The sequence below is a fragment of the Phoca vitulina genome, unplaced genomic scaffold (assembly GCF_004348235.1).
Source record: "Phoca vitulina isolate PV1807 unplaced genomic scaffold, GSC_HSeal_1.0 scaffold7, whole genome shotgun sequence".
In the NCBI taxonomy this organism is placed as follows: Eukaryota; Metazoa; Chordata; class Mammalia; order Carnivora; family Phocidae; genus Phoca; species Phoca vitulina.
The window spans coordinates 47374271-47516117 of NW_022589710.1; the positions used below are offsets into that span (position 1 = coordinate 47374271).

Genomic DNA, 141847 nt, shown 5'->3' on the forward strand with positions numbered 1-141847 from the left:
GTTCATGACCCTATATCAGAACTTTTAGAAAATGCACTTTGTCCCCTGAAAGTCATTTCACATATATTATTTGACCCTTAGATAAGTACTTAAAAGGACAGAAAACTATGGAATTTAATAAAGCCTGTATATCTAGATTTCTGGGACACCTTCTCCTCAAGTCTCAGGGTAAAGAAGAGCCATGAAATTAACTCTGGTCCACATGCCTGGGGCCTAAAAGAAATCAAAGTTCATGTAATGGTAATCAGATCATGGGTTCAAACCAGTGACCAGGACCACAAATAATTTCAAAGCCAGCATCTTACTTACTTTTGGACTTAGTTTTTGAGGGAATGACTATTTGTAAATGAACCCCATCACAAGGCTTTGGGCATCTGGGTTTTCTTAGCTTAATGACAAGAGATTCAAACAGCAGGGGCTTTGTGTGGCCTTCTGGTTCAAGCAGGGGTAATGCAACACTTCAGAGGGAGCGGTGATTTCTGAAATCTGGCCACACGATACTTAGCAAAGTTTCTCTCACCCTTTGGTGTGAGTCCCAAATCCTACCCTAACCTCAGAATTTAGTAACTGGGTAGATGTCAAAGGAGTGCTCACAGGTGCTGGATGGGTTAGACAGAGCAAAGGGGTGACACTGACCATGACCAGGTACCCACTGAGCCAAAGCATTTTGGGGGGGTGCCTCCCCTTTTCCCAGAAAGCGGACACCAAGAACCAACTTCCAGGTGGTTCTTCTACTTCTGAGAACACTGAGGAGCTGCAAACTCACATTATAATTGCCTTTATAGCCTGTGAGAGACTATCGTTCCCATAGATGGAGGGCTTGCTCTATTTACTACTCAACTCATAATAATTTGCTGTCTTCATCAGTATCTCACTGACATATCCTCTTAATTCATTTGGTAAGGTTCACAAGAGTTCCAACTGATGACTGGACAGTCCCACACAAGTCACCCAGACCTATTGGGACTATAGGTCACAATCCCTCCCCAGTCCTACTTCCAACCGAAGCTGATTGCCTTATCCTCTCAATAAACACTGTTATTTAATTCTGATTAATCAGGTAAACAGAGGCCTTAGATACCATGCTGCCAATGCTAAACAATATGGTAAATAATCAAGACATCAGAGAGAAATGGGAGGTAGCCTAGTCCCTCTTTATCTCTCAGTTGTATGGGAATGAGGGCCCAGGGACAGGATTCCGTGTGCATGAAGACTGGGACTTTGGCCATAAAGATACTCACCACAGACCGGGTTGCACAAAAGCACCCGGCTTGTGATTGGTTTTAGACACCCATTCCCTACTTACTTCCCAAAGAATCATGCATCATGGCTCCCTAAGCACAATCCAACACACGATGAATACAATGACTTGCTCTCTAAAGAGCATAAATCCCTGAAAGTGCTACCGCTCACAATAAAAGAAATGACCTTCTTCAGACAGAAACTCACCTTCCAACTCTTTTCAACCACTGAGATTCTATAGGGATGGTGCTCTTCCCTTTTCCAGCAAATTCAGGTTTCCAGGAATTCTACACTTTTAGCCAGGTGGAAAGAGACTAAAAGAGGTTGATGTGGACCCTTTAGGCTCAGGAGAAATTCTAAATGGAAGCTCTTAAAAGGGAGAACAAACTATTCCATTTACTGCTGTGTGTATGACCATCCCACAAAGATGACAGAAGATGGTGAGTCCTACACCTCACAGGGAGGTCAGCCTAGAGGGGCACAGCTTGCGGCTTGAGGTCCTTCTGTGATTTTGGTAAAAATTAACTGATTTCATCCCTTTCTTGGCCCCAGTCAAAACCAACTGGGGCTGCAGGGCCACAGCTACACCCCCTCCCAGCCTCGTGCTAGCCTCACCACCCTTTTGCACGGCACTAGACTCTAAGCCCCAGAATACAGAGGTGAAATGCAGCCTCGGGTCAGGGGATTACACTTAGTAGAGGAGACCTACTCAAAAAGATTCCTGAAGTCGCTCCTTTTGGAAGAGACAGCAAAGGGGGTTGGGTTTCTCCAAGAAGCACAATGAGAACCAGCAAGGCTTCTGGCTTAAAGAAGAATTCCAACTAATGAAATACAGACCAAAGAACTAAACAAAATTGGGATAGGAGCAAAATTCCGGGACACATTTGACAGCTTATCTCTCTTCCCCTCATTTTATTCTGTTTTTTTTTTCCTTACTATCAATTTTAAAAGGCAGTCCTCAAGCTGCACAAACTATTTCATTCCTGCCCCTCTCTCACCCTCCACTAAAACAATAGTCCTTTATGTAAATGGTAGGGTCACTCAACTCCATACCTTAGAATGACATACTCTGGGGTTAAAAGGCAGCTTTTTGCAGAAAAATGGTCTTAAAAAATAAATATAAAGACACAGACTTTAGGATTTGGGTTTCACCCAATTCTTTCAAAGAGGAACTGGGTAGGGCTCATCAAAAACATCTAAACTCAGGGGCGCCTGGGTGGCTCAGTCGTTGAGTGTCTGCCTTTGGCTCAGGTCATGATCCCAGGGTCCTGGGATCGGGGCCCCGCATCGGGCTCCCTGCTCCTCCCACTCCCACTCCCCCTGCTTGTGTTCCCTCTCTCGCTGTCTCTGTGTCAAATAAATAAAATCTTTAAAAAAAAAAAAAATCTAAACTCAGATATTTTCTATAACTGGTTTTACAATAATATCTAATCCCACTGGTTAATATAAGACAGAGAACTCTCAGATTTAACACTTTCATATACATATAAGGGGCAATATGTACTTTTAAATGAGATTTCCTTTCTTAAATAATAAAAATCTTTTTAAAGTGCATGAATTATTAAAAAAGAAGAAGAAGAAGAATGGCCTTATTTCAAGTTGTTACCTACTTCCATGATCAAGCTATTCATTGTCTGAGGATCGAGTTTTAACTCCAGAGGCCTGAGGCCCTGTTGTAAAGCAACAGACTGAAGTCCTTCCAGTGCAGCCTCATGGTTCCCCACCCTCCACCGTGCCAGTCAGAGAAGAGAAGAGTGCAGCTCTGGCCTGAGGGAAGGGGAAATACAGCATGAGTTTTTGAAAGCTAGAGATCTAGAAACATTTTTTTTTTTTTTAAATGAGGGAGGACCACCTCCCAAGTAACTCATGCTGAAGGACACAAATCTGCTAAAAAACCAGGGGCCCTGTGACACATGAGAGCTGATGTCTGTGCAGGGAACACACTTTAATTGGACACTTGTCAAAAGGAACAGAATGGGAGAATCATCTTTGTTTTAATTAGCAATTTGTCATTTTAAAACCTATGTGGTGGGTATACCTAAGGGTGTTTACTATCTACTTCTTTTAGGTTCTCTGTTTGCTGGACATTTTTCATGATAAAATGTTAGAAAAAATTAACACTTTAAATAGTCTTCCTTTCTAAAAGCCCCAACAGAGTGGCGAAGCTAAACAAACTGAAGAACTTTAAGAAGCCAGCCGCTCTGTGTAGAGAATTTCAATCTCTCTCCCACTACAAAGCACTCTCTTCCGACTATTGGTTAGTATTTATTTGTGCTCTGGAGAACAGGGTGAGACAGATGACTTTGATTTCGTTGTTTGGTTCTATACACTTGGATAGGGAGAGATTAAGGAAGGGACTACCTCTGAGGATTTGCTGCGCTGTGAAATTCTCACTAATTACGTGTGCTTCCACAAGTAATATTTGGTCCCTCAAGTGTGATGATTTCAGAAATTTAAAGAGGGAGAAGAGGGAATGAATCAGATATTGACAATATCTTCTTTTAGCCATTTTGTGCTAATGGGACAAAGACACGCCAGTGCAGGATGAAATGTAACCACGTCCAGGACTTCAAAAGTGCCCAGACAGTAAGAGGCACACAGAGGTGATGGGAATAGGCCCCTTCGACTTCCCCGATGCACCAGAATCAGGATGCCAAAGAAAATAAGTACAGAGCATCTCATGGCAAAAATAAACAAAGAGTGTTGTCCCAGGGAGCTTGCTAGGGCCTGACAGCTCCCTTTTAAGAGAAAGTCAGAAGTTAATAATAAACAGGAACAATAAACAAGGCTTGAGCTGACTAGAGAACAGCTCAGTAGAAAATTATTTTATAAGGATTATCCTCACTTAGCTAAGGCGTGATTCAACTTCGGTGCCGAAAGAGTGCTCACTCAGCTTATCTGATGATGACATCATGCACAGTGAGTTTGCTTGCCGCAGTCCAGACAGTCACTAGAATAATTTCTAATTTCTTACAAGGTAGATGCATTTTGGCCAGTGTAATCCTCTACAAAATGCACTGAAATATAGAATAATGGAGGTAAGATGCAGCTCAGTCCACAGCATCCTATCCTACTTGGGGCTCTGCTCCCAGGGGAACAGAAAATGCAGGCTGTCTGGCCCTTTGCTCTGGGACAGCAATGGTACAGAACTACCGTGAGGGGCCCTGGTCTTCGAGTTCCTGCCCCGTAGCGGGGAGAAGCTTGGCGTGAGACACCTGGACAAGGAAGGAATGAGCCAAAGGAACCGTCATGAAGAAGATGACTCCTCAGAGTAGGACTCTGAAATCCCGGGATCATATCATATCCCTGATCGGGAAGTCAGTTCCTCCATACTCCATCCTGGGCGACTGGGCCGGGTCCCTCACAGCCTAGAATTCGCCACAAAGAGTGCTGGAGTAAGATGGCATCATCCATCTCAGAAGGGCAGATTCCTCCCCAAAGCATCCCAGGACTGACCGCAGGAAGGGAACATTGTCACTTCCCAACTTTTCCTAAAATCGTCATCTGACTCCGCAGGAGAGGTGGTCTCAATGGCTCAGAGCAGACAGAAGCCTTCTAAGAAACAGATGGAAGCTGTTTCAAAGGCAAAATGAAATGTGCTACAAAAATAAATAAAGTAATAAATAAATCAAATTATTCCTCAAAATTCTAAGGCAGTAACAGACTCAACACAGGGAATAAGAAACAAGGAGGCACAGACAACCACAGTGGTCCCTGCTCTGCCCGAGGCCCTGGCCTGCTGCTCTGGCGACCAGCGATTATAGCCCCCCATCCCTGGCACTCCGGGCCTCAGGGCTAATACAGTGGGAAAGGCAGTCAGGGAAATGCCGGCTTTGGCCTGCTAAAGAACAGCTCCAATCAGCAGCCACAGTGAAGCTTCATTTCCTTTTCTAAGAAACTTTGAACTCCAAAAGCTTTAAGCTCTCAATGCAAGAAACCTAAATCCAGAAACTGAAAATCTGATTGGTTCTGAAGCCAAATTTCTACATAACACTCCTACCCTAAAGATAGAAAAGAGTGGTGGGGAATCGGGAGTGTTGTATTTTTTTAAGCTTCTTGCTCAGATTATACCCCTTCTTCTTTGATTATACAAAAGAAGTACTGCAGTAACACTTGACTGTCAAAGATATGTTGAGATCAATCCAGTACCTACTTCCCACCCTTTCCACTGCACCCACCAGCACCCTGGCTACGGGCTGCGACCTCCTGAAGCAGAAAGTGATGGAGGCGCTTATCCCCCCAGACGGTAGACTACGTGATCACCACTTTAGACGGCATGGACGTTCTTGCTGTAAGGGCCCAGACACAGATGTGGGGAAAGCAAGAGGAGGGCAAGAGGCAGAGTCGAACAATCGGGACTACTGCCACCCCTCCAAAGGCAGTGAGGGCTCCCGGCCTGCACTACAGACCACGAAGAACCAGCAGGCGGGAAGATGGCAGTGGTGAGAGGCTGGACAGAGCTTTCTCCATCCAAGAGGCTGGGCTCCTTCACGGACAACGCGCTTTTCCTCCTCCAGCACTTTCAAAAGGTGAAGAGTGGGTACCGCTGAACACATCTGCAATAAAGGCTCGGGGAGAGGAGAGAGCAGCAACTGCAATAATCCCTTGGACCCAAACACACCTAATTTTACAATTTAACACCCAACCTTCCTCTAGGCTTTTGCCTGACGGGCTCCTTCAGAGGGACTTTGGCTGGAGTCTGAAGCGAGAGGAGTGTGAGTCAGGGACCACAGTCAGGGGCACTACACCACCACCTGCGGAAGCCAAGAAGGGGGAAAAGCTACGTGGGGTCAACAGTCAGGCATGCCAGGCAGGACGTGAGGGTCAGGAGCCTCACGCTCAACTTTTAGCTCTTGCCTATCCAGAACAAGAGACACCAGCCAGCAGCCTGCCCCAGCCAGCGAGCGCCCGCCCGCCTTCTGTCCCCGCGGGCCTTCAGCTAGTGTAGTAGATGTGGAAGTAGAGAGTCTTGTTGCGGAGCAGGGAGTAGGAGTTGTCAAACTTGAGCAGGTAGATGCCCTCACCGGGGTAGTCGTGGCTGCCGGCCTGCACGTCTCGGTGGCTGTCCCGCCGGTACACAGGCATGACCTCCCCATAACGACCTCGCAGGGAGCTCCGGGAGCCTCTCTCTACATCACCAACTGGGACAGGGTCTGTGTGAGCAAAATGGCACGCTGTTTGGATAGGACTTCAGAGAAAGAATAAGTCCGACCTCAGGGTAAAAGAATGGACCAGGTGACCTAGGGGCTTTTAGCCAAGGAGATGCTCTTGCCCTCCTACAGGAGCTTGGAAATGTCTGCTGGCCTTTTGACCATCACAGCAACTAGTGGGTGATATTGGCACTTGGTGCCCAAGGGTCCAGGAGCACTTAACATCAGGATAGTACCTGCCCAGCAAAGAAGCATTCCACCCCAAAGGCCGGTAAAGTCTCCACTGAGAAACAGTGACTTAGCCTTAGTTACACTTACCTAGTTCCAGAAGTGTCTGGACATTTCCAAGGGGGAGAAAAGATCGTTATTTTATTATTTATTTTAGATTTGTTTTTAAATTTATTTATTTGAAAGAGAGAGAAAGCAGAATGAGAGAGAGCACACAAAGGGGGTGGGGGCAGAAGCAGACTCCCTGCTGAGCAGGAAGCCTGATGTGGGGCTCAATCCCAGGACCCCAGGGCAGACACTTAACCAGTAGACTGAGCCACCCAGGCATCCCTACTTTATTTTTTAAAGATTTTATTTATTTATTTATTTCAGAGAGAGAGGGAGAGAGTGTGAGCAGTGGGGAGGAGCAGAGGGGGAGGGAGAGGGAGGGAAAAAATCCCAAGCAGACTCCCCGCTGACTATGGACCCTGAGATCATGACCTGAGCCGAAATCAAGAGTCTGACACTTAACCAATTAAGCCACCCAGGCACCCTAAGAAAAGATATTTAAAAGGGAAGATTCTGACATCTTTTCATTCAGCAGGAAGAAGAAATAGCTAGCAGAGGTAGGAGATACAAACACGCTGTATAGAGCGACCTAGAACTTCTACTTGGCCGCCTGCAGAATAGCAAATTAAGACATGAGGTTCTCCTCCTGCCTAAATACCTGAAGACTTCCCTGCAGACTTGCTCTTCCACAAAGAAGCAAGGGCCTGATTTTAAGATTATATAGAAAAATCAAGATGCTTGGAACTTAATTAGGACCTACTCTTAATATTACAAAACAAAACAAAAACAAAAAAAAGCCTCGGGGTCATCCTGAGTAGGCACTACAACTAACTGGAATGGAGCATAGAAACAACTTTTAAAACTACTCTGAGCATGTGCTGCGCTCTGGGCATATTTTGCAATATATACAAATATTAAATCATTATATTGTACACATCAAACTAATATGTTATATGTCAACTATATCTCAATAAAATTTTTTTTAATTAAAAAAAACTGGGAGTACCTGAGTGGCTCAGTCAGTTGAGTGTCTGCCTTCAGCTCAGGTCATAATCTCTGGGTCCTGGGATCAAACCTTGTGTCGGGGCTCCCTGTTCAACAGGGAGCCTGCTTCTCCTTCTCCCTCTGCCCCTCCCCCAGCTCATGCTCTCCCTCTAATAAATAAATAAACTCTTAAAAAAAAAAGAGCTTTAAAAAGAAAACAGCTCTGGGCGCCTGGGTGGCTCAGTGGGTTAAGCGTCTGCCTTCGGCTCAGGTCATGATCCCGGGGTCCTGGGATCGAGCCCCACATCGGGCTCCCTGCTCAGCAGGAAGCCTGCTTCTCCCTCTCCCACTCCCCCTGTTTGTGTTCCCCTCTCTTGCTCTCTCTCTCTCTCTGTCAAATAAATAAATAAAATCTTTAAAAAAAAAAAGAAAAAGAAAACAGCTCTGGGCATGAAGAAAGAAGTAAACAGTAGTCGGCCAACTGTGACAGTTTGAAGGGGAGCACAGTTAACAAAGTGTAATCATCCGGTATGGTTCCAGACTAAAAATGGTAAATATCCCAAACTATGAGGGAAATACAAAATAATCTCAGGTTTATACATGATCTGCACACTGCAGCACTGACCCACCCCTTTCCCTGCCCGCCCCATCCCTGTCCCCAAGGAGATGTTGGGGAAATAGCTAGGTACTGATTAAAAAGCAAAAGAAGCTTTCCACCAAGGCACCAATACCATCCCCACCAGAATGTTCTTTGAGGGTCTAACTTTGGCCTGCTTCACTCAATTTAGCTTACAATGCTGAAAGGGATGCCTCACTTGCATTCTAAGGAAGAGAAGGACTGGTATAACACAGGAAGTGGTCACTAGAAATTGGGTTGAGCCAGAAAAAGCAATTTGCAAATTATGTTAAAATTAAATTTACCTTCAATCTCTTCCTCCTCTTCCTCGTCTTCATCCTCATCCTCACTGGAATCACTGACCTGCACAGTTATGTCAGTGCTGGTTACAGGGGTCCAGTCAAAATAAACTCCAAAGCCAATGTCATAGTCGTCAGTCGCAAATTCCCAGCAAACACGCTTCCCCTCTGGATGGGTAGGTACCCGGATGGTCACCACCTCACCCCGCTTCACCACCAGACGGCTGTTCTTCTCTTTGCCCAGCTTGCTTTTGAATTCCTTCATCTTGGCAAAGGTCCAGATGCACGGAGGAGCCATCAGAGGGGGGGACACTGAAAGGACAGGCAGCTCACTACTGAGAAACCAAGAGGAAATGCAAAGACACCTGGCATTTGGTTTAGGGAGGGTGTCACAGTCAAAGACCTTCCTTCGACTTCCTGGCTTCTTTGATTGCCTTTCACAAGTTACCTTCTCACTCTCCTTCCATCAGTTGGTGTGCCTTTTTTTTTTTTTAAGATTTTATTTATTTGAGAGAGAAAGAGAGAGCACACAAGCCGGGGGGCGCAGGGCAGAGGCAGAGGGAGAAGCAGGCTGCCCACTGAGCAGGGAGCCTGACACAGGGCTCCATCCCAGGACCCTGGGATCATGACCTGAGCCAAAGGCAGACGCGCAACCAACTGAGCCACCCAGGCGCCCCCTGCCTGCCGTTCTTTAAGCACCCATTGGGAACAAAGAAATCACCTTCCATACCCCCAGAGGTCTCACCTTTCCTATGATCCCCCAGGAGATCTGCAGATTCCAAATCAGCTGAAAGGATATCTATAGCTCCTGTGTGCTCAGACTGGATCATAACGATGTCCCCGGACCTTTGTGGAACGTGGTGCTTGGCCATCTGCACAACGGGACTCTGATTAGAGCGCTTACTAGAGGCACAGATTCCAATCCGCCTCCTTCCCGAAGGCACCGGCCACCCCTGCCCTATTGCCTCCACCCTCCCAGCTCGAAGCCTGCCGGCCACGTGCCCTCCTCCCTTTTGCCACTCTCCCACTCCAGACCCTTCATAAAATCTTTGTCCGTGAACACCCTCCACGCTCGCTCCTGACTTCTGCACCAACAGCCTTTCTGCCGCGCCTTGATCTGGCCTCAGGCGGCACAGCACCTTCCGGTGGCCCCTCTCGTGGCAGCGCTTTGTCTCCAGGGTTTAGCCCGACTACCCTTCTGCCACACAGCCTCCTGCTACAATCCCCACTCGCAGGGCACCTCCTGAGCCCTGTCCACCGAGTCACCAGAGCACTGAAGACAGAGGCTCTGTCTTATATTCTCCCTCTGTCTCTGGCTCTTTCGTGGCACACCCGGGCTGTCCCATGCCACCGGCTGTCACATCCACTAACAGTGTTCTGTATAGAATCGCCATTTCACCTGTTTCGATGTATTTAACAGTATATTTGCTGCCAGACATCTAACCTGCATGGAGAATACAAGCATCACTTGCAACTCAAAGCCCTCGCTAGCCCGTGGCGGGAGGCTTCAACCTCTCTCTTGTGCATTTCACGTCAGGCCACTCGGATCAGTGTTCCTGTTTCTTGCTTTTATGCCATAATTTCCTGCTCCTTCTCCAAGCAGTTGGCAGGCAACTCAAGACACGTATACCCACTGCCCACATGGGACAGCACACCAGTGAGATTTACGAGAAAGAAAGAAAGAAATTTTGAATTACTCCCAGGCTATATTCTCATAATATCTCTTTCTGGAGAATAAGTCCTTTACCTGCATTGCTTAATGAGGTAAATGAGACTTTGGCTAACCCACTTAAGGGAGTCTTTCCTTTTCCAGAAGGCTAAACAAAGGATTTAGTTTGCAACATATTAGCAGCGCAGCATTAGTAAAGTCACTGATAGGTCTTCCCTTCAGGTTCCTCATCTGTAAAATGGGAACAAAATGGTACCTGCCTCACAGGTGTGTTCTCAGGAGTAAATGAAGTATTGTGGATAAAAATGCTCTGTCAACTACAAAGCATTATGCAAATGTAATTATAATGTTTGACACTGTCTTTATTGGCACTAATACCATTTGTTATTATAACAGATGTGTTAATAATGATACAAACAACCCATCCCTCCATGGCAGGGAGGCCGCTGCTATCTATCTATACCACTTCTAAGGAAACTTGATCGTAAATGCTGAATAAATCTACCACAAGAAAACTGAAGCTAAAACACAATCCCATGGATCAAGGCCCCTGACATCCAGAGGATTTTAGACAACACGTGAGCATTCATTCCAACATTTCATTTTTTGGAAGAGTTGCCAGTTCAGTGATGGGCCCTGAGGGTGACACATACAAAGGACCATTCTCCAAATAATTAAAACTTAGATGCCCCAGTGCTTTCTAGTTCCAAGCCATCCATATGCATCTAAACTCTGGTACTACCAACTGCTCCTCCCGAAGAGACGGCGCCAATGTCCTCCCTACCTTGTTGAGGACCTGGGCCTGGTCTGCAGGCAGCAATTCCTGTTCCACCAAGGCCTGCGCCTCCAACGCACCAGCTGTCTTCTGCAGACCTTCTGGGGCATCCTCGCTCACCGGAGACACCGTCTGTGGCCTCTCAGAGGAAGAGAGCATGTCAATTCAAGGACTCTTTTAAAAGGCACAGTCGTCTTAGGGAAACTTAGGAACAGAACATCCTTCAAGGGACACCTCCCAACCTCTGCTTTCCTCTGGCCTTTAGGACTACTGTCCCTTAGGCCTTGCCTAAGCCAGAAATTCATCACTAAAACAAAGGCAGTGCACGTGGATTCGCAAAGCAGTCCCCCTCCGGTCATCCTGGTCCGCGGGAGCAGCCTCTCAGGGTCTCCACTTCATACCATCCCCAACACCACACCCAGGTCACTGGGTAATAAAAGGTCAACGCTTTCTTCCCTTTTTAAAGCACACTAATCTATTATCCCAATGACTTAAAATGCAAGCATTTGAATAGTTACTGTTTTTAAAATTAATATATAATGTATTACTTGTTTCAGAGGTACAGGTCTGTGATTCATCAGTCTTACACAATTCACAGTGCTCACCATAGCACATACCCTCCCCAATGTCCATCACCCAGCCACCCCCATTCCTCCCACCCCCTCTCCACTCCAGCAACCCTCAGTTTATTTCCCGAGATTAAGAGTCTCTCATTGCTTGTCTCCCTCTCTGGTTTTGTCTTGTTTCATTTTTCCCTCCCTTCCCCTAAGATCCTCTGTCTTGTTTCTCAAATTCCTCATACCAGTGAGATCATATAATTGTCTTTCTCTGATTGACTTATTTTGCTTAGCATAATACCCTCTAGTTCCATCCACCTCCTTGCAAATGGCAAGATTTCATTTTTTTTGATGGCTGCATAATATTCTATTGTATCTAGTTACTTTTGAGAAAGCAAGGGAATCCTTGCTGCTCTCTTTCCTTTCCCCTGGCTTCTGGAGAGACCAGCAAGTGAGTGAGGAGCCAGGGCGGTAGCACCATACCCCAGGCCTCTTGGAAATCTGTTGCCAACAACAGGTGGCATGGATTCTTTAGAGGAGAAGTTATCAGAGTATGATGCAGGGACCGCTGGGGCTCTGAAGACTTTTGTATAATAATTCTAAGATATGATCGCCTTTTTTCATTTTCATCTTCTCAAGAGTCTACATTAGAGTTTTCCAGTACATGACATGTGATCTCACAACAGAATGAACACAGAAGCAGATGTGAGAATCTACTTTGTGAAGCCAGACATGAAAGAGAGTTACAACACCTGTCTCCTCACTAAATTATTTCTGCTTTGGAAAATAGTTGTTTTCCATTAAAAACATATTATTTACATTAACATGCCATGAAGTCACTATTTTCATTTTTAAATTAATCAACAACTATTTTTTAATTTTTCAGTTTTAATTTCTAATATAGTAAACATTGATAGATACAACCCACAGAAAAAATTCTTTGGGGTTCTCTATAACTTTGAATTGTGTAAAGGTTTGAGAATCACTGCTTTCAAGCATTGCTTCCCCAGGAAAGCTGAGTAAATGACAAGAAAACAGTACCATAGACAACATGCGGTAACAGAGGACTTCTTTTGGTATTTATTAGCTTCTTTCTCTCTTTCTTCTTTTTTTACCATAAACAAGAAAAATCACTCCTCGCTTACAAATTACCTCTTTTTCAGATAAAATAAAGCCACCTTTTGGGCTATCCAAGTCACTCCAACCTCCCTGAGAACAAACAAGAGGCAGTCACTATAAAAATCAGAGGTGTGGGATGCTGTTGACTTTATGCGTTTGCTCGGTAATCCTGTGTAAAATGCAAATTAGTCTAGGCTATAAGCCTATTTATTCTCTTAGGCCCAGAAATTACAGTCCACTTTTGTTTCTTGACACCATTTATCCTGATCTGTCTCCTCTATTAGAAGATGAGCCTGATGGCAGGGACGGGTCTCACTCCCAGTATGCGCAGCATCTACGCCAGGCCTGTCACGTGGACCCTCATCCCCTAGAATGGTGTCATGTCATCTCGCCTGGTCTGCTGCAGCCACAATGGCCTCTCGAACCTCTGAGAATCCTCGAACACTCAAGCCCTCTCCCACTCAAGGGTTTCGCACCTGCTCTCACCTCAGCCTAACATTCTTCCATCAGTTCCCTGAGGGCTTCCTACCTTCAGGCTTGTGCTCAGCCGTCCCTTCTAGAGAGGCTCCCCAGAGGTCGGTAGGTGAAATCGCTCACCCCACCCTAGCCCCATCAGTCTTTACACCCTTACCCTGTTCACTCGTCTTCACTGCACTCACCACTGCCCAACATATTATGTACCATATTTTGTTGATTTCAAGATGTAGATTTGTTTTCAGATTTTAATACAAACAAAATGGAGGATGTCCTAAAAATTAGTAGTGTCTTACAACTGCCTAGGGCCTGGACTGACACTAAGTCCTTCTCCAGATCTGCGTTTGCTCCTGCTAGTACTCATGAGGGCTTCCAACTGAGATGACCTGAAATAAGTTCTGTGTGAGGGTTTTGTTTAGATCACACTGGCAGAGTGAATTTAGACCACAAACTGGTATCTACAGACTCGTGGTTCATATTCTCAGGGGAGATATTTTTTCCACCTCTTACACAGTGCCAAGGTGGAGACATTCAAGGTTCCTTGCAATCCTTCTGTGTGGAGGGACTTTTTCTTAACTTTTTACTGAAGGTTTAGGCTTTTGGTATCCTAGCCCCATGGTGTGTGTGTGGGGGGGGGGGGGTGTCTCTTATTAGACTCTCTACCTTGGGCATTTTCCCTTTCTTGGTAGTTCATAAAATAACAGTACCTCTTACAGTTCATGGCAACTTAAGAGTCTATGAAATATGATGTATACTTGCTTTCTGTCTGCCCTCCCACTAGAATGTAAACTCCATGAGACCGGGAACTTGGATTGCTTGTTCATTTGTGGTATCTTCATTGCCTAGAACACCGCCAGGTAAGTAGCAAGCAGGCGCTCAACAAATAACTGTTGAATGAATAAACAGGAGATGGCCCCCAAATATTTGTTGAATAAACAAATGAGTAAGTTAATTTTTGTTTGGGAGCAAAAGAGCAGTACTGGCATGTGAGACTACAACAGTGAATCTGATCATTAGCCTGACCTTACTGTGTATGCATCTAAAAGCTCTTCTTTGCCTTTGTGCATGCTACTTTGCACAAATATGGTTCTGCTTATTAAAAAACAATTCTAAACACGCAACAGCCACATAAATTTAATATTCACATTAGCATTTTACGCTCTGAAGAATCAATGAAGGGTGTTTTGGGAAAGACAAATTGCAAATCACTTGATGCCAGTGATAAACCACGAAAAGGAAAAACTCCCACTGTAAGCCTTCTGGTGTGTGCTGACCCAGGGTAGGGAGGGCATCCCAAGGGAGGGGAGAGCCTGGCCAGCCGGGCTAGCCTCACTGGCAAAGAGAGACAGTTGTGCCCTTCCAGTTCTAACATATACAAAACATAAACACTACACTTCAGGTGTCATCTGGGCTGGATTTCTTTCGTCACACACTAGATTTTAGAAACAAAGCTTTAACATTAAATCTCCTTTTTTCTAAGAATGTTGTACATTCTTCGCTCAAAAACTTTATTTACTCTTAGGAGGAAAAATCAGTTCTGTGCCAAAAGCCATCTCCCAAATATCCTTCAAATCACCATGTACAGAAAAAGGGTGATGGCAGGAAGACGGAAAGGAGCTCCTCTCCTGGGATTTGATGAGGACAAGAATTGTCTCAAATCATCAAAGCCTTGGGGAGGCTTTGTCTTCTAAAAGGACTGTTATATAAATAACCTAGTAAGTCTAAGCATGGAACTCAAAACCCTTCCAATGTGACTCATGGGAACAAGCTTTAGAGTAGAACAAACCTAAAGCTCCATAAACTTGGGAAATTTTTCAATTCACTGTTTTGTTTTCCTCATCGTAAAAAAAAAAAAAGAAACCGATTTCAGTAGGGCTGTTAGGAGGACTACATGATATAATACATTTTAACACCTAGTACAGTATTGAGCAAATAGAAATATTCTGTAAAAAGTTAACTATTTTATTATCATTATTACGGAGAAAAATTCAATAAAGTATGGCTATATATCACCAACTGTATTATTATTACATTAATCATTATCTTCCATCATCTGAATTCTGGGGGAAAAAAAGTTTTATTCCATATATAAAGGTAAGAAGAAAGAACTTCTACTGAAGAAATAACAGATTGGGGGCACCTGGCTGGCTGTCAGTAGTGCATATGACTCTTAATCTCAGTGTCGTGAGTTCAAGGCCCACATTGGGCATAGAATTTAAAATAAAATTTAAAAAAAATTTTTTAAAAGAAATAACATGTTGTTTAAATATCTTGACATTCCTCTCTTCCCCCAGCCACCAACTTTGTGTGAGGCATGGAGACCACACTAGTTCTACTGGACAATATTGTGCCACAAGATCAGTTGGACTATAATATCTATTAACTCCATTATTATCTATTACTCCAAAATACAGGTTTTTGTTAATTATTCCATTAATGTTTCATGTTTCCACTTATTCCAGAGCTCAGTACAACTCTTCCCTTTCTGCACTATGGTATCAATGACAGTAGGTAGATGAAATGGATGGAGCAGGAAATTAAGAATAACAATCTGAAGGTCATCATAATGGTTTAATCTAAAAATTAGACTTAAAAAAAAAAAAACCCTCCAAAAGTGTGTTTGTGCGTGTGTATGTGCATCTTATGGGTAAAAAGCAAACAGACATTCTCTTCAAAGTCCACCTGGGATCCATCCATGTCTAATGTTTTAACATTTCAACCTGGGCTTCAGAAGAAGACACTACACTATTTGTCACAGTTTTGTTCTCTGAGAGAAAAGAAAATTTCATCACCTGAAAGAGATCTCACATTGCCCCTAAGCACACTTAAGGGCTAATGACCAAATCATCTATACTCTTCACTCCAACTTGTCCTCCCCCTTAAAGTCGCTGTCCACGCTTTTCATCAATTCCTTATCTCAGAAGATAAGCGTCTAGGAGCCAACCAGTTGCTGCCCCTACCTGTAAGGTGAGGAATGGGGTTCTGGATCAGAGGCCGAAGGCACTGCAGAGGTGACGTTGGTGTTTTCTAGATCTTCATTCTCTAGAAAATCATGGAAAGAAAAATTCAATGTTTGAGAGGCAACACAATCATAATTATCTTGTATCTTGAAAAAAAACAATCTGGCAGTTTCAACCAACTTTCTCTTTCCAAAAATATTCTGGGCATCCACTTCTGAGAGGTCTAGTGCATTAATTATTCAAGTCCTCACACCCAAGTATTCTCAGACCAGCATACCCCATTCATGAAAAAAATACGTTCCTTTCCAAAACAAGCCCCTACAAAATTCATTCTAATTCAAGGATCACATTTCTCAGGAAGCATATGGTTAAATTAGGCAAAACATAGAAGGCCGAGTGAGATTTAGGATGAAATGCACTGGAATTCAGCATCACAGGATGGAGTGTCGCCTCTACATTCAGTAAGCTCACGTCACTGTAGCTAGGGGAAAGGATTTTTGTAATTTCTTTCACTCACTCATTCACCAGTGACTTATTGGAGAACTGGTAGGTAGCTTCACAGAGTATATAGGTGAAATGCATAATGAAGGCCATGTTCCCAAGCTCACAACAAGCCTATGGCTGGTATTTTTGCCATTTGGCAGGTAAAGACACTAAGGCACAGAGACAGGATTCAAACCCAGGCAGTCATGCTCCTAACCCTCAGGTGCTACTAAGTTTTATGGTTTATTGATATAGCCTTTCCTTGAGCATTCAGAAAAGCATATGGTTTAGTGTATTTAGACAGGCCCTGGCTTAACCTCCTCTAGTTAAGACCACAAGAAACTGAAGCCCAAAGTCCACTTCTCAGTACAAAATACAATTTAAATGAAGTAAACCGCAAATACTGCAAATGTCAGAGTTTGGTAGCAACATAAAAGTGCAAATGATGGGCAAATATTTGTGATCCAACTTAAATCTAGTCTCACTTCTTTTATATGTGAAAAGATTATTTTTTATCAACTCACACTCTCATAAGTAGAAAGACCTTAGAGCTTATGCCACCCAATTTTCCTCTTGTGACATAACAGAAAATATATACATTAGTCTCTGCCCCCAGTTCCTGGCACAGAATTCTGAAAATCCTGATGATTTCCTAAGTGAAAAGAGCACTATGAGCATGTTTTATTCTTTGACTCTGGTTCCTGACACAGAGTTCCTAAATCCCTTGGATCTTCTCTGGTGATAGAAGTGTCTTTTGTTCCAAAGAGGTGACTCTGAGTGGGCTCCTGGATGGGGGCTGCTCACCAGAAAGACCAAGCCATGCTCAGAGGCTTGGAATTGTTAGCCCCAACCCCCATTCTCCAGAGAGGGGAGTGGGGCTGGAAATGAAGTGAATGATTGATCACACTGATGTGATAAAACCTCCATAAAAATCCCCAAAGTACAGGGTTTGGAGAGCTTCTAGGTTGGTGAACACATCCATATACTGGGAGGGGGATGTACCCCAACTCCAAGGGGACAGAAACTCCGGCACTTTAGGACCCTCCCAGACCTTTCCCTCTGTGTCTTTTCATCTGACTATTCATCTGTATCCTTTCTCATATCCTTTAATAAACTGGTAAATATAAGTATTTCCCTGAGTTCTCTGAGCTGCTCTAGCAAATCATCAAATCCAAGGAAGGGGGAGGTCATGGGAAACTTCAATTTATAGTCAAGTCAGACAGCAGTTGTGGGTAACCCGGGACCTACTACTTGAGACTGGCATCTGAAGTTGCGGGGGGGGGGGGGGCTGACAGTCTCATGGGATGAAGCCCTTAACCTGTGGGGTCTGACACTATCTCCATAATTCAGTTAAATTGTAGGACACCCAGGTGGTGTCACAGAATTGCTTGGTGTGAGGGGGAGAAACCCAGATCTGCTGTCAGAAGTGCTGTGAGTGGGAGTCATGTGAGAGTGAAGGAGAAACTCAGGACTAAGCTTTCTTTACACCTCCCAACAAAGGAACTGAGTCTCAGACAATTGTGAGATGTTCCCCCAGTCTCTGCTACTTGGTGAAGAGGCCCTTTCACCAAGAGATAATGAAAACACGAAGTTCTTCCCTATGTTGACCTAAGTAGAATCTGCTTCCTAATAACCTCTGCTCTTCAATCCCTCCCCACAATATCCTTTCAAATATTTATAGCCTGCTATCAACTTTCCTGCAAGTTCCTCCACAGGCTGACCATCTCCAGTTCTCTCAATCATCCCTCAGGTGACCTCTGACCTCTGGCCTCCTTTTGTTGTCCCTCTTTGTTCCATTTGAAGTAAGGAGCTAAAATGGACAACTTCTTCAGATGTGTTCTAATCCACGCAGAGTACATGAGACTATAAACTCTTTTTTTTTTTTTTTTTTTTTTTTTTTTTTTAAAGATTTTATTTATTTATTTGAGAGAGAGAGAATGAGAGAGACAGCACATGAGAGGGGGGAGGTTCAGAGGGAGAAACAGACTCCCTGCCGAGCAGGGAGCCCGATGCGGGACTCGATCCAGGGACTCCAGGATCATGACCTGAGCCGAAGGCAGTCGCTTAACCAACTGAGCCACCCAGGCGCCCCTATAAACTCTTAATAAGGACACAATATTTCTTGATATAATACTCTGAGCACTAGATTTTGTGTTTGTTTCCTTATATTTTCTTTTTTCTTAAGTTTTTATTTAAATTCTAGTTAGTTAACATACAATGTAATATTAGTTTCAGGTGTACAATATAGTGATTCAACACTTCCACAAATCACCCAGTGCTCATCACAAGCGCACTCCTTAATCCCCATCACCTATTTAACCCATCCCCTACCCGCCCACCTCCCCTCTGGTAACCATCAGTTTGTTCTCTATAGTTAAGAGACTGTTTCTTGGTTTCTTGGTTTGGCACTAGATTTTTTTAACTGCAGATTTACCCTGTTAGCCTAAAGAAGTCAATCAAGATCTTCAGGGCATATAAAAATAAACTTACTCTAAGCCCAGTCTCACCTGTGCTCTATTTCTGAAACATTTTTGGAAAATAATTGACTTTTTAACTTTAATGCAGGGCTTTGCATATCTATATTATTTATTTCAAATTAACTTTTTAAAATTATACTAATGCATGCTTTACTCACTGTAGAACAAATTAAATACAGATAAGAAAACATTTACGTTTACCCTTCCAGACTTTAATATACAAATAATCCATTATTCAATGTAGAAAAATGAGCAAAAAGAAACAAAAAACAATATAACCAACCACAATCCCATTAGCCAAAGATAATCTTTGTTAACATTTTGGTGCATATCCTTTCAGAAATATATTTATATTTTATAAATATACACATACATACGTATGTGTGTATATATATATATAGAGAGAGAGAGAGAGAGAGAGGGAGACAGATGTATATACATCTATATGTTTATATATTTTGCCCCCTATCTCCAGTCATTAATTTTGTGTGGAGCACGAAGACCATAGGTTCTACTGGAAAATACTGTAACATGAGTTGACCAGTTGGGACTATAATACCCACTAGCTCAAGCTTCTCTAACATACAGCTTTTCATTAATTATTCCATTAATGTTTCAGAGTTTCCACTCATTCTAGGGCTCAAATCTATACACACACAAACACACACATATATATTTCTTTTTTTTAATGAAGATTTTATTTATTTATTTGACAGAGAGAGACATAGCGAGAGAGGGAACACAAGTGGGGGAGTAGGAGAGGGAGAAGCAGGCTTCCCGCGGAGCAGGGAGCCCGATGTGGGGCTTGAACCCAGGACCCTGGGATCATGACCTGAGCCGAAAGCAGACGCTTAACGACTGAGCCACCAGGAGTCCCCATATATATATATTTTGTGTTTATATTTCTGAAAGGACATGCACGAAATGTTACTGAACATTATTCATTTTTCAGAGTCAATAGAAATGGTACTATATCATAATTTTAAATGACTGTATATTATCCAATAATCTATACTAAAATTTCTTTAACCAATCCTCAAGTCTCTATTGTTAGAGCTGGAGTTTGTTTCAAATCTTTCACTGTCAGAGATGATGATATTATATTAGAGATGTCTATACCCTTTCTTTTTTTTATTAACATATAATGTATTATTTGTTTCAGGGGCACAGGTCTGTGATTCAACAGTCTTACACAATTCACAGCACTCACCATAGCACATACCCTCCCCAATGTCTATCACACAACCACCCCATCCTTCCCACCCCCCACCACTCCAGCAACCCTCAGTTTGTTTCCTGAGATTAAGAATCTCTTATGGCTTTTCTTCCTCTCTGGTTTCATCTTGTTTCATTTTTTCCTCTCTTCCTCTGAATTTGTTTCTCAAATTCTGCATATCAGTGAGATCATATGATAATTGTCTTTCTCTGATTGACTTATTTTGCTTAGCATAATACCCTCTAGTTCCATCCACGTCGTTGCAAATGGCAAGATTTCATTTTTTTTGATGGCTGCATGATATTCCATTGTGTATATATATATGTACCACATCTTCTTTATCCATTCATCTGTCAATGGACATCTAGGCTCTTTCCATAGTTTGGCTATTGTGGACATTGCTGCTATAAACATTGGGGTGCACATGTCCCTTCGGATCACTACATTTGTTATCTTTGGGGTAAATACCCAGTAGTGCAATTGCTGGGTCGTAGGGTAGCTCTATTTTCAACTTTTTGAGGAACCTCCATACTGTTTTCCAGAGTGGCTGCACCAGCTCGCATTCCCATCAACAGTGTAAGAGGGTTCCCCATTCTCTGCATCTTCGCCAACATCTGTTGTTTCCGGACTTGTTAATTTTAGCCATTCTGACTGGTGTGAGGTGGTATCTCATTGTGGTTTTGATTTGTATTTCCCTGATCTACAACCCTTTCTTAAGAACCTCCCCTGTCCACAGCCTTGAAGGGGCAGTCCCTGTGACCAATGTCTACTATGCTAGCCATGCTTATTGGTTTTGGGTGAACATATGCCCAAAAGTCAGTCCAATTCTCTTCCCCAAAATCTGGGGTTGGTACCACAGGCCAAAACAGACTGTGAAGAGCCTCAGGTAAGGGACGGAAATGCCATTTGGGAAAAACCTTCACAGGCCAAGTAGAAGCAGATGACTAAGCATTGAAGACAACTGTTAGAGATAGGAAAATGATCATTCATGAAAGAGAAGTAGAAACAAGGGACTTTGGGGTCCAAGAGGAAAAGAGACACAGAAAATCTACCTGACCACTTTCTAATTCCCATAACATCCGTGCTTCCTGCAATTGGATTCTGTAAGATTTCTTTATGTCCTAACAGTAAGCTTTCTTTCTTTCTACTTTTTATTGTAAAATATATCATACATATAAAAGATGGCATGAAAAGGAGACACAAAGCTAAAAATGTTAATACCAATCCCTACTTAGTCAGTAATGAGGTAAGTATTCATACATTAGAAGTCCTCTGTCTAATGCCCCTTCCCAATCATATCTCCCCATATTCTGAATTCTGAGTAAATTATTCCCTTGTCATTCTTTATATATTTTAGGTATATTAATTACTGCTTTGTAAAAACTTCTCTATTTTCTTTTTCAAATTTTTATTTAAATTCTAGTTAGTTAAAACTTTATTTTAGAAAAATTTAAATACGCACAAAATTAGAGAACAGTGGAACAGAGATTCATGTACTCATTATCTTGTCAACAACATTCTACATCTTGTTTCTTTTGTTCCCTACCTTCCTGCCCCATCACCACACACACAGTGGATTATTTAAAGCAAAGCAAAGACATCATTATATTCATTTAGAACACATCTCTAAAGAAAAAGACTTTCAATATAGGTATGGTACCATTATTGTTCCTACAAAATTGGCAATTCCTTAACATCATTTAATACGCAATCCACATTCAAATGCCTCCAATTGTCTCAGATTTTTTTTCTAACAGCCAGTTTGTTTGAAATCAGGATCCAAATAAGGTTCACACACTAGATTTAGTTTATGTGTGTCTTAGGTCTCTTAATCTATATCATTCCTCACCCCATTGTTTTTCATAAAAAATATCTGTTGAAATGAAAAGTCATATGACCTGCAGATTTTCCCACATTCTGAATTTGGCTGACTGAATTTTCATGATTTCGTGATTCTTCTATTCACTGTAATTACCTGTAAATTGATCTTAGATCTAGAGCTGTGCTAATACAGTAGCCATTAGCCTGTAGCTCAATTTAAATTAATTAAAATTAAATAAAAATTAAAATTCAGTCTCCTGGTCTTATTAGCCACATTTCAAGCACGCAATAGCCACAGGTTGTTAGTGGGTACTGGACAGCACAGAAACATTTTCATCATCAAAGAAAATTATTTTGGATGGTGTTGACCTAGAGATTTAGATTCAGGTTCAGTTTTGATCTCACAGGACTACTCCGGACATGGCACATGAAGTTCCCATTGCATCACATCAGGAAGCACAAAATATATGCTTGTCACAACTTTAATGACATAAAGATTGGTGAGTGGATTCATGTTTTCAGCCTTATTTCACCTAATGGCTTTAGTAGCCATTCATGATCACTGTCTAAAATAGATCCATCATTTCATTAGAGACTAGAAAATGATTTTCATAATTCTAGCACCTTCTACATTTATGAGTTAGAATTCTTCTATTAAAAAAAAAATCTCCTTCCCATCAACCATTTGGTTACTCTGAAGTATTACTCATAAAAGAAAGGCAGGATAAAAAATTGAGTCTTCCCTAATTGTCAGAATACTAAGTTAGAATCATAGCAATCTCCATATAATGATTTGGAGGTTTTGTAAAGTATTGTTAGAAACAAGCAGTTTTTAACATATTTTATGTGTTTCAAGTTTTCCTAGTTTTGGCTTCTACTTGGCTCTTCAGAGTTGGCTCCTGTGTCCGAGTAGTCTGGCTTATAGCAAAAGTTCCAAGCTCATCTTATAAATGCTCTGCCCCAGCCATTTCTCTAAGGAGTCCCGGTTCTTTCTGATGAGAAAAGGTATACACAGCAACCACATCAAAAAGGGAACCGTGAGAGGTGCCTGGGTGGCTCAGTGGGTTAAGTGTCTACCTTCGGCTCAGGTCATAATCTCAGGGTCCTGAGACTGAGCTCCACATCAGGCATCCTGCTTAAACGGGGAATCTGCTTCTCATTCTCCCTCCGCCCCTCCCACTCCACACTCGTTCTCTCTCTCTCTCTCAAGTAAATTACATTAAACTAAATTTTAAAACGGGAACCATGAGTTAATGGCTTTGCCTAATACATTCAACAGACCTTTACTAGGTCCCTGCTACGTGCCAAGCACCATATTCCATCCTGGGAATACAGTTAAATTAGACATGACTTGTGCCCTTAAAGAGCTCAATCTACAGAGGAAGAGAAACTCATAAACAGACAATTGTAATACAAATGTGTTATTATTTAGAAAAGAATTATGCCCTTGATATCACAGGAACATAGGGGGTATTTAATTTAGGGAAGAAAGGTGATCAAAGGACTTTTCCTGAAAGATATGGCAATTATGCTATCTTAAAGAACAAGTAGGACTTGCCCACAGGCAAGGGCATTGAAAAAGGGCATTGTAGGTAGAGAGGATTCAATGAGCAAAAGAACACACACAAAAAAACACCATGGCATAACTATAGAACAATGATGAAAAAATTAATGAAGACACAAAAAAATGGAATGACATCCCATGTTCATAGACTGGAGCTTCAGACTGTTAAAATGTCCATATTAGGGGTGCCTGGGTGGCTCAATCGGTTAAGTGTCTGCCTTCAGCTCAGGTCATGATCTCAGGGTCCTGGAATTGAGCTCCATGTGGGCTCTCTGCTCAGCGGGGAGGCTGCTTCTCTCTCTGCACCCACCCCCCACTTGTGCTCTCTCCCTCTCCCTCTCTCTCAAATAAATAAAATCTTTAAAAAAAAAAAAAAGGAAAGAAAGATAAACAAAACTGGAGATATCATACCTCCTGGTTTCAAAATATATTACAAAGTTACAAAAATTAAGAGTATGGCATAAAGACAGACCTATAGACCAATGAAACAGAGTAAGAGTCTAGAAATCTATCTATACATATATGATCAACTGATCTTCGAAAAGGGTACCAACAATACACAATGGGGAAAGGATAGTCTCTTCAACAAACTGTGTTGGAAAAACTGGATATCCACATGCAAAAGAATGAAATTGGACCCTTATTTCACACCATACAAAAATAAACTCAAAATGGATTAAAAACATGAGACTTAAACTATAAAGCTCCTAGAAAAAAATGTAGGGGAAAAGCTTCATGACATTGGTCTCACAACAAAGCTTCATGATTTTATGGATATGACACCAAAAGCACATGTAACAAAAACAAAAATAGACAAGTGGGACTACATCAAACAGAAAAGCTTCTGCATAGCAAAGGAAACAATCAACAGAGGAAAAGACAACCTGTGAAGTGAGAAAAAATATTTGCCAACCATTTATCTGAAAAGAGGTTAATTTCCAAAATAAATTTAAAACTCCTATAACTCAATAGCAAAACAATCCAATAACCCGATTTAAAAATGGGCTTAAGACTGGAATATCCATTTCTCCAAAGAAGACATCCAAATGGCCAAGAAGTATACGAAAATATGTTCAACATTACTAGTCATCAGGAAATGCAAATCAAAACCACAAAAATGAGATATCATCTTACACTGTTAGGATGGCTATTATCAAAACAACAACAACAGATAAGTATTGCAGAGGATGTGTAGAAATTGGAACCCTTGCACCTACATGAGAATGCAAAATGGTGTAGCCACTATGGAAAACGGTATAAAGATTCCTCAAAAAATTAAAAATAGAATTACCATATCATCTACCAATCCCATTTCCAGGTATTAATCCAAAAGAATTTAAATCAGGATCTCAAAGAGATATTAGCACTCCAATATTTCAGCATAGCACGAGTCACAATAGCCAAGATGTGATAACAACCTAACTGTCCACTGACAGATGAATGGATAAAGAAAATGTGGTAGATACATACAATGGAATATTATATTTTTTAAGAGAAGGAAATCCTGCAACATGTGGTAACATGGATGAACCTTGAGAACATTATTCCAAGTGAAATAAGCCAGTCACAGAAGGACAAATACTGCACAATTCCACTTATGGAGGTATCTAAAATAGTCAAACCCATAAAATCAGAGAATAGAATGATGTTTGTCAGGGCCTACAGGGAGAGGAAAATGTAGAGTTGCTAATCAATGGGTATAAAGTCTAAATTATATAGGATGAGTAAGTTCTAGAGATGTGCCGTACAATATTGTGCCAATAATTAACAATACTGTATTGTACACAAAAAAATTTAAAGGAAATATTTAGAAGCGCTTCACAGAAATAAAAAGAATAAACATTAGTAAAATAAACAAAACACCACGGCTGTTCAGTGTGTATAGCAAGTTCAGTGTGTGCAGAGACCTGAGCCAAGAGACACAAATCCCATCAATTCAACTCAATACTTCACGAATCCCTAACAAGTGCCTGGCTCCACACTAGATTCTGGAGATGATGCACTAAAGCAAACACAGTTCTGGCCCTCATGAAGCTTTCAGTCCAGCAGGGAAGACTGAGAAGGACCTCTATCCCACAGGTGATCAAGAATTTTAAGCTTAAGTTTAAGCTAGGAAATGACATGGTCAAATTTGTATTTTTGGGTAGGATTCTATAGCAGCTGATGGTAAGGTGGATCTCACCGGATCAGACAGGAGACCTTGGCAAAGTTCACATGAGAGATAATGAGGACCTAGTAGTGATATCTGAGACAGAGTAGAGAGGACTTGATTAGAAAATCATTAGGTGGTCAAATTTGTTTTTAGGATGCCCATGCTGGCCACGCTTATTTCCTTACTAAATGTTCACAAACCATTTGTGACATATTCTAGAACTTTGCTGAGAAGCTGCTTCAAGTTTAATGGTCTACAGATTCTGGATTCTAATCTCTTTTCCCCTTTGGAAATTGATACAGAGGTTCATTTCTAGTCCCTGACAGTCCTCAAAGATAGCACACAATTATAATCGCAGGTTCTTTCAGGACCCTGGATGTAGTAGTCACCTGTGGATCTTTTGGCTTTCAAATACTCAACCTTCTCCTGGAGGGGACTGACTTTGTAAACAGTACACAAGAAGTCAGAATGGAAGACCCCTCTTTTTCCAAATACAGGAAGTTAGGGACCAGGCACATGACCTAAAATATCCCCACCAAGAACTGGAAATAGCAGTGGCACAAAGGAGGGAGAGAATGCATCTAGCGGCAGCCAGAGAGCCCTCACCAAATTGTTCTTGCTGCTTAGCCTCTGGACCAGCCTACTCTTCAGCTTTCCAACAATGTGGTGAGCCTCCTATATTCTTCCAATAATCCATTTTCTGCTTAAGGCAGCCAAAATTAATTTCTATTGCTTGTAATCAAGAACTCTGACCAAAAGACCTGGATAGCATTTGCTTGGATCCAAAAATCTGAACTTAAAATAGTTAGATATCCTATCTTTGTTCTGATCATCTTTATTATTACAGCCAAGACCCAGTGTTCCTTAGTGATCCTTACTGTACATGTCAATTACTTTCTAAGCATTTTGTAGGCATCATCTTTTTGATTCCTCACTGAATCTCCCTGAATTGCATAACCATTGAGGTTGATACTACCATTACTTTTTTATCATTCAAGAAATTGAAGCTCAGCAAAATCAAGTAACTTGCCCAAGATGGCCAACAAACAGGCAGTACAAGTCCCAAGTTAGCTCTCTTAATAACTATATTACACACTGACTCCTCTTCAAATCTTTATTGTGAAATATAACACACAGAAAAGTACACAAAAATGTGCAGCTCAATAAATTATCACAAAGCAAACACCTATATAAACTACTACCTAGGCCAAGAAACAGATCATTCCCAGCACTTTACAAGCCCCATTAATGACCCTCCCAATCATTACTTGTTCCCTTCCTCCATAACCATTGTCCTAACTTAGGGAATAATTTTCTTGCTTTTCTTTATACTTGGGCCACCTAAATATGCATTCCTAAATAGTGTTGCTTTATTCTGCCTGAATTCTATATAAAGAGAAATAATGCAGAATATTTTAAGACTAGCTTCTTTCACTCAACATTATGTTTCAAAGACTCAACTATGTTGTTGTAGGTAAGCTTATTCGTTTTCATTGCTATATAATATTCCATGAATATACCATAATTTATCAATATACCATTGATGAAATTTGGGTTCTTTCTAGTTTTTGGCTATTATGAATGATGCTGCTATGAGTATTTTTGTTCATGTCTCTTGGTACACATGCGCACGCATTTATTTTGTATATAAACCTAGGAATGGAATGGTTGAGTCATAGAAATGATAAACATTGGTAGACAATGCCAAACTATTTTCCAAAGGGGTTGTACCAAATATGCACTCCTGCTGGTATTGAGGAACATTCCTATTACTCTGTACCCTTTCCAATACTTGGTCATATTAGTTTTTATTTGGGCCATTCTGACTGGTGTATGCTTTTGGTTTGCATATCACTGATGACTTAATGTTTCTTGACCATTTGGAAATCCTTTTATAAAATACCTATTCAAGTCTCTTGCCTATTTTACGGTTGGAGTGTCTTTTTTTTTTTTTAAATCAAATGATCCTTTATTGAAGTATTTTCCTTTGTAGCCCTCAATAGCTGGGCATTCCACCGTACCACTGTTGATGTCATCTATGATGTCATGAGGGTGGCAGCCTTCAACATCACAGCCCACAGTATGGCAGTCCCTAGGGTCTCTCTTTTTTTTTTTTGACTGGGTACAGTATACTTTATTGATGGCACATGACAAGGTAGGGCTCCCCAAGCCCCTCCCCTTCTTCAGGGGGTCTGGGATGGAAATGGTGGAGGTTGGGAGATTCTCAGTGTTTTGGGGGATAAGTTGGGGCAGGGACTCCCCAGCAGCTGAGGGCCTCTCTCTTCCTTTTGCTCTCCCTGGGGCTGGTGGTCCAGGGGGCTCTTACTCCTTGGAGGCCATGTGGACCATAAGGTCCACCACCCGGTTGCTGTAGCCGAATTCATTGTCATACCAGGAAATGAGCTTGACAAAGTGGTCGTTGAGAGCAATGCCAGCCCCGGCATGGAAAGTGGAGGAGTGGGTGTCACTGTTAAAGTCGCAGGAGACAACCCGGTCCTCAGTGTACCCCAGGATGCCCTTGAGGGGGCCCTCTGACGCCTGCTTCACCACCTTCTTGATGTTGTATTTGGCAGCTTTCTCCAGGCAGCATGTCAGATCCATGATGGACACATTGGGGGTGGGGACACGGAAGGCCATGCCAGTGAGCTTCCCATTCAGCTCAGGGATGACCTTGCCCACAGCCTTGGCAGCGCCAGTGGAAGCAGGGATGATGTTCTGGGCAGCCCCTCGGCCGTCGCGCCACAGCTTCCCAGAGGGGCCGTCCACAGTCTTCTGGGTGGCAGTGATGGCATGGACAGTGGTCATGAGTCCCTCCACGATGCTGAAGTTGTCATGGATGACCTTGGCCACAGGAGCCAAGCAGTTGGTGGTACAGGAGGCATTGCTGACAATCTTGAGAGAGTTGTCATACTTCTCATGGTTCACACCTATCACGAACATGAGGGTATTGGCAGAGGGAGCAGAGATGATGACCCTCTTGGCCCCGCCCTTCAAGTGAGCCCCAGCCTTCTCCATGGTGGTAAAGACCCCAGTGGACTCCACAACATACTCAGCACCAGCATCACCCCATTTGATGTTGGCGGGATCTCGCTCCTGGAAGATGGAGATGGACTTTCCATTGATGACAAGCTTCCCGTTCTCAGCCTTGACTGTGCCGTGGAATTTGCCATGGGTGGAATCATACTGGAACATGTAGACCATGTAGTTGAGGTCAATGAAGGGGTCATTGATGGCGACAATATCCACTTTGCCAGAGTTAAAAGCAGCCCTGGTGACCAGGTGCCCAATACGGCCAAATCCGTTCACTCCAACCTTCACCATCGTGTCTCGGGGACGCAGCTGGCACTGCACCAGAATATGCAGCTGTCTGTCGAATGGGGAGGAGCAGAGAGCCAGTCCCTAGGGTCTCTTTAACGGTTCCAGAGAGTTCTCTAACTAAAGATGGGTGTCCCATCTGCCCAGCAATGTCAACAATCTCATCAAAACTGGTATTTCCATTGTACTTAATATTTTTCTGCTTCTTTCTATATCTTGGCAGTTCCTTGAGGGCTTTGATAATGAGGGCAGAGGCAGAAAGTACCACCTCAATTTGGACCTGTCTGTCCTGAATGGCCATCTTCACTGTAATCCTCAGACCCTTTCCAATCACCAGTTGCTTGGCTAGGTCACCATTACCCTTTTTGGAAGAAAGACTCAAGAGGCCAATCTTGGGGGCCTGGGCAGACAGAGCACCAACTTCCCCATTGGTACACTTCAGGTAAATGATTTTTATTTCACTGGGGTTGAATTTAGGCAGCACGGTGCAGGCAGCTGATGTCAGATGAACCGGGTTAAGGACAGCCAAAGAAAGTTGCACCTTGGCCACCTCTGAGCCAAAAGCTGAAAGCTGGATTGTATTTTTATTACTTATAGCAGTTCTAAATACAAACCTTTTGTTAATTACATGTGTTACAAATACCTGCTTCTACTCTGTGACCTACCTTTTCACTCTTTTAATGGTGTCCTTTGGTGATGCAAAGTTCTTCATTTTAATTTGTCAAAATTTATCACTCTTTTCCTTTTTAGCCATTTGTATGTCCTATTTGAGATGTCTTCCCCTACACTGAGGTCAATATATTCTCCTAGATTATCTTTTAGGAGCTTATTGTATTGCCTTTAACATGTTAGTATGCAATCCAACTAGAACTGATTTTTTGTGTGTATGGTGTGTGAGGTAAGGATCAAGTTTCTTTTCTTCCCCTTCTTTCCTTTCTCTTGGGCTATTCAGTAGTCCCAGCAATATTTACCATTCTTTCCTCACTGCTCTACAGTACAATCTTTATTGCAAATCAAAGATTTTGTTTCTAGGATTTTATTCTATTCCTAGGGCCTATTAGACTATTCCATAAAAGCTTTAGACTAAATCTTGACACCTAATAGAGCAAATGTTTCCAACTTGTTTTTATTCACTCAAGTATTTTTATATATGCTATTTATGGCCTTTCATTCCTCTATATATTTTTTAGAACCAGCTTGTCAAATTTCCATGCAAAAACTCCAGCAAAACCCTGCTGGGATTATTACTGGGATTATTTTATTTATATATCAAGTTGGGGAGAACTGACACTTTACAATATTGAGTCTTTCAATCTAAGAATATATCTTTCCATTTATTTATTCTTTCATTTCTTTCAATAACTATAGGGTTTTGGCCACAGAAACAAGATGACAAAGGGGACAGCATCATCTGGAAAGTGTTGCAATAAGACGTGCACATTGTGCCACCACTGTGGTTCTAAGGCCTACCACCTTTGGAAGTCGACCTGTGGGCAAATGTGCTATCCTGCCAAGAGGAAGAGAAAGTATAACTGGAGTGCCAAGGCTAAAAGACAAAATACCACTGGGGCTGGTCAAATGAGGAAGCTAAAAATTGTATACCCCAGATTCAGGCCTGGATTCCATGAAGGAACATCACCTAAACCCAAGAGGGCAGCTGTTCAGCACCCAGTTCTTCCTAAGGATTTCAACAATTAATCACACAATAAATGTTCTGGTTTTTAAAAATAATAATAATGTATTATAATCTTCTGCACAAAGACTTTGCATATATTTTGTGGGATTTATTCCTAGGTATTTGAACTTTCTTTACTCTATGGTAAATAATATTTTCATATATCTTTTAACTTCATTGCTGGTATAGGCGCACTTCATTTTATTGTGCTTCACTCTGTTGCCCTTTGCAGGTATTGCATTTTTGACAAACTGAAGGTCTGTGCCAACCCTGCGTCAAGCAAGTCTGTCAGCGCCACTTTTCCAACAGCATTTGCTCACTTCATGTCTGTGTCACACTTGATAATTCTTGCAATATTTCAAACTTTTTCATTATTATTATTACATTTGTTATAGTGATCTATCATCAGTGAACACACCTCTGCTGAAAGCCCAAATGACGGTTAACATTTTTTAGCAATATTTTTTAAGGTATTATACTTTAGACATACTGCCATTGCACATTTAAAAGACTACAATGTAGTGTAAACATCACTTTTATATGCACTGAGAAACCAAAGAATTTCACTTCACTTGCTTTATTGCAGTATTTGCTTTATTGCAGTGGTCTAGAACTGAACCTGCAATATCTCTGAGGTAAGCTTGTATATAAACATAATGAAATTTTGCATATTGGCTCTGTACCCAGCAATGTGGCCAAACTTATTAGTTCTAATAACTGATCTATAGATTCTTCTGGATTTTCCATGTATATAGTCATCATCGGCAAACAATAGATTTAACAGGATTCTTTTCTAATTTTCATATATTCTTTTTCTTGCCTGACTGTATTAGCTAGAATATCCAATAAAATGATGAATATTAAGTGGTGAGAGTGGGCTCCCTTGTCTTATTCCCGATCTCAAGAAGAAAACTTTCAAATCTCACCGTTAAGTTTGATGCTGGTTATAGGTTTTTTGTAGATATGCTTTTTCTAATTAAGGAAGTTTTCTTTTATTCCTACTTTGCTATGAGTTTTGAATCATAAATGGAGGTTGAATTTTATCAAGCACTTTCTCTGCATCTATTAAACTGATCATTTTTATCCACTAGTATATTAAAATGGTGATTTACACTGACTTTTAAAGAATGTTAAAACCACCTTGCATTCCTGAAAAAACCCAACTTGGTCATATATATTCCTGGATTTAGTCTGCTAACATTCTGTTCATGACTTTTTGCATCTATGTTAATGAGTGAGATGAAACTGTGATTTTCCTTTCATCTGAGATCATTTTGATTCTACCTGAAGAATTTATTCCTTAAGTGCCAGTCTTCAGGTGACAAATCCTGTTTTTGACTGTCTGAAAATATCTTTAACCTTCATTCTTAAAGACTGTTTTCCTGAAAAAAGAATTCTATATTGGTATTTCTTTCAGTATTCTAAAGACGATCTCGCTTGTACTGCTCTGTGCAGAAGTCAGCTGTCAGTCCAATTACTATTTCTCTGAAGACAAACTGTAACTTTTCTCTGGCTACTTTTCTCTTTACTTTGCTTTTATAGCAATTTTTTAAAAAAGATTTTATTTATTTATGTGACAGAGACACAGCGAGAGAGGGAACACAAGCAGAGGGAGTGGGAGAGGAGAAGCAGGCTTCCTATGGAGCAGGGAGCCTGATGTGGGGCTCGATCCCAGGACCCTGGGATCATGCCCTGAGCCAAAGGCAGACGCTTAACGAATGAGCCACCCAGGCGCCCCTATAGCAATTTTTTTAAAATATTTTTTTTTTGAAAGAGACAGAGACAGAGCACATGAGTGAGAGCTGGGGGAGGGGCAGAGGGAGAGTGAGACAGTCTCAAGCAGACTCCCTGCTGAGTGCAGACTGGGCTGACACGACTGGGCTCCACCTCACAACCCATGAGATCGTGACCTGAGTAGAAACCATGAGTCAGACGCTTAACTTACTGACTCACCCATGCACCCCAGTTTTATAGCAGTTTTAACTTAATGTGAATCTACTGTATATTTCACTGTACTTATCCTGCTTGGGATACATAGGGCTTCTTAAATCTGTGCATTCCATTAGCTTTGGAAAATTCACAGCTATTATCTCATCAAGCATTGCTTCTGTCCATTCTTGCTCTCCTCACCTTCTAGGACTCCAATTATATAAATGTTAGACCTTTTCACCATACCTTCTATGTCTCTTACCTCTTTCCTGAATTTCCCATTGTTGCATTTTTAAATATTTTCTTCTGGATATTTTCTTCTGACTTTTCTTCTGACCAGGTCACTATTCTCTCTTCAGACATAGTAACTTTTTGCTAAGCCTATCAACTGAGTTCTATATTTTCACCTGTTTAATTACAGAATTTCTATTTGGTTCTATTTTTTTTTTTTTAAGATTTTATTTATTTATTTGACAGAGAGAGAGAGAGCACAAGTAGGCAGAGCGGCAGGCAGAAGCAGAGGGAGATGCAGACTCCCTGCAGAGCAGAGGGAGCCCAATACGGGACTCAATCCCAGGACCCCAGGATCACAACCTGAGCCGAAGATATTCGCTTAACCAACTGAGCCATCCAGGCATCCTATTTGGTTCTATTTTTATAAATTTCAATTCTTTGCCAAATTTATCAAACTTGTCTTTTATCTTGAACATAATAAATATAATTATGTTTCAGTCTGTTGCCCCTTTGGATCCATTCATTCTATTGTTTGATTTTTGTTCATGTTCTCTTCCAGGAATCTGGTTATTAATCAAATGTACCAGAAACTGTTCTCATAAAATTGTTTGTAGAAACAATCTGAAGCCTAATCTAAATAAACCTCCAGAGGTTTGCCCTTGCTTCTTCCACATACCTGGGGACTCTAGCAGCCTGGGAGCACCTTAACCCAATTTCATGAACTTAGATTTTTCTGAAACTGAGCTGTACTCCCTGCAATGGCCTATTTCTAATTTACCCTTACTTCCAGAACATGGCCCTTCATAGTTCCAACCCAGAGAAAAAGGAGTTCACCAGGGTTCCCCCTATTTGACTGGTTCTGAACATTCCTTGTTGCTTTAGTCCAGAGAGGCACATTCACAGCCTTGACAAGCTTCCTCACTCAAGAATCCAGCATATGCCATCAGAGGAGAAAGGAGCCCTCAAAATGGACTCTCATCGTTGTACTTCTATCTTTATACTTCGGCCCTCACATTGATTATAGCCTGGTAATTCTTCATTATCTGGCTAGCTCTCCAGGATCTTCAAGCAAATATTCATATGTTGAAAATTATTTTCTAATTGTCCCCAGTGGGAGAACTGATCCGATTACCTAGCCTGCCATTACTCAAAACAGAAACCAACACTGCCGCTTTACCTTTTTCAGTTTGAAAATACCTTACTGAATAAAATGGAAACAAAATAGAACTTTTAAAAGTCTGCCTTCTTGGAGCACCTGGGTGGCTCAGTCTTTAAGTGTCTGCCTACGGCTCAGGTCATGATCCCAGGGTTCTGGGATCAAGTCCCGCATCAGACTCCCTGCTCAGGGGGAAGACTGCTTCCCCCTCTCCCTCTGCCTGTTGCTTGTGTTCCCTCTCTCGCGGTCTCTCTCTGTCAAATAAATAAATAAAATCTTAAAAAAAAAAAAGTCTGCCTTCTTTCTGTCACTGGCTAACAGTATCAGTTCATCTAAGTGGTGGTTCTATCCCCCTTTGATTTATCTTTAGACAGAAATGAAATTAGCACAAAAATAATGAAAAACCATAGTGGATTTAAAGAATAACATAAAATTGATCCCTAAAGAGATTTACAACCTATACTTCATAAAAAAAAATTTCATCTGAGAGAAAAAAGCCCAGAAAGGGTCAGTTCCTGATGAGCAGAAAGGCAAAAGAGATGTATAGAATGTCTCTTACAATATAAGCATAGTGAAGAATCTCATGATACAACTGTGTGTTTTTTTTTCTGAACAGATAATATATCCATATTATTCAAAATTCAAGAAGTATAAGAGTATACAGTGAAAACTTCCACCCACCTCAGTCCCCACCACCAAAAGCAACCAATGTTATTCAGTTTTGTAGTCTCCCAGAGTTACTTTATGCACATAAGTCTGTGTGTGTGCATATATATTCTTTTTTATACAAATAATAAGCATATTAAACACACTTTTTTCCCATTTATATCTCAGAGATCTTTCCATAACTATATGTGAAAAGTTTTGTCATTTTTTTTTCTACAGCTGATTAATATTTCATTGGCTGGATATTCCATAATTTATTTAACCAGTTCCCTATTGATGGACATTTATGTCCTTCCTAATCTTTTACCATTATAAACCATGCTATAAAAACTTTGTGTCTAAATAGGCACAAGAATAGGGGCCTGGGTGGCTCAGATGGTTAAGCGTCTGCCCTCGGCTCAGGTTATGATCCCAGGGTCCTGGGATTGAGCCCCATATCGGGCTTCTGGCTCAGCAGGGAGCCTGCTTCTCCCTCTGCCTCGCCCCCGCTCTTGCTCTCTCTCTCTCTATGTCTCAAATGAATAAATATTTTTTAAAAAATAAATAAATAAATAGGCACAGGAATAAATCTAGAGGATAAATTCCTAGAAGGAATGATCAATGAGAGCATATACTGTAATTGTGATGGATATTGACAAATTGCCCTCCACAGCATTTGTATTAATTTACACTCCTAACAGCAATGCATGGAAGTGCTTGTTCCTGCACACCCCTACCAACATAGTGAGAGATCAAACTGCCCAGCGTATATATCATTTCCACGTCCCTTAACAAAAATTAGGTTGAGCATTTTTCATATGCTAGGAGCCACTTCTCCTAAACCTTAACAGCTTAATATAGGAGGAAAAGAGTGAAAAGAGATAGTGCTCTTGATTTTTAGGGTTAAAGGTGTATGCTAAATTATGTAAGAACTACTGGTAAAACAACTTGTAACAGGATTCAGAGAGGCAGGAAGTAAGAAAAGGAGAAAGAAATACTTAAGTTTATTTCCAGCAGTATCAAGTGTGGAAGATGCAGTCCTCTTGTAGAGAGAGAAAACCATTACAAACAGCTTGTTCGGTTTCCTAAATTTATTTAGTGATATTTAGACCACTATAAAGAAGAAAAAGCCAATTTTTCTATAGAGAGCCTTTAATATGTCAGCCAAATATAGACCAATTCTACAAGTATTCCGAGAAGAGACCAGAGAAACCAGGACTAGTTTTGCAAATTTAGATGGTATATGGGAAAATGTTTTTTTTTATTTTAATGGGTATGTATTTATTTTAACATGTATTAGGAAAAGTTGATACATCAAAATAGTAATAGCACAGATATCATTCAGAATGAAACAAAATTTTAAATGTCAATTTAAAGAAAAAATAGTAACCAAATAATTTTGGAATGTATTCTCTAACGTGGCAAAAACCATGACCTGTTACCTGCATGGCCAAAGTCTTAGAAACAATGAACAGAGAAAGGAAAATGGAAGCTCAAGAATAACTAAATTTATAGATTATAGCCTCTAAAGCAAGGTGAAGAGGAAACAGACTTTCCTATAATGATTTATTTTATATTTGACAATATTTAAAATATTAGTTTTCTTTCTATGTTACCAGCATTCTGATCATGCTACAGATTTAAATTTATTGTGTACTTTGTACTTTCTCTACAAAGAGAACCAAAAAACATTTGAATATCAGGTCAGAGTTCTTTAGAACAGGTCTCATAGGACTTCCCCTTCACTAAACAGGCCGCAGAGATAATTAGCCTGGGCTTTTAGATTCAAGGGCAGAGGAACCAAAAGCAGGTTATGTGGTTATAGACTCAAGAGGCTTAAACAAAAAGAAACTGGCTGAGTTTATATTCCAACCAAATCCCAAAACCACATGATCCAATTTCTCATCAGTCCTTCTGAGTGAAACCAGCTCTTCAGTGGTCATTCAGATTACAAACCTTGCGTTATAATGTCATGGAATGAATGATGACAGGACTAACTGGCTATCTCAACACCACAAAAACACAACCACTATCAGAAAAAAAAATTACCACAGGCAGACAAATTTATACCATTTTGATATAAAACTACAATAGAAAAGCAAAAAACCATAAGGGCTCGTTGGCATAAATTCCCACGCTTTTGCTCCATCCACTATGATAGCCACCAATTGTTAAATTTCAATTTAAATTGAAATAGCTACAATATGCAACATTTCCATCACTGCAGAAAGACTAACCACACTGCTCTAAGACCTACATAAGAATCATGATAAGTTAACCTGACTTGTTTCCAATCCTTAGCGTCTAAGTGCCTTGATAGCTCTCACAGTCATTTATACCAAACTAATTTCTAATGCTAACTTCAAGGTCATAACAGACTTTGCCCTTTATTTTCCACAAAGCTCCCTAAACTTAAAAAAAAAAAAGTCTGTTCTTAAGTGATGCAACATGTATGCCTAAAGGAGTTTCACTATATAAAGAGTGACATCTCTCTCCTCTTGGGGACTGAAGGACCCAGGTGCCCCAAATAAGAGACTATTAGAAACAATTACAGTTCACAAAACAATAAGAGCACTGTGGTCACTGTAAAGCTGAGTTCAGAAGAACATAAAGAAGTTTCCTCACTTCATCACTAAAACTTCAGCTAACAAACATGAAGACACTCAAAAGGTACTCTCCGCAGAGAATATTGTTAAAAAAAAACAAGTTATGATTTCTGGATAATTATAAATTCCTGCTTTGAAGGAATAAGATACACTGAAAGATTAAAACTTTTTTTTTTAATCAAAACCTTCAATTCAATAACAACAGAATGTCCAAACTCATTTCTTTTTTTTTTTTTTTTAAGATTTTATTTATTTATTTGACAGAGAGAGCGAGAGTGAGAGCAGGAACACAAGCAAGGGGAGTGGGAGAGGGAGAAGCAGGCTTCCCGCTGAGCAGGGAGCCCGATGTGGGGCTCAATTCCAGGACCTTGGGATCATGACCTGAGCCGAAGGCAGACCCTTAACGACTGAGCCACCCAGGCGCCCCCAAACTCATTTCTTATTGCTGTTTTCCCTCTAGGAGAGGAATGGTAGAAACCTCCTTCAATTTCATTCTATCTCAGGCCTCTACTGTTTACTTACTGGATCATTTTCTAGAGGAAGGTGGCAGAAGAATCCAATCAGACTCCTAATTTGAAGCAGTTTTTTAAGTTTATTCCCCAGGTTATAAAAATCAAGCCAGATGCATGATTTTCGCACTGCTTTGGAAATCCAGCTTCATGCTAACCCCACATTTCTCAACAGCAGCACTGCTGACACTGGGGGCCAGAACATTCTTCGTTGTGGGGGCTGCCCTGTGCATTGCAGGGCATTGAGCGGCATCCCTGACCTCTACCCACTACATACCACTGACAGCCCTCCCCCACCTCCCCAGCCCCAGCAGTGACAACCAAACCATCCCCTGAGCATCCCCAGGCAAAATCGCTCCTGCTTGAGAACCACTGCTTTAACCCAAGGAACATTCTTAATTATCTCAACCCCAATTCTTCATATGCATTTGGTGCTCCTCCAAATCTCTGTGTTGAGACTTTGTCTCTCAATCCAGCAAATATTTATAGGACCTCTAGGACACAACATTAAGGGCTCTAGGAGATAAACAGAGGAGACAGATTCTGTCCCTCCCCTCAAGCAGATTTCTTGGGGGTAAGTACATAAAGAACTGTAATAACAGATACTCAATTATATAATGTTTTGAGTTGCTGATGTTTGTTCCTGGGGTACTCTCATCTTACCACACTAAAAACACCTTGAGGGCAAAGACCATAACCTGCCCTGGAATACCAATACTGGATCAATAGCCAATAAAAACAAACGATTGTAAGCTTCATGACAACAAGGTGACAGTTTCATACAGATAGCAAAATCACCACACTAACTTGGGCAGATAAGTTAACCTCTCTTAGCTGTAGTTTGTTCTTCTATAAAATGGGGGGAAAGGGGCACCTGGGTGGCTCAGTCAGTTGATCTGCCTTTGACTCATGTTGTGATCTCGGGGGTCCTGGGGTCCAGCTCTGCCTCACGTAGGACTCAGTGGGGAGTCTGCTTCTCCCTCTCCCTCCACCCCCCTCCCAACTGCTCGTGCTCTCTCTCAAATAAAATCTTTTAAAAACAAAATAAAATGGGGAGAAAATGACTGTTGACAGGATTAAGTCAGATAACACAAGAAAATCTTTGTCCACTTTCTGGCACAAAGAAGCATTCAATTGATGTAAGTCATCATTACTATTATTTTATTAGCAACAAATCCTACCTCAAGGGGAAGAGTGTGCTCTGGGCTACAGTAACAAGCCCCTACATGACAGAAAAAGAAACCAACAGTCACCCTAAGGGCAAGAGGAAGAAAGTAACCAGAAGTATTTTTATCAATGTCCTGGGAAGAAAAAAGTGAATGCAGGACCCAATTAAAAGGGGGGGGGGGGGGGGGAGGAATTCACAGTCTCAGAGACAAACCCACCATCCTCCAATATATTTGACTATTCTTAGTCAAAATTTAAAATGTTTGGGTTTGTTTGCCATAAGCACACAAGGAGCTTAAGGGGAAGTAAAAAAACAAAACAAAACAAAACACAACACTCATAAATACTGACATATGCAAGGGACAGATGTTTATGAGACTCTTGAGTGTTCGTTTGCTGAATCTTTTTAGAAATTATGCTTAAAATTTCTATTGCTGTAATGTTAAATACATGCCATCAATTCTGAACATACTACAAAGCATAAAAGTTCATACAAAGGAAAAAAGGACAAAATTTGTCATATATTTTAAAGTAAGAGAACATAAAATCACGGGGGAAAGCTGGGTGATTCAAAGGGGTGTGTGTGTGAGAGAGAGAGAGATATTTGTGTGTGTGTGTGTGTGTGTGTGTGTGTGTGTGGCTGAAGCAGCATTAGAGGATGGGAGATATTTGGGATAGAAGTAAAAGATGAGACGAATCACCACCATGCAGGAAGACACACATCCAGGAACACCTCTGAGAGCACACAGAGTTGAGGTGAGCAAAAACAGATCTTATTCTCAGAACAATGAATAACAACACCAGTTATAGTGTGTCCCGGGGGGCTAGGCACTGAAACTTCAGACAGTGGCTCATGTAACCCTCCCGGCAATCTTATTAGGCGGGTACTGTTAGTACCCACATTTTTACAGATGAGGAAACTGAGACAGGGAGATGTGACTGGCCCAAGGTCACTTAATCAGTACGCTGAAGATGCAGACTCCAACCCAGGCGCCCCGCACCACCTCTACCACTATAGCTGATGGTGTCTATTTTCATTTCAGACTTGGAAAATTAATTTCTACTTGCCACTTAGTGAAACCAGTTCTCTCCCCCTACCCTTTGAATCTCCATGTGTGGTGAGCATAAGGAGGCCCGAGAGGTCAAAGTGCGATGGATGCACCCTTCGCCTCTGGCTGCTGAAGTAACCCCCGCGCAGGAACTCGCGTGGATAGAAACGAATGAGGGAGGGTCGCCAAAGTCCCTATTTCAGCCCCTAGGTCCTGCCTTTGCTCCGGCCACGATGCTCACTCAGAAGACCCCAGAACCTCCCGGCTCCCGCTCTGCTTCTTGTCTCCCCCACTCTGAGCGACCGAGAGGCGGCGGCGAGGCGCGGGGGCCTGTGTGCTGGGGCGGGGTGCAGGGCCAAGCGGGGCTCAGGCCAGCGGCAGGCGAGGCTGCCCTGCCGGACCCGGGCAGAGAGCGCGCGGAAAGGCTGGGCCAGGACAGAGGTGGGCAGCGGGGTGCGGAGCCACGAGCAGGGAGCAGCGAGGCTGGCGGGGCTGGGGTCCGCGGCCAAGGAGAGACCCGCGGGCGAGCTCAGGCTCAAGAGGCGCCGGGGGCACTGCCATCTGGGCCGATCGGAGAAAGGAAGCGGGGCAAGAACCACGGCATTTCGAAACAGGAGTAGCGAGCAAGCTCGAGCGCAGTCCCGGGCCGGCGGGGGAGGCGGGGGCCGAGGGCCCGGGCGCGGCCCGGAGGAGCCAAGGCGTAGGCTCTGCGCGCGAAGGGGATGCCCGGGTGGGTCCGCTCCGCCAACGGGCGCGGGGCAGAGTGGGACAGGGCGCGGCCGAGCCTCGCGCGACGAGCGGGGCCCCGAGGCCGGGCGGACTCACCCGCCGGCCCCCGGCTTGCGTACCTGAGGCGGCCGCCTGGCTCCCCTCCACTCCCGGGCCGTCCCCGCCGCGGCCCGCCGGCCCCCCGGCCGCCTGCCGCTCCGACATTTGCAGCCCGCTCCGCTAGCGCCTCGGCGGCCTACAGCGAGTGGCTCCGGAAACAGCCGAAGGCCGAGCGAGCACGGCGGCGGCGGCGGCGCGCCGGGAGGAGCCGAGCGGGGCCCGCGGGCCGGAAGAGGCGGCGCGCCAGCCCCAGAGCGGCCGTAGGGGCTTGGGGCAGCCGAGGCTGGCGACGCGGACGCGGGGAGGGTGACTGCGTGCTTTTGATCGCAGGTTTTTAGTCAGGGTTTGACAGAACAAACAAAACCTGGGGAAGATTCAGGAAGACTCGGCCGGAACTCATGGTATCCATAGCGACGCTATCGGAAGTTGGGGTTGCTAGGAGGCCTGGGCGCGTCGGCTAACGTGCGTCATGGCTGAAGTCCCAGAGTGTTACGATTCCGGCCCGGTTGAAGGAGAAGATCTGGGGTATGAGGTAGTCGACCTACCAACGTCTCTTAAAGTGGCACAAGATGCCGAAGCTGACACCATGGCAGAGGTAGGCCCGGAGCTACCTGTAGAGATTGACCAGGAACCCCAGCCAGAGACGGAGGAAAAAGACCTCGAAGAAGTGGGGGCGCCAGAAAATGTACACCTACACGTAAAACCAACCGGCACGTCCAAGGAGGAGATTCCCAAGGAGTCTGAGAGAGACCTTCCTAGTGAGACTGATCGAGGGATGCCGCAGAAGGCAAAGTCAGAGACATTGAGAGAGATGGGAGGAGAGCTTTTCAAGGATTTGGAGGTCCTTATGGATGATAAGGAGGAGCGAGATTTAGAGCCACCGGAGGAGGCCAAATTAGATGTTACAGAGGATGTACTCATAGAGTCAGATAAGGAAACAGATCCGGAGCTACCAGAGGAGACAGAGACTGAAGTTTCAGGGGCCTCAATCAGTGAGACAAGATTAGAGTTGCTAGAACAGACCATACTGGAGGTTCTGGAGGATTCATTGAAAGAGCAATATGAAGAAAGAGGTCCAGAACCTCCGGAGCAGACCAAACCTGAATTTCCAAGTGAGAAACCAAGAAAATCAATTGAAGAGGCAGATCTACAGCCGCCAAAGATGACCATTCCAAAGGAAGCACAAAGAAAATCACCCGAGGAGAAAGGGACGGAGCCATCTGAGCAGGCCAAACCAGAGTTTCCAGAAGGGAAACCAAGAGAAACTGAAGAGGCAGGTCTAGAACCTCCAGAAGAAACTAAACCAGAGGTTCCACAGGAGATACAAAGAAAATCAACTGAGGAGAAAGAGACAGAGCCACCTGAACAGACTAAACCGGAGTTTCCAAAGGAGAAACAAAGTAAGTCTACTGAGGAGGCAGGTGTAGAACCACCAGAAGAGACTAAACCAGAGAATCCAGAGGAGGACCAAAGAAAATCAACTGAGAAGAAAGAGACAGAGCCACCTCAGCAGACCAAATCAGAGTTTCCAGATCAGAAACCAACTAAGTCTAGTGAAGAGACAGGAAGAAAGTCAACTGAGGAGAAGGTTCCAGAGCCACTCGAAGAAACTAAATCAGAATTTCCTGAGGAAAAATCAAGAAAATCAATTGAGGAAACAGGTCTAGAGCCATCAGAAAAGACCAAACCAGAAGTTGAAGAGGAGACCCACAAAGAGTCAACTGTGAAGAAAGTTTTAGAACCACTAGAGGACACTCGATCATCAGAGCAAAAAGATAAGCAAAGAAAATCAACTGAGGAGACAGGACTGGCACCACCACAGAAGTCCAAATCAGAGGAGACAGTAAGAGACTCAACAGAAGAGAAAGGTCTAGAGCCAAAGTTTCCAAAGAAAGAACCAAGAAAAACAACTGAGGAAACAGGTCAAATGCCACCACAGAAGACCAAACCAGAGGTCCAAGAGAAGACACAAATAGAGGAAACTAAAGAGAAAGATCTAGAATTACCAGATAAAGCCCAACTACCACTAAGAATAGTGTCACATACAGAATTTTTCAAGGAAGATAGGCCAAAACCAGTCAAATTTAAGTATTCCCTAGACAAGGATGAGCTAGAACACTCTGACTATCAAACGAGAAAGTGGTCAGTAAAAGAAACCAAGAAAGCTAAAAGAGAGTCTATGTTCGGGTCTCTCACAATAAGTGAAGTAGACTCAGTGAGTGTAAGTTATGAGTTTCCTAAGGATTTTAAAGGACTGTTTGAGGTTACCGATATCAATGATGATTTATACCCTTACCTCTCAGACTCTCAGAGGGATTTGAGAGAGTCTTTTAGTGAAAAAGTTGTAGATTTGTCCCCAGAGTTGAAACAGGTACACAAAGATGAAGAAACCCAGCCAAAAGAAAGTGCTGAGCTACAATTTGAGTATCTTAAATGGAGCCCAGAGAAAGTTGCAGAGTGGATTAGTGAGCTAGGATTCCCTCAATACAAGGTATACAAAAGTTAACATTTTTAAAAATCACATTCTGTTATTCTATCTCTTAATCTTCTTACCCTTACCTGAGCTCTTGCCTCTTCTTCACTATAAGGAGTATAGGGAAGTCCTGGACTATTATAGAGGTAACTTGGATTTAAAGTTTGTCCTTTCCACTGATGTATTTTGTGTTTTGATAGAGGAAGGGAGGGTCACAGTTGTTTGTTTTCATTATTTATCACAATAAGTATACTTCTCTGCAACTCTTGAGTAAAGACTAAGAAATTTATATAGGCCTCTTTTCACAGGAAACTTTTTTTTTTTTTAACAGATTATGACCAAGGTAGACTTTCTGGTACTTTGTCAAGTTGTTTTAGTGGCAGCTGCCTTAACTTGTACTATTAATTAATTGTCTGCCCCAAATATGTCATGTGTATCATGAGCACCTAACAGTATTAATTTAAATAGCCAACTCACCAAGAGTAGTTTTATTAAAAAGACAGAGTAAGGGGCACCTGGGTGGCTCAGTTGTTGGCCGTCTGCCTTTGGCTCAGGTCCTGATCCCAGGGTCCTGGGATCGAGCCCCGCATTGGGCTCCCTGCTCCACGGGAAGCCTGCTTCTCCCTCTCCCACGCCCCCTGCTTGTGTTCCTGCTCTCGCTATCTCTCTCTCTGTCAAATAAATAAATAATTTTTTTTTAAAGTTTTAAAAAAATAAAAAAAAGGTAGAGTGAATGTCAACTATATGTCAATAAAAAACAGAGGAAACCGAAAAAAAAGATAGGGTGAATCCTCTTATTTCATTGATGCCAACTATGTTCTTAGGCTACCACAAAAAAAACACAAGGTCTGAAATCTTTTGTACTACTTAAAAATGTAATTGAGGCATGAAAGGAGCACTAGGTGTATCATGCCAGAAAAAAAAACATTAAGTAACAGTATGAAATTTAATGGAAAGCTTAGATGGAAAATATGTGGGATTATTAGGATTACTTTAAATTTGAATTTAATTTAAAACTGAATTAAAAATTTTTCCCTATACAGAACCAGAAACAAACCTGATTTATCTCTCCCTCCCTTCTCTTCCCCCAACCCTTTCTTCTCCTTCCCTCCATCCCTCCTTTCTTCCTTTCTTTTCTTTCTTTTCTTCCTTCTATTTACCATAATCATTTGAATGATATTCTTGGTGTTCTAACAGGAATGTTTTACCACAAACTTCATCTGTGGTCGAAAGCTCATTTACGTAAACTGTTCAAACCTCCCTCAGATGGGGATAACTGATTTTGAGGATATGAAGGTGAGTTGTGTTTAATGTTTCCCTACAGAGCACTGTCTCAGACCAACCTCCTTTTCTTTCAACCTGGCCTCCTATTTCTGTCAGTGATGTGACCATAATCCCAGTCCCATCCCCCCTATCCCCACCCTCCCACACACAGTGGTTTCTTCCTCTGTCTCCTTTGATCCCCACAAAGATCCCAAGAACTGTCAGTTCCCTATATAGCATCTGGCTTTTTCCATTCTCATTTGTTCAGACCTCTCTTGCCTCATTCCTAGAATATTCCAGTAGCCTCCTGCTTTTAGTCTCTGTCCATAGGCCCTTTGGATCCAAAGCCCAGCTATTAGACTTTCACCATCCAAGTATTTAGACCAGTCAGAAACCTTTGGATCCCCTGTGCTTGCAAGAGAGTTTCAGTTCTTTAGCTTAGGACTTGAGGCACTCCACAAGTTTTCTCCAGCCACCACTCTTTCCCCTACGTCTCTACAGGAGTTTCCTGCTCAATCTCACGCGGTCTGATTCACACCCTTGAACTCCTGCCTTGTACATTCCTCCCTCTGCATCTCTGCTCAGTCCCCCTCCCCCTGTATGACTAACATGAACCTTAATCATCCTTCACGACCCAGCTCAGTTCTCATCTCCCCATGAAATCTTTCCTGACCTCCCCAACCCCAATAAGCTCTCCCCCCGAGCTCTCAGATATTGTATGTCTCTAACACCCATTTGGTACTTTTATAACGCCATATGTGTTTGGCTGCTTTGCTGCCCAACTTTGCAGCAAGTTACATTAACCTCACTGGACCTCAATTTCCTAAGATCTCTCCAGCACCAGCAGTCTATGATTATGCTTCTTTGTATAACACTACCCTTCATTTATAGTGCTTTATAGTTGACAAAGCTTCACACACATAATCACATTTATAACCTTGCCTTTAATACCCCCCACTCCAACATATCAGTGTTCATTCAGTACACTCTTGAACATAAGCTCTGCCTCAGTGGTTCTCAAATTTGAATAGTCTTCGGAATCAGATGAGATTTTTTTTTTTTAATTCCTAGGATTCATGCTCCAGAGATTTTGATTCATTAGGTCTGGGGTAGGCCCTGGAATTTGCTCCCTACGTGACTCTTGATCAGGCATTAAAACCATGTAATTCCATAAGTCATATGATTTAGAAAATAAAGTTATACTTGTTAATACCTAAGTCCTTTTCCTGGCAACAAGATATAAAGAAATCCTTTAAATTATTAAACGTAGTCCTAAGTGAACATTTAATCTTTTGAACTCTACTATAGCCATCTTCTGAGTGCTTACCATGTGTTGGGCACCATACATATATTATTTCACTTAATCCCCATTTTATAGAAGAGAAAACTGAGGCCCAGAAAGATGAAGCAACTTACACAAGATTATTCAGAGAGTAAGTTTAAGAGCCAGAATTCAGATCCATTCTGTATGACTTCCATGCTCTATTTAAACCACTATACTTATTGCCTCTCTAAATGAACAATTTTGTAACCATGAACCACTACATACGTAATGTGGAAAAGGACCACTCATTACAAATTGGTATTTCCAACCATACCTTCACATAGCTACCAAGTACCACCAGATAAAATATCTTAACTCTTTTTATGTTCAAAGATGATATGACTGTGTTTATGAGCTCTAATTTCTACTTATGTTTATAGTGTTTTGGATTTTCTAAATAAAAATAAGGAATAGAATTAGCAAAATAGTAACCTGTAATACAAATTCCTGAAATGTTTTAAGTACCAACAATTTTAGCTGCTTATGAGAAAGCATTTTTCAGAGTCTGCCAATTCATTTTGTTTCTTTGACATTCTGATTCTAAAAATACAATATCAACAATGCAATAAGAAAAATTGTAATTATGCTTTTTCAGGCCTTGCAAGAAATAAGAGGTCTTAAAACTCTTCTGAAATCCTCATGAGTAAATGATGTATCCAGTGGTCTATCCTTATACCCCAAGAACTTTGAATAAGCAAACTTGGGAATACTTATCAAAGTCACCAGACAAATGTGGCCTCTCCTTGAAGTCACTAGAGTAATAAAGATCAAGACGTTTAAAGGTATCTTAGAAAAGTTTGCTTGACACTTAGGTCCACATAAGAAAGCTAATTATACACAGTGACAGAGGTAACTTTTTAGAGATCATACATGAGCTTAATGTCGGTTCGTAGTTCTCTTGGGAGCTTTCCTTGTGTAGTCTGAAACTGGCCCCTGTGCTCAGAGGGCAGGGAGAGACTGAAGAAAGAGGCAGGCCACTCCAGGTTGGTAGGTGGCAGTTTTAATAATAACAAAGGGAATTTACATACGAGGTTTGTCTTGGATGGCAGCAAGATGAATGGATCTCCACACCTGGCCTTTAAATCTCAAAAGTTTATAAAGAGGCTCTAACTGGTTCAGTAACATATACTGTGCAAGTGTTTTCAACACCATATCACCCTCTCAAGGCCATGTCCTTAAAGCAGCCTCTGGGAATGGGAAAGGCAAGTGGAACCCACATTCCAAGGACAGGGGAGGGGGTGAGGAACCTCTGAGTGCCTGGGTCCAGCTCATGGGTCAATCGGCAGTCATATCTTTTTTATCACATTCCCCAACACTTGAGTATGCTGTAGTTCCCTTTCTTACTGATATATAAGCATTTTTAATCCCACCATTGTAATTACAGCAACTAGTATATCCACAATTTATCCCATAACAACACTTACACAGTGTAGTACTCTTTTTCATGCTAACTCTCCCACATCATCTGGGATGCTTGGGTGCCTCAGTCAAGTGTCCAACTCTTGGTTTCGGCTCAGGTCATGATCTCATGGGTCATGATCTCATGGGTCGTGAGATCAAGCCCCACATTAGGCTCTGTGCTCAGAGGGGAGTCTGCTTTAAGATTCTCTCCCTCTGCCCCTCCCCTCACTTGCTCACTCACTCTATCAAATAAATAAATCTTAAAAAAACAAAAACAAAAACCTGTCCTGCATCATCATTCATGGGCTTTGGCAGAGTGGCAGGACTGGGGAAAGAGCAGGTGGCTTGAGAGTTCAGAATTCCAGGCATGCTGCTAAGAAACTGAACCACATTTGGACTGCGCATCCCATTTACAAGCTTTGCAGTTAATGTATGGCCAGTTTCTGTTCCTTTCAGCTTCCTTTTACTTCCTTAATTTTGCAATTATCCATGCTTACCCTGCAGAAAGAACTTACTATTCCCTTTGCCCTTCCTCCAATATACTGAGAAGACAAGAGAAGAGCTAACTGTGTGGGTGAGACTGATGGGGAGTATAGAAGGAAAGAAACACTAATTCTTTGAACCTGGCCAAGGGAGCTCTTGAAGCTACTATCCTGTTATTCCAATTTGTAGAGATGCATTAGCTTGGTAAAAAGGGGAGAGGAAGTCAATCTTAGTTATTCTAGGGATAAGCCAGACAAAATAGCATTATACCTGCTTCAGCTTTGTCTCTTAGAAAATAATTCTTAAAATATTTTTAACTGTTAACTCCATCAAGTGAAGAAAAGAATTCTGTGATAAATATTTGAAGAATAATATAGGTGAATTGCTTATTCCTTTTGTATGCATGATTTTCTATTACAAAATGTAGCCTCATAAGCTTTATATCCCAGCAATTTTACTACACTTGCCTTGATGCAAACTATTTGAATAGCACAGATTCATAACATGTGAGCAAATTATCACTAGACAAAAATATTTTTCTTTTTTCAACTTTAAATTTCCGAATTATTTTAGTTTTACAGAAGAGTTACAAAGATAGTACAAAGTTCCTATATACTCTTAACCCAGCATCCCCTAATGTTAACATCCTATGTAACCATGGGACATTTATCAAAACAAATTGGGGTGCCTGGGTGGCTCAGTCAGTTAAGTGTGTGACTCTTCATTTTGGCTCAGGTCTTAATCTCAGGGTCGTGAGATTGAGCACCACCTCAGGCTCTGCGCTGGGCATGGTCTGATTAAGATTCTCTCTCTCCCTCTCCCTCTGCCCCTCCACCCCTCTCTCCTGCCCTTAAAAAAAAAAAAAAAAAAAAAATTAACATTGGTACAATACTATTAAGCAAATTACAGACTTTATTCAGATTTCTGCAATTTTTCAACTGATGTCCTTTTTTTATTCCAGAATCCAATCAGGGATACTACTTTGCCTTTAGCTGTCATTGTTTTCTTGGTCTCCTCCAATATGTGACAGTTTCCTGATCTTTGTCTTTCATGACACTTTGAAAAGCAGTAGTCAAGTTTTTTTGAAGATTTCCCTCAATTTTAGTTTGTCTCATGTTTCCCATGAAGATACGCATTTTGGGGGAGACTATCACAGAGGTGATGAGCCCTTTTCATCTCATCTCATCAGGGAGTACATGATATCAATGTGATTTTTTACTGGAGATGTGAACCTTGATCGATCACCTGGTTAAAGTGGTGTCTGCCAGGTTTCTTCACTATAAAGTTACTATGTTCCCTTTTCAGATTCTGTTTATTAGAAGTGAGTTAGTAGGTCCAGCCCACACTCAGAGAGAGGGGAATTAAGATCCACCTCCTGGAGGGAGGAGTACCAGAGTTTATGGACATATAGTAAAACTATCACAGTAATAAATATATTGGAGAAGATAGTTTGAGGCTATGCAAATATCCAGTTTCTCCTTAAAATTTGGCCTACTAATTTTAGCATCCATCAGTGGATCTTGCCTGCAGCAGTTATTACTGTGGTGTTCTAATGGGGATTTTCTATTTTCCTCATTTCTTCCATGTTTAATTGGAACCCTTTGTAAGGAATTCTGTGTTTAATTGTCCCTTCTCCACCATTTGGGAACACTTTCAGTTTGGCCCCTGTGTCCTCCTAACATGCTCCCCTTATTTTTTTCTAGTACTAGTACTCCAGCCAGAGCATTACATGTTACTTCAGACCATCTCCAAGGAGCCCTGGTTGCTTTTATCGGATTCTTAGAAACCAAGGTGTGGCACTAGTTGTGCTTGTTGCTGTGGGGGTGTCACGGCTTCTAGGCACTCTGAGCAGAAAGATGTAGGAAATATATCTATAGATACAAATCCCATGTATACACAGATTTCTTCTTTCTGTTAGCATGAGTTCCTACTGTTATCTCTGCCTCTAGCCCAGCACTGGCTTCATTCTAGCCTTCCCATCCTTCCTATTCCCTACCCACCTGGCTTCTTGATAATTTCCTTCTCTGACAGGAGAAACCTGGCTCTCCTTATCTATAAATATGTATGCCTATGAAAAACAAATTTACCAATAGAGTATAGTGTTTGTCTACCGTTCTTTTTGTCTTCAGGCTTACACTACCTAGACAAAACACTGTTTTTCAAAGTTAGTTATTTAGGTCAGCTCCTTTCTTCCCTACCCCTTCAGTGAGATTATGTCTTACTTTGTAATACAATTAGATTCATTGTCCACAGCCTATATTCTATCATAGGTTCCTGAGACATCCTGGCTTTTTAAAAATTTGCATACAGTAAAGTCACTCTTTGCAGTGGACAGTTCTGTGAGTTTTGGCAGACGCACAGGATCAGGTATCCACCACATAGAACCATACAGAACAATTCTGTCACCCTAAAATTTTCCTTGTGTCCCCTTGGTAGTCAGCCTATCACTCCACCCCAAGCCCTGACAACCACTAATCTGTTTCTTGTCACTATAGTTTTGCCTTTTCCAGAATGTCACATAAATGGAATCAAATAATATGTAGCCTTTGAGTCAGGCTTCTTTCCCTTAGCAAAATGCATTTAAGATTAATCCACATTGCTATATGAATTGACAGGCAGATTTTAAGGAGACTATACATCTGCTTTAATAATGGTGGTGTAGATGATTCATATTTGAACCATAACAAGATATCTTTAGGTTTAATTAAATTATAGCTTCCAATTATGCAAATGTGCATAGTTACATTATAAGGTAACCAAACAGAATAACTAAATCGGTAATGATGAAGCAAAACCATCAGTAGCTTACAAATAAAAGAATAGCAGCCTTTGGGGGCGCCTGGTTGGCTCACTCAGTTAAGCATCCAATTCTTGATCTCAGCTTAGGTCTTGATCTCAGGGTCCTGAGTTCAAGGCCCATACTGGGCTCCACACTGGGTGTGGAGCCAACTTAAAAAAAAAAAAAAGAATAGCAGCCTTTAAAAACCTTAATCAACACAAGATACAATGATGATATAGTAATAATAGAATCCTCTTGAAAACTATAGGCGTTAAAATATCTGCTTAAGACCATGTGAAGTAGGTGCTCTGCAGTGATGTCAGGCATTGAGCATGGGCCACCATCTTAGAATGTGGAATTAAGAATCCTTAGGAAATCCTAATAGTCTTCATGAATACCTATATTTAATAATCCTTACTAACTCAAGTTACTAGTAAGTTGCTCTAAGTCTTAGGCAAAAATAAAATCTGTTGCTTGTTATTCATCAGAACTAAAGAAAGAACTCACAGTTTTAGATTAATTTATAGCCCATCAAAGGACCCTCTTAGTCCTTTGCAAGAGATGGTCAGATTATATTTCCTGATTCCACATGTAACCAGTAGCTTTGTAACACTTTTAATTTCTGCATTAGAATATTAAACAGTACTGGACTTTCTCAGCCTACAGTAGGCATATAGCTCTTTTAGTTAATTGTGAATACATTTGTTTATGACTACAGGGTCCCTCCTGGGGACACCATCTGTAAACCTCAGTGAATTTGTGAAATAATCTGCTCTGGTAAGGGGCATTCAGGGTGAGTTCCTGACCAAAGAAGGTGCTCAGTGTAGCAGCATCAATTACAAATGAGAATTCTTAAGGGGTGGTAATTTGGATCTAAAAGTTCAATTGTATTCCCACTGGGTACAAGGCAACTGTGTAGACTCTCTTACCCACAAATCATCTCTAGACTCTAAATAAAACCAATTCAAGTAAGATTTGAGAAAAAGGTATCTTGTCTACCTATTTTTTTTTTATTTATTTTTTAATCAGAGAGAGAGAGAGTGAGCACAAGCAGGAGGAGTGGCAGGCAGAGAGAGAAGCAGGCTCCCTGCTGAGCATGGAGCCCAATGCAGGACTTGATTCCAGGACCTTAGAATCCATGACCTGAGCCGAAGTCAGCCACTTAACTGGCTGAGCCCCCCAGGTATCCCTTGTCTATTTTTTTATTTTTAATTTTTTTTTAAGATTTTATTTATTTATTTGACAGAGAGAGACACAGCGAGAGAGGGAACACAAGCAGGGGGAGTGGGAGAGGGAGAAGCAGGCTTCCCGCTGAGCAGGGAGCCCGATGCAGGGCATGATCCCATGACCCTGGGATCATGAGCTGAACTGAAGGCAGATGCTTAACGGCTGAGCCACCCAGGCGCCCCTATCTATTTTTTTAAATAGTTTTGGATTTTTGTTTTTTTAGAGAGAGAACACTCACACTCACGAGCAGGGAGGGAGCAGAGGGAGAGAGAGAGAGAATCTTAAATCTTAAGCAGGCTCCACACTCAGCATGGAGCCCAACACAGGGCTCGATCTCACTACCACAAGGTCATGACCCAAGCCAAAACCAAGAGTTGGACACTTAACTAACTGAGCGACCCAGGTGCCCTGTATCTTAGCTATCTAAAATGCATTACTGGGGCGCCTGGGTGGCTCAGTTGGTTAAGCGACTGCCTTCGGCTCAGGTCATGATCCTGGAGTCCCTGGATCGAGTCCCGCATCGGGCTCCCTGCTCGGCAGGGAGTCTGCTTCTCCCTCTGACCCTCCCCCCTCTCATGTGCTTGCTCTCTCTCATTCTCTCTCTCTCAAATAAATAAATAAAAAATCTTTAAAAAAATAAAATAAAATAAAATGCATTACTAATGGACAGTTTTGCATCAGGTTAAGAACTGTAGCATGAATGCATTTTACAACCTTGTAACTATGGCCAGTAGTTTTAAACTAAACTAAAAAAAAGAAAAGGAAAGGAAAGAAAAGGAAAAAACTCCACTCACCCTTTTGGCGGTGTTCTAGCAGAAAATTTCATGGACTACATTCTCATCCAGATGCAGAATGTGAATTCAGATAGCAGTGTTATAGCAGGCCTATGACTAAAGCTAGAATTTGAAAACGCAATGACAGTTTAATCTAGGATATCAAGTGGCATGGTGCTCAATGAATACAAAATATGTTTTAGAGACACTGAACACTGTGGCAAAGAATACTGTAAAGAATATACAAGTATAGGTACTAATAAAACAGCTGGAACTTTAATATCTGCTTTTTAGTCATTGAGATTTGTTTTTAGTCAAACAAATTGAATAACCATTTGAGTAATGACCTTTTTTTCTTAATTGCAAGTTATCAGAGCCCCTTATAGACCACTTATTTATTAACCTTCCCAGAGATAGTCATGGCTCTTAATCTAAACATGTTATCTGCTCATATGGTTGATCAGATTGCTCAGCCCAAAGAAAGAAATGAACCCATCTGTGGCAAGCTGATGCAAGGGCCTAGAAACATCTTTAAATGGAACTTATAAAAAGATAATAAATTACTTGGTGTTTTTCTTTAGAACTTTATTTTGGTAAGGACCTGGCTACTAAGACTTTCCATGTGTTATTTCATTATTTTATTTTCCCATAGAAAATTGAGCACTTGAGTTAGCATTCAAGAGACCTAGGAAAATACTTTGATTTAGTTATATTTTCAGTAAATTTTTCATTAAAAAATTATCCTTGTATTGCAGGCAATTTCTCGGCATACACGGGTGCTCCTGGGAATTGAAGAGCCATTGTTCAGTCGCACCATCGCCCTGCCCTACAGGGACAATATTGGTTTATTTTTAGAGCAAAAAGGTCATAGTGGGGTAAAATCTGATTCCTTGACCTTCTCTGAATTTGTGCAAGCGGCAGGATTACAGGATTATGCTCCAAAAACAACCGCCCCTGAAGAGAATGAAGCATTGCATTACACTGAACCATAGGGAAAAGCTGTTTCACTTACCTTGAAAGATCAAACTAAACTACTTGGGGGAAAGAAGTGTGTTCTTTTAGGTTCTCTTCTTCTCTTCTTCATTAAGGATTGGAATTAGAACTGCTGGCTCCACTCCTAGTTCTATCACCACCTCTAAGCATCTTCCCTTCATTTGTGTTGCAATTTAGCCCCGTGTTTAAACAGAGCAATAGTTCTCTTTCTGGGTAACTGTAAGGATTCCTGATAAATTCTAGTAATGCATCTGGTAGTAGGAACATGTTAAGGAAATGGAATTAAAAGTAAAATCTCCTGCCAACCCAAATGAGGTTCTCCACAAATGCAGAAAAAGAAACAGTTGTATTATTGAATCAGCACTAAATCAGACAGTGATGGACATCACAGGCAAGCTGCTAAAGATTACGAAGTCAAGGAAATCCCACCCTTTTAGATAACCAGGCAGATAGAACCCATTACTTACATGTTAACTGTCTGTATCCAAAGGAAAAATGAAACTTCTCATATCTTTATGATAAACAGGAAGTTACTATGTGGAGCCAGGCACTTAGGCCAGGGAAATAGGGTGCCATCCTCCTCATTGCTCCCATTTCAAACAGACAGTCTTGGGCTGTAAAACTGGCAGGTGACTTCTTCAACTTGTTAGAGGATTTACATACATTTCAAAAACAGAAAAAGGATTTAAATTACATGTTTTCTAAAGGACATGTTTTAAGAAAAGGGAGGAGGGGAGTTCTTTTTTTACATCAGAGAAAAAAAAATTATTTTTTTTAAAGATTTTATTTATTTATTTGACACAGATAGACACAGCGTGAGAGGGAACACAAGCAGGGGGAGTGGAGAGGGAGAAGCAGGCTTCCCCGCGGAGCAGGGAGCCCAATGCAGGGCTCGATCCCAGGACCCCGGGATCATGACCTGAGCCGAACGAAGGCAGACGCTTAATGACTGAGCCACCCAGGTGCCCCCCCCAAAAAATTTTAGTATTTTTAAAAATTTATATTTATCCTTACAAACAATGTGGCTTATAGAAGTGCCACTGACTATGGAATAGAGACTGGGGTTTGTTTACATGACTCTTTTATGTGGTACCTTCCAGACCTTTATAAAATGAAATTCAGGGGGTGCCTGGCTGGCTCTGTCAGTAGAGAATGCGCTCTTGATCTTGGGGTTGTGAGTTTGAGCCCCACATTGGGAGTAGGATTTACAAGGGAAAGGAGGAAGGGAGGGAGGGAGGGAGGGAGGGAGGAAAGAAGGAAGAAAGAAAGAAATTTAGGCTAGAGTCTACCCATGACTGGACTGCTCAAAAGAAATGACAAAATACTTCTTGCTTGAATGACTCCAGTTCCCCTCTAGTTCTATAGACTTAACTGCTCTTTCTCTTCCCAGCCTCACTTCTTAACCCTAAGAGCCACTAAAGGACTACCATAATCCAGAAGGACAATGATGTACCCTGCCCAGTTCCCTACACCAAATGAATAGTCAAAGGAATCCCAATTCTTTTTTTTTCTGAGAAAAGGAACAGTACCTCAAATTAGCATTCATACCAAACATTAGTATCTGATGATGAACCTACTTTTTTCCCAAATTGGACCAATGAAATATTTCATCTCAGACCATTCTACACCATACCATTGAGTTTGCCTGGCTCACAATTATGCAAAAAAGAAAAATGTAAATGATTAACCTAACACCATGGTGGTTTACATGTATAGTGAATGGTTTTGTTCAAAAGCACTTCACATTTAGCAAACATTTAGTGCAATGACAGAGCATAGTCAGTGTCCTCCTCCTCAACCTGATGGTCTCTTCCCTTCTGTTGTTTTCTACTCTATATCACTGACATAAAGTATTTGCAAAACATAAAGGAAAGAACTTTGCAGTGTAGGAAGATCCATATTTTGCAAAATTATTTTTAGCCATTTAATACAAATGCCAGCTATTTGTAAAAATGGTTTTATGGTTTAAAATGGTTTAAATGGGGGCGCCTGGGTGGCTCAGTTGTTAAGCATCTGCCTTTGGCTCAGGTCATGATCCCAGGGTCCTGGGATTGAGCCCCGCATCGGGCTCCCTGCTCAGCGGGAAGCCTGCTTCTCCCTCTCCCACTCCCCATGCTTGTGTTCCCTCTCTCGCTGTCTCTCTCTCTGTCAAATAACTAAAATCTTAAAATAAAATAAAATAAAATAAAATAAAATGGTTTAAATGGGTGAGGGGCAGCTAGGGTACCATTGGGAAGCATTTCTATGTAAATTGCCTAAAGAGACCTCAGAAGAAAGGATCCTGACTCTCCAAGTGTCCAACAATTTGAGATGAGCTATTTTTTTCTTTGTCAAGAAATACTTTCTTACCTATTTAAAATAAAAATAAAAATGGTTTAAATGGGAACAGCTTTAAATAAGATAGTTCCAGGACAGTCATATATAGCTGAAATAAACATGACATGAGTCATAATTAACATTGTTTACATTTTATTTCTTTATCCAAAATGGTAGGAAAATCAAGCTGTATCATTTGTCAGCTACACACTGCTATAGGAAAACAAGCTGCAGTATGTACTGTCTAATAATGACATAACTTCTTGAATTTAGCTTTTAGAAGAAAGATAATTTATATTAACATGGCTTTCCTCGGGAAGCAGCTTACTTAAGTGTGTCAGGTTATACAGTTTCATTTGGTTATTTCCAAAAAGCCAGACATACCCAAATACACTGATGTAAAAGACCTCTTGTTTTATTCTATATGTTAAAGACAGTACAATTTTCTAATTCCTTAATGCCCAAACATGTGGCAAACACAGTACACTCACATGATACCCAGTGTCAATTGTGATAATCAGGGTACAAGCATTGTGGAGGGAAAAAAATCCTGATTCCTGAGGTCTCTTCTCTTATTGAGTGGCAGAGCCTGTGGAAACCCCTGGCTGCTGTTCTTGGGGTAGGGAGATACCAAATGAATCACAGTATCGATAGGTAAGGTGGTCCTGGAGAGCAGTACTGGCTGAGAGATGCTGACTAAAGGGTGTTTCCTTGAGTTGCACAGCAGTCAGATCAAACCAGGGGAAAGGCCTGGGGTGGGGAAAAAAAAATTCTGTTACTTTTTTATGTCTGTCTAATACATCTGATTTGGCTGTTGAACATTTCCTTTAAAGAAAGTTTTCCAACACTTGGAAATAAGGGTATTTTCTATATCAAACTAATTAAAATTCATCAACATTCAGCTACAACTATTCACTATGCAGATTTAATTGTACTTGTGATGCGTTTTGCACAAATGTGCATTTTTCTAAGTGCATTTGGGAGGGAATTCATAATTAAAGAATGATTATAATAATGACATTGACATCCTTTTCAGTATATTTCCCTTGAATTTAGAAATAGAATACATAGGGGCACCTGGATGGCTCAGCAGGTTAAGCAATGGACTCTTGATTTCGGCTCAGGTCATGATCTAAGGGTCATGAGCTCAAGCCCTCTGTCGGGCACTGTGCTGGGTGTGGAGCCTGCTTAAGATTCTTTCTCTCCCTCTGCCCCTCCCCCCTGCTTGTGTGCGGACTCTCTCTCTTAAAAAAAAAAAAAAAGAAAAGAAAGAAAATAGCATACATAAGAGGATCATGGACATTAGGAATAGAAAAGATCTGGAAAGCCTGAGTGGCTCAGTCAGTTAAGTGTCTGACTCTTGGTTTCCGCTCAGGTTGTGATCTCAGGGTCATGAGATTGAGCCCTATATCGGGCTCCATGCCCAGTGGGGAGTCTGACTGGGATTCTCTTCCTCTCCCTCTGCCCCTCCCCCAGTGCGTGCTCTCTCTCTAAAATAAATAAATCTTAAAAAAAAAAAAAATAGAAAAGATCTGGGGCTCCTGGGTGGCTCAGTCATTAAGCTTCTGCCTTTGGCTCAGGTCATGATCCCAGAACCCTGGGATTGAGCCCCACATTGAGCTCCCTGCTCGGTGGGAAGCCTGCTTCTCCCTTTCCCACTCCCCCTGCTTGTGTTCCTGCACTCTCTATCTCTCTCTCTGTCAAATAAATAAATAAAACTTAAAAAAAAAATAGAAAAGATCTCATTTCTTTTAAGATATCCTCTTCAGTTGTATAGGGAAAGAAGTAGAAGTTAATATGCAAATAAAAACAGAGCAATGTTAAGTATTACTCAAGTCGATTCAAGTTAAGAAGTATTAAGACATAGGATTGTTACAGTGTTAAAAAGATCAGAGTAAAAGCAAGGATATCTGTTCTCACCCTCCTTATTTAACATAGTCCTGGAAGTTGTAGACAATGCAATAATGCAAGAAAGGGGAATAAAAGCATACAGATTGGAAAGACAAAATGAATCTGTCCCTATTTATACATGACATGATTGTTTATGTAGAAAATCCCAAGGAATCTACAAAAAGAATGTCCCAGAACTAATGAGTTCAGCAAAGTCACAGGAAACAATACAAAAACCAATTCTATTTATATATATATATATATATAGGCAATGAACTCTTGGGCACTAAAATTAAAAATGCAATTGCATTCACACACATACAAAAGGAATACTTGGATGTAAATCTAACAAAACATGTATAAGACTTGCATACTGGGGTACCTGGGTGGCACAGTTGGTTAAGTGACCAACTCTTGGTTTTGGCTCAGGTCATGACCTGGGGGTCGTGAGATTGAGCCTGGCATCCAGCTCTGTGCTCAAGACAGAGTCTGCTTGAGATTCTCTCTCCCTTCCCCTTACCCCTCCAGCTCATGCTCATGCTCTCTTTCTCAAATAAATAAATGAACCTTTACCACAAAAAAAAAAGACTTATAGACTGAAAACTACAAAATGCTGATGAAATAAAGAAGATCTAAATAAATGGAGAGACATACTGTGTTCATGGATGGGAAAACTCAACATAATAACGATGTCAATTCTGCACAAATTGATCTACAGATGTAATGGTAAGATAAAAATTAATTACAACACCAAATGCTGGTGAGGATGCAGAGAAACTGGATTATACATTGCTAGTGATAATATATAACAGTACAACCACTCTGAAAAACACTTTGTCAATGTCTTAAAAAAACAAAACAAAACAAAAAGCATACAACTACCAAATGACCTAGGAATTGTAATCATGAGCATTTGTCCCAGAGAAATGAAAATTTATGTTCACAAAAAACCTGTACATGAATGTTCATAGCACTCTGTTCATAATAGCCAAAAACTGAAAAACAAAAACAAAAACAAAACAGCCAAAAACTGGAAACCACTCAGGAGTCCTTCAACAGATGAATAATTAAAGTATGGTACATCCATGCTACGAATACTACTCAGCAATAAGAAGGGATAAACTATTAATATACACAGCAACTTGGATGAATCTCCAGAGAATTATGCTGAATGAAAAAAGCTAATCCCAAAAGGTTACATACTCTACAATTCCATTTATATAACATTCTGGAAATGACAAAATATGGAAATGGAAAACAGATTAACAATTGCCAAGTTGAGGAGATGGCCAATATGAAGGATCACTCAGTGATAGGTCTGTTCTAGATCTTGACTATATCAGTGGCATTATCCTGGTTGTAGTATTCTATTATAGTTTTATCATATCCATGTAGAGATATTTGTACTAAAATTTGTACCATTGGAGGAAAGTAGATAAATGGGTACATGGAATTTCTTTGTATTATTTTTAAAAACTGCATGTGAATGATTTCACTCATATGTGGAATTTAAGAAACAAAATGAATATAGGGAAAGCGAAAAATAAAATAAGATGAAAATTGAGAGGGAGGCAAACCATAAGAGACAATAAACTCTAGGAAACAAACAGGATTGCTGGAGGGGTGGTGGGTGGGGGGAAGGGATAATTAGGTGATGGCCATTAAGGAGGGCACTTGATGTAATGAGCACTGGGTGTTATATGCAACTGATGAATCACTAAATTCTACCTCTTAAACTAATAAAAAAAAAAAACTGCATGTGAATCTACAATTATCTCAAAATAAAAGTTTTTTGGGGAGTGCCTGGATGGCTCAGTCAGTTGAGCAGTCGACTCTTGCTTTCTGCTCAGGTCATGATTTCTGGGTCCTGGGATGGAGCCCTGAGTCAGGCTCTGCATTCAGTGCAGAGTCTGCATGAGGATTCTCTCTCTCCCTCTCCTTCTGCCCCTTCCCCTGCTCTCTAAAATAAATGAATAAATCTTTTACTTATTTATTTTTTAAAGATTTTATTTATTTATTTATTTATTTGTTTGTTTGAGAGAGAGAGAGAGAGAGCCAGAGAGCACAAGCAGGAGGAACATCAGAGAGAGAGGGAGAAGCAGACTCCCTGCTGAGCAGGGAACCCAATGCAGGGCTCAATCCCAGGACCCTGGGATCTGAAGGCAGAGGCTTAACTGACTGAACTACCCAGGCACCGCAATAAATAAATCTTTTTTTAAAAGTTGTTTTTTTAAAAGAGTGGGGATGGGGCTGATGATATGGCTTCAAACTTTGCAAAGATTATTAAAAATATAAAGAGAATGTGAGAAACTACAATCAGAGTGGAAATACTAATATGTCATGCCTCTCACTCTAACAAATGATCTGATGAAAAAGAATGTAGAACAGCACTTTTCCAACTTTAATGTGGTTATCACTTGGGCTTTTGTAAAAATGCAGATCCTGATTCCATATAACTGCAGTGAGGCCCCAGATTCTGTGTTTCTAAACAAATTCCCAGATGATGGCAAGGATCCCAGCTAGTCTGAGTAGCAAGGATATAGTGGATTTGAATAACACAGGAACTTTGTGCCCAACAAGGTCATCGTTATTTTAAAGACCAATAGCACATAGCTAAAGAGGTTAGATGAGCATTCTTAGCTCTTACTATTTTTATGTTAATAATGTGATTGAAATTAAATGAGCCATAAATATTCAATTCAAGAAGCTAAGAAAAAGAGCTACAAAATAATGCAAAAGAAAAGAGGAAGGAACTAATTATTAAAAAGTAGAAATACTTGAATTAAAAAGTTGGCCAGTAGAATTAATAAAACTATAAAATGATTATTTTTAAAAGATCGATAAAATAGACAAGCTGCTATCAAATTTAACCAAGAAAAAAAATTAAAACACATATACATTCTTAGAAATGCAAAATGAGATATAATCTGATGAGATTTTTAAAATACAAGTATAATCATAGGCCATCAAATTTGAAATCCAGATAAAAATGAAATACTTTTGCTAGAAAAATACCAGTTACCAAAGTTGACTCAAGAAGTAGTAAACCTGAACAGATCATAAACTGGAAAAACTGAAAAGAGAGTCAAATTGCAACTTCCCCTGCAAGATATTTGGACCAGAGAGATCTACAGTAAAGTTCTGTCAGTTCTTCAAGAAATCTATAATTCCTCCGTTCTGTTCCAGAACACAAAGACTTCCTAATTCTATAACATTAACACAATATTGATACCAAATTTGAAAACTACAGACCAATTTTGAGTATGATGTACATGTCATAAATAAAATACAAGCAAAACAGATCTGGAAGTGTATTATTAAGTAGAGTTTAAGAATGCAATGAAAGCTTAATATTAGGAAATCTATGTTGTTTACAACATTAATTAAAGGAAGAGAGAGATATGAAACCCAGTCTACACATACATTTTGCTTAATGTGACTTTTCTTTTTTAAAGATTTTATTTATTTATTTGAGAGAGAGAGAGCATGCGTACACGAGCAGGGGGAGTGCGGGGAGAGGCAGAGGAAGAAGCAGACTCTCTGCTGAGCAGGAAGCCCAATGCGGGGCTAGATCCAAGGACCCCGAGACCATGACCTGAGCCAAAGGCAGACGCTTAACCAACTGAGCCACCCAGGCACCTGGTTAATGTGACTTTTAAGTCTTTTTTTTTTTTAAGATTTTATTTATTTATTTGACAGAGAGAGACACAGCGAGAGAGGGAACACAAGCAGGGGGAGTGGGAGAGGGAGAAGCAGGCTTCCTGCCAAGCAGGGAGCCCAATGTGGGGCTCAATCCCAGGACCCTGGGATCATGACCTGAGCCGAAGGCAGACGCTTAAAGACTGAGCCACCCAGGCTCCCCTTAAAGTCTTTTTTTTAATCTGTAAGTTCCCCTTCCTCTTTTTTTTCTCTTGCAGTTTATTTGTTGAAGAAATTGCGTTGTTTATCCTCTAAACTTTCCCATATTCTGGATTTTGCTGATTATATCTCATGGTCATTTAACACTTTCCTGTCTCTTGAATTTATATCTATAGATTTGATCAAATTCAGGTTTGACTTTTTTTTTATAGGAATATCTCATCTGTTTCTATTTTTTTTAATTTGTGTCTATTTTTATCCAGAAACACATTGTCTCTCCTTCTTCAGTGTTAAGACTGATTAATAGATTCAGTCTGATCTATTCATTATGAAGTTCCCCCATCAACTTTTCACCTAATGTTGCCTAGATTCATTATTTCATTAGAGGTCACAAAATGATGATATTCTATCACTCCTTCTTCATTTTCAACTTGATAAATAGCGCCAGAAGCCAAGAGCAAACATCCTACTCAGTGATTTAACATTAAAAACATAGCCTATTTTCAAGTTCATTTGTCACAGCATATATTAATAGTAGTTACCTCTGGAGAAGGGGATTGGAGGGTGGTACCTTCACTTTCTGTTTGGTACATTTTAGCTGATACCCTATTTACTACAAACATTTGTTACTTTTCTAATTTTTCAGGTCATTTTTAAAAAATTCACATGAAGGGGGCAGCTGGGTGACTCAGTCAGTTAAGTGTCTGACTTCGGCTCAGGTCATGATCTTGGGGTCCTGGGATCTAGCCCCAAGTCAGGCTCCATGCTCAGTGGGGAGCCTGCTTGTCCCTCTCCCTCTGCCCCTCCCCCCATGCTCTGGATTTTAAATAAAATCTTTTTAAAAAAATTCACATGAAGAATAAATGTGTAAGAATGATTAAGATTCTAGAAAATAATATTAAAGAGGACTCGGTCTACCAGATACCAAAATATAGATACACATTATAGTAATTAACCATAGTATGGGAATAGAAAAATAGGTCCACAGTTCAGAATACAGTCCAAAAATATACCCATGAATATCTTGCAGTTTAGCAAATGATAAAAGTCTTATTTCAAATTGGTAGGAAAAGAAATGGCTACTCTATAAATAATGTTAGGACAACTGGCTTTCCAAAATTAATAGAAGATATAATTAAATTATATCTTTTAAAATTTAAAATTTAAATTTTAATTAAATTTAATTAAATAAAAAACAATTAAAAATCCCAAACTGATTAAAGATTTAAATATTTAAAAAATAAATTACTAGAAGAAAATACAGAATATCTTAAGATGAAGAGGTTCTTTTTTTTTTAAGATCCTATTTTTATTTATTTGACAGAGAGAGACACAGCGAGAGAGGGAACACAAGCAGGGGGAGTGGGAGAAAGAGAAGCAAGCTTCCTGGAGCCCGATGCAGGGCTCAATGCGGGGCTCGATGCGGGGCTCGATGTGGGGCTAGATCCCAGGCGCCACCCAGGCGCCCCAGATGAAGAGGTTCTTAATAAGTATGACTTGAAACCCTAAAGCCATAGAGAAGTAATTTGACAATTTTGACTACAAAAATTAGAATCCCTGAACAGCAAAAGTTATCAAAAAGAGAAATAAACATTATTTCCAATATACATAACATATTCATACTAAAAACTTTTTTCTTTTTCTTTTTTTTTAAAAGATTTTATTTATTTGACAGAGAGAGACAGCGAGAGAGGGAACACAAGCAGGGGGAGTGGGAGAGTGAGAAGCAGGCTTCCCGCGGAGCAGGGAGCCTGATGTGGGGCTCGATCCCAGAACCCTGGGATCAGGACCTGAGCCGAAGGCAGATGCTTAACAACTGAGCCACCCAGGTGCCCCTAAAAACCTTTTATAAAACAATAAATAAGGGGCGCCTGGGTGGCTCAGTCGTTAAGCGTCTGCCTTCGGCTCAGGTCAAGATCCCAGGGTCCTGGGATCGAGCCCCGCATCGGGCTCCTGGCTCAGCGGGAAGCCTGCTTCTCCCTCTCCCACTCCCCCACTTGTGTCCCCTCTCTCGCTGTCTCTTTGTCAAGTAAATAAATAAAATCTTTAAAAAAAAAAAAAAAAAAAACAATAAATAAAAGCAAACAATCCAAAAGAAAAATAGGCAAATAATTTAAAATGAGAATAAGAGAGAACACAAGAGCAACAAGTTGGAAGCTGGAAAAAATATGGACAAATGATAACACTGAGCTGAATCTGAAGTCAGCAATAGGGAAAACCAAGACACAGTCCATTTACATCATAGAACCTGCAAAAGACTCAGGAAGCACATCAGGAAGTGGAAGCCTGATGGGACTAAAAATAGGATGATGGGTTGAAAATCTTAAAAGGGAGAGAGACCCTCACAGCACCCTACCCAATGCTGTACAGTCAGGACACTGTCCCTCCTCCTCCCCATTTATTTATTCTCTGGAAGGGTTAAACAGGAGGTCTCTGGACAGGGGAACAATAGGCACTGTTGAAGGAAAGGATTTGTTGAATAGAGGGGGAAGAAAGTAAAAAAAAAAAAAAAAAAAAAACCTAGTGATAAGACCCACCCCTCTTCTTACATACATACACAGCTTTCTTTCCCCAAGTTGGGTCCCAAAGCCTTAAAGATATCAATATTCAAGGTTTTCCAAGGAAACAGCCGATCAAATCACTCTGTAGCGAAGACCACAGTAGCGCAAACAGAGTTTCCAAAAGGGGGTATACCTCAGGCGGAGAACATTTGACTGCAGAGTTTCCAAGCAACTTTCTAGTACTGGGATCTTAAATATGAGCAAAGTCCATATACTTGAATAAAGCTTCTCAAATGAATGATAGAGACCAAAACAAATGATCAGAAAACAACCTGAAGGAAACAGACTTCTCAAAGAAGAAAAAAAATTCTCTCATTTACATTCTCAAAGGGATAAGAGATGGTATTGCACAATGAAATGACAACAGGATGCTACATAAAAAAGGAATATTTGGAGACTCTTAAAAAATCTTTGAAAATATTCAAAATAGGGGCCCCTGGGTGGCTCAGTCCAGTAAACGCTTAAGCGTCTGCCTTCGGCTCAGGTCATGATCTCAGGGTCCTAGAGCCCGGAATCTCGCGCTCAGCGGCAAGTTGGTTTCTCCCTCTTCCTCTGTGACCTCTCACACTTTTGCTCTCTCTCAAATAAATAAATAAAATCTTTAAAAAAAAAGAAAAGAAAATATTCAAAATAGGGGCACCTGGGTGGCTCAGGCAGTTGGGCATCTGACTCTTGGTTTCAGCTTGGGTCATAGTCTTGGGGTTGTGGGACTGAGCCCTGTGTTGGCTCCCTGCTCAGTGGGGAGTTTGCTTCTCCCTCTCCCTTTGCCCCTCCCCATCGCTTGTGCTCTCTCTCTCAAATAAATAAAACCTTTTTTTAAAAAGTAGGAAAGATAAAGAAAATCAGAGTACCAGTCCAGGAGGTCCAACACTGGACTAATAAAATATTTAGAAAAAGAAGAAAGAAAACAGGCAAGGAGACAAAATTATCAAAGACATAATTGGAGAAAATTGGAGAACTTGACATTCAGATTAAAAAGGACTACTGAATGTTCTGTTTCTTTTATGGATATCAGTTACATGGGTATTTCCTTTACAATAGTTTATTAAACTGGATATTTATGTATTTATGAGATATGTACTTTTCTGTGTATGTGTTATATTTCACAAAATTTTTTAAATTAAGGGGGCGGGAAGGAAAGGCTCACCCTGTGCCCAACACAGTGAGTTAAAACAGACCCACATGAAAAATAAATAAAATAATATAAAATAAAATAAAATAGACACACATCATGACATATCATAAAATTTTGACTAAGGTCAAAAGATCCTATAAGCTTCCAGAGAGAAAAGAAACAGATTTCAAAGGATGAATTCAAGAGTTAGAATGGCACTGTACCTCTCAATAGCAACTCTGTCTGTAAGACAATGAAGCAATGCCTTTAAAATTCTGAGGGAAGGGGCACCTGGGTGGCTCAGTTGGTTGAGCGACTGCCTTCGGCTCAGGTCATGATCCTGGAGTCCCGGGATGGAGTCCCACATCGGGCTCCCTGCTCAGCAGGGAGTCTGCTTCTCCCCCTGACCCTTCCCCCCTCTCATGCTCTCTCTCTCTCTATCTCATTCTCTCTCTCAAATAAATAAATAAAATCTTTAAAAAAAAAAAAAAAATTCTGAGGGAAAATCACTTCTAACCTAGAATTCTATACCTGGCTATGTTCTCAATAAAATATTAGGTTAAAATAAAAACATTTTCAGACATAGTCTCTTTAAGTTACTTCCTATGCATTCTTTCCTAAGGAAGCTACTGGAGGAGGATATGATCCACCAGTATGAAAGAAAAAACCATGCCAGAGGAAGAGGGAGCCAGGAAAAAGAGATCCAACATTCAAGAGAGAAAGGAATCGCAGGCTAAGGGGGAAGGAAAATCCCCAAACAGAAAGTGCTTCACAGGCCATGGGTGATTAATTAGAATACAAAAGATAAGAGAGAATCAAGGATTACTTCCCTAGTTCTGGCTTGACAACTTGGCAGAAGAGCATGTAATTAGGTCAGAAACACCAGCAGAGCAGGTAGGAGAGCAGGTATGCTTCTGGACTGGTTGAGTTTGAGGGGAGATGGTGACCACAACTTCCCTGGGTTTCAAGCTGACATCTGGACTAGAGATACAGAGTCATGCACTGTTGGTGTAATGATAGCAACCAAAGTCCCCGAAGTGGAAAAGCACAGCCATGAACACAGTGTAGAGCGGCAAGCAAAGAAGGCCTAGGACAGAGCCCTGAAAACTCCCAGACATCGGATGAGGCAAAGAAAAGCTGCTGGCAAAGGAGGGGCTAGAGAGACAGGAATAAAATGAGGAGAATGTGAGAGTATCAGGAAAGTCAAGAGAAGAGATTGCTTCAAGAAGGATGGAATATTCAACAGCCAAGGAAGAAAAGGATTAAAAAGTATCCAGTGGGGGCACCTGGGGGCCTCTGTCAGTTGAACGTCCAACTCTTGATTTCGGCTCAGGTCATGATCCCAGGGTCCTGAGATTGAGCCCCACATCGGGCTCCGCACTCAGTGGGGAGTCTGCTTGGGATTCTCTCTGTCCCTGTCCCTTTGCTCCTTCCCTCACTGGTGCGCGCTCTCTCAAAATAAAATAAAATAAAATCTTAAAATAAATAGAATAAAATAAAATGTGTCCAGTGAATTTTGTGGCATGGAAATCACTGGTAACATGGTAACAAGGGCAACGATTTTTCCCTATTAGATCACCAAAGGTTAAAAAGATTGATCAAGTAATCAAGCTATAGAGAAATGGTGCACTCATGCACTACTGGTGGAAATGTAAATGAGCACCACGTTTTCGATAAGCAATTTGGGAATACCTATCAAACACAAAATATATATAACCCCTGACCCAGAAATATTCTTCTAGAATATTCTTCTAGATGTTCATCCGACAGAAATATTGGTACAGATGTGCAAAGTAAGTACGAGAATGTTCAGTTGCAGCCCCGTATTCAGAATTTGGGGCATGGGAGAACTACAACACCATCAAGAAGAAATAAGATGAATAAATTTAATGAAATAATGAATGTATCCAACAGACACCTATGCAGTTGCTCATAAATGAAGTAGATATGAATGTACTGACTTAGAACGGTGTCTATAACATAGCAAGTGAAAAATCAGTATACATAGTCTGCATGTTTCTAAAATGTATAGGTATAGATAGGCATACACATTACATACCATAACTATATAAATATATGTTTGCAAATGCATAGATAAAAAGATAAAATATAAAAACCATATGAAATGGTGTTTGGGGGACAAAGGAGGGCTTTCACTTTTCCACTAGTTGGATGTTTTACAAGAATGTATTATTTTGGGGGCACCTGGGTGGCTCAGTTGGTTAAGCAACTGCCTTTGGCTCAAGTCATGATCTCAGGGTCCTGGGATCAAGCCCCACATCGGGTTCCCTGCTCTGCGGGGAGCCTGCTTCTCCCTCTCCCTCTACCCTCCCCCCTGCTCATGCGCACTCTCTCTCTCTCCCCCTCTCGCTCTCTTTCTCCCTCAAATCAATAAAATCTTTTTAAAAAACCAAGAATGTGGGGCACCTGGGTGGTTCAGTCATTAGGCGTCTGCCTTCGGCTCAGGTCATGATCCCAGAGTCCTGGGATCGAGCCCTGCGTCAGGGCTCCCTACTCCACGGGAAGCCTGCTTCTCCTTCTCCTGCTCTCCCCGCTTGTGTTCCCTCTCTCGCTATGTCTCTCTCTGTCAAAGAAATAAATAAAATCTTTAAAAAAAAAAACCAAGAATGTATTATTTTTATAAAATTTTAAGATTACATGAAAGGAAAAAAAGAGAGAAAAAGCACCTGCTAAAACAACAGTGTGGGAGAAATTAGAATAGCCAGCTGTCTGATGCCTTACCTTTGCTGAGATAGGTTCTTGCTATAGATTTGGCTGACAAAATCATGTAACTGAAATTTGGGGCAAGATGCTCCATCTTTCTCACAGTCTTCAAAGTGCACAGAGAGTAACAGTTCATTCAGAAGCTGCAGCGCTTGTAAGTGAGGCATGTCCCTTGCGGTGCAGATGTTTAGGACTGCGTATAACACTCCCTCCAACCACTTGATATTGAGGATTATTCCCCCTACACATTAATGGGGAGGGAAATACCAGTTAGCACCACCAAAAGGGTTTGCCTAGAATATAGGACAAACCCCAGACAGTGAACAGCCACCTTTTTTCCAAGATAGGTTGGTCGTAAGAACCTGAAGATAAACAAACACTCCTCTTCGTAAGCCAAGAGCCCTAATTGTGCCCTTTATAACAAATTGTGTGTTACCCTACCCTAGAAGGACAGGTATGACTAATGTAGACATTGCTAATGGCAAAAGCATCCTAGAAATCTCTAGAATGATCCTTCCAATAAGGAGAAGAGACTAGGGAAAAATATAAGATTAGAGCAGGGAAACGCCATGTAGTGCGAGATATCACATCCTCCTGTTTAAATAGGCTCTTACCTCTGGCTGTTTCTAGTTCAGCCTTAACAGGTCTGAGTGCTCAGACTTCTCTGCTTTCCCTAAAGAAGGCTGGCTTTTTGCCACCAAAACGGCTCCCATTCAAAACCTAAATAACTAGGGGTGCCTGGGTGAGTCAGTTGGTTGAGTGTCTGCCTTTGGCTCAGGTCATGATCCCGGGGTCCTGGGATCAAACCCCCACTCGGGTTCCCTGCTTGGTAGGGAGCCTGCTTCTCCCTCTCCCTCTGTTGCTCCCCCTGCTCGTGTGTGCGCTCTCTCTCTTAAATAAATAAATAAGATCTTTAAAAACAAAACAAAAAACCTAAATAGCTGAGAGTGTGTCTAGCCTGTACGCCCCCTGCACACATACCCAAGACACAACACACACACACACACACACACACACACACACTGGGATTATAAAATAGCACCAGGCCAAGAGGGAAGTAACTTTCAAAAGAGTGCCAAAAACATGGCAAGCCATTACCAGCAGGACTGTAGGGGCAGGTAGCCTGAAGAATCACAGGATCTTGGAGGGCAGCTGTGATGTCCTTGTCGGCCCCCCAGATGTTGACAAAATCTTCAACACATTGATACTGAGGCCGCAAGATATTGGTGTGGTTCAGTAGGAGTTTCAACCTGAAAGGAAAGCCCCCAAGACAGGGAGTGCAGAGTCAGTACTCCCATAAACCAACCCATGACCCACTGCGTTGGATCGCATCCAACCCCCCCCACCCCCGACTTCCTGCCCTGCACAGCGCCGCTCAGAGGCAGCCAGGGTGCAGGCAGCACTGGGGCACTACTTATCCGTTGGATTGTTCAGCAGCCTACCTGACGCTTAGTGAATGTGGTCTCTTGCCAGGCACTAGGCTAGACAGCAGGGGTACAAAAATAATATTTGACACATGCTGTCAATCACTTTTCATGGTGTTGACTGACAGTTTCCCTTCCCACTGATGCACAAGGGGAACACGAGTCAGGTTCAAGTGGTGGGAAGCAATGCTCCATTGCAGTTCTGACCGTTTGCCCACCAAAGGAAACAGTCCACCCACAAGGGCTGTTTATGGAGAAGTGGGGAAGACACAATTAGAAAGGCTGGCTGGGTGTTGCAGATGAAGCTGCTCTTCTACCTTATTACTGGGAATGACCTACCCCAAGGGGGAAGCAGGGGGCTGGGGTGGAGGTGGGGGGAGGAGCCAGATAGGAGCAGATGGAGCAGTTCTGCCAGCTTCCCGCTCACTCTAACAGGCTACCTGGCTATTGGGACGGCAGCCACGAAGCTGTACACGATGCAACCTTTCTCCAGGCGGGTTTGAATTTCTAGGCAGATATTAGGCAGCTGAGAGGGCAGGCAGCAGAGGAACAGCACGTTGGCCCAGTCTACCAGATAAGGGTTATGGTAAAAACACTGGATTCCCAGTTTCTGGAACTCATCTGGGAGGGATAAAGGAAGAAAGAGATCACATTACAAAGGAGTTTGACCTAAACATCAACTGTGGGGAGAGGATGACAATGACTTTTTCTCAAGTCCTCTCTCCATGTGAATCAGAGAGACCCCCTCCACACGTCTTCTAAAAGACATGGGCCATGCCCCAACCCCATCATCAAAAAAGCTAGTGTCACTGCAGCCGTGCTGGAGATTACAATTCATCCTCTCTTACTTTTAGACCAAATGCTAGAATTTTTCAGGTTGGTTGGTTGGTTTGTTAGGAAGAAAAAAATCTGGAAGAAGCCTCCTTGCTCTAATTTAATGATGATTTATCATGTGCCAGGTAGCGTACAAAGTACTCTACATACATTATCTAAGTCAGTCCCCACAGGACCTTCTGAGACTAGTATTATTCCTATATTATAGATGAGGAAACTGAGGTTTTGAGAAATCACTTGGCTTGAGCTGGTGGGAAAGGCTAAGAGAGTGGAAGAACATAGGGCAGAGGCTGGGAGGAGTTTGGAAAGATATACTTACAGTTTCAGTAAAGTATATGCAACTTACTGTTGTTTTAACAAGATAGTTTTAAACATTGAGAGAAATGTGATGACTCATGTATTTGCATTCAGTCACCGGCAGTTAATCACTTGTACTTATTCGATATGGATTTCAAAAGTAAAAATGTAAACTCACATAAGGTAGTATGTTTTAAGGGTTGTTGGAAAACAGAATATTACAGACATTGGAGAAGTGAGTTCTTATCTTAACCACCAAGGGTATATGATAACACTTGATGCTGATGTTATCTGGGCACCGTAAATCTGGAAGACGGATGGGACCAAGAGGAAGTTTAGAAAACATGCACGTCCATACTTCTTTCACAGGTTGTTCTCGAAAGTGTACAGAATCTGATGCTAAGGGACGCCTGGGTGCTCAGTCGGTTAAGCCTCTGCCTTTGGCTCTGGTCATGATCCCTGCTTTGGGCTCCCTGCTGACTAGGCAATCTGCTTCTCCCTCTCCCTCCCCCACCCCAGCTCATGCTCTCTTCTCTCTCTCTCTGTCAAATAAATAAACAAAATCTTAAAAAAAAAAAAATCTGATGCTAAGCATTTTGAATTCTTTCTTCCTTACACAACATGCAGGGATGTTCTAAAACTGTAATTTTATTATTAATAAATATAGTGCTTTCCAAAGAATATATACACCTTATTGAAACATATATACTAGTCCTATTGATGAAATCAGAGAAATTTGTTTTACGTGATAGGATTTTTTTTTTTTAAGATTTTATTTATTTATTTGACAGAGAGAGACACAGTGAGAGAGGGAACACAAGCAGGGGGAGTGGGAGAGGGAGAAGCAGGCTTCCTGTGGAGCAGGGAGCCCGATGTGGGGCTTGATCCCAGGACCCCGGGACCGTGAACTGAGCCAAAGGCAGATGCCTAACGACTAAGCCACCCAGGTGCCCCACATGGTAAGATTTTTTTTAAGTTTAATATAGAAAGAATGCTTGCAAATTAATAAGAAAAAATCAGTCAGGCACTCCAACAGAAGAACTGGACAAAAAGAACTCAAAAAAAGGAACTAGTAATAAAGCTATAAAACATATTCAGTTCTTCTAGTGATCAGTAAAGAATATATTAAAACAAGAAAAATTTAAAAGGTATATTAAAATGGTGATTAAGGGGCACCTGGGTGGCTCAGTAGGTTGAGCGTCTGACTCTTGATTTCGGCTCAGGTCATGATCTCAGGATTAGGAGATGGAGCCCTGCTTCAGGCTCCGTGCTCAGCGGGAAGTCTGCCTGAGATTCTCTCTCTCTCCCTCGCCCTCTGCCCCTCCCCAACTCGCACACACGTGATCTCTCTCAAATAAATATACAAATAAATAAATAAATCTTTAAACACACATAAACATCTTTCTAGCTTCCTTCAGGGCTAGCAAGCAGAGAACTCAGTATGCTGTGTGCAGGGATTCCTTATCCAAGGGACGCTTTCAAAATGGCCTCGTCAACACCCAAGTCCCTCTCGGCCACACACTGTTCCTCACCCAGGGCCTCTGGCCTCCGAGTGGAGATCCTCAGGTTCTCAGCAGGGATGGGGACAAGCTGAAGCAGTGCACGAGCCAGCTGCTTCCCAAGGTGGCCACCTCCAATGATGCCCACCTTTAACTCATCATCATCGGGAATGCCAGTAAGCAATCCAGTCAAGGGACAGCTGGAAGTCTGCTTCTCATGGAATGATTCTCTGGAGAATGAACACACAGACACATAAATAAACACACATGAACCCTGTAGCTCTTCTTAACTGTCAACCTCTGATGTTCTCTGCTTTAAGTTCCTCATGTGGCAGCCTGGTGGCCCCTGAAGTACTCCAGAGATAAGGCATTCCAATTAGGCGCCACTTACCCAGCATTGCTGGGGAATGAAATGTTCCCCCTGAGCAAATTTTCCACAAAGTAAAGCATCCCACTTCAAAGGACCGAAACTTGTTTAAAACATTTTTAAATGAACATATTTTGTTGTTGTTACATGTACCGTGAATTTCCCTGCCTTCTTAAACACAAGGTCTGAATATTTAACTGTTTGACTCAGAACTATCATTGTGAACTGCTGTTTATGCAGCACCCTGGAACACTGTGGGCCAGTTCCTTCCTTGCTTCCTGTGTAGACAGTTGTCAGTTTTCATTGCCATCATGATAAGCATATCCCTCTCCTACCACATACCTACTCTTTCTGCTTTGCTATTTTAGTTTTGCATACATCTGGGTAACCAGGTAACTTAGCTTTTTTCAAACATATGATTTATAAAAATAAGTGGTATATAGGGGAAAACAAACCTGAGAAATTGAGGATCAAAGGTTTGAGGCCACTCTTTCCAGAGGCTCACTTAACTGTTGGTTCTGGATGTGTTTCCTTGGCCCAAGGTGAACAAAGTCTGACCTCTGAATACATAAGGCATTGTTTTCTGTTGTTATATGACAATCTTATATTTGTTCTCTTTCTGTTAAAATTAGACTTAAGCTCTGGAGTTTCCATATAAACATCACAAGCCACATTCTATTTAAGGCTTCTCTCTAGGTTGAAAGGAAAGCATTTACTCTGTGCCTGATCCTCCCAAATATAAAATGCCTCCCAGAAATTTCACATTTTGGTTTCTCACCACTCATCTGGGATGCAACCAGAAGGTTTATGTATTCTTATCAGTCAACCAATCAGCAGACTCATAAAGCAGCCTGCCTCTTTGTGTATCTGCTATATCCGTAACATGTTCAATTCAGATCTGGTCCCACCATCCAGGAGTTGATCTAATTTCAGAAAAAAGTAGTCTGGGGGTGGGGGGCATTACCAATGTTCCAGGAGTAGCTTATAGAATGCAGGAGCCTGGGCTTAGGTACCTGGCTCTCACACACTACCTGTTTAAGTGTCCGAAGCCATATTGTACAAAGACACCAGAGGTCAGGACTAGACTGAGCTTCTTTGCAAATCAGTATCCTTGGGTTTCATGCAAGTCACCTGACCAAAAGGACCCCCAGAGTTTCAGGTGGCTTTCCTGTTACGGAGAATTCCACTATTAGCTTAGCCCAGAAAGGAAGAACCAACCTCATTTTCAGCCAACAGCCACAGGATAGCTAGTCATTGGTAGCTGTGGAAGACAAGCTGGTGGTCCCAGTGAGTGAGTGAATGGGTGAATGAATGATCATTTAATCAATCCACCCACCAAAAGGAAATCACCACAAGCTGTGCTTTGTTATGCAACCACAGCCAACGGACTCTGGTATGCATTTCCCAGTGCCTTCAGACCACAGTGATTGACTGTGGGTTGGAAAAGGTAGGAAGACACTCCCCCTGCCAAAGGTATCCTCCAATATAGAAAGTTTAAGTCATTTGGATACTCCACAGTGAGATTCTTCTCCATCTGCCCTACCTTGGAGACCTAGCTTACCTCAAATTACAGAGTAGCTTGCAGAAGAAGGTTGCATGGGCACAGGCCTTGATCATCAGCCCTCGAGAACGGCCCTGCAAATACAGCCAGCTGCGATCTTCCTCTTGAATCCCATACTCAAACTGCAGGGATTCAAGGTCCCCTAGCATGTCCATTTCCAAGCCACCATCTCCTGCAGTGACAGATGCCAATCAGTTTGGCTCCCTGTCTTGAAAGACAGGGAGTGTGTGTCCAAGTCACAGGCTCTTGTGATGGTGGGCTTCAGCACCTCTCTCCTCCCACATTCTGTACTTGCAGTGTGAGTCCTGGAGGATTCCTATGCACTGACTACCCACGGATCAGGAATACCTGGATTCACAAAAAACCTGAACAAAAATCCAAAGTAACGCTCCTCCACATAGGCTACATGCACTTTTTTCAAGAGATGCATTTACATTAGCAGTGGGTTTCGCAGATGCTCATGAGCCAGGACCTTCTCCCTCCCACTCCCTCCTAGGCCTTAGAAATAGGACTGGCCATGTACACCACACTTCAGAGGAATTCTTTTCACTAAACTCTGTGTTCCCCAAAGGATAGGAAAGAGCCCAAAATAACTAACATGGTCCCCTGCCTAGGGCAAGTTGGATTTTAGAAAATGAAGCCAGAGATACATAAGCCCGTTTACATATATCTCTCACCAACCAAAGTGAGGAGAAGGTGGCACTACTCCTCAATACTTCTGGTCCTGGAGAGTAAGAATACATTTCCAGGGAGAATTACCCAAGAAAGTTGTCATTATGACTCCTTAGCTACCAGATTACTTCAGTCTCTGAGCCTTAAAGGGGCCAGCCCCACACAGAAGTTTTCAGACCCGCCTCATGAGGACAGGAATTCTTTCCACTAGTTTTTTTTATTTTCCCTGAGGATTTATTTGAGGGGGGAGGATCAGAGGGAGAGGGGGAGTCTCAAGCAGATTCCCCGCTGAGTGCAGAGCCCAACACAGGGCTTGATCTCACGACCCTGAGATCATGACCTGAGCCAAAATCAACAGTCACACACTCAACCAACTGAGCCACCCAGGCGCCCCTTTCCACTACTTCTAGGAACACTAGAAACAGGGAAGTATGGGATCCTCCTTTTCCTAACAGAAGGTTCTAGACTTCTAGATTTTTCCCAGACTGTAATATCATACAGATCTCAGCACTAGTCAAGGAGTTATTTTTCAAGCTCCTTCTTTTGTATTCAAGATACCAATGAATAAGATGAGTAAGTTCTGGGGATCTAATGTACACCATAGTGACTATAGTTAATTATACTATATACTTGAAATTTGCTAAGAGTAGATCTTAAATGTACTCACCACATACATAAAAGGTAATTATATGAGATGATAGATGTGTTAATTAACTGAACTGTGGTAATCATTTCACAACATATATCAAATCATCATGTTGTATGCCTTAAATATATACAATTTTTATTTTATTTTTTATTTTATACAATTATACTTCAATAAAGCCAGGGAAAGAAATCAGTGATATTCAGAACTCTATTTTATTATAGCAATGGCAAAACTGAGATCAGAAATCAAAACTAGCTCAAATCTCTAATCCACTTTTTTGAAAGTAATCTCTACATTCCATGTGGGGCTCGAACTCACGACCCCGAGATCAAGAGTCGCACCTTCTACAGACTGAGCCAGCGAGGCACCACCCTAATCCACTTTCTAAATTAAAAAAAAAAAAAATTGAGGTGAAACTCACATAACATAGCCATTTAAAAGTGAACAATCCAGTACATTCACAATACACTCATACCCACTACCTCTAGTTCCAAAACATTTCCCGATGAAAGGAAACCCTATACCCATTAAGCAGTTACTCCCCACTTGCCCTCAGCCCCTGGCACCCCAAATCTGCTTTTTGTCTCTGCAGATTTACCTTTTCTGGATGTTTCATGTGAATGGAACCACAAAATATGTGACATTTCATGTCTCTGGCTTCTCTAATCCCTTTCATAGCAGGGCTCTTTTTAGTTTTTTTTTAAATTTAAATTCAAGTTAGTTAACATCCAGTGCAGCCCTGCTTTCAGGAGCATCCAGTAATTCATCCCCCACATACAAGCCCAGTGCTCGTCCCAACAAGTGCCCTTCTAAGTGCCCATCAGCCATTTAGCCCATCCCCTCATCTACCTCCCCTCCAGCATCCCTGTTCATTCTCTATAGTTAAGAGCCTCTTATGGATTGTCTCCTTCTGTTTTTATCTTGTTTTACATTTCCTTCCCTTCCCCTATGTTCATGACTGTTGTTTCTTAAATTCCACGAGTGAAATCATCTGATTTTTCTTTCTCTTACTTTGCTTAGCATAATATATTCTAGTTCCATCCACGTTGTTACAAATGGCAAGATTTCATTCTTTTTGATCAGAGCAATATTCTATTATGTGTGTGTGTATGTATATATATAAATATACAGTGTGTGTACACTGTATATCAGGCTGGAGCCTGATGTGGGGTTCAATCCCAGATCCCCGGGGCCATGACCTGAGCCGAAGGCAGACGCTTAACCTGCTGAGCCACCCAGGTGCCCTCTGTGTGTGTTTTTTTTTAAGACTAATTTATTTAGGGGTGCCTGGGTGGCTCAGTCGTTAAGCATCTGCCTTTGGCTCGGGTCATGATCCCAAGGTCCTGGGATCAAGCCCTGCGTCGGGCTCCCTGCTCGGCGGGAAGCCTGCTTCTCTCTCTCCCACTCCCCCTGCTTGTGTTACTGCTCTCGCTATCTCTCTGTCAAATAAATAAATAAAATCTTAAAAAAAAAAAAAAGACTAATTTAGTGTGTACATATATACACACACACTGTATATATGTACACACACACATACAAAGAAGATGGGTATATCTATACCCATACAAATGGGTAAATACAAATACATATATACCCATCTTCTTTATCTATTCCATCAGTTGATGGACATTTGGGCTCTTTCCATAATTACGCTATTGTTGATAATGCTGCTATAAACATTGGGGTGCATGTGCCCCCTTTGAATCAGCATTTTTGTATTTTATACCCTTTGGATAAATACCTAGTAGTGCAATTGCTGGGCCATAGGGTAGTTTTATTTTTAACTTTTTGAGGAAACTCCATACTACTTTCCAGAGTGCCTGTACCAGTTTGCATTCCCACCGACAGTGCACAAAGCTTCCCCTTTCTTCACAGCCTCACCAACACCTGTTAGTTCCTCAGTTGTTAATTTTAGCCATTCTGACAGGCTTGAAGTGGTATCTCATTGTGGTTTGATTTGTATTTCCCTGATGATGAGTGACGTTGAGCACCTTTTCATGCATCTGTTAGCCATCCAGATGCCCTCTTTGGAAAAGTGTCTATTCATGTCTTCTGCCCATTTCTTGACTGGATTATTTGTTTTTTGGGTGTTGAGTTTGATAAGTTCTTTATAGATTTAGGATACTAACCCTTTATCCAATATATCATTTGCAAATATCTTCTCCCATTCCATTGGTTGCCTTTTGATTTTGTTGTTTCCTTTGCTATGCAGAAGCTTTTTATCTTGATGAGCTCCCAATAGTTCACTTTTGCTTTTGCTTCCCTTGCCTCTGGAGGTACGGGGTACATTAAGTAAGAAGTTACTGCGGCCAAGGTCAAAGAGGTTGCTGCCTGTTTTCTCCTCTGGGATTTTGATGGTTTCCTGTCTTACATTTAGGTCTTTCATCCATTTCAAATTTGTTTTTGTGTATTGTGTAAGAAAGTGGTGCAGTTTCATTCTTCTCCATGTCACTGTCCGGTTTTCCCAATACCATTTATTAAAGAGACTTTCTTTTTCCCATTGGATATTCTTTCCTGCTTTGTCAAAGATTAGTAGACTATCATTCGAGGGCTCTTATGTCAATCCCAATCTTAGCACTTGAAGTGAAGAGTATGGAAGTTCTTATCAAGTTTGAGAAAATACTTCCTTTGATCACAACACTGAGTAGGTAGGTAATCCTAATGTTGCATGTGATGTTATTGTTCTGAAGGAAAAAGTTCAAAATCTCCCCACTCAGCATGACCGTGCAGCACTGGTGAACCTGTACAGGTGTGGACTCTAGGCCCATCCTTCACTAACACATTCGCAAAAATACGGATCCAGTGGTTGTGGCTTTGTAACGTGTCAGGTTGGCTAGGCTAAACTACATTTCCCAGAATTCCCTTCCCTGAATATTTCTGGTTAGCCACAAGAGACTTTTGTGCAAGATCTGGAAGGCTGAGTTGAAGCAACAGCGAGTTTGTGTTGATGCTTGCAAGGTCAGGGCAGGTACTTCGTCTGCTAGCAACCCTGCTGGTGTGGGGCAGCAGTTGGACCCACAATTGCTACAATTTCCCCTGGATCCTCCTACAGCTTCTCACACTCCTGAGCCAGGTTTGTGTTCGGCTGTGCGACAAAGGCCACCAGCTGCAGGACACCCACTTCCTCAACATTAGAGGCAGTGAGAATTGACACGGGTTCCTGTCCATCCTCACGGGCTCCATCTTGTCCTTGCTTTCCCTCACATTTTATCCACCTTCCCTTCCCCACTGCCTGCCCTGTGGACACCCAGCTCTACCACCAGGTATGAAGACAACCTTCCAGAGACTGTTTAACCAAAGCCATACTTGAGTATCAAGTCCAATCCCTGTAATGAATCCTACATATAGACAGACTACATACTAATGATTCTGCTTCTCTAAATGAATCCTGGTATACTAAGTAATAAAGCCACCATGGTTTGTTGGACGATCAGGCAGTAACTTCAGCACAATTTAGCAGATTAAACTCCTGTTTCTTCAGTAGCAAGAGGGATGTGAAATTAGCTGGAATTGCAAAGTGGAGGAGCAAGAGATGGAGTCTGATCACCTTAAAGCAGGTTCGCATTACTGACAGTCTGGGCGGCTGTCCTACGTTGTAGGACGTTTCGCAGCATTCTTGCTTCTACGCACTAGATGCTAGTAGCGCCCACTTGTTGTAGCAACAAAGCATCTCCAGATTTTGACACGGGTCTCCTGAGGGAAAAATTGTCCCCAGTTGAGAACCACATGCCTTAAAGCCTGCTGGGTTTTTTTTTTTTTAAGATTTTATTTATTTATTTGGGAGAAAGAGAGAGAACGAGCAGTGGGGAGGGGCAGAGGGAGAGAGAAGCAGACTCCTCACTGAGGAGGGAGCCCGACGCGATGCCAATGCCTGGCTCTATCCCAGGACCAGGAAATCATGACCTGAGCCGAAGACAGACTTTTAACCAATTGAGCCACCCCGGCGCCCCCTGCTGTGTGCTTCTATACATCTCCTTTTCCTCTAAAACTTCACCCACTCCACAGGAGCATATAATTCTACAAGCTCTGAGAGAAACACACCATCCTATGACAGGTTAAGATAGTGAGTCCAGAGAGAAAGGGATTCACTCAACACCACACAGCTTATCAGTGGTAGTACTGAGACAAGAGGCCAGGTCTTCTGTCTCCCAGCTCGGTGCTCCATTAACCACACAGCCATACTTTGCCATAAACACCGTTACTCCATGACTTAGGTTGACAGATACTGAATGCAGTCACTGAGGCAGGTTTCTAGTGGTCCCAAGAGACAGGGCAATTATTTCATTGTTCTGCACAAAACAACTGGGAGGGAAAGAGAAGGCACCAAGGAGGAAAAAGCTTTATTAATAGAGTCTAGGCATGTCGGGGAAACCCAGTTCAGTCACAGAGAAGAGAGGCTAATATTGGTACAGGGCAGGAGGCTAGTACTACAGAATATCCTGTTAAAAACCACGTGTGAAACTCAAACCTCCATCTTAATATCCTAACCGTCTGAAATGCTGCTGAGCTTAGCCCTGGTGAACCTTCTGGAAGCTCCTAGTGAAATAATGAGATATGTGCATAAGGGAAGAGCACTACAGCACTGCTGAATCTGAGCTCCATAAAAGGTTATGGGTTTAGGGTGGGAGAAGTAGAGGAAAAGATAACGGGGATGTCCTTATCTCCCACACAAGGCCACCTTGGTGTGCAGGTGAGAGAAGAACCACAAGTCTCGGACAGAGGCTAGACTGGGGCAGCAGAGGGCACTGGTTGAAGAAACACGACATCTGGGCAATCTCTGTCATTATGTGGAGAACTCTGTGCAGTCTGGTGTGAAGGCACCTCCAACAGTTCGTGGCTATTACTGGCACCCCTTCCTGAGGTCCCTTGGGAGAAAGCCATTTTGGTTCTTTTCTGACTTCATTCAGAGCAGAACTGCCAATGTCCAGCACCAAGTCCAGGGTCATAATTAGCTGAGAGGAATGGAGTGGCCACTCTATGACACCTGACCTCTTAGTCTAGATGACTTCTTTTCTAGAGCAGTCATTTTTCCCAGACCAAGAGAGATCTTGCCCAATATGGGCCCAATCTAGAAATTACTCCCACCTTCATGTGAGCACCAGGTGGAGAAAATCTTCCTCATGAGTCAAAGCTTTAGATCTTGGACCTTGGACGATGATCCTTGGACAGAAGATCAGTCTGAAGCTGTCTGTGCCCAGACGCTGGTTTCTGTCCTCAGAGTGGCAGGCACTGCCTGTTGATGATGGGTCCAAGCGATGTGTTGAAGAGCACGCTCTACTTTCACAGGCAGGAAAGGAAGAAATGAGGCAGGTTTCAGGGTAGCCAATGCCACTTAATTCTTCCATCGAATTTGCTGTAGAAAGAACAAACAATATCTGTTTCCACTGACCCCTAGAGAGAGGTAGGGGAATACAATAAAACAAGGCTAACAGCTAGATAAAGTAAGAATAAGAATGGAGAGTGAAATTGAGAATTGTTTTTCTAATATGTGGGGGAGTTTGCTTATTCGAAGATGAATCAAACACCCATCCTGTGTATTATAAGCTTCATTTAGGGAATTTATTCTGGTTCTGCCCTATGCAGGACCAAGACTCAATAGCTTTAGATAACCCAAGGGTAGGTCCCAAAATATCTAACAGGGAGCTAAGCTCCATATTAACAAAAAGCTCAGCAATTTCCTGCTATGAGAGATGAGCCCACTGTTGCCCAAATAGCTAAATCTGTTTTACCCACTTATTTCCAACAGGTAGGTCACACCTGGCCCCAGGAAACTACCATCTGGATGTTCTGAATCCGTAGCAGTTGTTTCCATACTCCCTGGACTAGTACCTCCTACCCACTATGTTTAACGATTACCAGGGTGCTATGTGAAGTCTCAGCCCCAGGTCCCCAGGTTACCACTGGGTCATCCTACATCTCAGGAGTAATTTCTGCTATTCAAAGCAGTGCTTCAGATCCTGAGGCCCAGAAGAGATCCTTGTATCCATGATACTCAGCAAACTGTGACCCCATCCAGGCCTTGGGGATATATATTTGATGGTACTATTGAGGACTGTCTCCTGGGACTGCTGAAGAGTATGCTGTAGGTGCTCACCGAGCTATTCAGAATGGCATCAATCTTCTCCTCCTCTGCAGATCCTTTATCCACCTTACTCCTGTATGCTAGCAACTGTTGACGATCCTTCAGGTCCCGGCAAGTCTATACACCAACAGACACAATAAAACCTCCAATCAGCCTTCTCTACGAGGGCCTTTTTCTTTCTGCCACTCTCAACATGGGGCCAAGGTTCAAGGAGAGGCTGACGGCCTACAGTGGGATGACAGTGGGGTCAAACACCTACAGAACTTCTTATTGAAGAGAAATCTACAGAGCTTATGTGGCTGGATTCAGTTCTGTGAATTCCATAAGTCCAACAAATTTATAAAAGCAGAGAGGTTATCAAAGGGCTGGGAAAATAATACAGGAGAACTCGTTCCAAACTAATTCTTGCCAGATCATTTTGTCTGTTAAGTCGAAATTGAAAGCACCTCAGGATCTAAGACAGAATATCACAATCCCCCATTCTCCAGTAAGGGTCTAACTCAGGGTTCTCATTTCTTAGGGACTCACATCAATGACGACATCATGGCACTTGAACTTGGTGGCTAAGTTCAACTTTGTGTCCACATCTTCCACCAAATTAACATACTCTTGTAGTATCTATGGGAAAAGGTACTTCTGATTAATGACTCCCAGACCCATAAAACAAAGAGCTCTAAAAGGAAGACAACAAAATTCCTGAGAAAGGCAAGAGTTCCATATCTGATGTCTACCATTCCCATGATCAACCAGAGAACTAGTTCTGCAATGGGGAATGAGGTGACTGTATGCAGTACTTCCGTGCTTGCCCAGGGCAGATGGGAAGAGCACACTCTGCCTTACCCTACAGCTAGATACCCAGGCCAACAAGAGGTGTGCTCTAGATCTGGCTGGTGCTATGCTCATTGCTCCTTGATGTCCTTTCTCACTGAGCTCTCCTTTTGTATCATTTGAATAATATGTCAGTGCTCCACATGGGCACAGTAGATGCTCCTCAAAGAGGGGCAGTCTGGGATTACTTCTAAAGGGGAGAAGAGAACTTCCCTCCTTCGCCTTTTCTATCTCAAGGTCCACTACCACCATTATGTTAAGATAAGACCAGAGCAGGTCTCAAGTCTCCCATCACTGACCAGTAAGAGGCTAAAAGTTAGGTCTCCTAGAGGATCCTGTACCCAACACTCTTTGGGGGCCATTACCTGGACAGGGGCACTATTCTTGTGCAAAATTTCCACAACCCGATGGAAGCCAATGGGTGCTCTCTTCTTAGTGTAGCCCAGCCAGTTCTGAAAAGGGAAGACAGGGCAGCAGTAGCTAGGCAAGACAGACTCAACACATTTTGTGACCATTCATTTTATGTTTAGACTAGAATAACATGGTGATGCGTATGGATGGATGGGAGGTGGGAGATAGAGAAGTGAAGAGAGAGGAGTTTTTCAGAAAAGTCAAGGAATTTAAGAGGGTGGAAAAAGAGCCAAAGAGGGGTGCCTGGGTGGCTGAGTCGTTAGGCGTCTGCCTTCAGCTCAGGTCATGATCCCAGGGACCTGGGACTGAGCCCCGCATCGGGCTCCCTGCTCAGCAGGAAGCCTGCTTCTCCCTCTCCCACTCCCCCTGCTTGTGTTCCCTCTCTCACTGTGTCTCTCTCTGTCAAATAAATAAATAAATAAATAATCTTAAAAAAAAAAAAAAAGCCAAAGCTATGAAATAAGTTCTTAGATCTACAGGCAGAAAAAAGTCTGTGAAATATGGCTAAATGAAATAAGCAATTTACTTTATAATACTTGTAGTATGAACTTATCTGGGTAGAAAAAATCCTATCCTCTGTGTTTATATTCATATAAGGGTATTTGTAAATTCATGAGGGAAAGTCTGGAAAACTACCCATCAAACTTTTAAGATTATTTGCCTTGCAGAAGGGACTGAGATAGGAGCAGGTAGACAATGGACGAGGAACTTCACGTAATTTGACTGTCTGTGCTCTCATATAGTGTTTGATTTTGACACAGACATGTATTGCTTTGGTAGTCAATGTAACTAATTAAATAACTAACAACAATAACCACCACCAAAAGGCGGGGGGCACCTGGTGGGCTCAGTAGGTGGGACATGCAACTCTTGATCTCAGGGTCGTGGGTTTGAGCCCCACATTGGGTGTGTGGAGATTACTTAAGAATAAAATCTTAAAAAAAGAAAAACCCAAACAACAAGAAAACAACAACAAAAACCTAACAGATGGGAAAAACAGAAAATTCTCAAATCCATTATACTAAAAAGGATATTTAAAACATAAACAGAGACGTGACAACCAAAGTAATGCAAGATCCTTGACTGGATCCTGACAGCAAACAAACACAAAAAGAAACAAAAAGCTCTAAAGAGCGGATCTGAATACAGACTATAGATATGATATCATAATATTAATGTTAAATATCCTGAAAATGATAATAATATTGTGGTTATAAATGAAATAAATGCTTAAGTATTCAAAGGAGAAGTGTCATGTTGTCTGCAACTTATTTTCAAATGGTTCAGTGAAAGAAAAAAGAGAAAGCAAATATGGCAAAAATGTTGATAAATTAGTGAAATAAGACTTTTAGTATGTTTATTATACTATTCTCTCAACTTTTCTTTCAGTTTGACATTTTGGAAAATAAAAAGTTGGAGGAAAAATGTAAACCAGTAACTAGAATGGGAGATCCCCACGAGGCCTGGGGTAACACGATGGTATGTCCAAGGCTTCAGCAGCACCAGACAGTCTCCAGGCACCCACCTTTGTGGTAAAGAGGGCATCGACATCATGCCAGGCTCGAAGCTTGGCACGGGCAGCCAGGGCCGTCAGCACATACTGTTTGTCTGGGATCTAAAAAGCAGAGACCAGGGGAATTAAGGGGGAGGAGAAATGCATCGGGGAGAATTCTGGAAAAGATAGGCAAAAATATTCCCTGATGTTGATTCTGTCCCTTAAAATGCACAAATCTCTCAAGTCATCAAGAACCTCTTCATTCCCAAGCCCCAGCACTGCTGCAGGCCATTCTGTTGAAGTCTTCCCTCACTTCCCACACACTCACTCCTTTCTACCTTTAACTGTGACCATCAAGGGACTTCCTGTACAGGGTGACCAAGCAACATCCATTCCATGCAGTCACCCTGATACTACTTTACCAAACACTGACCAATTTATATCTACCTTAAATGTCTTCTTCAGGTTGACTGGACTGCTGAACGTCCCCTAGGATGAAAGTGGAGAAGGAATTTTTTTTTTTTTTAAAGATTTTATTTATTTATTTGACAGAGAGAGAGCGAGACAGCAAGAGAGGGAACACAAGCAGGGGGAGTGGGAGAGGGAGAAGCAGGCTTCCCGCGGAGCAGGGAGCCCGATGCGGGCTCGATCCCAGGACCCCGGCATCATGACCCAAGCGGAAGGCAGGCCCTTAACAACTGAGCCACCCAGGAGCCCCATGGAGAAGGAATTTTACTGTTACTGACTTTCCCAAATACCACCCAATCTAACATTTTCTTTCCACTACGTAGACATTGTACATTTCTCTCTGTAGCCATTTAAACCCAGAAGTTAATTTAAGAGAAAAACTCCACCAGGTCTAACTGGATATCATAACTTGGCTAAACAAGACTCGATTAATAGGTATGGTGTATTTCTCAATTTTATGCCAATCTTGTGATCATTATGATCATTCCCACCTATGATCATTAAACTCGAACCTCTTCAAAAAAACATTTTTTTTTTAAGTACCCACAAATACTTAACACCCTGCTGCTCTTCTTTATACCATGTGAATCCACTTGCAATTATGGACCTTTGAGCAGGGACCAGCACTGGTGAGACCGAATATCCCATGCCAGCATGCCAGCTCACTGGAAGCCACATAAGCCCTTTCAAACCTCTTTTTCCCCCTTGGCTCACCCCTTCTGAGGGCCAGGGAAGCTTCCGGATGGACCTCCCCAAGAACTACACACACTCACTGTTAAGAGCACACTGAAATAATTGGCTTAAAATTATCTTCTCTTGTGTGGTGAGAGAGTGTGAGGTCTTTCACACTTTGCCTGTACCTCAGCCTCCGTGTAATGGTAGAAGCACGAGTAGAAAAGCGTGGTCACTAATGGCATGTTGAGGATAGAAGCTTTGCGGGGGTGCTTCCGAAAGATCTCAGTCTGTCCTGCTGATTCTAGATGTCGATCATTTGCCTGTGGTGGAGTGAACCAAGTGAAAAAACAACAATATCCACAGAGTAGAGGCAGGAGAGAAATATTAAATACTAAAGCCGTTGTGCTTCCTATCCTAGGAAGGAGGCAAGGAAGAGAGAAAGAAAGAAACTGCCCAGGATAACCCAGGGGAGTTTAAAATCCATAAAATGATGATAGATCCATGTTGAATGGAGGACGACTGGAGAAGTAAGGATGAAATGGGAGTTCTGGGAGAGAAAACACTTCCAGGTTAACAGCAAGAAAAAGGATGCCTGAGAACAATGAAGGGGAAAGGGCTACCATGGAAAGAGGAAATGAAAGGCTCTTAGAACAGGAAATGACACATACAGCAGAGCATAGAGGTCTCCTAGATGCTGAATGGCACTGAGCACTAGCATTGAAGCAGAAAATGTAGAGACAAGGAGTCTAACCTCAATAATGATCTGGCGTTCCAGGAGGGTGTAATGGTCTTGAATATGTGCAGAATCTTCTGCTGAAAATGGCAAACTGGTAAAGAGCCAGAAGGTTAGTACCTCTTTCTCTACCGAAACAAGAAACAAACCCAACTAAATCAAATCACCACCGTAAGCAGAAGAGGCTCACGGCACTTCACAAATCTGATCTCAGTGCACCTTTAGAGCAACCCTGAAAGGCAGAGAGAGAGAGAAAGCAGAAAACAGAATAGACCTTTGGCGGGGATTCTGTATTTTAGGTTTTGCCAATTCAAGAGGGATCCTGAGGGGCGCCTGGCTGGCTCAGTCAGTAGTGTATGCAACTCTTGATCTCAGGGTTGTCAGTTCCAGCCCTCTGTTGGGTGCAGAGATTACTTTAAAAAACATAAAATCTTAAAAAAAAGAAGAGGGATCCTGAAAGTCCACAAAATATATAGTCATCAGTGGTTTTGCTGAGGAATGAGTTAGAAACCTCTCATTGTGGGAGCTGGAATGTTTGGCGAATGAGTCACTTAGTGAATGAGTGAGCCTAACCGACTGCCCATCATCTACATCCCAGTGAAGCCCTGTGGCTCCTGTCCTGCCTTAATGTCAATGCTTAACTCTCCTTAAGGGGTGCTTACAATTGTTAGCCATTTCCTATTGCAGAGGAATAAGGTAAAATTAAATTCCCAGGCATGCTGGTACGTGTATAGGCTGATAAAGATCGCAGACATCTACACAGATATCAAGGGTCCCATCTTCAACACTACATTTTACACATGAAAAAGTTGAGGGACAAACAGAATCTTCCCTGAAAGTCATAAATAGTAAACCAAGATATAAGGCAGGAACAGAAGCCAGATTTTAAGCTTCCAGTTCACAGATCTCTCCTTTAGAAAGTGCTGCCTTAGTCCCGTACTCCACTCACTCCCGGAAGAATTCTGAAACTCAGTTACACTATCCCAGGTAAGTGTGAGCCACAGCCAATTTTTAGAAGAGATAAAGGGAGACAGCAATAGGTTTCAGTTACTTCACTATTCTAACTCTTCTCTTTGTTCACCAGAGGCCACTATGACATAGCTCAGTATCTGGTAACATTAAAATTAAGGATTGCACAGACAAAGACAAATTTCTAAATGTGAATCCTGGAATTCCTATCCCATGAGGAATGACCAAAGCAACTGTGAATACTGAACCTGGATTAAGACCTACTGTGTAGACTCTATGCCCGTCTTGAAAGAGAAGGAAGCAAGTTTCAGCTCAATAAGTATTTAATGATAATGAAGGTTGTCCAACAATAGAATAAGCTACCTTCTTCCAATTTTAGTATATGTGCTGCCGAAGCGAGCACTAGAATAAGCTACTTCCAAGAGCAGTGAGTGTTCATCACTGGAAGAGTAGTATGTGGGGCTGGTTTTCATAGGGACTTATATCCTGGATGAACACCTATACTGAATCAGTGGTTCTTGTGCTCTGGGGTCTCGGGGACCAGTTAACACTGAAAATAATATGGAAGGTAGTGCTGCCAACCTTTTTATTTTAATATATAAAGTCATAAAAAAAATTACATCCCATTTTACCCCCAAAAAAGGGAGGGAGAGGAGGAAAAAATAATCCCAGAATAAAAGGCAGTCTTTCAAATTAGATAAATTTAACTGTAGAAAAAAACTCTTTACATTTTCTTTATTTTTCTCAATTTACTACCCATCAGTGAAAACTCTACTGGGGAATTAATGTCTGGAAGCACTGATGAGACCAGCTTTAATGATGCCTGTATGACCCACTGTTAGCCTTTCCCTTCAATTACCTATCCACTCCACCCTCATTTAGTCTCTTCAGTTCTCTGTATAAGAATATTTATACTTTAAAACATTTCTCCCCAATACTTACCCAATGCAGGTCTTAAGAAATTCTTTTCGTTTCTCAGGGTCCTGAATGTTCAAGTGCTCACGATAATGAGACAGCTACAAAAAAATAAACAAATAAAAGAAAGAAAGGCTTTGAACCATTTTGTCTACTTTGTCTCCTTTGAAGGGTGAAGTGGCTATGTAAGTAGCCTTTCCATCCTTAAAAAACTAAATTCTTCATTATCAGAGATTCCTCTGAATGGGGACAGGTGTGCAGGTAGGGAGAGGGTAGAGAGTAATTCAAAATTGCTCTTTGGGGACACCTGGCTGGCTCAGTAAGCAGAGCGTGGGACTCTTGATCTCGGGATTGTAAATTCAAGCCCCACACTGGGTGTAGAGATTACTTTAAAAAAGAAAATCTTCAAAATCACTCTTTGGTTTATCTATAACTGCAATATCCAACACCGTAACCACTACCCCCATTTGGTTTACATTTACATTTAAATTAATTAAGTTAAACAATTCAGATCCTTAGTTATATTAGTCATTTTACCATGTGACTAGTGGCTACCATATCCAACAGCACAGATGGAGAATACTGCCATCATCGTAGGAAGCTCTATCGGACAGTGCTAGCCTATAATGAAGCACTGAGTAGTTGAGTACCTAGCTTTACTTCAAAGTTTGGCTTTAGCCTCACTATTTAAAACCAGTTTTTGCTTCAGCCTTAGCCTTTGAAAGGCCAAAGAACTAAATGCTTACTCCAACATTATTTTCGGCACCCTTGACCTTGTACATGATCAATGGTAGCATGATCCTATAAATAGCTAATAATTAACAACATCAGTAACATGAGTAAGCCATGTCCTCTGATTCACTGCTGACACCTACTGAAGATTCACATTCAAATACTACAGGTTCTACATACAACTCTGAAAGAAAATCTCCTTACGTGCTTTCTATTTTGGAATTCTAAAAAGAGAACTGAAGTTTAAATCCCTATTTATTATTACGAGAACTAACTGATGCAATAATTAATGATGATTATAAAAGTTGCGATTTTATGTACAATTATTAAAACTTTTCAAGAACCAGGGAGCCTGGATGGCTCAGTTGGTTAAGCATCTGACTCTCGGTTTTGGCTCAGTTCATAATCTCAGGGTCCTGAGATCGAGCCCTACATTGGGCTCCATGTTCAGCACAGAGTCTGCTTGTCTCTCTCCCTCTGCTCCTCCTCTTTCTCTCTCATAAATAAAATCTTTAAAAAAAAAAAACCTTCCAAGGATTAAAAAATAAACAGATTGACAGTTAATATCAATATTAAGAGAATGAACTGACTTTAGGAAGGACAGTATATCCTTTTAGAAACAAGTGTATAAAAATGTAAATGAAGAGATTATATCATAATCTAATCTTCATAAAATATCTAGAATATAATCATTCTTAGTATCAAAGAAAGTAATCTTTAAGAGCTATAGTTAATTTTTATTGTTCAATTCCATTTTGGCCTTAAGTCTTTAAACAAAGTCCTTCAATTCAAAAATAATAGAGAAAGGAAGAAAATAAGAATGCTTTAGAGGAAAATGAGTTACCCAAAACACATTTATTTTCACTAATCAAACTTCAAAAAACAACAAACTTTATAAGAATGCTGTATGAAGAAAATTCCTTACAGTTTCAAATCTATGGAGATTAAAAATGTAAACAAAAAGCATTTCCAAATGATTGCTACAGACTGCCAGTCATTTTCAGTAGATTATGATAAAGGATTTCTGAGATTTTCCCACGCCTTGAATATTAAGTACAAGTTCCTTTTACAAAATGGTACTGAAAAACATTTTCCTGAATTACATTCTGCTGGGCAAAGGTTAGCAAGGTTATTAGACGTGCCAGCTGAATGTGAGCCCTGATCTCACCACAAACGTGCGCTACAGTGAGGCAGTGACTGAAGGAATGAAACGGCAGTGACTGCCATTGATGGTGCTGAGGAATTCTAACCCCCGCACTATAAGGGCAAACTTTTAAAAAGTGGATCACTACAGTTTTAATAATATAATGAAATTTTTGGTACAATTTCAGCTTTATTCTTGTATTCCAGGAGTTTATTCTGTAATGGTGAAAATCTGCCAAAAATCAGTTTTAACACTCAGTCATTGAGCTCTCAGCCAAAATGTGTATTGGGTGCACCACCAGCTTGACCTATCTTCCTTCTTGACCTATATCTGGTTTCTTATCCCTCTTTTTTTTTTTTTATTATGTTATGTTAATCACCATCCATTACATCATTAGTTTTTGATGTAGTGTTCCATGATCTTATCCCTCTTAACTTACAACATTTTCTAGTATTGGAAGCCAAAACCCAAAAGTTCCTATAAACCAGGATCTGAAAACAACTAGAAACTAAAAAACAAATTACAAATTGACCAGGCCAGTTTTTATTCATTCTTCAAAAAAATATTCATAAGCCCAATCAAAAGAGCATATAAAAAGAAATAATACATCACTTGGATTAAGTTTTCAGGCTTCCCAGATGCCTTTCTCTTTTGGATGCAATCAATACCAAAGGAAAGGAACTGTTAACTACTCTGGGATCTCGGAGACTGGGTTTTGGCTTACATTTCTGTTAAACAGGTCCCCAACTGAAACAAAGGCCACACTTACCGCAAGCTCTTCTGTTCTATCTAGGAACCTGGGAAGAAGCAGAAGGGAGCAGGGCATTTTTATCTATTGATGTGTGGCAATGTAACCTCACAAAATAGGATGGCTGCTCTAGGAGAAACATAATTCAAAATTCATTTGCCTCCATACATGAGTAAGCCCTCCTCTTCTTAAACTTTCTACCACCAGCAACCTCTTGAAAACACATGGTGGATCAAATATTATTGTTCCCCATGATCGCTCTCACTGAAAAGCAAGGACAAGAAGGCACTGCAGGACACTAATAACTTTGTAATGCTAACAGGTCTGCTGGAAAGGCTCGGAGCCTCCACAAAACCTTAGTTCACAGTAATCTTACAGGGATTTTTGGAAAAACTAAAGCACTCTTCTCTGTCAGTACAATCTTGGAAACAGATTTTCTATATTGTTCTCTGTTGTTTTCACGTACAGTGTAGAAAGAGCTTTGTCTCTCTCAATGGTGTAAGGTCTTGCAGAACAAGGACTTTGTCTTCTGATTCCTTCTTATTCTCAATGGACCACTATAATTAAATCACTGCTTTGACCTAGAGGCGATGCTTAATAAAGCCTTGTTGATGGGGCGCCTGGGTGGCTCAGTCGTTAAGCGTCTGCCTTTGGCTCAGGTCATGATCTCAGGGTTCTGGGATCAAGCCCCGCATCGGGCTCCCTGCTCCGCGGGAAGCCTGCTTCTCCCTCTCCCACTCCCCCTGCTTGTGTTCCCTCTCTCGCTGTCTCTCTGTCAAATAAATAAAATCTTTAAAAAAAATAAAAATAAAAATAAAAAAAATAAAGCCTTGTTGATTGGGAAGGGAGGGAATTAAGGAAGGGAACAGCCTGCCTAAATGAACATGTCTTCTGCAAATTCCTGGCTAACCATCTCTAATCTTGGCCCTGACCAAGTGATCTGCTTTCCCACCTTTGTCTTTGGAACAGCTCATCACTGTGCTAGAGTCACTGGGTAATTGGAGTTTCCTTGGGCCACGTATCAGCCTAAAAAGAGGTTCCAACCCCTTCCCTGGCATTGAAGAAAGGACATAATAGATACACATTTTAATCTACTGGCAGGAAAGTCTCTACTGATTAGAATGAGATAGGGAAGGAAGGAAAACATGGTAGAAGACACTCCCCTGCCCCGGGCCTCCAGTAGCTATGCCCACCTCTTGCCTCTCCACCTATCAGATTCCCATCTAGTCTCAATTCCTAACCTCTTCCATAAGGCTTTCTTTGGGTATCCTGGCTGAAAATTATATTTGCTTCTTCTGCTCTTCCATTGTACTTCCCACTGGCATCACTGGGGACCAAGTAGTAAGAGATACCTTAAAATGCTTAAAAATATTAATATTACAGACTAGGCATTACACTAAGTGCTTTTCCCACACTAACTCTTAATCTTCATCACCTGTGGGGTAGGAATCATCATTTCCGTTGTATCGTTGTGGAACTGATGCTAGGAGAGGTTAGGGAACTTGCTCAAGGTCACCTCATGAACTAAGTGGTGGTGCCTGTATTCAGTGCAGGTTATGCTGGACTCCAGGGTCTGGTTCTTAACCACCTGCTACACTATCATTTTATCACTGGCTGAGGTGCATTATTAGTTATCCCATCATGTTTCAGTATCTCACCTAACAACAAAAAAGGACAGTGTCTTCTCTCTTTGTATCCTCCAGAGAGCTTTGAATAAAGTACTTTGTAAACTGTATAGACAAGATGATCAGTTCTTACCTGAAGAGGTCCAAAAGCAGCTTTTGATCCCCTATTTCTTTAAGGAAGTGAATGAGATGTCTCAGGGCAACCTGTCGCACCTCCAGCTCTCGGAAGAGGATCTCTGGTAGGCAGGAAGGAGTTAGGTGGAGAAAGATTAAAGCCTATTATTCAAGTGTGAAATTGGTCTCCCTCCTCATACATTCCAAACATCTCCTCAAAGCCAATCACAAGCGAGGAACAGCTTTTTGTGGCACCAATTCCTCTGGATCGACCCACCACCAGCACACTCCATGGTCCAGGGCAACTCTTGGCCATTCAATCAGCCCTCAGTTCTCACCAACCCAACCAGCAGGCACCTAGCATAGACTCTGAGGTCCTCAAACCAACAGAGCCATCTGTCTGTCTAGTAAATAGGGAGGCTTTGGAGTTAATGTAGTTACCACCCTACAGGATGAACAACCGCCCTCAGAGATGAGAAGAATACTCTGAAGTCTTAGGCCACCCCAGCTGTCTTTGAAGCAGAGCTAATGATGGTGAATTCTGATAATGGAAGCCACAATGCCATTCTCCCTTCAAATGTAGCAGGCATCTTATCAACTGAAGATTTCTCTCAGTTCACGCTCACCTTTGCTCAGTGTCCTTTTCAGGAAGATCAGAACCTAGAGGAAAAGAGAACAAAGAATAAGTTACCCTGTGTAACCTACAAACACAAAGCCCTGCCCTGAGCTCCTGATGTGTAGGAATGAGGTCAGCGACTCCTTAGGAATCTTGGCACATTCAGACAACAGATTTCTCTTTGGGATGGAAGGACAGGTGATAGACACGTGGAATTGAGCTGTGTCTCAGAGACATTCCCATACTGGCAAGAGACACCTCCCTCTGGGAGAGACTGCTCTCATGCCTCTCCTGCCTCAGATCACTTTTTTATTGTTGTTTTTATTTTTTTAAAGATTTATTTATTTGAGAGAGAGCGCATGCGAATGTGCACTTAAACGCGTGCACACAGCAGCGAAAGAAGCAGAGAGAGAATCTCAAGCAGACTCCCTGCTGAGCGCAGAGCCCCATGCAGGGCTCGATCTCACGACCCTGAGATTATGACCTGAACTGAAATCAAGAGTGGGTCACTCAACCGACTAAGCCACCCATGCGCCCCTCAGATTACTTTTTTTTTTTTAAGATTTTATTTATTTATTTAACAGAGAGATAGAGAGAGAGAACAAGCAGGCAGAGAGGCAGGCAGAGGGAGAAGGAGAAGTAGGCTCCCTGCTGAGCAGGGAGCCTGATGCGGAGCTCGATCCCAGGACCCTGGGATCATGACCTGAGCCGAAGGCAGCCGCTTAACTGACTGAGCCACCCAGGCGCCCCCCTCAGATTACTTTTTAGAACAGAGTAGCCAACCTGCTGCTTCTTGATTATAATCAAGAGTTCCACATCCGATGCATTTCCTGCCAGCCGAGCCTCAGAGCAGGTATTACTGAGGATCCTACACTTCAAGAGGAATCCAGGATCTCTACTAGACATTTAACCTAAAATGTTAAACTCCTATTCTGATCGGGCTTCGAGAAACTAATGAGAACAACAATTAAGCAAAAGACAAAGCCCACCACTTACTGCAGTAATGACGTTTCCATCGTGCACGCTGACTGCTTCCTCCAGGAGTCGTAGCTTGTCCTGTAAGGAGCGGAATCGTTCTAGAGAGCAGACCTGGCAGAACAAGAGCAGAGTTAGTGTGCAATGAAGTCCGCATGTCCTCATGGAGTCCTGCTGCAGCCAAAGGCTGGAGATCACTCATTCTCTTTTAAATGACGTATAATTGACATACAGTAAAATCTACTCAAGCATAGAGTTCAGCGAGTTTGACAAGTACGTATAAAATTCCATCTAACTGTTACCACCATCAAGATACAGAACAACTGCATCAGGCCAAAACGTTCCCTTGTGGGCTGATGTCAACGCCCTCCTTCCATCCCTAACTCCTGGCAGCCACTCATCTTTCAGTCACTGAAGTTTTCTCTTTTCCTGAATTTCACAAATAGAATCCTACAATATGTACTCTTTTACATCTGACTTCTTTCACTCAATATCACATTTCTCAGAGGAATCTATATGTTGTGATGAGTACTACTAGTTTGTTCCTATTCACTGGTAAGTAGTTTTCATTGTATGGACAGATCACCATTTATCCATTTATCTACTGAAGGATATTTGGGTTATTTCCATTTTGGGGGCTATTATGAATAAAGCTGTTGTGAAAATCTGTGTTGTCTTTTTTTTTTTAAGATTTTATTTGAGAGAGAGAAAGCGTACACATGAGAAAGTGGGCACACGGGGGGTAGGGGCTGGGGTGCAGAGGGGGCAGGACAAGGAGACTCTGCACAGAGCGCGAGCCCAACATAGGGCTCAATCCCAGGACACTGAGATTATGATCTGAGCTGAAACCAAAAGTCAGACGCTCAACCTACTGAGCCACCCAGGTGCCCCCATGTATAAGTCTTTGAGCGTATTTCAATGATCTTGGATTGTAAATGTCTAGCAATAAAATTAAGTATACGTTTAACTTTGTAAGAAGCTGCCAGACCATTTTCCAGAGTAGTTTTAACATTTCACTTTCTTGCCCCCACTGTATGAGAGAGCTCTAGCTCCTTCACAGCCTCCCAGTGCTTGGTATGATCAGTATTTTTAAATTTAGCCACTCTAGTGGCTGTACAGTAGTATCTCACAGTTTTAATTCACATTTTCTTGATAACTGTTGATGTGGAAGATCTTCTCAAGCGCTCTTTGGCCATTCATGTAACTTTTTTCTGATATAACTGAAATCTTGCGCCAAGTTTCTTATTGGGTTGTTTATCTTCTTATGAAAGATAATCATTGTCCTTTATAGTCTGGATAAAAATCCTTTACAATATATGTATTTTGCAAATATTTTCTCTCAGCCATGGTGGTTTTTCCCCCACAAGAACTCTCTCTCCAGTGACCTCACCTTGCCCTTCCGGAGGCGCCACACTGTGTCACTGGGGCTCCAGTCATTGCTGTAATCCTGGAATGTTAACAACACATGAATCTCAGGAAGTTAAGGGATCAGAATTATCAGTGTGCCAGCTCCTCACCTGAAACTCATCTTTATTCCCCGATAGGGAAATATTTTGTGGGAGGAGGAAATGAATGGAAAAAAAAAAAAAAATGAAGAACAGGGATAGTCTTGTTCTGAGTTTCTGAAGGAATTAGAATAGGGACAATGAAGGCAAGAAGAGATGGATCAAAGAGGGAAAGAACCGACTGACAAAACCCTATGCCTACTGGTTCAGGATTTCATTCACCAGATATAATCAGTCACGTTTTGGGATTCTAATGAATGACTTTGCAGACAGAAGGAAAGAGGGAGACATGTTCCTCTTCTGGACCTTATAATAGTTTCTTCCTTATGAATGAATTTGCTTTGTTATGTGCTTCTTGGGAATATGAGCTCCACCAAGCTTCCAGACCACAGCAATGATCAAAAGTTTCAAAGTACAGCCTCCAAAAGGCAGTATAATGGGTAAGGAAAGTGTACTAAGACAGAATCAGAAAACAGATTGTGAGTCCCAGTTCCACCACTTAATAGCTATGAGACCCAAGGCAAGCCCTGATGTTTAGATACGCAGTTTTCTTATCTACAAAAAAGTTAAAATAATAGCTGCTCAAAAAGTTGGGAATATCAAGCAAGATAATGTACATCAAAGCGCTTGGAACTGTGTAAAGTGTCACACCAGTGTAAGCTATAACTCACCCTGTATTCCCCCTTGGGTCTGCCCAGCTCTGGAGCATAGGTTTTGGCAGGTACGTCCGACAGAGCTGAAAAAGAACAGGCAGCTGGTTCAGAAGGACACCATCTTCAGGTCAATCCTTTCCTCTACTGCTTCCTTCTCACACACATTTTTTTGACTTGTGAGGTCCCAAGGCATCTGAGACATCTTTATGGCCCAAAGTAGATCTTAGCTCCTCCCCAAAGACAGCATCCCTAGAAGTCACCCCTTGCTCCTATAGCCAGCATGATCTTGACCTCCTTATTCAGTAACAGAAAATTTCTCTAATAATGGTGGTAGATTCAGAAGAAATTTCATCTAATTACCACCTATCCCCATGACTCCCCAGACTGTATCTCATATCAGTAACATCTCCCACAGCAATCAAGAGCAGAGGGTCAATGCTTACCATCAGAAAGGGACTGGAAACTTCCAGGTCTAGTTCTCCCTGAAGGTAAAGAATATGTAAGGGAAGAGATCAATAGTTCAAGTCGGAGCCATTTCAGACTTGGTTAAGGATGCAGTATGTATAGAACCTTTTTATGCAATATGGGAACTCAGGCTTAAAAAAACTTCCATTCAACTTCAGAAATTTGAGGTGCCATGAAAAACACAGGGTGGAAAATTTTTTAAATTGTGGTAAAATATACGTGATGTAAACTTGAGCATTTTTTACCATTCTTAAATGTACAGTTCAGTGGCACTGAGTATATTCACACTGTATAACTATCACCACTATCCATATCCAGAACTTTCTCATCATCCCAAACTGAGACTCTCTACCCATTAAACAGTAACTCCCCATGCCTCCTTATACCTCCAGGCCCTGGTAACCACTATTTTACTGTCTTTCTGAACCTGACTATACTAGGTATCTTACAGAATTTCCTTGTATGTCCGGCTGACTTTTTTTTAAGGAACTGCCATACTGTGCTCCACAGCGGCTGCACCATTTTACATCCCCACTGGCAGTGCACTAGGGCTCCCAACAGCAATGCATAGGGGTAGGCAGGAATGCTGACCGTAGCAAATTTCTTCAGTACTTGCCACAGAGCTAATGTCAGTTTTGTTCATCATGTTCCTGAAACCCAGTCTCATCCCTCTGAATTTCTCTCATTTCTCCCACTTCTAATCCCTAACTGCCAGCTCCAAAGATAATTCTTTATCCTTCAATAATTTTTTTCTTCCAGAGTAAATGATAATTATAGCCTGAGTGGTTTTTTGAAAAGAGAAAAGGAGGGCCCTCTGTTCCTTTAACCATCACTCTTTACCTCTAAAAAAGCTGCTCAGGGAGTAGGTAGAAGAAGGTTTGGGTAGTTGTGCGTAGGTGGAGAAGCTGTTCCGGCTCTTTAGCTGTTCACGCCCCTCCTGGCTTGACCCACTATTACCAGCAGTCTCTTTGATGGACCATGAGATACCTGTGAGATAGTAAGAACTAAATCAGTGATTCTCATCCAAGATAAACCTTGAAATCCAGCATTCTGATAAGCACTGAAAGTTTTTCACCAGAGGCCCTGGTCCCTTATTAACATGGACTTAAAAAATTGGGACAGGGAGAAAGGATAAAATCAGATAGACTAATCAACAGAAAGAGGAGCAAAGGAAATTAATAAATGGATCACAGAAAAGGAAATTCAAGTGGCTATTAAACATATGAAAAAGGGGCGCCTGGGTGGTTCAGTCCTTAAGCGTCTGCCTTCGGCTCAGGTCATGATCCGAGAGTCCTGGGATCGAGCCCCGCATCGGGCTGCCCCCTCAGCGGGAGCCTGCTTCTCCCTCTCCCACTCCCCCTGCTTGTGTTCCCTCTCCTGCTGTGTCTCTCTGTGTCAAATAAATAAATAAAATCTTAAAAAAAAAAAAAAATTAAAAGATGCTCAACCTCACACTTAATAAGAGAATTACACAAAGTATACTGAGATACCTCTGGCCCCTCTAAGACCGGCAAAGATCCAAAGTCTGATAATACTCTGTTGGCAAGGCTGTGGGGAAAGAGGAACACTTGAACATTGCTGGTGGGAGTACACTGGTGCAACCCCTGTGGAGAACAATCTGGCAACATGTACCCCATACAGATGCAAATACCCTCTGCCAGTGATTCCACTCTAAAAATTGATCTTTCATGTATTCATATTGGGCAGGAAATAAGGTTATTGATAGCAGTATAAACAAGGAAAGATTGGAAATTATCTGAAGTTCATCAAAAGTGGACTGGTTAGGGGCACCTGGGTGGCTCAGTTGGTTAAGTGTCTGCCTTTGGCTCAGGTCATGATCCCGGAGTCCTGGGATCAAGCCCCACATTGGGCTCCCTGCTCAGGGGGGGAGCCTGCTTCTCCCTCTGCCTCTGCTGTTCCCCCTGCTTGTGCTCTCTCTGTCAAAGGAATAAATAAAATCTTAAAAAAAAAAAAAGTGGACGGGTTAAATAAGTTATGGAAAATCCATACAGTGTAATCCTATGCTGCTGTTTTGAGAGAGAGAGAGTGAGAAACTTCTTTATGTACTGATATAGAAAGATCTCCAAGCTATATGGCCAAGTGAAAAGAATAGGGTATATAAAGTATGCTATCATTGGTGTAAAAAAGGGAGTAAGAATATATATTCCTATATGCATTTCCAAATGTAGAAAGAATCTTTAGTTGAACACACAAGAAGCAAACAACAGCAGTGTCTTGGGACAGAAGGAACTGAGAATAGTAGATGCATGATAGTGTGGGAGGGAAACTTTACATTGTATGCCTAAAATACTTGATTTTCAAATCCTGATGGTATTTCCTATATTAAGAAAATTTTTAAAAATATTCTTAAAAATCAGATGGACTGGGCAAAGGTGTTAAGTGGTATTATAAAACAGCTAGACAGTGAGGCCTGGTGGCTAAGGAAGTCAGTCCTGCCAGCCAGTTATGAGCAATTAAGCCAGCAGTTCCAAATATGACTGAATATTAGAAGCACCTGCAGTACCCATTATAAATTAAGACTCCCCACCCCCACCCCCGAGACCTACTGAATCAGTTTCTGGAGTAAAGCCTAGGAACCTAACTTTAACAAGCACCCCAAAGGAGTCTGAAATAGCCAGCCAAGCATTAGCCCCAGGATGGCAGACCTAGAGAGCCATATGGGAACCACCGCTGTTATTTCCTCAAGTTTCTTCTGGGGTTAAATTTCCAAATGTATGCTCATCTAAAAATAGTCTACCTTCATTCCCCTTCCTAACAAGCACTGAGGAGACAAGCAAGCGGAGCCTTCATTAGTGACAAGAACCCTGAATATCAATCCCTTCCTACAGCCTCCTCTACTTACTTCCCACAGGTTCCCCACTCCAGCTGACTCTCTCCAGGTCATCGTCATCCTCATCATCCACGAAGTCGCGAAGACTATTCACTGCTCTCTTGGATTCCTTTAACTGCAAAGGGACATAAGGCAGGGCACTCAGGCAATAACTACTTCCACCTCTCTCTTTGACAACCAAGAAGGCTGAGCAATTGGGACTTAACATGGCCAAACTTTCACTCTCTGCAATAGAAAGCCTAGCCTGCTAGATATTTGCCAAGAGAACAAATTGCCTTTTAGCCAACACTGAAGTCCAGTGGCAAGAGTTAGAAGGAATTAAAGCTGCTTTTAAGTTCTAATCATATACCTGGCAATGACTTGCTGTGTAAACCTGGGTGAGTTTATCCATCTCTCCAAAAATAAATCCATTTCCCCATTTGTAAAACAGATGCAAAAAGACAACATCCAATCCAGTTCATCATTCAAAAATAACAAATTACATCACATGATAAAAGACTTGGGATTCTGAGGGAAAAAAAAGAAACTGAAATCACCTTAAGAATAAAAGTAAGAAGGGCAGAGAATTGGTTTTTACAATCCTTCTGGCTCTTTTTTGAGGGCTCTTGTCTATGAAGATTTTCTAAAGATCTAACCCAAAACATTTCTGAGCCTAATGGAGACACAGTCAAAAGCCAGGTTACCAAGGATGTGAGAGGAAGAAATTTTAGAACGGCACTGTGGAGGAGGTATGACCTGCAGCAATTGTTCATGAAGACCTACCTGTGAGAGCTCATCATCTTCATCATCAAAGGTGAAAGCCTTGAACTTGGAGCTGTTCCAATATTCCTCCTCATCACCCTTTGTCCGATTCATCTGGAGTAAGAGTAAGACAGACGTATGTCCCTCCCTGGATTGCTTCCAAAAGAGCACCAAAAGCTTTAGATTCCTTCACTGCAAACTCTCCCTCCCACCCCACCCTGCAGTTATTGGAGATGTTTAAAAGAATTTGAGAAAGGAAATACTGAATCTGTCACGTCAAATCAGATCGTTAGGTCTCCAACTGATCAAACCATACTTCTGATCTGTTAATTACCCACAAGTAGTCATTCATTCCTAGAACTACTTTGTTCAAGGTACTCTCTCAGGTGTTGAGGGGATATTTACAAAGTGCAAGACACAGTCCCTCTTCTGAAGAACCCTACAACAGAACTGGGTATTCAGCATTGATACCTATAAAGGTAACAGTACAAGACAGGCAAGAGTTATAAAAATGCATCACAAATTTTGCTGAATACACAAGATCAAAGTATCAACAAAACAGATAAGAACTGCATTCATGTATTGTTCAACATATATCTATTATTGAGTGCCATCTTTGAGGCACTGTTCTAGGCTCTGTGAATACTACAGTGAATAAAACTGGCAAATATCTTGCTCTCATATATGCTTGCTAAATGCCAGAAGAAAGAAAGCAAAGATTAAATGAAACAGAATTATCCTGCCTGTATCTTCAAATTATGAGTAATTGACCAAAAAGTATTGGCCAAAATTTAGGAACTGAGGGTGTGGCTAAGAAAAGTATAATAAGAATCAGTCAAAACACTACAAGTCCCTCTCATAATTCTAAAATTAGATTTCAGGACAACCCTCTCAGGTCCCCTCCCTCTTTGGGAGCTTTGTACTATCACTCAATAAACTTTACTATAAAAAAAAATCAGATTTCACTCTGAAAAAAATGTTTTGCCCTAGAATTACAAACTTAATTATCAGTGCCAACTGGATAGAGTGAAAACTGATTTAAATGAAGAACTAGTTACCAAAACTCCCAAAGCAACAAAAATAACTCCAAAGGCTACACATCAAATTCTGCAGAATCAATTTGTTTTTCCTTTTATTTCAATAGTACCTTCACAACAGAAGCTTGAGATAGACTCATCATGGCAGCCCTGTTGAAGCTTCTTTTTTGTGTTTTTTTTCCCTTAGGATTGAATTGTAAGAATTCTTTTTTAAAAAAAAAGATTTTAGACGAGATCGGCGCGCTCAGGGTGGAATGGCTTATTTTAAAAGAGAGAGGGGCACCTGGGTGGCTCAGTCGTTAAGCGTCTGCCTTCAGTTCAGGTCGTGATCCCAGGGTCCTGGGATCGAGCCCCGCATCGGGCTCCCTACTCTGTGGGAAGCCTACTTCTCACTCTCCCACTCCCCCTGCTTGTGTTCCCTCTCTCGCTGTCTCTCTCTCTCTGTCAAATAAAATCTTTAAAAAAAATAAAAATAAAAATAAAAAAAAATAAGAGAGAGAGTGCGCGTGCGCGAAAGAGCATGAGTAGGGGGGAAGGGCAGAGGAAATCTCAAGCAGACTCTGCACTGAGCATGGAGTCTAATGTGGGACTTGATTTCATGATCCTGAAATCATGACCAGAACCAAAATTATGAGTCAGTCGCTTAATCAACTGAGCCACCCAGGTGCCTGTTGAAGCTTCTGATGGCCCTTAACATACTCTACAGATATTCCTCGACTTACAATGGGGTTAACATCTGGATAAACCCAATGTAAGTCGAAAATATTGTAAGTTGAAAATGCTAAACAGCACAGCTTAGCCTAGCCTACCTTAAATGTGCTAAGAACACTTATATCAGCCTAGGTTGGGCAAAATCATCTAACACAACGCCTATTTTATAAAGAGTGTTGAGTATCTCATGTAATTTATTGACCGCTGTGCTGAAAGTGAAAAACAGAATGATTGTGTGGGTGCAGAATAGTTTAAATATATCAGTTGTTCACCCTTGTGATCATGTGGCTGACCGGGAGCTGGGGCTCACTGCCACTGCCAAGCACCAAAAGACTATCGTGCTGTATATCGCCAGCCCAGGAAAAGATCCAAATTCAAAATTCAAACTACGGTTTCTACTGAATGTATATCACTTTTGGGATACCTGGGTGGCTTAATTGGTTAAGGGTCCGACTCTTGATCTCAGCTCAGGTCTCGATCTCAGGGCCATGAGTTCAGGCCCCGTGCTGGGCTCCACACTGGGTGTGTAGCCCACTTCAAAAAAAAAAAAAAAAAAAGAATATATATATATATATATACATATATATATATATATATGAATGTGTATCACTTTTACACCATCATAAAGTTGAAAAATTTTAAGTTGCACCACTGTAAGCCAGGGAATCATCTGTACTCTCACTTCCTGATTCTTGTGTTTTCAGGGGATACAGGAATTGCAAAGGTATGGTGGGAATTTTCTACTATCTGATCCCTTCCCATGGCGGACATCACTAATTGATTTCTACTGAACCCAGATGTAACTTAAAAATCCTTCTGTGTATTTAAAGCCAAATAAAGCTGGCAGATACAATGAAATCATCCCTCATGGTGGTACAAGCACAAGCTTTATAGTAGGCAGCTTTGAATTCAAATCTTGGTTTCCCAATTCTGAGCAAACTGGTTAAATAAATTTTACGTCTAGGCCTTGGTGAAAATGATACCCTACCTCACAGGATTGCAGTGAAGAAGAAATAGGACTCAGGAAACACCTAGCAGAAAGTACATACTAAAGGTCAATTCTTTTTAGTACAGGATATTTTACTGATACCTTTCCATCTTGGTTTCCTTATCTGTAAAATGGGCATAACAATAGACACCTAACTTACAAAATTGTTGTGAGGCTTAAACTAGTTAATACTTGTAGAGCACTGGGGCACCTGGGTGGCTCAGTCGTTGAGCGTCTGCCTTCAGCTCAGGTCATGATCCGAGAGTCCTGGGATGGAGCCCCGCATCTCAGGAAGCCTGCTTCTCCCTCTCCGACTCCCCCTGCTTGTGTTCCCTCTCTCACTGTGTCTCTCTCTGTCAAATAAATAAAATCTTAAAAAAAAAACAAAAAAAACTTGTAGAGCACTTAGTGCCTGACACAAAATTAATGCTCAGTATTGCTTTTTATTAACAAAGCATCATGGTAACTTGGAAAAAGCTAGAAAGAGGGGCGCCTGGGTGGCTCAGTCGTTAAGCGTCTGCCTTCGGCTCAGGTCATGATCCCAGGGTCCTGGGATCGAGCCCCACATCAGGCTCCCTGCTCCGCGGGAAGCCTGCTTCTCCCTCTCCTACTCCCCCTGCTTGTGCTCCCTCTCTCGCTGTGTCTCTGTCAAATAAATAAAATCTTTAAAAAAAAAAAAAAAAAGGCTAGAAAGAAAATATTTTTTAAGCAATCCTAAAGATTTAAAACAACTAATTTGACACAAAAATGCTGAGAATGGCTCTCACAAACACGGAAGACTTTGTAGAACATGTAAATGTCCCCGGCACAGATACCAACTTACAGAGCGCTCTGTCATCCTCACAACAGCTCTATATAAGGTAGGCCTGGTAGATTTCATCTCTATTTCACTGATGAGGAAAATGAGGCACAAAAGGATTAGGTACCAAAACCACTTTGCTAATTGCTCCTATAATCCAGGTTTTCAGGCTCCTGGATCCTTTCCACTCTGACATGCAGGGTCCTTCTCTGTTTCACTCTAGGGAAAACCAGGGCAGGTCCTTACTTCCCTGCAGTAAATAAATATCTGTAAATATCTACAAACAAGCAGAGCATATGTCCAACAAGCCCAGTAATCCACCAGTGGATTTCTGGAATCTTTTTTAACCATGCAACCGCAGTGGATACTTGACACCAATTTGTACTTCTAAAGCCAAATCAGAGCCTAGATTTACTTGCCAAGGAAAGAGATAAAGTTAATTTAACGTCTCTAGAAGTTACACCAACCAGGTACGATTTTAAAAGTGACTGAAAAAGGTGCTTCAACATGATTTCAAATACAGCAGAGGCTTGTCCCTATCGTCACCTGTTCACTTAAAGCCCACAAGACAGGGCAACAAATCCAAGGAACATTAACAAAGGAAAGGAAAACAGGCATCAGCAAAAAAAATCCACAACCAACACGCCCCCTGCTTCAGGACGCTTCACAAACCAGCTACCGAGAAGTTAGATTCAGATTCAATTATCATCTTCGGAGCCAGGCTTATTACAGGTGAAGCTATGAACTAAGACCAGGGAATGTGGGTTAACCGAAGAAGACTCTACGGGCGAACGTCCAGGAAGCCATGGATCTACTGCAGTTGCTAGAGTCCGGCGGATCGCTGGCAGAGTAAATGCTCCTTCAAAATCAAATGTCGAGGTTCACTAACAGCCCCAATCCCGAGCGTACTCGGGCTCCCGGCGTACTCGGTCGCTCCGACTGCCAGAGTCGGGCCTGGGGGGGGGTCTAAGGACGCCTCAGAGAATAGGGGGAAAAGATGTTTGCGGAGAGGCTGGAATCAGCCACACACGCGGCCCACACGGCTTGGGACACCCTCACCTCTTCCACACCGTGCCCACCCTTTCAGGACAGCGTCAGACTCTTCCGCCGCTGGACCACCCTTTCTAGTCAGGCTAGGCGGCGTAGAAAATGGGCGGAAGCTTATTCGAGGAGTGGGGCGGTGGGAGGGGATGTGAGTCAAGGGAGCCGCAGGGCATGCTGGATATTGTAGCCTTTTCCCCTCCGCCGTCAAGCATGTTCTGGACGGGACACAGAACTCCTTGACTACAGCTCCCAGAAGTCCCAGCTCACCGCGCCTACGTCGTTTCCTTTACTTTTAGCGCGACCTTCCGAGGTTATCCAGCAGGTTACTCAACAAGACTACAATTCCCATGAGGCTCAGCAGGGCCAATTCGGAGGCTAGGGAAACAATGAGACGTATTGTTTGTGGCCTTACAGGTGATGAATGCTTGTATGAGCGGTTGTATTTCGGGCCCCTTTAGGGATAACCCGAGGGAGCCTGAAGGAACTCTAGAAGAGGCATAAGCTAAGGTCCGATGAGGTGGAACGGAAGTACCTGGTGAGAGTGAGGAGGAGCCGGAAGTTAAGGCGGGGAGGGGCGGGGGGTGGAGGGAAAAGCAAGCCAGGAGGTTCTGCAGCCGCTTCTAGTAGTTTCCAGGCGCTGCCGGGTGGCTGGGACCAGGCGGTCCTGAGGCTGTGGCTGCTCGGGAGCTGGTGGCGGTGCGACAGGAGAGCCGATGGCCAAGTGGGGTGAGGGCGATCCACGCTGGATCGTGGAGGAGCGGGCGGACGCCACCAACGTCAACAACTGGCACTGGTGAGGGCCAGCGGGCCAGGCCGCGGGGAGCGCTCCGGCCCCGCCAGGGTTGCGGGTCCCTGGAACCTTGGTCGGAACAAAGCTAGGGCCCGGGGCAGCCCTGCCCGGAGAAGGGGGTGGGTTCTCACTCTGGCAGGGGTCCGTAGTCCCAGGTCCCTCCACGCACCACCACCTGCCTCTGTTTCAGTGTTTGGAGGGCAAGGGGGCGACGGGGAGGGCTGCACCCAGAGGAGGGGTTCCAGAGATACGAGAACATAACCTCCTAGCCGATGCATCCAGCCTGAGCGGGGACATGCTTCCCACACGTGGCCGGAGGAGTCAGTGAGACCCACACCGCCGTGGATTGTGTTGGGAGACTGCCGGGTTAGGCTCGGGGCTGCGGGGCTGGAATTGCTATTTTGCGGCTTACCGGTGAGATTCAGAGTCAGTCCTAAGAGACCGCTGCCTAAGTCTAGAGGGCAAAGGTTTGGAACGTGTTCTGCAGGTGCTGAGAGCTCAGTGATGCTGAAGATGCCATGGCCTCTCACCCGGAACTATTCATTTGGTTGTGTAGTAACTTCGGGAACTGCCCCTGGTTGCCGGGCAATCATAGTTTTATAACATAACCACTTTTAAAAAGCCTCCTCTCCTTTATGAAATTAAAAGTATTTCCTTATCTTTTCACTCCACTGAACTCGGTTCACACTGTCTTTACTGTATTTTTACTTTGTTGCAGTTCTTTTCCTGCTGGTTTTTCTACTGTTTAGTACATTGGGAGGCAGAGAGTCATTTTTCTTCTCTATGTCTCAGCCTGCCTGCTCTCCTCTTAACATACAAAATGTTTGATCTAATTTTTGTTTGTTTTGAAGCCCTGACTTACATTGTTTTCATGGCCATCTAGAGGACACAGAATGTGTAGGGGATTTCTAGCACCGCCTGAATTTGACAGGTCAGAACACTGTGCTAATGAGGTCAAGATTATCAGTGTATTACTTCCTGGACTTGATAGCTAAGTACTGCATTCTGCGGCCCACTCTTGTACTCCTGACCTCAGCAAGATGGTCACAGTTTTCCATTTGGTCAAACGGGGGCGCCGTATTTAAGTGTCAGATACTGACCCTAGCACCATCATGCTGAGAAAGGAAAGCATAATTTTCCATTTGACTTGTAACCATTCCATGCAGCCATTGTCTTTATTGACAATATGGGATTCCTTGTCTTCCTAAAAGAGGATAACGCGTTTGTGGATGTACTGGAGTGGGACTGATCTTTTCAAACTATTTGTCAGGCCTCTTTTAGCCTTGGATTCCCTTGAAAGCAGTCTATCTTTCATTTGGCTGCTGGTCCATAGCGTTATTTCTGTTTTGCAGGACAGAGAGGGATGCTTCAAATTGGTCCACGGATAAGCTGAAAACATTGTTCCTGGCAGTGCGAGTGCAAAATGAGGAAGGCAAATGTGAGGTGACAGAAGTGAATAAGCTTGATGGAGAGGCATCCATTAACAACCGCAAAGGCAAACTTATCTTCTTTTATGAGTGGAGCATCAAACTAAACTGGACAGGTAAGTCTATGCCAGGCTGTTAGGATAAACGTTAACCGCATTTTGATTGACCTGTTAAGGAGCCGCGGAGAGCAGTTTGGGCAAAGTTAGGAATTCTTCCAGGGAGACAGTGCTGCTTTGGAGTTCCATAGCAATCAGTATTGGGTGCCAAAATTTCTCTGCTGTTCTGGGACACTAAATGCATCTCCTCTCTGGCGGAGTGGGGGTGGGGGGGGCGTCTCACAAGTCCCCACCAGTGAAGCAGTTGGGTCACTGAATCTTTGGGCCACATAATATGTTAGGACATTTTATATGAGGTAATATTTCTCAGACTAGCTAACTTTTATCTCTTGGGTGATTGATTTAAAGGTGGGAAGGGGGATTTTTTTTGTCGTGATCTTTTTTTACTTTCTCCAGTGTGAATCTACCAGTTTCAATGACTATGCTAATGAAGTTTGTATGTGACTATAATTTGGGGCAGTTTTATTCTCTAGTTTATGTCCCTTCTGTGATGGTATTGGCAAAGAATTAGAGCCATGTATATGCCCCGCCTAGATGGTCCTAATAGTTGGGAGGCTGAATTTTAAAAGGCACTAAAGCTAAAGGAAGTACATGTAGGGGGCAAAGCATAAAGTAGATTTATGCTTCAATGAGCATTTCTCAAGTAAATGGTAATAAAGAAGGGAAAAGTAAATCTATCTGTTCATGACTTTAAAAAAAAAAAAAAAAACTAAAGTATAGTAGCTGAAAGGACCCTTAGGTGTCCTCTTGCCCAGCCCTCTTTTTATAGATTGAGAAGCTGAGGTCGAGAGAAGTGAAGATAAATGTCTTGTTGGTTAATTTTGAAATATAGTCAGTTCTGCTATAACGTCACCCATGTGTTCTAAAAATCACCATACTGTGCGAAATTGCTCAACCAAAACCACAGGGCTTATAGGGAAGACGGGGTTAGGGACAGGACACAACACCCAAAACCTTCATTGGTGAGACGTTTTTTAAATGTAGAAATGTAAAAATTGATAGCACAGTTCTACACATGTTAGATGGGAAGATATACATTAAAAATACAGTAAACGTGCCGCTTTACCTTGAAAAAGACCCAAAGTTCACTTGTGAAAGTGGGCATCAGAAGGGTTGCAGCATGCAGGTTATTGTGAATTGGCGGAAGGAGGGTCAGCTGAAATCAGAGGGAACATTATAACACCAGTGTGGGTGGCTCGTAACACAGGGGGAACTGAGGTTGCTAGTAGATAAATGTTTGGGAAGTGCGTGTCTGTGTATTCCTGTGCAGCTCCTTTCAGCTGGGTGCAGTTTTGTGTGTGTTCACCTAGTGTTTCTCATGGAAGAAATCCCGTATTAGCAAGCATGACATTCATGCTGTGATCAGATTGTCCCCTAATATGTCAGTCACACTGGAACAAACTTCATTTTCAGAACAAGCATCTTAGCAGAACTGACTGCCTTGATTATCGACCCAAATTCTCCCTGGCAGAATTCACGCTAGTGCCACATCCACATAGCTCTTAGTCCGCTACAGTAATAACACAGTTGGTCTCAGCAAATTTAATGAGGAAAGACGTTTCTTCTGGGGAAGGGGGGGAGGGCTGATTGCATCTGGCATTCTCTCAGAATAAAGAGGGTCAGTTCAGTATTTCAAAAGAAGTATAAGCAGAGGAGTAGGTAGGACTCCAGAGCAGACTTTGCCTGCAGGAGAGACTAATGACATTGCGTTGTTTTTGACAGGTACCTCTAAGTCTGGAGTGCAGTACAAGGGACATGTGGAGATCCCCAATTTATCTGATGAAAACAGTGTGGATGAAGTAGAGGTTTGTGCTTCCTAATTCCTCATCTGAGTCTTCCACATCCTTTATTCTCAGATGAGAAAAATGACCTATCATTCAAGATGAAAGCCCAGGCTGGGTTCCAGCCTTCAGAACCTCAGTCTGCAGATGATTTTCTAGGTCTGTGATGCCACTGGGAGCTTCCAGCACAGCTGGTGCTTATTTAATTACTCTGTTTTAGCTAGTAACTTGGGTTCTAACGTTAGCCACCATGGCTTTGGCAGAGAAAACTCGAGAAGGAGCACTCATAGGGATTGGAAAAATACCCCAACCTTCACGCATTTCCTTTGGAAATGTCAGCGGTTATCTGATTGCGCAGCACCCACATTCCACATTGTGGGTGCCCCTCAAGTTATTTACCACCTACTTCTGATCTTTCACTCAGATTAGTGTGAGCCTTGCCAAAGATGAGCCTGACACAAATCTCGTGGCCTTAATGAAGGAAGAAGGGGTGAAACTTCTAAGAGAAGCAATGGGAATTTACATCAGCACCCTCAAAACAGGTATCCCTTGAGTAGTTATGTATGCCTTGAGGAAGTAGTCCCCCCGCCAACCCCCGGCCATCAGACTGCTGAGTAAGGGGCCTGACAGACCTTTCTTTGCCAAATGAATAAAGATTTTGCGGGAGGGGGCTTATTTCATCTCCAAGTCAGTCTATAAACTCAGTAAGGGAAAGATCTAGAGATGGGTTGTCTGATATTGAGCTCTTGAAATGTGGCTTAGTCCAAATTGAGTTGTGCCATGAGTATAAAATACAGTGGGTTTTGAAAACTTGGTACAAAAAAAGAATGTGAACGATGAGTAGCTTTTTTATATTGATAACTGTGAAATGATAGTTTGGAAATATTGCGTTCAATATATTATTAAAATTAATTTCACTTGTTTGTTTTAACGCTGTAATGTGGCTAATGTAAAATTCTGTGTGAGGCTGACCCTGTGTTTCTGTTGGACAGTGCTGATCTAAAGACTTGGCGTCGCCTAGACTCACTGAGCACAGCCCTGGCCTGTCTTTGATGCGCATTCGCCAGGGACACTTCGGGGGTCGTTAGGTAGCAGTTAGCTGAGCTCTCCCCTTAGGATTCCACTTCGGCCCGTGTGTTCTGATCTTGGTGTTGGAGCACATAGCAGGGCTGTCGGGGGACCAGCGTAGAAGGGCCACCTCTCCTGGTGGGAGCACTTGCTCTGGTACCATTAACTAGCTGTGGTTGCTCTATAGAGGAGGCAGAGTGGGGAAGGGGCTACGTCTGCATCTGTGGGCGTCTCGCCCTCTTGAAGTCATTGCAAGTGCCACTACCGTCACTCGCTCCCATCCAAAGTAGGTCTCATGTACATTTGACAAGTTGTAATGCTTCTAATGGAGTCGGGTTCAAGACAATCCAAGTTAACACTCTGTCCTGCAGCATACGCTCAGATACCTGTCTGGCATAGACCAAAGGTAAAGGCATGAAGTAGATAGACTCTTTCTCTGTTGTTACCTCATTCTGGGACAAGGTGGCCATGTTTGTCAAACTCTAAAGAAGCCCCAAATCTCAGCTACTGAGAAATAACTTCCAGGAGCGGCGATTTTATCTTTTCAGAGTTCACGCAGGGCATGATCTTGCCTACGATGAACGGAGAGGCTGTAGACCCAACCGGGCAGCCAGCACTGAAAACTGAGGAGCGCAAGGTAAATAAATGCTGTTTCCATGTGCTTTTCTCTCTGACCTTAACCTCCAAGCCAGAGCGGCATGTGATCTGCCCGTGGTGCTTTTCGCAGTCCGCAGTATGTGGTTGTTTGTCCCTTTTCAACTTGGTTTTTATTCATTTAGAGCAGACCCCTAGAGCAGATGGAAGCTTTCGGGGCTTCCGAGTTTGACTCTTGATTGCATTTAACACCAGTTAGGAGGTTATGAGCACAGGATAGGGTTTACCTTATATATGGCCTCGATATTCCTTCTGACTGGGGTGTTGCTATTTCCAACTTTGATACTGGACGTCTCCTGAAGGTATTGGGCTTAGGTCACTACATTCACCTGTCAGAAAATTGATTGACTTCACCACATTTGCAGGGCCAGCAAATATTCTTTGTGGCGATGGAACGTGTGTGGTTCAGGCTCAGCACTTGGTCTGCTGCCCTGTTGCCCTTTTGTCAGCACAGCAAAGGGAGTCCCGGGGGGGATGTGGCTGCTTCCAGCTATTTAAGCACAGACTTTTTCTTTGAGAATTACACTGAGTGCCTCAGAAATACCTCATGATTTGCCACGTCCTTTGGTCAGTGGGGTTTTCAGTGAGTATCTCCTTCACAACAACCCGGAGTGTTGTTTTCAGTGGGAATTGAGGATATTCTGGGCAAGTCCCCCTCCTGACTGAAACATCCATACACGTCCCTCGAAGCCTCTGGGACAGTTATCGCTAGAGGTAGAGACGTTTGTGAGGATGAATAACAGGCCTGTCCTGGAAGCCATGTTAGTGCAGGTTTCCCCATCCCTCTAAACCTTTTTCACTGCCGCCTCCACAGGCTAAGTCTGCTCCTTCAAAAACCCAGGCCAGACCTGTTGGTGTCAAAATCCCCACTTGTAAGATCACCCTTAGAGAAACCTTCCTGACCTCACCAGAGGAGCTCTATAGAGTCTTTACCACCCAAGAGGTAAGTGTAATCCTGTCCTTCAGGCCTCAGGGCATCTGCTGTTCTGGGTGACTTGGGTTGTGGGCACGTCCCCTGTGTGTGCAGAGCAGGTACTGAAAAGCAGATGTTGTGAGGTTTTCCTCCTACAGGCATGGAGGCAAAGGGAAAGCCCTTCTGTTCAACCTACACAGCAAAGTGGACATGCGTTCTTTTTCCTCCCGTATACTAGTTTTGGGTGGTGTGAGTGGGCACCACTGGAAGCATTCTTGTTAGAAAAGGGAATGGAGGGGCGCCTGGGTGGCTCCGTCGTTAACCGTCTGCCTTCGGCTCAGGTCATGATCCCAGGGTCCTGGGATCGAGCCCTGCATCGGGCTCCCTGCTCTGCGGGAAGCCTGCTTCTCCCTCTCCCGCTCCCCCTGCTTGTGTTCCCTCTCTCGCAGTGTCTCTGTCAAATAAATAAAAATCTTTAAAAAAAGAAAAAAGGGAATGGATCTGAAGGAATGGCACCCTGGATTCACAAAGCATTAACTCAAGTCAAAGCCTTGAGTAGTAGCTGTTCCTTTGTAGCAGCACAGAGTCGATCCTGGTCGTTGGGCAAAGGGGTGCCTTTGGAAATGAGAGCTGAGGTGTGCAAGGATCAGCGGGTCCCACTGAGAGGGACGTCTTCTTCCTACCTCCTTTTTTCCCCACAGCTCGTTCAGGCCTTTACCCACGCTCCCGCAATGTTAGAAGCAGACAAAGGTGGGAAGTTTCACCTGGTAGATGGCAACGTCTCCGGGGAATTCACTGATCTGGTGAGTGCCCGCTAGCCCCAGACCCAGGATGTAGTCTCTGCTCAGAAGAATATATTGTTCCTTCTTTTTTCAGCTCTGTAGACAAAATTGAATCTGTCCAGTTAGTAAAAGCTCATTTTTGATTTTCAAAAGAACGTTGCAGTTAAATTCTCTTGCTTTCCTCGGATTTTTTTCCTTAGTGGAGTAAAATTAGTTCTTCCTGAAGAGATCCTTTGTGGAAGAGGGGTCATATATATGGGTGGATGGTGGCTTTCCATTGGCAGCACTGAAATGTCCCCTGGGCACAGCTGACCCAACCCAGCTTTGGCGTAAGGGGAGAAGTGGGGCTGAGGTTGGTGCAGAAGCCACCAGTATGTGGTCCGTGGTCGTCCGCTCTGTGCCCCTCAGTGGTAGAGCCGCACAGATGGTAGACTCCGTCCGAAAGGCAGATGGCTGCTCCTGGTCAGCATCGGGGACGTGGGGCTCCACAGCACAGACTGATCTCCCTGATTACTTTAGGTCCCTGAGAAACTGATCGTGATGAAGTGGAGGTTTAAATCTTGGCCAGAAGGTAAGTACACGGATTTGCCCATGGCTGTTAGCTTCAGAACTCGTTCTTTTCCCCTCGTCTCAAATCCTGATGGAAACCCTGGATCTGACCCCTCCCTCCTGTCTTGCCTGTCCCCAGGGCACTTTGCCACTATCACCCTGACCTTCCTGGACAAGAACGGAGAGACGGAGCTGTGCATGGAAGGCAGAGGCGTCCCGGCCCCCGAGGAGGAGCGGACGCGGCAGGGCTGGCAGCGGTACTACTTCGAGGGCATCAAACAGACCTTCGGCTACGGCGCTCGCTTATTTTAGGGCTGGCAGCAGGGGGCAGCCCGCTCCCTCAGGCCAGCCCTCTCCTGACCGGGGCTTGGGACTCCCAGGATGGCACCATCCCAACCACTAACTTGGGGCTGGGGCCCCTTCCCTCCACGTATACCTGGGGTTTGTGCATGTTTTCTGCTGGGTGGGATCAGAGGGCGATTTCTCTTTTATGTGTACATACGCTAAATAAACGTAATTTAAAAAACGTGCACAGCTGGAAGCCTGTATTGATGGGGTGGCTGGTGTTCACAAGTTCCCTTGAAGATACTGAATTAAAGGGGAAAAAACAGACCCCAAGTTTTGTTTACATTCTGGCCAAGGGCAGAGAAATGAGGGAAGCCGGCTTCTCACCAGCATTCCTGCGGACTGCAGACTGGTACAAAGCCGCTGCCCGCCCTCACAGACGGAAGACGGGCTGGGGGGTGCTCCGGGGTAAAGCGTGCCAAGAAACCTTCCTGCTGGCGGAGGTGGCATCCTGGGCTCTCCTCTCTGTGTGGCCTCAGAACTCCTCCTGCAGGAACAGGTGAGCACCAGGTGCTGCTGTGAGCTGTGGCAGAGGGGAACTGTGGGCCTCAGGGTCACGGCTCCGGCTTCCTGAGCAGTTACCAGGTACCGGACGCTAAGTAGCCCCCTGGCGTTAGCTCATGTGATCACCATAGTAGCCTTGGGGAAAAGATACTACCAGCATTTTCTGTTGCATAAGAATCTAAATCTTGCTTTTCTTCAGTAATATCCCAGACCCTGCAACTGCCATTCAGCAGAGTTGAGGTTGGGAACAAGGACTGTAACTTGCAGGGCCGGTGCTTGAGTCTAAACCACTGTCTACTGCCCTTGTCGCTGGGTTCATCCCCTCAGACAGCTGCTAGTGTGCCAGGCATCCCTCTTGGAGTAAAAACTTCAGGCCTCTTACTAGTCCCAGAAAGAAGAAGACATGAATGTTCTTATTAAAGAGTATTTTTTAAATACCTGGTTCCACTAAACAGGTTTACAGAGCACTGACCAAGTAGCAGGGATATGTTCAAATGGGGCAAGAGAAGCCAGCTCTCCCCCACCCCCGAGCTGGAGAGGGTCACTTTCCTAGACCAGCCCTGCCCCGGCGTCCTGCGTCCCGCGGGACTTGGGGCCTACTAACCCAGACACTCGGCCTCCTGCAGGCACAGCTATTTCCTTCATCTATTTTTGCCTCTTTTGTTAGGTGGCAGCGGGGCTTGCAGGCTAATCCTACCAGTGTGACTTGGCCACAACATTGTAGTTAAAGCAGAAAACCAGTATTGATGGGGATCATTTAGACCGCTGAAAGCTACTTTTGGCTTGAATTACTCAAAGGAGTGGTGGACGGAACTAATTCGCATCTAATTTGGCATTAGATCTGCCTCCTGGGGGTCCAAAAAGATGCCTTTTGATAAAGAAACCTGGATGGTAGCTTGAATCAAATCTAGGGGCCCCTCCTAACAGACTCCTCTTCCTCAGAGACCAGTGACAAAAAGCCCTTTCATACCTGGCTGGAGAGTCAACCAATTCGATACAGTTCTCGAAAAAAATCTGAAGCAGAGATCACAAACACCTTAATAAAAACAAAAGCATCGGGCAAATCACCTGCCCCATGACACGCTCAGTGACAGTTCACATCCCCAGTGCTGACAATGACTGTTCCAGGTTCTACCACTGCCATTTTACTGATCACATTTTTGAGCCTAAAAAGCAGAACGACAGAGCTAAAAACATAACTGTGGACTTGACTGGACTTGGGTGGAATTGTGCCCCTTCCTAACAGATGGGGCAAATTCTCTCTCCTGTATAATGGGTACAATAGGTACCTTATCAGAGCATTAGAGAGGACACATAGAGAAGCACCGGCACTTGGTGGCATCTGGCAAACATCCCCTAATAACGGCTGGGCTCCAGAGCCCAAGCGTCTTCCCTGGAGCAAGAATATTTTGAAAAGCTAGTTAATTGGCCAAATTGCAAATCATAGGCCAAGGACTCACCTCACTCAGAATCACCTGGGGGAACCTGTTAAATTCAGCAGATTTTATGGACTCCGCCCCTAATTGATTCTGACTCAGTGTGGGGTGTAGCCCATGTTTAATAAATACCGCAGGTGATACTGAGGTCAGGATGCAGTTTGAGAAGCACCCCAACCCGTTAAGAAAATCTAATTGTAGGGGCGCCTGGGTGGCTCAGTCGTTAAGCGTCTGCCTTCGGCTCGGGTCATGATCCCAGGGTCCTGGGATCGAGCCCCGCATCGGGCTCCCTGCTCCGCGGGAAGCCTGCTTCTCCCTCTCCCACTCCCCTGCTTGTGTTCCCTCTCTCACTGTGTCTCTCTCTGTCAAATAAATAAATAAAATCTTAAAAAAAAAAAAAAAAGAAAAGAAAACCTAACTGTAATGGAGGAACCCAAAGAAGCACATTTGGGACCTTTTTGTGACTAACGGGACAAAGGCTCTGACACGTTCTGTCTTCCAGCAGACAAGGGAAGTCAGCAGGATCTGGCAGGGTTCGTACCACTGGTTGTTTTAAACCCTGGCAAGAATTCAACCTGACTGGTCTTGCCTGACCTAGGACCCTTTAGGAGATACACCAGACAGAGGAAAACGGGACAAACCATCCTGGTGACTGGGCGGTGGTGGCGTTCATGCTGGATGCATGGCCACAGAGGGCTCCCGGGCTTTGGGACAGGAAGAACAGCGAGTCAAGACATTGAGCTCACCAACACTGGACCCGAACAGGGGGAGGGGGGCCTCTCCTGGGCCTGGCACTGGCCATGCCTGAAATCCTCCCTTTAACAGGGTCAGGGACCTCTCCATCACTGTTTCTCCCCACACACACACCTGTGCCCTGAGCCCGCAGCCACCTGCACGGCGCCTCTTTCTCCTTTGTCGAATTTGAATAAACACCATTTTACAGCTGACCTGCTCTCCAGCCCCTTCAAGGCTCCTTTCCAACCCCCTTTATCTTCTGTCATCTGTGGCCTGACATGGTAGCAATTTCACCTGTCACTTAGATTACAGATCAAAAAAGTGGCCAGCTAAACTCAGTTTGGGTAATAGACAACCACTAGGTACAGATTAAGTTTAGACAATGTGTTTAAGTGTCAAGTTATATTAGAGAGGAGGGGAATTAGCAGATTCCTATGAAAACAGACTGTGGGATGTCTTTATCTTCTTATTTAATAAAAAGTTTCTGCTGGGGCACCTGGGTGGCTCAGTTGGTTGGGTGGCCGATTCTTGATTTCAGCTCTGGTCATGATCTCAGGGTCCTGAGATCAAGCCCCCTGTCGGGTTCCCCACTCAGCATGGAGTCTGCTTGGGATTCTCTCTCCCTCTCCCTCTGCTCCTCCCCCCACTCTCTCTCTCTCTCAAATAAATAAATTTGAAAATTTATTAAAAAAATAAAGTAAGTAAATAAATAAAAACAGTTTCTGTTAAAAGATAATTAAAATATGCCTGTGCTAATAATCATGTCGATTGCCCCAGACAAGAGAAGGGGAGTGAACTTGGATCCCATCTGGTGACGCGAGACCCGGCCCTCTCTGGCCCTGTAATATTTTAGTTGCACCGCAGTATTTTTAGACTGTGGTCCAGGACCAGACTAATAAACTTACCTCTAGGTGTGATGGTTATGGAAACATCTGGCTCTCTGAGCGTCTCCAGGTGGTGGCTTGGGACACATCTTGTCTCATCCTACTTCCCGATATGTCTCTGTTCTTCCCCAAGTGCCAGGAGGGACAGTGCAGTGTCTGGTAAGAGTACAGGTCCACTTCTGTCATCTTACAGGTATAGTCCTTTGGGCAACTCTGCGTCGGATCCCCTGGGCGCAAACCACTTCGTCTGGAGTGCATGCCATTTATCGCTGACTTAGAAGTCCTCCCGTCCCCAAGAACTAGCGAATGTGCCCCTGAGGTCCGGCCAGCACCTCCCCGCCTCCCAGGCAACGCCGTACAAGTGTGAGTAGGGATAACTCACATCTACATCCAACCTCTGCACTCCAGGAGCCCCCCCCACCCAGCTGGGTGAAGGAGTCACAAACACAACCATGGCTTGGGTTGGGCTGCAAACAGGGCTCCCTACACGTCTGCTGAGGCTCCCAGTTCTTCATCAGACAGAATTTGAAAATAAAGTGCTTTATTCTGGAAGCCCCTGCAGCTCACGAAGCTTCTCCTCTCGTTTGGTCTTTATGACAGCCCTGCCAGGGCCGTCTGTCCCTCGCCATGGGCTAGAAAACATGGGCTCAGGGGGCCACGTGCCCTGCTCAGTCTGTGGCTAGTAAGTGGATGAGCAGTACTCCCACTACTCCATCTTCTGTGACCCCGAACAGACCCCCGCCCTGCAAGGAATATAGGATGGGAACACTGTTCATCCCAGCTCCTCTCCAGGGGTCCACTGGGCCCACAGCCCTCCTGTAGCTCTTACCTGGATATTGGGGTTTGGGGCACTCAAGTCTGTGTTGGCCAATGCTGGCAGCTTCTGCAGCTCAAGCAGCAAGGAAGTGTCCTCCAGGGTCCTGGGAGGGGCCGCCTTTTCTGGGCTCAGGGCTGCCGGCTCACTGAGAGCCCGGCGCCTGTGACGGCGTGGCCCTGCCTGAAGGCCCTACGAACCCTGCCAGATCCTGCTGACTTCTGGGGAGCAGTGGGTTCCCCTCTTCTTCCCTAGGAGAGCCAGGATCTGGGAAGGCTGATACCTGAAGGAGAGAGAGGGGGAGGGAGGGGTGATTGGGATCAGGGCTTGCCCCAAGTGGACTTGAAGAGGGGGATTCAGGAGCCCTGGGGTCTGTCCAGGTCACAACCCCCCCCCCATGTGACTATGTATCCGAACATACCTGCTTTACCACCTCAGAGGGTGAGTGAGGCCATGTCCACAGACTGCTTGGACAGACGGTGCCCACATGAGGCATGACAGGGGGCTAAATCAGGTTTCTACACATGGAAGAGACACAAGCCAACCTCCTCATTTTACAGATGAAAAAAACTGAGGTCTAGAGAGGGAAGCATGTGTTTCCAACTGCAGTTAGCAGACCACATGCTCTTGCCTGGGGAACAGACAGCGGGCCTCCCAAGTCAGGGCAGGAAGGCCCAGAAAGGCCTACAGGGAAGTGAGGGCAGACCTGGGCTCTCCCCCAGCAGGCTCCCCGGCCACTCGCCCTCCCAAGCCGTCCAGGTGGGGGCTGTATTCCTTATCATCCCTGACCACTGCTACCTTCCTTCCTCCAACTGCCCACCTGGGGCCCATTCCAGGGGCTGGTACGGCTGTCTGTCTGCCAGTTAATTCTCTCCACCGGCCAGTGCCCCTGCGGGGTCCACACCCGGACCGTCCCTGCTTCTGCTCAGATAGTAAGTGAAAGACCCTGGTTGTCTCTGACTCCAGCTGCAGCCCTCACCTGCTCAGACAGTGGGACACTAGGGTGGCCGTCCACCTACTTGCAGGCTGCAGCCATTACTCAGGTCTCCACAACAGGACGGAAAGAGCACTGTCCAGAGCTGCCTTTATGAGCCTCAGGGGCTGGGAGCCTGTGGATCCTGCCCCACTCAGTCCACAGCTTTGACCCCCTCTCCCACCTCCTACCTGAAACGGTGTGAAAAAACACAGGTCTGGATGGTCAGATCAGCTTGGGTTCAAATCCCAGCTCTGCCTCTTACTAGCTCATTCAACTTGATCTGCAAAATGAGGATAATTCCTACCTGGAAGGATTGTCAGAATTTTATTTATCAAACATTTCCCCAGCATCTGTGTGCCAGGCAGTTTTCTAAACACTTAATCACTCATGTCATCCTCCCAACAACCCTCAGAGGTAGGTGCTAGCTATCATCCCCATGGAAATGGACAATGGAGGCTAAAGCACAGAGAGGGCAAGTAACTTGCCCAAGGTCACACAGACATTTAGTGGTAGAGCCTGGATTTGAACCAGACAGCCTGGGCCCAGAGCCCACACTCTTCTTTTTTTTTAAGATTTTATTTTTAAGTAATCTCTACACCCAACGTGGGGCTCGAACCCACAACCCTGAGATCAAGAGTCACACGCTCTACCAACTGAGCTGGCCAGGCGCCCCAGAGCCCATACGGCTACCTGTTATGCTCGGACAGTACAAGCAAGAGTGTGGAGAGTCTACTTCACAAATCAGAAGCTTACTCAGTCTAGTTTCTCACTATGACTTTCTTTCCTTGGGTTGGAAAAGAGAGTCAGAACCTTCAGTCTCTCCCCTTTCGCCTCTCCGTGCAGGGATCCGCAGACGCCCGGTTCCAAGCCTCCTGCATTAATCGCGGTGGGAGCCTGGCCCTGGAGTCGGCAGCCAAGTCAAAGGGCTCTGGTCTGGACAGCCAGGCTGGACGAGCAGAGATGGACAGCCGAGTAACAGAGCAACTCAGTCCCTTCGCTGACCAGTCCCGGAGGCCTGGCACATCCCCATGGGCAGCCTTCCTGGCAGCTCCCAGCCACGAGGCCACCAAAGCCCTAACTGGCCCTGTGACGTGGCTTAGCGGCTCCCCTGTCTGCTGCCTCTGGGGCCCGGGGACAGACAGTTTCAGGACAACAGGACGTCAGGGCCTGCAGCTGCTCTGGCTGATGCGGAGGTCCCTGCCCCGCGAGCACTTAGGCAGTGGTTCTCAGCTGAGGACATCTGGCCAGGTCTGGAGACATTTGTGGTGGTTGCAATTGGAGAGGGGGGTGCTACTGGCACCTTGTGGGTGAGGCTAGAGATCCTACGACACACAGGACAGCCCTCGTACAAATCATCCAGCCCAGAATGTCAACAATGCTGCGGTTAAGAAGCCCTGCCCTCGGGGGGGCCTGGCTGGCTCAGTCGGTAGAGCACGTGACTCTTGATCTCTCGGGATCATGAGTTTGAATCCCACACTGGGGGTAGAGATTACTTAAATACATACATACATACGTAAACTTAAAAAAAAAGAAAAAAAGAAACCCTGCTTAAAGTCAGGCCGCTTAGGTCTGAATCCCCAGATAGCCTGGCTTCTGACCTGTGGGACCCTGACGGGGGACATAACCTCTGTGAGCATCCTTTTTTTTTTTTAAGACTTTATTTATCTATTTGACAGAGAGAGACACAGCGAGAGAGGGAACACAAGCAGGGGGAGTGGGAGAGGGAGAAGCAAGCTCCCCACAGAGCAGGGAGCCCGATGCGGGGCTCCATCCCAGGACCCCGGGATCATGACCTGAGCCGAAGGCAGACGCTCAACGACTGAACCATCCAGGCGCCCCCTCTGTGAGCATGCTTATCTGTAAAATGGGGAACAGTGATGGGAAAGAGCTGGTATCCAGCAGGTGCTCGGAATGTGCGTTTCCAGCCCTCTTCAACCTCTCCACTCCGGGTGCCCAGGTGGACCAGATGAGGAGCAGAGGCCATAGAAAACCCCTGCTAAACATCCCAGCCACACATGCCCCCCTTCTCTGGAGCTGCTCTCGGGGGCCCCTGCCCCGTGTTTCAGGCTCGAGGGAACCCCAGGAGTGGAGTGGAGGGGGGACACCCATCTTAGTTTGTTCCTTCAGAAGCCAACCCTGACACAAGAATTCAAGGGCAAGTCGTTCCTTTGGAAGGTGATCCCAGGAGACAGGAGCAGGGAGAGGGGGCGTGAGTCGGGGACAGGAAGCAGCTAATACAGAACGCTCCCAGGTTAGTGACCCCGGGGGGCAAGTGGGGCTCAGTCCCATCGGGTGTCTCAGCTTTTCCCCAGAAGTGGGGGGCTGGGCTACGTACCTACAAGCCCCACCGGTCACTGGTTGAGGGCTGCGGGGGGGAGGAGAGGATTTGCTCCCCGGGCACCTCAGGCTTGCCGTGACAGCTCAGAGCAGGCCCTAGTGGCAGTGACAGCCGTCCGGCGGCCAGACACCGGCAACTGGAAGAAAGGGCTGCAGAGATCCGGGCAGAGCCCCCCGCGCCCTGCCGCGCTAGTGCTGGGTGAGCACATCTTCCCTCCCAGGCCTGGGCCAGGCCCTTTAGGTGCCTCTGTCACCCCAGCTAGACTGCAGGCAGGACTTCGTGTCTGCTTCGTCCCTGCTGTAGCCTGAGCCTAGCACAGTGCCTGGCATACACAGCAGGAGCTCAATCAATCACTGCCGAGTGACTGAACGAACACTAGCGACCCCGAGGGCTGAATGTGACCCTCTCTGTGTTAATGATGAGCCTACAGAGGCTCAGACGGGGTCAGGGATTGACGTGAGGTCACCAAGGTTACCGTATCGAGCCCGGGTTCAAACTCAGCTCTGGCTGATCTCAGTGCCCACGCCTGGGTGCACACACACGTGTGTGGACACACACGACGACAACTGCCACGGGCAACCACCTCTGTATTCACAAAGCACTTCCGTTTTTGTCATCTTGCTGGCCACCAAATGGAGTGGTAACGGGGGTGGGCGGGAGGCCACTCGGCCCGGGCTCCAATCCCAACTTGTGCACTTCCGAGCTATGCGACCTTGGGCAGGTTAACTTAATTGGCCTTAAACTCAGCCTCCATAAATTAAGGAAACAGCAGTATCTGTCTTGTATGGTTGTTGAGTTAGAACGAGGGCTGCCTCAAACATGGCCAGTGTGCAGTGAACCTTACCTAGAGGTGGTGACAGATGGTTTTGAGAGAGAGAGAGACCCTGTCACCAGGCACCGTTAGTTCTTTACATCTTGGTTGGTCTGAAGTCCCCAGCACCACCACTGATGTGGGAACTCCGGGGGGCGTATTCCCTCGGCCTGAATTCTGAGGCTCCAGAACCTTTAAGAACACCTGTCCTATCCCACAGGACCGCCGCCCCCATCTGTTAGCCTCGCACATGGAGTTTCGCACAGGCACAAATACCCAAGTCCGTTCTTTGGGGGAATGGTGTCAACGCCCAGATAGACATGAGATATGTAGACATATACCAAGATCTATGCCCCCCCCCACACACACACACACATCCTCCCAGGCTTGGCCAGGCAGCCCTTGACCCACGTGCTTCCAGTCAACAGAAAAGCCCTTCCTGCACCGCATGAGCCCACCCGCTAAGCTGCTTCAGCCCCCTCAGTTCCCCCGGCCTCCCTTCCCTCTGCCGGCCTCCCTTCCCTCTGCCGCAGGGCTCAGGAACTTGCTCTGGATAATGAACCCCGCGGCCAGGTGCAGCCCGGCACCCCGCTCCCCGCAGCCCCAGCAGTCCACACCCATGCATACAGAGCCAGGCCGCGCACGCAGTCACCTTGGCCTCCCAGGAGGGGCTGGAGACCTAGGGCTCAACAGCACCTGCCTCTTCAGCCAGGCCAGAGGACCCCAGGCAGAGGAGGGGGCTGGACTTCACCCTCCAGCCCTCCCGGCCCCCAGCAGAGACCTCAGGGCTCCTCGTTGTCATGAGAGTACTAGTGACGGGGCTGGCTGCAGGCTGGGTGCCCCGTGTCCTCGCACAGGCTGGGCATCCGACTGACTGCTCTGAGAGGCCCCACCTTCTCATTCTGCACTGCGCCCCCCCAACTACGTAGTCAGTGCTGCCAAGCACGCTCACTGGACTCTCACGCCCCTTGGGGCAGGTGCTCACGTCCTCCTCACTTCGTAGACGAGGCAGCCGAGGATCAGACAGGTGAGGTAATTTGGCTGGGGTCACCCAGGACTCGAGGCAGATGGTCTGGCTGGAGGGGCTGTGCCTTAGCCCTTGCTTTGCCAACTCCAAGCAAGGGCTGCACCTTCTGGTTCGCGGACCGCCGCTCGGGTGCGGAGTGTGCCGAATAACCAAAACACTAGAGCAGGATGTTCTGCTTCTCACATCCATCTTTCCGTTTGATCTTCGCAACAACCCAGTGAGAGGCAAAGGGGAGGAACGAGATAGGGAGACCGAGAGCCAGTGAGGAGAGGACTTGCCTGGGACGACCAAGCAGCCCAGCCTCCTGGCCCCCGTTCCTATTCTTCCCTTCCTCCCTCAACCAGCTCTCCAGTAGTTCCAAATTCTGAGCAGGAAGAATGGTCTGGAGGGAGAGCGATGGTCACAGTCAAGGTCCAAGGAGGTAGCCAGCTGCCACGGGACACTGGGGGTGAAGTAACAGGCTTGGCATCACACACACCTGCGTGACCCTCACTCACTGACTGGGCTAGGAAGTGGGCACACCCCAACCAAAGAAGACTGACCTGCAGGAAAATATCTGCTTCTTGGTGCCCCGGCCTGGCAGCTGAGACCTTTCCACCCATCACGCCCCTCCTGCACTCCAGCCCTTGATGCCAGGCTGGATGACGCCCAGGACCGAAGTGCTGACTAAGCACCCCGGCCGTATGTATGACGCTGCCCCAGGCCCGCAGGCTCCTGCCTCGGGGCCTGAGCTCTTCACTCTCAGCCCGTCCCCTCACGCGTGCCTCCTCCCGTGGGGACCGCATCCCTGCTGCTACAGCAGGAGTGCCTGCAGCTCCGCCCCATGGGGGACCCTTCCTGCGGGGCAGTCCGTGCAGCCTGGAATGCTGTCCCCTCCCTCCTCTCTCTCCCCTACTTCTCATCTCCATCACCCTCTTGTGGCCCCAAGTCCTCAACTCTTTCCCCCACCCCCAGGTCTTCCCTCGCCTGCCCAGGAGGTGGTGGGTGCCAGGGCGAGGTGTCCAGGGGCCCCGGAGTTAAGCCAAGCTGGGTTTCAATCCAGCTGCAGAACCGTGGGTTAGTTATTAGACCCACTGTCCGTTTCCTCATCCCTAAAATGAGGAAAACAAGACAAGGAACACAAAATGCTAGGCTGTGGCTGTTTGGGTGGTGTTCTGATCCTAACTAGAGCAGAAGACCCCCAAGGCAGAGCTCCATCATTCCTTGCCCATCTAGAACCCACCAAATCCTTGTAACGACGATGCCACACACGTGCACCGTGCTTTCTCACCCAGCAGGCCAGCCGACAGAATGGGCTCTCTTACTCCCATTTGATTGTGGGGGTAAACTGAGGCCCAGCAACAGGCCTGCCCAGAGAGAGGGTGGCACATTTTGTTCCTGATGCTGATGATTTCAAGACTTTTCAAGACTTCAGATGAGCAGGCTGGGGTATGTCAGGCAAAGATGGACCACAAGGTCCCTGGTATAGCTCTTGAAATGACAGCCCTGGCTCCCAAGCTCAGTTAGGCTTACCGGCTCAGTGCCTTGATATTTCCCTCTGGAAAATGGGAATAACACCCATGTGCGGCAATGAAATAACATCGCATAAAGTACTTCGCACGGACTCTGCAAGGCCCAGAGAAGGCTTACTTTCCCTCAGTCATCCTGTACCTTTAGATCGGGGGGGGGGGGGGGGGGGGGGGGGGGGAGGGAGGGGCTTATGTTCTTCAGCTTCTTCTTCGAAGTCTTTGGGATTGTCAATTATTTCTGACATATCACCTAAGGCCCTAGAAGAGCACTCTGCCTTATCTCAACAGGATTTCTTAGCTAACGCCTTGATGTGGAACAACTTTAACACACATCACACAGACTTATGAAGCAATGTTTGAGCTAGACGGGATCACGGAGATGACTTAGCCCCTTTATTTTCAAGGTCAGGAAATCATCCAAGGTGAGTCATACATGAGTTAATGACCCACTGGGACCAGAACTCCAGGCCTGGGATCCGAGCTCTGTTTTTCCTTCATGGCACTAATTTGCTTTAACATGTTTTTGAGGGTTCTGCCAGGCCCTATTCTAGGGCTGGGGATATGATTTTGGCTCTGAAATAACTCATCCTCTAGGTTAGTCTTGGGGGAAGATCTGGCAAACATATAAAAAATAATCACAATACAAACCAGTAAGTACTAAAATAGAAAATATGTCAAATGAGTAGGGGAGAAAATGTCAATTCAATTAATTGTATGACCACCGTCATCTCCACCTAGGAGGTGGGACTGGCCAGGGGCTGTTCAGCTCCTCTGGATTTGTCTACAGTGGTGGTTGCCAACAACGGTGAGGGGGGGGGCGTCCCTCAGGAAGCCCTGGGCAATGTCTGTCTCTGTCCAGGAGCGGGTGCTACAGGCATCTAGTGGCTCAAGGCCAGGGATGCTGCTAAATACGCTACAATGCACAACAAAGAATTATACGACCCAAATGACAGGAGTGTGCACGTCTAGAGGCTCTGGTCTATAGGATGTACTCGCAACAAGGGGCAAAAATTGGACATAAGGGGCAAAAAATCTTGGATATTACAATGGTTTGTAACACACCAAAGTGCCATAGTACATAGACAGTATATTTATGGTATTAAAATTTCAGCGGGAGAGGCATTTAGGGGGAAAAATATCTAAAAGTCTCCTTAGGAGGGCAGCATTGAAAAAAAACGTGGATAAACACCAGTCCACAGAGACCCCAAGTACCAGGCCCTTGCTTCCCAGGCCTCTTGAGGGCCTCAACAGCCTAGGCACTACTAGCCCCCCCAAGCTGGGGTACCACTCACCCACCAGTCTCCTGCACCCGGCTGGGCCTCTCGGTGTCCTCATATAGAAAATGGGAAGAACTACTCTGTCCTCCTCCTGGAATAGCTCAGTGCATGGGAGGAGCCAGGACCCCTTGCCACACCAGCCTGCATTCCCCGGAACAAGTCTGGAGGGTTTTGTCCCCATGCGGATGAGTGTCCACGGCAGTCCACGGAGGAATGGCTGGACCCGCTGACCCCTGGTGCAAGGAGGCAGGTTTTGACAGACCGTGGTTCCTCTCCACCTCTAAACCACTCTTTTTCAACTCGCTCCTCTGTTTTCAGTCGCACCCCCAAAGCCCACTCACAGGCCACCCAGAAAGTGCCCCCCGCCCATCAGGTCTTAGCGACCTCTTCTGCTCTTCCAAGTACGTAGTAACATCAAGGTCCCTGGCTGATCTTACTCCCCTGCAAGTTGAAAGACCCCACTCACTACCTCATCTCATCTCAATTCACACCCAAAGGGACTCAAATTCTCTGCAGGTCTGATTTGAGGCTGCACCGGCTGGTTATTCGGCGGGTCCAATCTCAGCAACTCCGCGCAGCGCCGCGTTCGGCTCCCACCATCCCGGCTCCTCTCGGAGTGCGCCCCGGACGGGGTGGGGGGGGGTGCCGGCTGCAGGAGAGGTTCGCTCAGGGCGAGGCAGCCGCGGGCGGGAGAGGCCGGGCTGTCCCCCCGCGCTCAGCCCAGAAGTGGAGTCTCTCCCCCGCTGGCCCGCCGCCCGGCCAGGACGGGAGCTCCCACAGGTCCGGCGCACCTGGCCCCCGCCCCGCGCCCGCCCTCGGAGGTCGCCGCTCGCGCCCCGGCCCCGCCGCTCACCTCCGCCCGCCTCGCGGGGCTCCGGGGCCGCGGCTTCCTCAGGGGGAGCGCCCGGCTCGCGGCCAGCAGCGCCGCCAGCAGTACCGCGCCGAGGAGGAGCCCCGCGCGGCCGGGCAGTCGAGGCGTCGTCTCCCTCCCGGCGCTGCTCCCCACCAGGCCTCCCGAGCGGCTCCCGCGCGTCCCTTCGCGCCCGGCCTCGCCTCCTCCAGGGCCGGGAGCGCGCGGGCCGCGGGGGCGCGCGGAGCTCGGCGCGGGAGGGTGGGGGGCAGACAGGCGGCCGCGGGGGCGCGCGGGGCGGGGGGCGCCGCGCCTTTCTCGGGTCAGCGCCCGGGGCGTCCTCCGCGCTTCCCGGAGGGGCGGCTCCTAGGCGCGCCCCGACAGTCTCGGCCGGGCGGGCGGCTCCCTTTGATCTGGCCGCCTCCCCGCCCTGTGTCCCCGCCGCTGTCGCCGTCGTAGCCCCAAGCGAATTCCTGGCCGAGGGACGTCGCAGCGGCCGGCTCGCTGCAGCCCCGCGCTGCCGCTCCCGCGGGTCGCCCTCCCGGCGGGCGCGCCGACGGCGACGCGACACTCGGACCGCCAGGGCCCGGCGGGCGGGGGACGCGCCGCACCCCACGCGGGAGCCCTCAGCTCTCGGGCTTATACCTCGAGGTAGGTTTGCTCGGGGAGGGAGGCCAGGAAGTCACCCCCCCCACCAAGGCTCCCCCAGCTCCTCTGCTGGAGGTGGAGCCCAGAGAAACACCTGCCACCGTGCGCCCGATTTCCTCAGGATGTTCTCAGAGCACGTCAAAAACCCAGAGAGGCTTGAGACTCAGATGTGAGCATAAAGTCCCAGAAGGACAGCAAACGGCTGGACACGAGTGAGGTCGTGGTCAGAAGATCGTGCCCTGCCACTGGGTGTCACCCAGTTTTATCCTGGGTAAAACAATGGGACCACCCACTCCCTCTAGCGAGACACTCGTGCGGGGGATCCTCACGTGTAGGGTACCCGGGTCATGAAATAAAAGCTCGGCTCATGATAAACATCAAGAAGTCCGAGGAGCAGTGACAATTTTTGTGGCCTGATGGGGATTGTGAAGGATTGTAAGCACAGTGACATAAGGCAGGTGGGGGGCGGGCAGGACTGGAGGGTTGGGGTTTGGACAGGTGAGTGAGGAGCAGTCAGAAGACACTAGGAAGGTGGCCACTCAGGGGCCACAAAGGCTGCCTAGTTTCAGGGCAGGGATAACAGATCCCTGGCGGTGCTGGGGAGGATGGCCAGGAAACCCGCCATAGGGGTAAAACCTGGGATCTGGGTTTAGCCAAAGTGAAACTCTTAGGGGACCGAGCACAGTTGAGAGAAACCACTTCTATCTGCAACAGCACAGCCCAGGACTCGCCAGGGTTTGGTGCATCACAGGGATTACAACCTGGGCCTGGAGTTGGCCACGGGGGTTTGAATCCTGCTTCTAGGCGGTGATCGTATGGTGGTTAGTACTCTGCGTTGTGAATCCTGCTTCTACCATTTATTAATAAGTTATCATTGGACAAGGTCTTTGACCTCTTGGTGCTTTTGTCATTTATAAAAGTGTGTGTGGGTGGGGGAGTACTGACCTTGCAGATGTAAGGAGTAAATAAGAATCTGTGTTAAAGATTTTCATCAGGATGAAGTTGCCATTTTTTGGTCAAAGGGTCAAACATTGGCAATTTCATGTGGTTCAACCTAATAAGATGCTTGGTACACGGTAAACACTCAAATGTTAGCCAAAAGAAACTGGCCTTTGAGCACCTGCTACACCATATGGCTTTTTCTAGATGAAAGGTGAGGCTACCTTGTTCTTTGTTTTTTAGGATTTCTTTTTCACACCCAACCTATTTTGTCTTTTCATCAAACTTCTGCACCTTCCACCAGATCAAAGTTAGAGCTCAAGTTCATTCCTTTGGATGGACCTGTCTCTGAGTCAGTCGCTACAGCTGTGCTCCAAGCCCTTCTCCGAGCCCCCACCCCCACCCCCCTTTACCTAGACAGCTGTCGTAGCCTCCTGACTGGTCCTGCTAGATCCACTCTTGTTCTCACTGCCTCCTCACCAGTGCTGTTGCTTATCTTCACTGGAAAACAACGCATGGTCTGATACAGCCTTCTGAGTTAATCTGATTCTAGTCTTTCATTCTTTGAGCTACTGTACAACTCTGTAGGTTGTAGGTAAGAATAGTAAAATCAGGGGTGCCTGGGTGGCTCAGTCGTTAAGCATCTGCCTTCCGCTCAGGTCATGATCCCAGGGTTCTGGGATTGAGTCCCGCATTGGGCTCCTCGCTCCAGGGGAAGCCTGCTTCTCCCTCTCCCACTCCCCCTGCTTGTGTTCCTTCTCTCACTTTGTCTCTCTCTGTCAAATAAATAAATAAAATCTTAAAAAAAAAAAAAAAAGAATAGTAAAATCATTCTTGTCTATAGAAATGCAAATTATGTTCTGTCCTCTAGAGGCTCATTTGACCTCCCAATGTGGAAGCAACCAGTTTTGCCTTCATTTGCACATTCATTTCAATATTCTTGTTCTAGAAATTTTGTTTTTCAGTATCTCCTTTGATTGCTTGTCATATCCTTACCAGTTTCCTCATTCAGGAGTTAAATAAAATCTTTAACTCATGTTCATTTTTATATCTGTAAGGGAGTCATGATTTTTTTGAGAATGACCTTCTAACAGTCTTGTTGTACCCAGTTAATTCCTACCTCCCCAATCTTGGCTCCCAGCAACCACTTGTCCACTCTCTGTCACGGTAGGTTAGTTTTGCCTTTCTAGACTTTCGCATTAATAGAATCATATTTATGTATTCTTTTGTGTTTGGCTTCCTTATTTGAACATGTTTCTAAGATTCATCCATATAGTTGTAGGTATCAGCCATTGTTCCTTCTCACTGCTGAGTAGTATTCTATCACATGAACATACTACAATTTGATTATCCATTCACAATGCTGGCATTTAGATTGTTTCTAGTTTAGGGCTATTATGAATAAAGTAGCTGTGAATATTCAAGTGCAAACGTGCGCATGCTTTCACTTCTCTTAGGTGAATGAAATTGCTGCCCCCAAACTGCCGAATTGTTTTCTCAAATGGCTGTGCACTTTGCATTCCCACATCTTTGCCAACACTTGATATTGTAACTTTTTTTTTTTTTTAAGATTTTATTTATGTGACAGAGAGAGACACAGCGAGAGAGGGAACACAAGCAGGGGGAGTGGGAGAGGGAGAAGCAGGCTTCCCGCAGAGCAGGGAGCCCGATGCGGGGCTCGATCCCAGGACCCTGAGATCATGACCTGAGCCAAAGGCAGATGCTTAACGACTGAGCCACCCAGGTGCCCCATTATTGTAACTTTTTTTGAATTTAGCCATTCTAGTGGGTGGGTGAGTGGTGGAATCTTATTATAGTTTTAATTTGCATTTCCCCAATGACCAGAGATGTTGAACATTTTTCCATGTGCTTTTTTGGTCGTTAGTATATCTCCCTTTGTGATGAGTCTGTTCAAATCTTTTGGGGCGCCTGGCTGGCTCAGTTGGTTAAGCATCTACTCTTGGTTTTGGCTCAAGTTGTGATCTCAGGGTCCCACATCAGGCTCTCTGCTGAGCGCAGAGTCCGCTTGTCCCTCTCCCTCCCCTCTGCTCCTCACCTGGCATGCCTGTGCATGTGCACTCTCTCAAATAGATAAAATCTTTTTAAAAATAAAAAAATCTTTTAAAAAATCTTTTATTTATTTACTTGAGAGAGTGAGCATGAGCGGGAACGTGGGGGTGGGCGGGGCGGGTAGGGGCAGAGGGAAAGGGAGCAGACTCCCCACTGAGCAGGAGCCCGATGTGGGACTCAATCCCAGGACCCTGAGATCATGACCTGAGCTGAAGGCAGACACTTAACTGACAACCACCTAGGTGCCCCACCCCAAAATAAAATCTTTAAAAAGTGTTCAAACCTTTTCCCTATTTTTAATTTTTTTTAAAGATTTTATTTATTTAACAGAGAGACACACAGCGAGAGAGGGAACACAAGCAGGGGGAATGGGAGAGGGAGAAGCAGGCTTCCCGCGGAGCAGGGAGCCCAATGTGGGGTTTGATCCCAGGACCCCCGGGGACCATGACCTGAGTCGAAGGCAGATGCTTAATGACTGAGCCACCCAGGTGCCCCTTCCCTATTTTGTAGTGAATAGTCTTGCCTTATTGAGTTTTAAGGGTTCTTTCTATACTCTGGATGGAAAGCCTTTGTTATATATATATTGTGGATGTTTTATCCTAGTCTGGAGTTTGCATTTTCCCTTTATCAAGCCTTAAAGTTTTCATTTTGATGAAGTACAGTTTATCAATATTTTTGAGCCATGTTTTTGTGTTCTAAGAAATTGTTGCCTAATCCAGAGAACCAGATTTTCTTTTATATTTTCTCTTGGAAGTTTTATAGTTTTGATGTTCAGATCTATGGTTTGAGTTATTGTATATGATGTGAGGTAAGGGTTAAAAGTCTTTTCCCCTAGATATTCAGTTCCGGCACCATTAGCTGACTAACTGTACTTTCCCGGTTGAATTAACTTGGCACTTTTGTCGAAAATTAACTACCCATATATATGTGGGTCTATTTCTGGGCTTTTTATTTTTATTCTAGTATGTTAATATACAGTGTTATATTTGTTTCAGTGATTCAACAATTGTGTACGTTTCTCGGAAATATGGAATGCTTCGTGAATTTGCGTTTCATCCTTGTGCAAGGGCCATGCCTCTCTTCCCCATATCACTCCAATTTTAGTATAAGTGCTGCTGAAGTGAACACTATCTCTGGACTTTTATGGTGTCTTATTTGTTCTCTCTGACCATTCTAATGCCAAATGCAGTCTTGGTTACTATAGCTCTGTAAAAAGCTTTGAAATCAGGTACTACAACTTCTTTTTCAAAATTGTTTTGGCTAGTCTAGGTCCTTTGCATGTCCATATACATTTTACCAACTTGCCAATGTCTACCAAAAGAGCACACTAGGGATCTTTTTCAATGCTTGCAAACCTTCCTTGGTTTTCCCCAATGTGTAAGATCACTGCTCACCCCCGACAGCCCAGCGCAGCAAACCTCTGCCTCCTCCTCGCCAGCCCGCCTTGTCATCCTTCCCTTTGCTCCTGGAGCATCGGATCCTCCATGCCTTAGAAAAGTTTTCTCTGTCACCTCTAGACCACATACTGGTTACGTGTTTTTATCATGCTCTTTACTTTTCCTTCACAGCACTTACCAGTTTGTAAAATGATATATGTGTCCATATGCTTACTTGTTTACTATTTGTTTGCTGCTGGTATTGGTCATACTCAGTGCAGTGCCTAGCATGGAAACAGCACTCAGTATTTATTGGTTGAATGAATAAAGGCAGAGACAGCTTTCTGAACAGTTTATTTGGGCAAAACAATATATTTGCATGGGATGACTCTTACGTCATCTCAAGTAGTTCCCCTCCGGTTCTTAACATGTACTCTCAAACGGATACACCTAACCCAACCCATCATTTAGAGCTTCACAGTCATCCAACAAGGTTAAAAAAAAAATCTGGCAAAAACAGGAGACGGGGGTAAGAGAGAAAGAGAGAAGCATGACATTTTAACACATTACTAGAATTTAAAATTTTTTATTTATATTTCCCCCTCTCACTCTCTCAGATTATGTAAGCATCACAGCAATGGAGAGGGATTATCACAGCACCTCTTGCAAAGTCCAGTTTACAGGCAAATTGGTCAATGGAAAAATAAAGGCCAACAAAATAAGATCTCGGCTCCCCATAAGTGATTTCTCTATTCTTACTCTTTCCCCCTTCTCTTAATGTTTGCTACCTTTATACAGAGAGGGATCATCAAGACCGTGTGGGCATGCTGGCTCACCTGACACAGTGATCTCACCAGCATCCTGTAAAGGACCATCAAGGATGCTTTTTATCATTCCAACCATTGGTTTAACATCACTGAGGTAACACGACCTACCTACCCCAGTCAGGAATACGTCCCACATCCCCATAGAAGGCCTGCCCCGACCCACGGAGCTTTGCACAAGAAACCTGAAAACTGTGGGGCAAAGCAGGCTCGGAACGGACTCAAGGCTCCTGGTGCAGGGAGGGATCCACTTACCCACGGAGATGGCAACAAGGAAGGACACTGAGCACATGAGGGTAGTGCTCTCGTCTTTATCTTGCATTCACCTTCCCCACTACTTCTCCAAAGGAACAGAGCTTTGGGTATTGCTTCATCAAAAACGCATAACCACAGTTTAAGAACCATTGCATTCTTTAGGGTCAGTTTATTAGAACTCATCATACCACAAAGAGTCACAGTTCAAGGCCGTCTATCGTGTGTACTATGTGGTAAACAAGACCTTGCCCACGGCTCCCCCATCAAGCCACTCCCAAGGGCGGACTGGGTATACCTCCAGACTCACAAGAAGACTAGAATAATAAACAACTTCAGCAAGTCCGTAAGCTAAGTCCTTTGGGTCCCCCGTCTAAAAAAGAATCTATAGCAAAAGGTGCTTGGAAAACAGAAGTCACTGGAAATGACAAAAGGGGCAACATTTTCCATACAATTAAAAGCAAAAGGATCATTGGCTCATCCTAGCATTTCTTCTGTATAAGGCAGGAAGCCAGCCTTCTAATTAGGCTATCTGGGCACATGGTCATTGGGTAGGAGCCTAAACACTACATTTCCTGTGGATAAATCTGAGGAGAGAAGAAGATATGCTTTTTGCCACGTGGAAGGTATTTTGATTAACTGGCTTAATGGATTAAGATGCCTGCTGGCTGGGCACTGAGCTTCCATGTTAAGCAGGTAGCAGCAGATCTTTAGGTTCTGGGGCTGCATTTAAACAAGTAGCTGCTCAAAAGCCAAGAAGAATCATTTGATTCTCTTAACTCCCCCTTGACGACCACCTTGGGCTATGCTGAGTTTACCTGTGTGAAAGGCTTAATAGTTCTGATTTTCATGAAGACAGACATTGAAGGAAAAGCCCCCACACTCTTCCCCCTTTGCTGACCACATAAGTTGCAGCCAGAAGAGATGAAAGCCCATCTTGGCTTACCTCGAACACCAGGAAAGGAAAGACACTCTGGGAATTAGGTCACAGCAGTTCTTTACACAAGAGAACCTGGAGCCTGTCAGTTGTATCTACAAATTCTTACAAAATAAGAATTACCCAAATTCTTTTTCTTCACTGCCTATGGCATGACTAGCAGTCCTGTGCTGCTTCCCAATCCAGGACTAGGGGCCAGAGAACCTCATCAGTTTGGAAAGGGAGCAGGGTTGGGGGGAGAAACAGGGAGGTAGTGGTTGACAGCATTGCTTTTTTCCCCTTCCCTGAGAAGCCAGGAAGTCTCTCCATGTGAGCCATTCTTCCTCCTGGTTTTCACTAACAGAAACGAAGCAAAGCCTATTAAACACTACAGAATTCAGCCAGACTGGACTAGCCGTAACAAACTTAGATACAGCCTCCCTCAAGTAGGGAAGAAAGAAGTCCCCTGACTCCTCCTGAAATGTAAGGCTGTGTCCCAGGACAGGGTATCTGACCCAGCGATCCTCTAAGCACAGCACCACCATCGAGTTTTTCCCTGGAGTTGACATTCTAAAACTCAAGAATGGGAAGGTACAGAAAGGCCAAATGCAGGACACAGGGATTGTAGAGACAAATCATTGGCACAATATTCCATTCCTGGGCTTCTGGAAGAGCGTTAAGCAAACGTAGCCGTCAGCCGTTGTTGTTTTCTGATTAGTGTTCCAGGAGTCATGGTGTGCGTATAGCCCTCAGCCGTTGCATAGGGTAGTTCTGTGCACCTTCCGGGACTGCTTCAGGAAGAAGCGTGTTTTGACCATCTAAAGTCCTCACCCTGTCGTGAAAATTTAAGATAGTAACTACAGGACTAAGCTGCTAAGTTCTTCAAACAAGCAAGCAGGACTTTGGGGTTGGGGAGACTAGGATGATTTTTAACGGGAAGAAATTTTCCAGAGCAAAGCAAAAAGTTAGAGTGCTCCAAGGACCCCACCCCTGAACACACACTTTCACTATTTACTTACTGTAGAGTGTGTGCCATATTTTAGGGTGAAACTTTTAAAATAAAGGTGGAGGAGAGTCTGCCACTGCCTCTTGATCCATTCTTCGTGATTCTGAGGTCTCCTAGTTATAAATTTCCTGGTTTCTATTGTGATCAGCAGGAAAAGGTCTTATAAGCCTGAAATGGATAAAGGCAATGCTAAATAGAAAGAGGGATGCGAGAAGGTGGTGAGGATTTGTCACATCTCTCTTGACTGACTCCGATGATCAACCTTGGTCGTAACTGTCAGCTGCCACCTGCGTGCCTCCCATCAGACTCGTGAGTCAGGCTGTGGTCAACCACGCATGGAACATGCTTCGGTCTACTCCTTCCCAGTGACTATATTCGTATACGCCTGCATTTCCCCCAGCGCTTGGTTAAATAATGATACCTGTGATATGACTGGACTCTAGATTTCTATTACAGTTTCCAAGAAGAGACAACCAGCATGTAAAACATTTTGTCTTCTAGAAAGCAGAGGTTCTGGGTGGATCACAGTTTTGTCTCTTCAAAATAAACTTGTAACTTAACTACATTTATTCTGACATAACTTTGCACTAGCAAAGTGATATATATTACATATATATATATATATATATATATATATATATAATGTATTTAAATGCCCATACTGACATTTTAAATTGCAGTGACTTCATGCAGACCAAAGTAAAAAGAGTAGCAAGGTAAGTTCATTGCTTGAAGTTTGGGACTTTTGCAAACCCTACACCATTTGATAACTGACTGCAGTGCAAAAGCTATCTGGTGTTCTAGTGGGGTTCTATGGTGAGGAACAAGATGTAAAGGTTAGCAATGTATTTTATTCTACAGGACTAGTGACTTAGTTACCACAATGTCTTTTTTTTACCTCAATTTGTCCATGCTAAATACAGTCCCTGCATTTCTACTTGGTTCTTTCATTCACCCTTTTCTATTCTTTAAAAAAGTAAAACAAAACCCTGGAATATTTCCAAGGCTGAAGGCTCTCAGATGCTGAGAGTGACCAAAGAGAACTTAAGACATGAAAACAAAACTTCACCGACAATCCTGTTGCTCCCATCCTCCACCACGTGTGTCTACACAAGCACCGCAGCTGATGACAAGGAGCCCAGGAGAATTTCTACCAATACAAGGGGTGATTTCAAAAATAGAGACGTGCAAAGCTACTTTCACACAGTGTTTTCCCATTCTGTTCCCGATCCTTCCCCCATATAACTCGATGGCTACTAAAAGACAAGCTGGTCTTGGGCATAATAAAGTCAAAAGTTCTCTTCACTTAAGCTTTGGTCAACAGAAAAAAGGAAGAGCTTTAACATGGTGGTTTTCAGATTTGTTCTTTGGTCAAGCAGTTTAAAGCTCTCTGAAACTAGTCCCCTTACCTAGTATGAAAAGAGTCAAAATAGAGGATCCCAGTTTTAGTGAAGAGATATGTGTTCAGAATTTCTCGGGGGGTGGAGGTGGCAGGGGGAGAACAAAAAAGAAAAAAAGAGACCCTAAACCCCAGATGCCAGATTAGAATTGTCTTAGGACATTAAGAGTAAAGGAGAACTAGCACTCAGAAGAGTAATGTTTAAATGGGTCAGCTTCTAAAAAGGGTAAGTTAACTTTGATCCTTAAACAGGAACATGACAAATGATTTCTGAGCAGAGGATTTACCAACATTTTCTTTTATCAGTTTAAATCCTAATCTGGACCCAGACCCAGGCAGAGGCGCTGACAGTTCTGAAAGGCAGAAAGCAGTAGGAACCAAGCACGGACGTTCTGCCAGTTCTGTGCCCGCGGACCCGGCCCCCAGGCAACTGTGCACACAGGACACACAGGGAGGCGGCAGGCGGCCTCACCACACGGGGCTGACCGGGGCGGGGCGGGGGGGGCTTTCTCAACAATGTAAGCATTTTAAATAGCAGGTGGGAGTGTTAGTTTAGAGCTTAGGAAGGACCCAGAAATTGGACATACCCCTCAGACAGTGACCATCATCAATATCTGATGGTGAAAGAAGAACAGCTGAACTTAAACAGCTGAACTTCAGACAAAAGGGAGAACACTTAGGTTGAATACTTGACTGGTTCAGTAAGGTTTCCAAGGTTGGTGGCCTCTGAGACCTGGACTGGAAGTAAGTGGAAGGCACTTGCTCCCTGGGGAGGAGGGCTGGGTGAGCCTCAAGGCTGCAGTGCCGGGGCCAGCAGGAGCTTTGGATGGGCCAAGTCTGTAGGCGGCGGGGAGAGGGTAATGGCCTGTGTGGTTAGCCAGGGCCAGGCTAGGGTCAGCGGGATTTCATAAGAAGAAGAGTTATAAAATAAAATATTTTTAATGGACAAAAAAGTAGAGTGAGGTCACCTCTTTTCTTAAAGGTGAAATGTAGCAAAGGAAGAATGTGAAGCAGTTTTTTTACTATTTACAAAATGCCATTTAGAACGAGGCGGCCACTGTCAGTAGTTGAGGAAACGTCTCTCGTGTGAGGTGGCCACAGAAGTATGGTTCCTGGAACTGGCTCAGAAAGGCCACACGCTGTCCTGGGGGAGGGAGAGTTCCTCCAAGGGAGCACCAAAAAGGCTCAGTCTTCTGTTTCTTCATAGGTAGTCTCGTCAAAGGGCCTGTCCAGTAGAGGCACCAACCGATGACGGGAATACTTGAGTTGCAACAGGTCCCCAACTTCATCTATCTCCTTTAAAGCCTAAAAATATATAAGAGTAGAGGTCAGTCGGAGCCAGTAGGATGCAGGCATGCCTGGTGCTTTATGGTTATAAAAACATCCATGGCACGATTATCCTCTCGTGTGACCATGTGCGTCTAGTGCATTAACTCTGATCAGACTAAGGACAGCTATGGAAAGAGCCACTTTTTGAGCAAGAACGTCAGGCTGGTCATGAATAATAGGTTGTGAAGAGCAGTTATGTAGGATAAAGGGTAGAGCTCATCAAAGTATGCTATGCTTAGGAGAAAAATGAATATGCGCCCTGAACTTGCCAGGCTGGCTACCACTGTCATTTGTCCTTTCATACTTCAGTCCTTGCTGTTTCTATTTAACTACAAGAAAACCGATGGGAAGTCTGCGTTGAGATGCTTCCTAGATACAAGATGAAGAGAGTCCCCAAAGTGCACTGAGGATCAGACTTAGTAAGAAAGAGGAGAAGCTGTTAGGATACTCTGGGTAGGTCATGGACAGGGTGGGGGTGAGGTAGCAAGAATGGACAGAGCCGGGACTTAAACTCAGACATGAGTTTGAACTCTAAAATCCTAATCTTGAGAGATCATCTTATCTTCCCATCAAAAACTAGTTATCTCAGCGTAATTTTCTTTCTTATAAAACTTCTTTTGTTTTTCAAAAAAAATTCAAGCACTAAGAAAAGTTATGAAATGAAAAGTTTCTTCCTGATTGCTACACCCATCGGCTCACTGAGTTAACCTTTCCAAACAGCGGCACAGAGTGTCAGAACAGAAAATCCCAATACAAGAAGGGGATACGTGTTCATGATTTCTCAGGAAAAATCTAATAGAAGGACATGGACACTCGAAGCCCCAGATACTTCTCAGAGAAATCCAAAGAAGACTGTAAAAATATTGTAATCCTAGGTTCTAAGGCTTTTTAATAAAAGCACCTCACGCAGGCCTCACAATGCAGTTTCCATGGCAGCTCTCCAGCCCTATTATTCACTCCCCAGCACCTGTGGATATTACCCAGTGGATCCAGTGACAAATCTAGGGGGAAGGGCCTTAGCTTTGGAGACAGTGCTCTCTCCATGACACCATCTCATTAGACTAGGAAATGGTGAGGTGAGCAGTAGATGCCGGAATGTGACTGTCCAAATTCCCATCACATCATATACATCTGTCCACTCTTACGTTCATAATTTCATATGAAAATTTATACCTTCTACTTCATAACAGGAGTCAGTCAGTTGAATATTAGTAAAAGACACATTTACCTGTTCTTAAATTTTAACTTTTGTCTTTTAAAAAGATTTTATTTATTTATTTGAGAGAGAGAATGAATGAGTGGGGGGAGGGACAGAAGGAGAAAGAGAATCCTCAAACAGACTCCCCGCTGAGCACGTAGCCCAAAGAGGGGCTCAATCTCATGACCTGAGCTGAAATCAAGAGTCAGACACTTAACCGACTGAGCCACCCAGGCGCCCCTAAATTTAACTTAAAAATCAGCATTCATAGGGGCGCCTGGGTGGCTTAGTCGGTTAAGTGTCTGCCTTCGGCTTAGGTCTTGATCTCTGGCTCCTGGGATAGAGCCACACATTGGGCTTCCTGCTTGGCAGGGAGTCTGCTTCTCTCTCTCCCATCACTCGTTCTCTCTCTCTAATAAAACCTTAAAAAAAAAAAAAATCAGCACTTGTAGAGAGAAAAAAACCCCACCAATAAATAGTATTCCTTATTTATTCTAGCATAAGAAAAAAATTCTTCATTCCAAATGTGGAAAATATAGAAAGCAAATTAAGAGCTGGACCTCAGTATGCTTTCAGAACAGTGCTATCTTGGGGAGCCTGGGTGGCTCAGTCAGTTAAGTGTCTGCCTTTGGCTCAGGTCATGATTCCAGGGTCCTGTGATCGAGCCTCACATCAGGCTCCCTGCTCAGCGGGGACCTGCTTCTCCCTCTCCTGTTCCCCCTGCTTATGCTCTCTCTCTAATAAATTAAAAAAAAAAAATCTTAAAAAGAAAAAAAAAAGAACAGTGGTTATCTTTAAGAAAAGGTTTAACTGAAAGCTCCATATGAAAACAATTTAAGATTGAATTTCAGCTGGGAGAACCCATTAACCATTTATCCCCCCTGACCTCTGATATAGGATTTATTAATTTAAAACAACATATGACTAAGATCACAAAGTAAAAGACATTTATGAACTCTGACTTTAGAATATTTTTTTCATCGATGTAAAAAAAGAAAATGAATAGACAGAAAAACCCACAGTAGCCCAAAGGGATCTAGATTCCATGATTTCCTCTGATCCCATACCAAATATTTCAGATAAATAGGTTTTATTTACATAAAACTGTAACTAGAAACTGCCAGTTTGCCATTATGTGGGTCACATGGTTTGAGTAGGAATAAGGGACCGTTACAAGTTATCATCATCTGTTAGCAAATAATCTACACTCAACCACTGGATTACAAGGTGAGATGGGTTCTTTTTTTTTTAAGATTTTATTTATTTATTTGAGAGGGAGAGAATGAGAGAGAGAGCATTAGAAGGGGGAGGGTCAGAGGGAGAAGCATACTCCCTGCTGAGCAGGGAGCCCGATGCGGGACTCGATCCTGGGACTCCAGGATCATGACCTGAGCCGAAGGCAGTTGCTTAACCAACTGAGCCACCCAGGCGCCCAAGGTGAGATGGGTTCTTAGGGGGAAAAACATGTAAATCACAGAGTTGAGTTTGGTCCTTGAATGAGAGAATATTCTAGGACAGCCGTGCCCTGGAGCTGATCGATAACCTTGCCTTTCTCATTTTTAAAAATAACAGTTTTATTGTGATACAATTCACATGCCATAAAAGTCACCTTTTTAAAGTGTACAATTCAGTGCTTCTTAGTATATTCACAGAACTGTACAATTTTCATCAGTATCTAAAGTATTATCACCTTAAAAAAGAAACCCCATACTCACATCCTCACCCCTGCCTTCCCCAGGCCCTGACAACCATCAGTCTATTTTCTGACCCTATGGATTTGCCTATTCTGGGCATTTCATAATGTGGTCTTTTGTGCCTGGCTTCTTTTACGTAGCATGATGTTTTCGGGTTCATCCATGTTGTAGGGCTCCAACTTCATTCTTTTGCATGTGGTTATCCAGTTGTCCAGTACCATTTGTTGAAGAGACTATTCTTTCCCTATTAACTAGTCTGGGCTCTCTTGTAGAAAATCAACTGGCCATAGATGCTTGAGTGTATTTATGGACTCTCAATTCTCTTCCACCATTAGCCTTATGCTAGTCCACCACTGCCTTAATTACTATAGCTTGTAGTAAGTTTCACATCTGGGAAGTTTGACTCCTCCGACTTAGATTTTCTCTCTCCATACTGTTTTGGCTATCTGGGGCCCCTTAACAGTTCCATATAAACTTTTTTTAAAGGCAAGTCAAACTTTTAAACACCTAAATAGAAGAGAATGGAAGAAAAGCTGGTATCAGTGGGTTAAAAAAATAATCAGTGCAGAAATTGCTAGTAAGATTTTTGAGAAATGGGAAAATCTATTGAAAAAAATCTGAAAGGCACAATCAAAATAAAGATACAGTACCAGTAATAAACAGAATCCAATTTTCCAGTGTCAGAATGTGATTAAGAATATACTCATACTGGGGTGCCTGGGTGGCTCAGTCGTTAAGCGTCTGCCTTCGGCTCAGGTCATGGTCCCAGGGTCCTGGGATCGAGCCCCGCATCGGGCTCCCTGCTCCGCGGGAGGCCTGCTTCTCCCTCTCCCACTCCCCCTGCTTGTGTTCCCTCTCTCACTGTGTCTCTCTCTGTCAAATAAATAAAATCTTAAAAAAAAAAAAAAAAGAATATACTCATACTTGTGGAAGTTTTGTTATATAGAAATAAGGAAGAAAAATCAGTCTTCAGCTGCTCAGAAATAAAAATGTCAATTAAATTGCTACAATGAACTCTTAAAAACATGTATTCATAATATTCTTTAAGATTAGTAGCTCTCCAATGAATTAATGGGTACTTCTAGCAACTGCAGCTGACCCATGAACAATGAGGGTTTGAACTGTGTGTGGGTCCACTTACATGTGGATTTTTTCGATAAATACAGTACTATAAATGTCTTTTCCTTATGATCTTCTTAATAACGTTTTCTTTCTTCTAGCTTACTTTATTGTAAGACTATAGTATATAACACATATAACTTACAAAATATATTAAGTGCCTGTCTGTTATCAGTAAGGCTTCCAGTTGACTAGTACTTAAGTTTTGGGGGAGGCAAAAGTTACATGTAGATTTTTTTACTTTGGGATGGGGGGGCGTGTTAGCTCTCCTACCCCTGCCCCTGTGTTGTTCAAGGTCAACCATAATTTTATGCAAATATCACATTCTAGAATTCTATAAACTCCCAGAAAGCAATACTTATTTAAAGTCTGAAGTCTTGGATGTGAAATAACAGCATGTTAAGAGAATATCACAAGAATAAATTAAGAAACCATAATTAAATTCAGTAATTATGAGCCCTTACTACGTGCCTGGCACTGTGGTAGGTCCTGGAGATATAGAACGAGCAAAAGAGACTTAGTCTCTACCCTCAAGATTGATCCAGTGGAGAAGATCGCCATTAAATAATTCCAGGTGGGAAGGATTTACTAAGGGGGTATCTTAAGATTCCAAGGAAATGGCAAGCAAGAGGATTGGGGAATCCCCTTGAGCAAGTTTCCTTTAAGTGGAGATGTGAAGAGTCAGTAGAAGTCAGCCAGGCAAAGGAGAGAGAGGGCTCAAGAGAGAAAATTCTAGAGA

General features: G+C 43.7%; 8 protein-coding genes and 2 non-coding genes across 17 annotated transcripts in view; 3 read left to right on the top strand and 7 right to left on the bottom strand.

Annotated features, from left to right (window-relative positions):
- Positions 1 to 2564: 2564 nt before the first annotated feature.
- On the bottom strand, positions 2565 to 41142 carry TMED8 (transmembrane p24 trafficking protein family member 8). The gene is made up of 6 exons (XM_032405679.1): positions 40968 to 41142; positions 16122 to 16203; positions 11021 to 11150; positions 9313 to 9439; positions 8574 to 8879; positions 2565 to 6395 (listed from the first exon to the last, which is right to left on the bottom strand). Exons 1-6 carry the CDS (start codon positions 41050 to 41052, stop codon positions 6178 to 6180), a joined length of 948 nt encoding a protein of 315 aa, XP_032261570.1. The 5' UTR covers positions 41053 to 41142; the 3' UTR covers positions 2565 to 6177.
- Positions 28114 to 29170, bottom strand: LOC116633192 (glyceraldehyde-3-phosphate dehydrogenase-like). The gene has a single exon (XM_032405678.1). It carries the CDS (start codon positions 29153 to 29155, stop codon positions 28157 to 28159), a length of 999 nt encoding a protein of 332 aa, XP_032261569.1. The 5' UTR covers positions 29156 to 29170; the 3' UTR covers positions 28114 to 28156.
- LOC116633194 (60S ribosomal protein L37-like) lies at positions 29430 to 30891 on the top strand. The gene has a single exon (XM_032405680.1). The coding sequence runs from the start codon at positions 30539 to 30541 to the stop codon at positions 30845 to 30847; it is 309 nt and encodes a 102-aa protein (XP_032261571.1). The 5' UTR covers positions 29430 to 30538; the 3' UTR covers positions 30848 to 30891.
- Positions 41143 to 41394: 252 nt separating the features above from the next.
- Positions 41395 to 53906, top strand: SAMD15 (sterile alpha motif domain containing 15). Its single transcript, XM_032405681.1, has 3 exons — positions 41395 to 43438; positions 44618 to 44716; positions 53426 to 53906. Exons 1-3 carry the CDS (start codon positions 41417 to 41419, stop codon positions 53660 to 53662), a joined length of 2358 nt encoding a protein of 785 aa, XP_032261572.1. The 5' UTR covers positions 41395 to 41416; the 3' UTR covers positions 53663 to 53906.
- A 2645-nt stretch (positions 53907 to 56551) lies between these two features.
- NOXRED1 (NADP dependent oxidoreductase domain containing 1) lies at positions 56552 to 74424 on the bottom strand. Its single transcript, XM_032404630.1, has 6 exons — positions 74109 to 74424; positions 72214 to 72410; positions 69991 to 70171; positions 69225 to 69376; positions 68145 to 68367; positions 56552 to 56729 (listed from the first exon to the last, which is right to left on the bottom strand). The coding sequence occupies exons 1-6, from the start codon at positions 74261 to 74263 to the stop codon at positions 56552 to 56554; spliced, it is 1086 nt and encodes a 361-aa protein (XP_032260521.1). The 5' UTR covers positions 74264 to 74424.
- A 4926-nt stretch (positions 74425 to 79350) lies between these two features.
- On the bottom strand, positions 79351 to 104873 carry VIPAS39 (VPS33B interacting protein, apical-basolateral polarity regulator, spe-39 homolog). 7 transcript variants are annotated; one of them, XM_032405688.1, is made up of 22 exons: positions 104769 to 104873; positions 103734 to 103800; positions 100196 to 100288; positions 99783 to 99940; positions 99446 to 99548; positions 97423 to 97569; positions 96561 to 96599; positions 96136 to 96200; positions 95350 to 95406; positions 93981 to 94073; positions 92995 to 93028; positions 92388 to 92490; positions 90651 to 90678; positions 88033 to 88106; positions 86140 to 86215; positions 85574 to 85708; positions 84693 to 84734; positions 84276 to 84365; positions 82705 to 82791; positions 82040 to 82129; positions 81524 to 81628; positions 79351 to 80782 (listed from the first exon to the last, which is right to left on the bottom strand). In XM_032405688.1, the coding sequence occupies exons 4-22, from the start codon at positions 99822 to 99824 to the stop codon at positions 80762 to 80764; spliced, it is 1431 nt and encodes a 476-aa protein (XP_032261579.1). In that variant the 5' UTR covers positions 99825 to 99940; positions 100196 to 100288; positions 103734 to 103800; positions 104769 to 104873; the 3' UTR covers positions 79351 to 80761. The 7 variants fall into 7 exon arrangements, with proteins under 7 accessions (XP_032261579.1, XP_032261578.1, XP_032261573.1 ...); XM_032405682.1 differs by lacking the exon at positions 99783 to 99940 and adding an exon at positions 101322 to 101393 and having other exon boundaries at positions 79352 to 80782; XM_032405684.1 differs by lacking the exons at positions 99783 to 99940; positions 103734 to 103800 and adding an exon at positions 101322 to 101393 and having other exon boundaries at positions 79352 to 80782.
- Positions 104874 to 105151: 278 nt separating this feature from the next.
- AHSA1 (activator of HSP90 ATPase activity 1) lies at positions 105152 to 113360 on the top strand. 2 transcript variants are annotated; one of them, XM_032405691.1, is made up of 9 exons: positions 105152 to 105288; positions 106896 to 107086; positions 108809 to 108891; positions 109292 to 109409; positions 110484 to 110572; positions 111404 to 111532; positions 112204 to 112305; positions 112804 to 112855; positions 112973 to 113360. In XM_032405691.1, the coding sequence occupies exons 1-9, from the start codon at positions 105266 to 105268 to the stop codon at positions 113143 to 113145; spliced, it is 960 nt and encodes a 319-aa protein (XP_032261582.1). In that variant the 5' UTR covers positions 105152 to 105265; the 3' UTR covers positions 113146 to 113360. The 2 variants fall into 2 exon arrangements, with proteins under 2 accessions (XP_032261582.1, XP_032261580.1); XM_032405689.1 differs by lacking the exon at positions 105152 to 105288 and adding an exon at positions 105312 to 105546.
- Positions 113361 to 119122: 5762 nt separating this feature from the next.
- TRNAK-CUU lies at positions 119123 to 119195 on the bottom strand. The gene has a single exon. It is a non-coding gene; the product is annotated as a tRNA-Lys (tRNA).
- An 11821-nt stretch (positions 119196 to 131016) lies between these two features.
- LOC116633359 lies at positions 131017 to 131123 on the bottom strand. Its single transcript, XR_004299648.1, has one exon. It is a non-coding gene; the product is annotated as a U6 spliceosomal RNA (small nuclear RNA).
- Positions 131124 to 135004: 3881 nt separating this feature from the next.
- The window catches only part of SPTLC2 (serine palmitoyltransferase long chain base subunit 2), a 104288-nt gene continuing 97445 nt past the window's right edge, over positions 135005 to 141847 (bottom strand). Inside the window, exon 12 of the mRNA XM_032405692.1 lies at positions 135005 to 137073. Within this exon, the coding sequence (XP_032261583.1) occupies positions 136954 to 137073 (120 nt within the window). The 3' untranslated portion in view covers positions 135005 to 136953. The remainder of the gene's footprint in view (positions 137074 to 141847) is intronic.

What these genes read in the sequence shown, in the direction of transcription:
- LOC116633192 (XM_032405678.1), bottom strand. Translation starts at nt 29,155, where the DNA reads ATGGTGAAGGTTGGAGTGAACGGATTTGGCCGTATTGGGCACCTGGTC.
- LOC116633194 (XM_032405680.1), top strand. Translation starts at nt 30,539, where the DNA reads ATGACAAAGGGGACAGCATCATCTGGAAAGTGTTGCAATAAGACGTGC.
- TMED8 (XM_032405679.1), bottom strand. Translation starts at nt 41,052, where the DNA reads ATGTCGGAGCGGCAGGCGGCCGGGGGGCCGGCGGGCCGCGGCGGGGAC. An exon ending in AGGCCCAGGTCCTCAACAAG is followed by an intron (nt 9,440 to 11,020) that starts GTAGGGAGGACA and finishes CCCGTTGTGCAG; the next exon opens with ATGGCCAAGCACCACGTTCC. An exon ending in AGAGGAGGAAGAGATTGAAG is followed by an intron (nt 6,396 to 8,573) that starts GTAAATTTAATT and finishes TTGCTCACACAG; the next exon opens with ACCCTGTCCCAGTTGGTGAT.
- SAMD15 (XM_032405681.1), top strand. Translation starts at nt 41,417, where the DNA reads ATGGCTGAAGTCCCAGAGTGTTACGATTCCGGCCCGGTTGAAGGAGAA. An exon ending in TAGGATTCCCTCAATACAAG is followed by an intron (nt 43,439 to 44,617) that starts GTATACAAAAGT and finishes GTGTTCTAACAG; the next exon opens with GAATGTTTTACCACAAACTT. An exon ending in CTGATTTTGAGGATATGAAG is followed by an intron (nt 44,717 to 53,425) that starts GTGAGTTGTGTT and finishes CTTGTATTGCAG; the next exon opens with GCAATTTCTCGGCATACACG.
- NOXRED1 (XM_032404630.1), bottom strand. Translation starts at nt 74,263, where the DNA reads ATGGACATGCTAGGGGACCTTGAATCCCTGCAGTTTGAGTATGGGATT. An exon ending in GCTGCCGTCCCAATAGCCAG is followed by an intron (nt 69,377 to 69,990) that starts GTAGCCTGTTAG and finishes CTTTCCTTTCAG; the next exon opens with GTTGAAACTCCTACTGAACC. An exon ending in AAGAACCTATCTCAGCAAAG is followed by an intron (nt 56,730 to 68,144) that starts GTAAGGCATCAG and finishes TCCCCACCCCAG; the next exon opens with GCCTTTCCCCTGGTTTGATC.
- VIPAS39 (XM_032405682.1), bottom strand. Translation starts at nt 103,790, where the DNA reads ATGAAATCTACCAGGCCTACCTTATATAGAGCTGTTGTGAGGATGACA. An exon ending in CCTGAGCAGCTTTTTTAGAG is followed by an intron (nt 96,600 to 97,422) that starts GTAAAGAGTGAT and finishes CTTTACCTTCAG; the next exon opens with GGAGAACTAGACCTGGAAGT. An exon ending in ATGCCCTCTTTACCACAAAG is followed by an intron (nt 82,792 to 84,275) that starts GTGGGTGCCTGG and finishes TTCCCTTTTCAG; the next exon opens with AACTGGCTGGGCTACACTAA.
- AHSA1 (XM_032405689.1), top strand. Translation starts at nt 105,467, where the DNA reads ATGGCCAAGTGGGGTGAGGGCGATCCACGCTGGATCGTGGAGGAGCGG. An exon ending in GAGTCTTTACCACCCAAGAG is followed by an intron (nt 111,533 to 112,203) that starts GTAAGTGTAATC and finishes TTTTCCCCACAG; the next exon opens with CTCGTTCAGGCCTTTACCCA. An exon ending in GTTTAAATCTTGGCCAGAAG is followed by an intron (nt 112,856 to 112,972) that starts GTAAGTACACGG and finishes GCCTGTCCCCAG; the next exon opens with GGCACTTTGCCACTATCACC.